The sequence below is a fragment of the Parambassis ranga genome, chromosome 2 (genome assembly GCF_900634625.1).
Source record: "Parambassis ranga chromosome 2, fParRan2.1, whole genome shotgun sequence".
NCBI classification, from domain to species: Eukaryota; Metazoa; Chordata; class Actinopteri; family Ambassidae; genus Parambassis; species Parambassis ranga.
In genome coordinates this window covers 23,060,872-23,205,050 of record NC_041023.1, presented here as the reverse complement: position 1 = coordinate 23,205,050, position 144,179 = coordinate 23,060,872, and the positions used below count along the sequence as shown (strand labels likewise).

The window sequence follows — 144,179 nt, the reverse complement described above, 5'->3', positions numbered from 1 at the left end:
ATCTCCGTCAGCACTCCTGCTCCTACCGCCGTGCATCCAACATGTGACAAGACAGCTGTGAGAAAGTGTCAAAAACACCTCATCGCGTTCATAAAATCGACCGCCACTCTTTTTTTTTTTTTTTTTTTCCTTGTGACACTTTGCAGTCGATGGATCTCTGCATGTCCAATTAGGATCATCATGGATCCATCATCAGCACAGAGCAGGAACCAGTGCAGGTAAAGTACATGCCTCCCTTTCCCACTGAGTTTCTCCATTCACCAGTGATAATTTCCAATTTCCTTTGCATTGTCTTGCTCCACTTGGCATAATCAATTTCAATTTCTTATTATTTAGAGACAAAAGGGGGGCCATGCTTAGCTGAGAATCTTTGATCTAGCACCGGTTTACTCCACAGTCCTTCATAATATGCACCACTATAACGTAGACCACCTGCAGCTGATGGAGCTCATCCTGGGTCAGATTTGATTACAAGAATGGGAAGACATGAGCCAAGTAAAGCCTCATTTTGTAAAACACAGTACACATTTGACAATACACTCTGCACTGTGCGGGCCCCATTTGCAGCGTCCACACAGTGTAGAGGAACAAAACAAGTGTTTGCATTTTTATGACTCATGCTATCTGTCTGTCATTTCCCATGAAATCACTTTGAGTTTGGCATTGTGAGTTAATGACACACCAGGAGCAAACATTGATGCCCAACAGCTCAGACACAAATACAGCAGCTCTTTCCTCATAACACATCTCTGTTGGGTGACAAACTTTCCCAATAAAACTGCAGCTGCTGCAAACTTTTGGAGCCATTTTTTTTCATTCTGATGGCAGCATGGCATTTGCTTTAACTTTTAAACATCCCTAAACGCTAATTAGACGAGAGTCTTGTCACCATCACACACAGCTTCTAATGGGCCTTGTGCTTGTTTTTGCTGCACTGGGTGTCTCCATATGAAATGACATCTACTTATCTTAGCAGGAGACAATTTAAAGCTCAGGGAGGAAACACAGAGATTTAAATATAATCTGTCTCTGCACCATATTCTTGGTGCCAGAAATAAGACATACAAAGCTGTAATCTGAGTATTTGTGTCTCAGCTTTGAGTAGCAAAAGGGCCAAATTTTATATCAAAGCAGCTGTCAGGGTGAGTCATTGCAGCACAGAGCTTTTTGTTGCAGGTAAGGTGCTTAGAGGCCACGTTATAACCTCACAGCTACCTCTCATATTCCCTTTCATTGCAGTCACAGGTGGAAGCGCAGCTGAAAAAGGACTGGAGTATCTTCAACAGGACAGGCCTGGAGTCGGGCCAGAACAGCAGCCTGTGTAGCCAAGACAAGTGCCTGTTTTTTTTTCCTTCTTCTTCTTTTCTTTTTATTGTAACAGCTGGACAAGCTCCAAGTGACGGATGACTGACCGCATACATTCATATGATGGCGTCTTTTTGAGCTCAAAGGTTGCGAATCAAAGAGCTCCATAATTTCTCATCAAAACATTGTTTTCTGGTGGAGAAAACGAGTATGAAGCTTTGTGTGTGTACTAAATACAAGCTTCAGCATCAATACTTCAGCTGTATTTCTGCACTTATTCGGACCTAACACACCACCGAGTATGAGTCAGAAAGCCAAAATAAAAAACAGCACATAGACGCTGATTCTGAAAAACGCACCTAAAATGTTGATGAGTCAACAACTGCTCCGAAAAAGAAGATTAACAATCATGTGGAAGCCAAAGGGGCTGCTGGGAAAATATTTATATATATTATATATATTTGTTTAAATGAGAAACAAAAGGGAAACACTCCATTCTAGCACCTGATCCCTTCTGTGAAGCATGGAGGTGGTAGCAGTATGGTTCAGGTCTGCTTTGCTTTGATGGAACACCAGGGGATTTTAAATAGAAAAGAGAGATGTCACATTTTTTCTTCATGGTGACAAGAATATAATTAATTTAAGTGCTAAATGCGAAGCTGTGTGCATTGCTGTTGTTTTGAACAAATGGAGCATCTCAAAGGAGTACGTTTCAAATCCTGGACAAGTAAAACCCAAACTACAGAACCACACATGGTGCGAGCACTCACAAATCTCCCTCTTCTTTTTATTACATTATTAGCAACACTCCAGTTCACATGCAGACATTTCTGTATTTTTTTCTTTGACTGCTAAAGCCCTTCAGAGACATGCAGATTTCAATGAATGGTCTGCAAGTAAAAACTGAGAGCATCTTTCTGGCTCGTCTCTGCAGAGGTAAGGAAGAAAACTGGAGGGAATTGACCTTTTAACACACAGTATCTAAATATTGCTCCACCTGCGTTTTAATTCATCCTCTCAGCTTGTCACTTTCACTGCAGATAGTTCTGCCGAGCTCTGCTGAGATTTGAGCTGGTTCACTGGGGAAAGGTTCGGGTCTCTGAGGCGTGACATAGACAGAACGATCCTGCTGGTTTGCACAATTTCCACACAGCTCCGTTGCACATCTGCACTCTGGCAGAGCATTTATCCCCGTTCCAATTATCCCACTTATCTAAATAACAAAAAAAAGCATTTCAGGTAAATGCACATCGCCTGTCTAAAGCTTCAGAACAATGAGGGGTTGTGGGGTTTATTCTTGAGTGTCACCATTAATGACATATTCATGTATGCTACAACCTTAGCAGAGGTTTTGATGCTTTGTCCACCAATCCACTAATGCCATCACTTCACTTAATTACCCTCAATTAAGACACTATAAAAGATTTGCAAAGAATTGCTAATGAACTAATTTGGAGACGTGGAAAAATTCAAAAGCAGATCCTGGACTGAGGGCAATTAACCCCAGGCATTTTAGATAAGCCACTTCACTCCATTTATTTTTAAGTATGGAGGGAAAATGTGAGCCTTTTAGCGAAAATCCACCACCCCCCCTCATAAAAAAATACAAGACAGCTCAATATTTGGACATTAATATCTGCTCCGCTGACCATGAATAGATGGAATCAGAATGCTTTCACACGTTGATAGTGAGAGATGTCAACCGGAAAACGCGTCCATTTACTAATAAAATCTTCCTGATTCTCCTTATAGCAGCCACAGAGCTGGTCTCCATTAGACACTCATGACACAATTCGAGTGGGTGAACAGAGGTCCACAAAGGATCAATATCAAACACAGCTAAAGACATGGATGCATGAATTCTTAGATATTTAGTCACTCGCAACCATTCAAAACAATGATAACACACAAGATCCTTATCCTTCAGATAAATGGATCTGCTAACCTGAAATCCATAGTACACAACTAAGGATTAAACAAAATTAAAAATTTGCAATTTAAATAAAAATGAAAATATGGTAAAAAAATAAATAAATAAACATGCAAGTGGCCCTTCCTCTCTGACTTATTCTGCAGTAACATGTCTCCAACATGTTAGCAAACAATCACCACTTGACTCATCTAGCAGACACTTAAGCAGCTCAGATTTCTCTTTTTATCTGCCACATAAAAGTAAGAAGTTACATATGCTGCAACATTTGTAACTTCCTTTGCTAGCCAGATGCTGGCTTCATTTTAGAAACTAGAAGGAAAACTGATCTATTTTTATTTCACATGTATTTACTAGTATGTAAATATAGTACATGTGTTTAAAACGTTGCATAGTATGTAGCTTTTCTTCTTGAGCATTTCTGTATTCACTCTGCTAATGTGTGTGGGCACTTAACACAGCTTGCAGACACAAACATAGCATTGATCACGCTTCTGATTATGTCCACACATTGGTGTATTTTGATGGGAAAACATGTTTTGTTATTTATATGCTAATCTGCTGTATAATGGCCTTTTTGCTAGCTGGGGCTAACATTGTCATTTAGATATATAGATAGATAGTAACAGTTGCTGTGAAGATAGCATCAGTGTTTTTTATACTACACTGTGTCATTTAATTCAATTTAGGAAGGTTCCATATAATGTACTCCCATATAGAAAATAAAAACAAACATCTCTGTGGGTGTGTCCGGGGTGTTGGATTGTGCTGAAGTGTTCGACTTGTCATGCTAATGGTATACAGCCAAATACAAAGATTAATAGCTCAGCAAAACACAAGAGCACGCAGCAGGCAGCTGGGTCACCCGACTCTTGTGAAACATACTTCAAAACGCTGATGCACACAGAACAGTTCCCTCCGCTTGTGTTGTGCCAAACAGAGTACAAGTAAAATTAGCATACAGCAGACTGAGAGTGAGGAAAAACAACCAAAACATTGCACGGCGACATGAAAAAAAATAAAGATTTTACCCATACTGATCCACAAGAGTACTTAATTAGCCGCTGCATCAAATTGCAGTGATGCTTGTTTGGCCCCCTCATCACGGATCGCAGGTAAACCGCCTCCCCCATCCCGCTCTCTCTATTGATTTGTACATATTGTATGTCTTTTGCCGCCTTCGTTTCCTCCTGCTTCTGTCTTTTGTTCAGGTGGTCCTGAGGGTATTGAGGGACCAGCTTGTCAAAACCTGATTAAGACAAAATCCCACACTGAGGCTCATTTTACCTGATATCACAACACATCCTGTGTGTATAAACTGAAATATGAATTCCACTTCAAATGTAAACTTCATCAGATTTTCTGTGACCCACAGTCCACAGTTTTTTTTTTAAATTATTAATATTATTATTTTTAGTAAGCGATCAAAGGATCAAACTCTCCTCATCCGTTCAATCCTCTCCAGCCTGGCGAGTTCCAAAGGACTTACAAAGAAGATCCACAGTTGAGAGTTGCTGTAGGACACCGAGGAGAGGATTATTTCAGCCTCCTGTTTAATAAAGTGCCACTTCTTCTTTTCTTTTTTTTTTCCTAAGGCAAGTCAGATTCTCTTGACAGCTGTTCACATTGACCGACAGCTCGCAGATCAATAAGCATTCCAAAGCACTCTCAGTGAAGAAAAGACAGCAGTTTGACTACACTTAAGGTACTTAAAGATAGAGAGTAGTGATGCAGTTTGAAACGGCTATGACTCACAAATAATCAGGTAGAAAGAGTGACTCATAGGAAAAATCACTTCTGCACATTTACATCCATTAAATTCAAGCCTACTTATTACTGCTGTAAATGTGAAAGCAGTCAACATGTTAATTTCGTGTAATTTTGCACTTAAAACTAGATACACTGCATTCGCATTTAAATGTTTTTCTTTCTCCACAAGATTGTATGCCTTTCAAACACTTAGCTGAACAGTATATTTATTTTTTGTTGTTTGCTTTTGTAATGTTAAATGTTATTTTATGTGATTCTGAAGGTATTACCACAGATGCCACATTATTTTGCATCAAACATGGTGGCCCAAATTGGCAAAAGGTAAAAATGTTTAATTAATTTAATTTCTTCCCACATATGAATTTAAAATTCTGAATAAAATTAAAAATAAAGCTACTGAAGAGTGAATGAAATATTTAAATGTGTAGTTTTCTATGTTTGATAACATATTATTTTTGTATGTAAAACCAGCACCAAAGTGTAATTTGTGGTCTATATAAATATAATAAATCTCAACAACAACAATAATAAAACACAACATCTGTGCCAACCGATACATGATGGTCCTCTTATGTCTATGTCATATATAACGGTAAACTATTGATAATACTGACACATGAGGCTATTAAGAGAACTGCAGTCAGCAATAAGACAGCGTGAGTTAGCATCCAGGCTGTTGATGCTATCTCTTCCATGTTATGTACATCACAGTCCACTTTAAACGTTACAAAACAACCACTACTAGATACATGCTCGGCAAACACAACAACAAACCAGTTTACCTGAAGTGGAAGAGGTGATGTGAGTCCCAACTGAGGACAGTGGAGCCACTTCCATTGCGTTTCCCGATCTGCGCTGGTGTCACTCCCCTCTGTCCTCTCATCTGAGCGGCAGTAAAATCCTCCGTCTCACTCGGCAAAGTCCACAGAGTCCGTGCGCCCCGCGGACCCTGGCGGCTGCTTCTGGCTCTAGCACTACAAGCTACAATGGCGTCCAGGTGGTAGCTACTGTCGCAAGGTAGGCTACTTAAGTTGTTCAAACTCAAAAAAAACTTTCAAAACACACAGTCATGTCGCAGTTATCTGTTCGACAACATTAATCCTTGTTTGATTGTCCTTTAGCCTAGACATAGATATTGACTGTGTATTTATAAATCCACGTATAGCAAGTTCAAGCTAGCTGCCCGCTTACATCCATCTTGTCTTTTTTTCTTCTTCTTCTCCTTCACCTTTCACCCCAACGTCCGGTTCAAAGATAACAACCACATAGCAACCAATAAAATTAGAGAAACAAAATACACAAATAGAATTAGAACAAAGGCCATTGAAAAATAAAAGAAACATTTATTTATTTATATATTTAAAAAATCTGGGAGTGTTTAAGAATAGTAATAAACGAATATGTAAATATTAAAAGTAATTTACAAATTAAAGCATTTAAATGTGGGAAAATAAGCTACAATACAAAACCAAAGTTTTTAATTATCAGTGCAAATTTTTTGCTATATTTTAACAGAAAACATTTATTTATACAATCAGCTAGGGGAAAGAAAGCTGAATTATAACATTAAAAAAATGTATGGTTTGGTTTAAGGAGAATAATTGTATGTAAATGTATGAGTTCATGCATTTCTAGGTGTTATCTTGAGCATTTTGAACAGCCTCTTTAGTGTGATTGTGTGATTGACTGGATTGGTCCCAGATGAGCAGCACCAGCTGTCACTCAGCAGGTCTGAGACACAAATTCACACTCAGCCAGCTGAGATGTACACAGATTTTCATCCTTCCGCCATCACATTTCATATATATGCACTTTGATGTATTAGGTCGCTTGCTTCCAGGACGGTGCATTAGACGACACTTTGTTCACCGTGTCTCTCTTAATTTGGCTGCAAGCGAGTCCATTAAAACTGCGATTTTCTGCAACTAATTGCAGTGCACTCAAGCCGGCCTTTGAGGCTCTCCTGTTCATCAGCATAACACAGGTGCAACACATGCGGCCATTTTGTTTACAGCACACACACACAACACATTTAGACATGGTGGGCGTTTCTGAGTGACACCAAAGGCCCTGGCCATCAGATCAAGTGTCGCTGTGGTGCTAATAAGTTAAAATATGTGTCTTCTCTTTGGCTTTCATTGTCTTCTTCACCTCTCTGCAGCTCTGCTACACAAACCTGCACAGGATGTTTACCCACTCCTATACTTTAATTGACAGCTACAGTTCAGGATGGCACCGTTCAAGCTTAATGGCTTCTTCTCTGAATCCAACAACACGCGATAGGAGTGATGAAGCCAGACTGATGCATTCATTAAAATAAAGCTATCCAGCTGTCAGTGAAGCTGAGCTGGTGGCAGATGACCAGTTAAAAAAAGCACACACAGACACTCTTTTTTCAGACTTACTTCCCCAGTAGATGTCAGTAAAACATCCCACCCTCTGTTTATTTTCCCTCTACACTCCTTGGGTTAAAAAAATAAAAAAATAAAAAAACCATAAGTACCAAATAAAGTCAAATCACACTAAGCCTTTAATACCAGCAGCTCAATTCCCCCAAATGCAATGTTGCAATAAATCAGACAGGAATTCAGCTTTCAAACAAGCGCTAAGCGGCTCAAACACGATAAGTGCCAGTCAGCTATGATAAAAGACGGCTGTTAAAAATGTACACAAACGTGACACAAAGCAGGTCCTGTTGGCCGCCGTGCGTGTGTAAAAGCATCGGTTGTAAACTCTTCTTATGTGGTTTAAGCACATTGATGCTGAATTTGGGTTGGATGTATACAGTGATTGGCAGGTGCGCTCTCCTCGGTGCTGAAACCGAAACGTGTGCGTAAAGCTGCGCCAATTTCACTCTGTTTTTTTATGAATGGATGCTGTAATATCACACAGAAATAAGGGAAACAAATCACAAGCTGAGTCCATGAAGGTGCAGCAGCAGTGGGATAAGATAATTGCTGTATTGATGCCATTTTAAAAAATAATCACGTGTTGGTGCTTTTGTGGCGAACTCTAAAAGCCAAATAATGACTGTCATTATCGGCCAGAGGAAAAAAAAACACCAGCCTCCTTCTTATAGCTCTTTCTCTCTATATATCTTTTTTTTCTCACACTCCCGCCTCTCCCTCCCCCTCCTCCTTCTCCCTCCCCCCCTCCTTCTCTACTTTCTCCCGTGCAGCCGAGGCGCTCCTCGTCTCCAAAGCCTGTCTCCAGAAAGCATGTCCTCAGACATGCAGCCACGGTGCGATGAAGCGGAGCAAAAGACGCCACCAGCATGACAGCATGAAAGCAGGTAAGATGTTACCTGAATATTTTCCCCCTTTATGAACCGGTCTCTGTGTGTGTGTCTGTTCCCTCTCTCTCCATCTCTCTGACAAAGCAAAAGAAGACAGGTTTATTTAAAGCTCTTTAGAAACGTTTGTTCTCTGCAGTCAGGTTTGGTAAGCCGTCTTGCTCAAGGACACTTCGACAGGAGGACCGTGAATCTTCCCAGATCTTTCTCTATCCGCCACATCCACACCTCATCCACACCTGTAATCACGGTCCTCCTGCGCGTAAAAGCCAAAATATGGACACCCGGTTGTTTGAGAGGGTTTTCTTTAAGATTCAGATAGTTATTTCGGTCAGACAGGGCGGCACAAGTCCCCATGATTACCAGGAAAACGTCTGTATTCCTGATGTTAAAGATACCACATTCGAAATGTGGAGTGGACACCGCGCCGCTGCTTTTGATTGAAAGGTTTTTACGCTTGGTCCACAGCCTCCTGTTCCACACGGCGCATCTCAGCAGAACTTTGCTCAGATCTGAAACAGCGTCAGTGTCAGGTGTTGTTTAATGTCAATTCAATCTAACGCAGCCACTCTGCGCGCGTTTTTAATCAAATATACCAACATCTCCCTGGAGATCATCATTTCATCCCTTTTCCCTCCATCAACTGTGGATTTCTCAAATGCGCACATGGGACTGTTGGTTTCCTTTCTGATCTCATGATAAAAGCAGCTGTTTTTGCTTTACGCATGCCTCACATGAAGGACTGATCTGTGCTGATGTATGGTGGTGATCTGCCTAGAAGCAGTTCCATCTATCATCACTTCGATCAGCCACTCTTCATTTCGCTACAAAAAAGAAGAGAAAGACTAAATCTGTGTGTAAAACAGCCAACACGAAGCAAAGTGTGATTTAAATGTGTGTTACATCTACAGTCTGTTTTTAAGAATGGGCTGATTTCGCGTCGCAGCCTCACTGTACGCGCGTAAAAGCGCAACGCAACAGAAAAAAACTTGAGAGCAGCAGGTTCGCGTCGGATTTATATGACTGCGGGTCTTCTGCTTCAGATGTCTTTGCGCACAGAGTGGCTCTACCACTCAGTGCTTTGAAAGGCGCACAGTGTTGCCACCTATAAGGATTTGATATTTAAAAGCTTAAGCGAGAAGCTTTTTTTAAATAAAGAGGACGACAGTTCCAGCTGTTGTGTGTGTGTGAGGGAGAGCGAGAGCGAGAGACCGAAAAGTGGAGCCAAAAAGCGCAGATGCCTTCTCCTGCCGTGAGTTGGCTGGTTGAATCAGTGCAGTGAGACGAGGTCTACAAGGTTAGAGGTAGGTGCTGCTTTTGGATCGTTTTGATTCAGATTAAAAAAGTGAAGCTTTAAAAGGAAAGGATGTTTTATTCATGTGAGGTAAATTAAAATAAATGCTCAGAATAATCCGTGAATGTGAATATTTTATAACATCACCTGTAGCACCAGCCTCTGCGCAGTCTTTGGTATTTATTGGCACTGGAGTTGTGCGTTCATGTGCTGCTGTTGTGACTTGACCTTGATTAAGTCACTGGCATGAATTGGTTTTTGTTTGAGGAAAGGTGAAGGTAAAGAAACAACAAGGTAAAAGAGTGTTATGCTGCATGGCTTTTCATTCTTGGACATGACTTTGGTTTGCTGGCACAATAAAAAGAAGAATGGAAAGAATGTGTTCCACCTGCTCTAACACATCATGATACCTGAATAACAGTGAACAGTTTACATAGGAGAAAGTAGAGTTTCATCCTGTGCTGCTTCTTCTATTATCTTAATGAGGATATTACAATCTGCACATCAATTAAAATTATTTTGGGTTTCAAAAATGACTTTGGAGCCTCTTTAAATACAGAAAAAAAACATACATTTCTTTCCATGTTAGTTCAGTCTGCAGAGCCTTTTCTTTGATGATTTCATGGCCGTTTCACTCTACTACCCACATATTTTGTCACAAACGCCAACTTAAAGATTATTTTTGATTTGCTTAAGTGCTCTCTTTGTCTTGCCTCTATATAAAAATATTAATTCTGCACGTTGTCGCCTCCATCTGTGGTGTTGCTGAAGTTTTTTCTGGAGTTTCGACTTGTTGCTGTCTCCACTTATCATCCTGTCTGACGTCCTGATGTTGATGGATGAGGTTTGCATTCACCGTGACTGAAGAGATATTTGATGGGTTTTTTTTTCTATTTCACTTCCAATTTCCCCCCCAGCCCTCTGAGGTTTACCGAGGTCAGGCTGTGGTATGCTGCTTTTTCTGTTTCTCCCCTCCTCCTCCTTTTACTCTATTGATATTGCATTAGTGATGCAGAGGTGCCAGAGCTTGCATAATCTGTCGTCAAATGATGACGTGCATTGATTTTATTCCTCGTGTTCGGCCAGCAATTATGCAAGAATATTGCTTATTGGCATGTTGTGTTAATGCTGATGAGAGTGATGTGACAAATGGGAGCTTGTTCATTATAATATCTGTCACTGGCTAATAATGAAGTGCATTTCTATGATGTAGGAGTGATGCTTGTTTGCCCCTTGTGGACAAAAGAAGAGATTGGCACAAATCTTATATGTGTGAATATGAATTGCATATGAAGGATGGAGAAAAGAGGAGGAGGAGGAGGAGGGAGGTGGTGGTGGAGTCCTACGCCAAAGCTGGTACCTGCCATGAATGCACACATTTTTTTTTTGTTTTTGCTAAATCTGTGTTCCTGGCAGCAGAGGAAACAGTGTTAGAGATGATGTTGCTTTTGTTAAAAGTTAAATTTAGCCGGTGGGGCGCCTCATTCCGTGGACATAAGCTTCTCAGTTGTGGAGAGGCAGCACAGTGCACATTAGTGAATCTGTGTATCTGGCACACACAGAAAGGAATGTCTAATTATCACGCTTTCAGCCGCAGCAGGCTCCTCTATTTGCACTGAGCCCATGCTCTAATCGCTTTCTTTTTCTGTCATTACACACTTATTTATTTTATTTGTGTTTTTTTATGCAATTAAAAGGTTATTTTTTGCTCGGCGTGGACGTCCGTGCGACTTCGGCCGGGCTGCTGAAGGAAGGTCTGATCGAGCGGGAAGAGAATGGCTCGACTAAATGTGTAGAAATTTTGTGGAAGAGATGAAAAGAAGGGGGTTGTCGGGTGGGGTGGTGGTGGTGGAGGGGGGTTACATAACAGTGAACATGTCTATGTAGGGATGCAGCTAATGAAAAGACTGACAGAATGTCTTTGACTTATGCATGCTGGATCTAAATGCTGGTTTCATAACCTTAAAGGTGGTGTCATTGCTCCACATTCGGAGCATGTGTCTGCAGCCACGGCAGGACAAACGGCCAGAGCACCCTTTAAGCTACGCTGCTTATCAGATGCTGAGTGATTGCAGAGCTTTACAATATGAAGTGCCACTAAACCACAGCACGAAGTGGCATTGATTGGAAAGGATGGGAGGAGGGAGATTCCTCCTTAAGGTCATTATCTTGCAGGCCGAGAGAGAGAGGGAGGCAGAGCGTTGGACGAAACTAACCAGTGTAATTGCGTTTGTAACAAAAGACTCAGAATTAATGGACTAAGCGGTACTTACAGCATTTGGTCGGCATATTTCATAAACATTACAAATAGATTCAGTGACAGCGTGATAGCTCATAAAACTCTGCTCTATTAAAGCTGCTCTTTGAAGTATTTCATGTGTTCCATCCGTCAAACTGGACTCAAAAGGCATCCAGAGTCCACATTACAGCAGAGTGAGGCACCCAGACCTTCCTCAACAGGAGACAGTAAATTCCAGGCCGTTAAAGCTATCGGTGTTTGCATACATAGCGCCCTCTTGTGGTCATGTCTAAAATGGGGGCACACCTGTGGCTGGTACAATGTCTGTAAAACCTGCACCACCTCCTGTTGCCATCGGCTGCCACCGGCAGCCATCTTGGAAAAATTTGTGTTAGTTCTTAATTTGTGTTTATTGGCTCCAGCTTCAATTGATGACTCATTTTTGCATCTTCATTGGGAAACTTAGTGACTCTTTGGTCTCTGCTGAGTTGTGGTGCCCCCCTGTGGCCATATTTGTACTGCACAAAATGGTGGAAAGCAATGGCACAATCTGTTTAATGTTAAAATGTCGACCGAACAACAACATTTTTTTTCTTTGTGATGCTGTTTGACTGTATTCTCCCCCCTCGCCACTATATGTCAATAAATCAGACACAGTGGTCCTTTAAAATTCCGTCAGCATTTTTCAGGTCCATGATGTGTAATGGCTGCCCCATATGTCCTTATGGTCTGCCTTTATCAAAACACGTCACCATGGTGATCCTGAATTTTAATCAGAGAAGAATAAATGATGACATTTTAAAGGCACTGACCTCTAACCTAAGCTTTAAAAGCACTGTAGGAACTCTTCATTATTATTTTTTTCTTTAATTATTCCTAATAGAAATCACCACTTTTCACTCAACCCCTCCATTGTTTCTCTACATTCACAGAAATTTCCAAATGTGAGCCTCCGTTGAGCTGCAGCAGCAGCAGCAGTTGCCCTGAAAGCCTCTGGAGATTCCTTTTGGATGTGCTGCACTTCCAGAAGCCTCAGGTGTTCCTCGCTTTTGCCACTCATCCAGCAATAATCTCGGGCAGCCATTCCCTGCTCTTAATTACTCTGAGCCTCAGTACCAGATAGTCTCTGCCTCAACCGCCTTCATGTGACGCGTGTTCTCATTTGACCTTGTATTATTCAGCAGGCTGAGATCATGTGAAGCTAAACAATAAAAGGAATTGTGATTTTTAACAATGAGAACAGAGATTATTTTTAATTTTTTAGCAGCTGGTGACACCAAGTTCTTACAGCGACATGACAGGGTGCCTTCATGTCTCACTATGCTGCTGCACATTCGGCATGTGTGGGTGTTTTTGAAGTAGCCCTGTGTGACTTTTACTTCTTGTTGGCTAGGAGCGCTAACAAGCAATTAGCCAACAGGAAGAGAGCTTGGTATTTCAGGGGCTGAAAGCTTACAGAGTCTAAGACGGATCTCTGCTTTGTGTAAAAGTCTCTACAGATAAAAGAAGTGGCTTAAATTCAAATACACAAACACGGCCGAGCGGAGAGTTTTAAAGAACAGGCACAGACACCTTCAACGTCCCAGTGAGAGTTCTCCAGAATCACCACCGATTACAAGCAGGCTGGATGCAGAAAAAGTAGCCGAGCATTAATTCATCCACTTTTAAGTGCAAGTCAATGAGCTGCCAGTCGCTGATTTCAATTTGAGCAGACAATAAAAGTCAGACTGTCTTCCTTGATGTATTGCTGTTCTAATTACTGGCTCAGCTTGAAGCTGATAAATGAGAGGACGGTCACCAAATAAAGGCGTCTCTGAGTCACTGCTTTTCTTTAGTCTTCTCATCTTCTGACATACACACGGTCTAATCAGTGGATTGTCCTCTGCCTGATGGATCGTCATGGAGTTTTCTCTTCTTCTTATGAACAAACGTTCATAAGTTGAAGAAAAATAGTTACTGCTATACCCAAGCTCTAGATTAGCATGCTAACATTAATATTCGTGTCCCCAAGAGGATGTGTTGGTATTCTTTGTTTTAGCAACAAGCTAATAATGATGTAATCATTGTGTCCTTAACATGAGCATTATCATTTTAAAGATGTTGCCATGGTAAACTTAGCATCTATGTAAACACATAAAAACATCATATAAAGAATGTTGGCCTAGTGTTAGCATGTAGCTGTGGTTCAGACAGAGAGATACCGACAGTTATTCCTGTTCCCCAGAGAACATCTTGTGAACATTGGTGTAAATATAATGTCATGCCAGCATTAAGACATCTAATTGATTGCTTTGAAATTATCACCAGCATTCATGTTCCTCAGAGGATGCTCATTTCACAGCAGCTTTAGCAAATGTTAGCAGAACATGAAGCTAATCAAACATGGTGATCTGGATATTGCTGTGTTATCAGTTAGCTCTGAGAGCTGCTATCAATGATCTCCAATTCAAAATATAATCATATTATTTCCTGTTTGATTATATTTTTGAGGTTTTTAAGCATTTTTACAACTTAAAACCGAACCCACAATTTTCATATTATGACTGCTTTTTGCTGTAGAGCTGATTGTTCAGTGTTAACATCTGCCTCACATTAGCCGAGGCCTGGAGAGATAACTGTAGCTACAGAGAAAATGTGCTTTGTAATATCCTTTTAGAAACACACGGAAGGTTTTCCAAAGTTTGGATTTAGCTTCAGGGCTGATCGACTCACACTTTGCAAACGCACCTAAATCATTAGGAATGGTGTACATTTATAATGAATCCCTCCGAACGCAGTAAGCAATGTTCTCTTGAAGTGTTTAAGGTGATTCCTTATTGCATTTCTGTTAGGAAAACATATCCCTGGGCTTTCATAAGAGTTTACTCATTTACTTTTTTCTCGACTTATCACTAGTTAAAGTAAAGATCTGTGTCTGAGCTGGATGAGTTGACTCGAAGCTTGTTCCTGTGTAGGTCCTGACCCTGGTCTCTGTCCTCAGAAGGTAAACATTCTGCTCTCTCTGCAGCTCCAGCAGAGGTGATCCAATGAGGTGGCGGCTCCTTTACGCAGCCTTTTTTCCCGGCATTATTAAACCCGCTGACAATCATCGTCTGTTATTGTTATTGCATTCTCTGTCCGCTCCTGTTTTATTCCTGAGGACCTGTTTATTGGCTCAGGTGTATCCTGTGTTTCCTTTGAAGCCCCGAGGTGTCGTAAACTGTAGTTTCTTTTTTTTATGCGGTCAGCCAGTTTGGTTTATTGACTCTGTCTTTGCTGTCTTTTTAAAAGTAAGCATGAGACGAAGCCCAGATAATGGCAGTAAATACCGCCGTCCCGTCTGATGGCATTTGGTGGATGTCTGCCTTTTTTCCCTCAGAAAAGACGACGGCCTCGTTTTGAGGCACCCGGGGGGGGGGGGGTTAGCGGAGGAAGTGTGTGGAGATTCCATGAGATTCCTGCACAGGATAAACAAGAGCGGGTAATTTAAGAGACGAAACATAGCCTGAGATTACATGTACACTTGATAAGTGCAGTGAGTCATGCGAGGCCTGGACGTCTCACTTCCCCTAAGGCTGCGGCGGACATTGTACTTCATCCAGAGCCTTGTACAGATTCATGGTTTAGTTTGACATTCTCAAAGACGATCCCTGAAGGTCTGTGTAACTCGTTCCAGGTGAATGATTTGACATTTGGAAGAAATGCCAGCAAGAAGGAAAGTGGGCACTTGGTAGCATGCGTGTGTGTGTGTTGTGAAACTTCTTCTTCTTCTTTTGCATTCTGCACCGCAGCGTAGTCGCTACATTCCTTCGACTGCTTTCTGTGAGCCTCTCGGCACTCCCTCTCCTGTTCAGCCCGTTTGGCATGTCAGGAGCAAGAAGCCCATCTGAAACGCTGTTATTTGACTTGACAGGAACAGGACCGCTGACAGAGTCCAGAGACCACGGCGTGTCAGTGGAACACAAACAGACTGTGGGATGGATTCACTGTGTGAGGCACCCGCTGCCCCGATGTTCACACTCTCTGATGGCCCTCTCTGACAGCACTATCACAAACACGGCAGTCAAGCAGAGACGTGTCTGACCATATGAAACTACTTCCAAACTATCCCACAGTATGTAGGTGTTTCACTGTTTGTCTGCACAATGATGCACTTAAAGGTGTGTCAATACACTCGGACATGATTGGCAGCAGGTGTAACTACACTGCACGTTCCTAGGCCCACAAGCGATCATGCATCCATAGCCCAGTCTGCTAAGCTAACCTAGCTTGGGAGAAGTGTCTGATCAGAAGTGTCTGATAAGGAGCCAGGATGTTCTAGATTTAATGTTGTGGTTTGTGAGAGACACAACTGCTGCGTATATTCTTAATATGACAAAGAATGCTAGAGCTAGCTCGCTAACAGCCATTAGCATGGATGTGACTTTAACATGTCCTTAACCTCCTAAAACGGAGCTGTCGCCGGTAACAGAAATTGACATGCGCTGTTCAAACTGCTGTAGCTCTGGTTATGTTCGCACTATTTAAAAAATCTCAATGGATTCTGCAAGCTAAGAAACGGCTCTTTCAATCGCTATTACATTCATTACGGTAATGACCACATTGTGTGTGTGCCAGGGGCGGGAGTTTTGTGGAGCGTAGCAGAGTTGATTTAAAATAGTTTGAGTTTAATTTTTGTAATCTCTTGTTGTCTTGTTGCTGAACATTTATATCCATTCAAATCCGTTTTTTATCTTTTCTTGTTATTACACACTGTTCTGAGCATAACATAATAATGAAAGGGTTAAACAGGTTAGGAGTTTGTAGCTTTTTCTGAGCCTAGCAGTGCTTGTGTGGTTTATCGTTGCTAATTTCCTTGTTGGACTGTAATCGTTCAATCTGACCACCAAGTTTATGTGTTTGTTTGTTTATTGATCATTACTTGGAGAAACAGAAATGTTTCTTATAGAACAAAGAGTTCTCGTCTTGCTGTGGCTGCTTGCTTGGCAATACTGGAATCAGATTCATCATACAGTCACCTGGTGTGTTGTCAAAGTCTTGATTAGCAAAAATAATATTTATAATCATGCAGTATACAGACCGGAAGAATCTATCTAACAACAGAAACAGAGTGATTTATAAATGAGAAACAAAGCTTTATTATATTGTTCACGTGTAATTATATCAGATGACATGCTGCCTCTGCCATCTTTTTTTGGGGAGCATTGCTATGCGGGTACCTCTCCACAGCTGTCTGTACTTTGTTTGTCAATCAGGAGGGAATAAGAAGAGACAAGGTCATCCCGCGTCGCTCCCATTTTACACCGTTTCCTGTTCCAAATAGCGTCCAACATGGCCACATTTAGAGAAGTCTCATTCCCCAGTAGCCTGATAATTGGAGGCTGCTAGCATGCGGGACGAGACGGGAGTGTCAATGGGCTCAAAGTTGTATTTTTTATTTTTTTATTGCATTAAACTGAAGCTTTGTCCTAAAAGCAACAGCTCACAAGATGCTTTAAGTGACTCTTTCTCATTTCCTATTTCCAAAAACCTTGAATTTTCATTTTTATTAAAAACACGAAGCCTACAGCACACAGCGAGGTGTAACACTGGTACAAAGTTTTTTAACTTCAAACTTCATTATTCTTTTTAATTCCTCAATAGGCCGATCACATAGAAGAGAACTCAGCAGGAAAACATTCAAGGACTGGAACATCATTGTTCAGACAGAGAGAAAGCTTTGCTAAAAGTAGATTGTTTTAATTAAAGGGAGAATTTTTACAGGGTTTTATTTCACTGGAATTGGCCTGGGCCTCTTTATCTGAGCCCTTGTAGAAAATATTTCTTCTTCTTGACTTTTCATCACCCTTTACAGACCTGATTTAATAAAAAAAAAGTTCCAGTCTCAAGTCGTCTCTTCACACTCTGAGCCTCAGAGGTACCACTTCTCAGAGTTATAATAACTTTTTTATTTAATGTCATGAGCTGACGCATGCCTCCAGTGGATTCTTTTTGTATTTAAAGACATGTTTACTGCCCATTTAAAAGATCCTAATGAGGCTCATGTTGTAATTAGTGCTATATTAGAAGATGGTGTCCTGGAGAGGTCGACCAGTGAGTTCTACACACAGAACATTTGTGTGAGGGCAGTATGTGCCTCTGCAGGTGTCTCATCAGAGATATTAAAGTAGTTTTTTACTGTAACATATTAGGACTGCATTAGCTTTAGCATTTAAGTTTCTGTTCCAACTTAAAGTGCTGTCTGTTTGAGCCTTTTTTCGAGTTTTATTTAAAAACTGGACTTTAGGGAGGCTGTTTTCTGCAAAGTCTCCTTTGGCTCGCAAAACAATGTACTCACTCTCCATTAACTTTGTATTGTTCCACGAAACATAAACAAACACCAAACAAACAAAAAAAAGCTATTGCGTTGTTGTTTCACAGTGTAAACAAAAATACAAATGTCAATTTTAAGCTAGCTAATGATGAAATATGAATAAATAAGCAGAATTATCTTGTGTTTGTGAGGGCCTTAGCCAATAACAGTGGTTTGCAAACATTAGCTTGTAGACATAGCTAGCTAAAGCTATCATTTGACTGCTGTTTTTAGCTAGCAGCAGGCATTTTGATAGCATTTCTGCTGTTGCATGTTGTGTTTTTTGAAACTTGGCAAGCTAGCTGATATCTTAGTGTTGCCGTGCAGGAAGCCTGCTGTCTTTGCTGTCACTTCTAGAGTAATTATGAGCTGAAATGTGTGTCTGGACGCTGAATGAAGATGTGTATCTCTCAGCATTAAACTTTAAGATTAAACACCGTACATACATATGTATTAGTAGGTAAACAAACCTCGTATCAGTGCTATCCGATCCTTCAGAGTGTGTAATTGTTAACGCTTTCTCTTCAGAAGTGGCTGGATAAAAGGCACAAATGTCGATACTGAGCCCGAGTGGATGGCCTCGTCCTTGAGGTCTCTTAACTTTGTGCGTTATAATACTGAAGCTGATGAAAGTGAGAGCCTTCAGCTGAGACTTTGTACTATATAAACTGCTCACCAGACAAACATTAGAATCACTCAGCCTGTGCGGCGTGCAGCCCTGTTGTGGTCATGCGTGTTAATTGCTCAGTGTCATTAGGTATCTAGGTGTAATTTTGAGTGCCTCTCTCAAATCAGAGCATTTACTCCCCTGAGAGGGGTGGCCATCATGTGAGTTAAGTGATGATAATGATTCCTGCAGCCCAACAGATTCATTACGGCAACCATCTTGTCAGATATCACCTTCCTGGAATTATTCCAAAGGGAACTAAATCCCCATTCCTCCTCTTGGAGTTAATTGCAAATCATGGTGTCACTTTTCATGGTGCAGCTCGTCCAATTATCTGTTGGCTGGTGATTTATTCGGTCACGTCTTTCCTCCTTCCGTCCACCCCCCAATGCTAGCATCCTTCATTCCTTGCTATCATTCCGCTCATCCTACATCCCTGCTCCTCTCATCTTTCCATCTCTCCGCCCCAATGTTCGGTCTCTATCTCCAGAGCGGTAATGGCCTGCTTCACCATGCCGGGGCTCAATAATGAAGCTGCTGCCCCAGAAAAGCCATGCTAATGTTGACTCTGGGATCAGATTCTCCTCCAAGATGCACAGCGGTGACAAATGAATCTGCCAGTTTGAGCCATCCGAGCCTGAAAAAACAGCTCATATAGATCTGCGGATTTGACGGAGAACTGGATGAGCTCTTTTGCAGACAGCTTATTGATATGTGACAAGACAATAAACTCTAATTCAGCCATGCAGCAGTGGTGGTAGTGGTGGTGGTTGGGGGGAGGTGGGCATTTTGGGGCATCTACAGTGTGTTAATAAAGAGGAAAGTAGAAGTTTGCCTCCCTGTAGGATTGGCTCATCCATCTGGTTGTCAGCAGCATTGACAGGCTTTCTGCCTGCTCCTGCTCTGCCACCATGACCTCCTTTGACCTCCCCACCTCCCACTCGGTCTGGATTGACAGGCAGAAATGTGCTCCTCTCGTAAAGAGGTGTGCGCATCCGTCCGTCTGCCTTTGTGCTAAGCAGCATTCACATCAGAGGTCTGCTGCGCCGGTGACCCGGGCTGACGTACAACAGGCAGACGAGCGGAGTTTCCTCCGTCTGCGCTCGATCCCACATTTCTCCCATCAGCCTCCGTCTGTCTGGAGCCTGCACGCCTTCCCTCCATCACAGCGGCAGCCCATGCCCACTCATGTTCCCGTAGCTTAATGTGTAATCTACTTAAGAAGCTCCAAACTGTATTAGGGCTGTTTGAAATGTTTCTCGTGAGGCAAACCCTAACATGCAGCTGATGCTTGTTCCCTGGCTGCACAGATTGTTTTGCTCGAGCTATTGAAAACACATGCGTGTCTTGTATTACCTATACACAGTTTCACAGTGTTAAATGAAACACTAGACGGATAAGACTGAGGTTTCAAAGACCCCTTCAGTGTTTCCTTCAGCTGCGCTAACCTGGTGTTGTCTGCAGCACAGCAGCTGCAGCCGCTACGCAGGCATTTAAGCATAAAATAAATGAGGTGCTGGTCACTCCTGCTTTTTGGAAGTCTGACAACACAACACACTCCGCTGCCCGTGCAGACGGCTTTATTGATTTTTTTTCCGTCGGATGTATATAAGATGGATAGTTGAAAAAAACTTGATATATATAAACACAAGTTAGAAAGTGACGGAACCTTTAACAGAAACAGAAACTGCACTTTCACATGAAAACGTGTTTTTGGCCATCACTAGTCAGCGCAGTGTTAAAAAACCACCACAAACATGCATAAACAGGGCCTGTTGCTCACTATAAACACAAAACTTCACCATATTCCAACATGTTATGTTTACTATTCCGTGATCATGTTCATCAAGAGATCGTCAAAAATGACCTCAAAGTCTTTAACACAGTGGTCCCTCGCTGTTTCGCAGATTTTATTTTTGGTGTCATTTTGCATACTTTGCTTTAGCGCATTGTATTCTGCATCCCAATTGATTGACAATGGTCTACAGCCAATCTCCTCTGTGCAGTGTCTCCTGTACTGCGTATTGAAAACAGGTTTTGATCTTTGGTTTCATTCTATAATACTGGACATATTTGTATACGAAGGTTTGAACTTTGAGTGTTTGAACGAAGAGAGATAAAAGTGAGGATGTTCATGCCTGTCTGAGAAAGGTGTATAAAGTGTGTAGGGAGGGGTTTTACAGCCTTAAAAACATCTATAATATTTGTAAAAAATAAAGCTGACTACTTTAGGGATTTCCCCTATTGCGGGTCATTTTTGGAATGTAACCCCTGTGATAAACAAGGGATATGGATGTGTTTCTAGCGGCCATTTAACTGAACTTCATCTCTTCCTGTGTGCTAATACCTGGTGATCAAGGTTTAAAAATGATAAATGTTCCTCAAAATGTAGCATCGCACCACACCTGTGTGTGTGCACAGAAGTCTGCAGTAACTGATAAATAAAAGTAATGTTCTGCTGTTCAGTGTGTGTTAGTGCGAAGTGTTCAACATCTGCACCTTGTTTCATGGAAACCATTTTCAGCACTGCTCACTTTGCTACAAATGATAAACAGTGGCACTACAGTAACGAGTGTTTCACATGAATCAGTGTGTGGTTCGCATTTGTTTCTCAAATGAGCAGGGGGAAAAAAATGAGGTCATTTTTACAAATTGTAGCTTGCATAGTGCAAACAGGAATGAGATGATATGTGCATCATCCTGGCCTAAAAACAAACCAAGCCAGAAAACTGCAGTTCCTCAAACGGCCACTGGAGGGTGGCTGCAAAAAAATAAGTCAAATCCCACTGACCTCCATGTTAACATGTCCAGCTTAAAGGCAGAGATACAAACCTTTACAGCCTGACAGGACTATTTATGTTCTATATAGGAGTCAGTTTTTAGACAGCTGCGACCAGAGACGCCGAACTTAGCTCCAGGATACCTATGAATGACATCACAGAGTTCATATATCTTAATTTACAGTCCACACCAGCACTAAAAAGAACTTCTTTATGTGTCAAATGCAGACACACACATCCACAAAGTGACAGCAGGGATCCATCTTGGAGAATGTGGTCACATTTTGTAGGGCAATTGGAACATGCAAGCCAAGATATGAGGTGCTGCTCACTCACCCCAGCACCCACAGCAAGGAAAGCTGCATCCGTCATGCAAAGATCATCCCCCCACCCCATCTCTTTGAAGTAATGGCTTGGATCTGCTGAGGCAACATGGCCCCATCCTCACAATTTTCTCCACATAGAGGAGGCGCCCCTGTGAAAAAAAGGTTCTGGAGCCACTCGTTGAGAAATGCATCTGACCCCCTTATATACGCATGAGGGATGTGAAATGTTATGAGACCAGGTGTAGCATGGCCAAGTCAATCAATTTCCAATTAAGCCATGCTCCTCAGTCATCCATAATTCTTTTTACCATGTAAGTGGCTTTTTAATCTTTTCATACAGGAGGTGTGCTTAACCCAGTGCACCCTGTATGAAGAATGTCAGCAAGTGCAGGAGGAATTAATTAAAAGAGGCAACGTGTCTGTTAATTTTCCTGAAAAAAGTAATTTAATCTATGTGTTCGAATCAAACGTCGGCTACGCTGACGCCCAACCCACTCACTCACAGTTCAAAAACTCCAGAGATTTATAGTTGTCCTTTCACTTGCCCACATGAATAATGTATTTCTCCATCTCTCACTGCTGTAGTGCTCCATAATACAGAGCTGTAAAACCAAAATGTTGTGTTAATATATTTAACTTGTAAAATCCTTCCAGGGGATTTTTCTTGTCTTGTTGGGAGAGATGATCCAGCCTCTCATTCCACACCGGGTGAGCCAATTGATTAAGCTGTTTCCACTGTGGTTTTAACACCGCCCACTCCAGGGCCAAAACACCCCCCACCCCCACCATCACCCACCCGGCCCTGTCAGCCACTAAAGTTATGACATCACAGGAGCTCTTATAATACACCTCCATTGTTTTGAAATGAAGGCACATCTATTTCACGAGCTCCAACTGTGGATGATTTGTGAGTGCTATTATCCCCTGAAATCGCTTCGGAAAATGGCTGCTGACGGGGTGGGGGGTGTTGCATAAAAACAGTTCATGAATTTTGAAATTTCAATGGCAATTTCAAATGTGGATTTTGTAATATGACAGAATGTGAAGGGAAATGTTGTCAAAATGCAACCTGCCCCAACAGCTCCTTTATTCGCCACCAGCTGAAGTTCGAGTCAAAGGCTTCATAGTGACATGGTATCGGGCGGGGACCTAGTAGCTGTCTGCAGCAGCCAGTTTCTTTTGTGAAGATTTTTGCCACTTGAGACTCTTTTGATGATAATATTTGGTCAGACTGACTCATCCGGAGTTCGGTTTGACAACATTTGGCTATGGGGCATGACATCGCTCTCCCTTTAGTTTTCAGTGGTAATTCCTGGAGAGCTTGTTTGCCACTTCCTGGACAGGTTCAGCCTGAAAACACACATGTGACATGGACTGTAGTTCCACAGCAACAGGAGGGCACAACTGCTGCCAAATCTCTGAGCACTCATCATCACTTTTTGGTAGTTAGTTTAGCAGCAATGAACTAAGGTAACAAGCCCAGTGCATTCTAGGTGTTGAAGTATCAGCACCTTTTTTTAGCACATGGACCTTTTTGTGAGTTTCTCCTCAACAATTTCACAAAATGTTTCCACTCTTTTACCATTCAAGTCCATCTGTTCAGCAGCAAATTAGCACTTTAATAAACATGACATCGAGCAAACACAAACAGACGTGTGAAGAGGAGAAAGAGTGACCAATAACCTAGTTAAAAAATCAGCATGCAAGCACTTCATCTTTTTCTCTTCTGGTAGCGGCAGAGCAAACAGGTCGGACTGCCATCCAGCTGACAGAGGAAGTTTTCATTTCCAAGCTTGACTAATTCATTATAAAGCCATTGGAGTGCCGGAACCCTCCGTTGTTACAACCTCAATCTGAGAAATGGAAACTGCTGACTGTTTCAAATAATAATTTCAAACTTGAGGAGGTAAATGCAAAAAAAAAAAAACTTGTTTATCTTGTTAGGAATTCACTTCGTCGCCCATTTAGCCTGAACGGTTCAATTTGTCTGAAGCCTCCACCAAGTTAGCAACAAAATAAGCAGATTGCTGATAAGGAACGCTCATTAATCAGGTCTGTGCAGCGAGTGAAGCTGCATGCAGTCTGTTTCTCTTTGAAGACTTTACTCCCTCCCCTTTTAAAAAACTCAAAGTCGTGCCAGAATAACAAAAAAAGAGAAAGAAAAGGAAAATCTGTTTGGAGGAAAGTACCACCGCACGCTTTCATATAACCAGCTGCCGAGACACAATACGTGGTCAAATGTTAAAGTTATCAGCCCGGTGCAGGAGTGAAGGAGCCCCCCTTTAACCACTCCACACCTGCACTGAAGGATTTCACCGGCAAAGCCCGTCTATGACAGAGCACAGCTATTCTGCTAGGTCGAGATAAAACATGACAAAAAGTTAAATAATCAATTCCACAGAAATGGTGGGGTATTAATCTGGAGCAGCCCGGAGGGGGGTGGCAAGAAGATGATGATGTGCAGAGGAATTTAGGAGAGCCTGTGAATAAGTGCCAACATTTTCAACAATACAAATATTTGATCATGTTTTGTATTCATTGTTAAATTTGTACAATGAAGATGTGCAGCCTCGAGGCTGTTTTTTTAAATAATTATAAAGCAAATTTGACTGCAAAGGAAATTAAGAAGTCACACCATCCAATCACAATCAAAGACTTGTTTCAGTGACATCCAACAGAAGGCGATCTAAGGTGCAGAGGCAACAATTTAATTGGGGGTTAATTAATTATTAAGTGAATTATAATGGCTTAAAAAGTTTATTATTAAATAATTAAGTAAACCTGAGCGCTCCAGTTACAGGAGGGGAAACTGTTAGTAACTCTGAACATGCCACTGTCGTTAGCTGCCGCCTGAGAAGAGATTGGCTAATTAAGTATGAATTTAATTGTAGAGTTTAGCTTGACAGGTAGGCTGCACTGCAATAACACACACTGGGTTTACAATGATGACAGATTTTGCAGTCCACCACGATTCACACTTCGCTCCCTGGAAGCAGCTCTTGCAGAGTTGATAGTCAGCCTGTCGGCAAGAAGGAGGTCCAAATAATTGCAGTTCCACAAATGACCACTCGAGGGCTGCTTACAAAGCGAGCAGCACGGTCTCATCCCATAACGAGTAGGCACCGAAATTTGAATTGTTTCATGCACAGTGACATGAATGATCATTTTCTTCATTGTGTTACTATTATTAATAGTCACTATTTTCCATTGGATAGCATTACAGTGCATTGAAGCCACCATAGCAACCTATTAGCTAGCTAGTTGCTGTGCTTCTTAGCTTATGTATAACAGTTTTGATTCTTATTTAGGAATGATACACTTCATCACATACAGCTGTGATGGCACAGGGTGGACTCGAACCGGTGACTCCTGAGTGAAGTTGTAGCTGTCCACAGCTCCACCCGCTTCTTTTACACAGACTTTTTCCAGTTGATTTGTGCAAACATGCATGAAAAACGAAAAAGTGACTTTTATGTATTAAGTTGCGGGTTTGTGTCAGTGTGTTCAAAACAAAAGATTACATTACGTGATGAGACTGTGCTGACTTACTTGCAGAACAGAACATGTTTACAGTGGACAGCACTGGTCTCATCTCCACCCCATTTTGGGATTAGCCAGAAGAGTGTGTCTGATTTTGTTATCATGGAATCAAACAGGCATCATCACTTCCATACTTATACTATACATTTGTTGCCCAGAAGGTGTGTCATCATGCACAGTGATGAGCGATAAAGGAGAAAGTTTTACCATGACTTCCTGTGGTCATCTAGTGAGACTCACCACCCTGGAAACCCAGAAAATAACATAATATATGTTTTATTTTTGGTGCTTAAACTCAAACAAATGGTGCCAGAAAACATGAGAGAAGAGCAAGCAAAAGTAGAACATTACATGCAGATTAACAGCACTCATACTGTAATGCAGTAAGCATATGCAGCAGTGTCTCCTGGAATAAGAGCTCCTGTGAGGGATTTAAAAGGCTTGATTTGAAAATCACATCAAGTTTATTTGTCTTTATCAAATGTTATTTATAATCCACACATGGGATTATGGTGATCCAGAGCGGATTGTCCCACAGATGAGTGAATATGCACAATGTCAAATGAGCATAATTATGAGAGACAGCCAGTGATCCTTTTCATTATGGAGAATGTTCCTGGTCGTTAATCATTGACATCTACACACTTATTTTATGTCACCATATAATTAAAAAATCCCAGCAGCTCCTCACAGAAGGTCCAGACAGCCACCTGTAAGATTATCGTTAACTCAAAGCGCAGTGGAATTTCATCTAATCTCATGCGGCAGCTTCTGGTTGGCTGTAATGCACAAAGTCAACCTTTATATAATCCTCACCTTGTGTTTATGGATACTGTACCCACCCTCCCCTCCTCTGAAGCCGGGTCAACCCTCACCATGAACTCTAAGCCGAATCTTTTTCATCCTTTTGTAAAAATTCTCAGAAAGCGACTTCCTGCTGTGAATGAGCTGTGTAAAGGTACATTTTTCAATAGCGAGGATTTGAAAGGGATGATGAATTTCAATATGCTGGCAGTGGTGGGGCAAAGACCACGTCGGACTGTTCACGTCGTCAAATTCAAAAAAATGTTTTCTATCTGCAGACTCTGATCTTGTCCCAGCTAACGAATAGTCTTTATATTCCACAACCCCCCAAAACACAGTGATCACACATCTCAACAACACTTCTCAGTGACTCTCCTGTCGGCCTGAAAAGCATCAAGCAGCTTCAAGTGCAGCGACGCCTCAAAGCCATTAACACAACATCATTACACTCTGATATTATCTGAACACAGATCATACTGGGTGATTCAGAGAAATTAATAAACACGGCATAAATAAACTGCTCAATTCAAAGTCATAAAAACACATTAGGATGTGATGTGTACCATATTTTTTTAATTTAAATAATAACAGCAAAAGCTCCACTGTGTCAAAGCAGCATTATGTGTATGCATTATGGAGGCTGAGTTCGCCTTGACTTTGACTCACTCTGATGTTAGATGGAGTTTGTGAGTGGAGTCAAAGTGACAAAGCCAAAGTTCTGATGGCTCACAATGTGAAGGCAGCGGTTTAGCAAGTAAACACAAACCTCAACTCAAATTGAGTCCCAGTGAGGATCAGTGCAAATGACAAAGAGACAGAGACTACAAAGTCACAGCAGGAGACAAAGAAGGTCCAAATTTCCGTCTTTGTTCCAGTGACAAGAACAAAAAGTATCACTGACGAGAACAGATGGAATCTAAACTATTAGTGCATCAAATTCCTCTGTAACTTTGTCAGCTGTGTCCAAAACTCTGTCTGATGTCTTTAATAATTAATACTTTAACACCTTAATGTTGTAGGGCTAAAAAGCTAAAAAGCTTTAAGCAATTTCTGATTCTGATTTGTCTCCACTGTGATGGAATCTGCAGGAGGATGAAGGTAAATATGTTGTTTAGAAATACACAAAAAAGTGAGCAAGCTAACTTCTTTCTGGTCTCAGGTCTGAACGCAAATGCGGCTAGTGATTCCTGCTAGTGACGTGATGCTTCCTGGTTCACAGACACAGTGTCTGGGTCACGTATAAAAGCCATATGTAAACAACCGTCGAACTACGACAGCTTTGCCCCGGGTTTATTTTCCACAGACTAAAAAGGAATAAACTGCTTTATGAACTTAAAAAAAAAAGGAAAGAACGAGCAACACGGGGAAAAAAAAAACAAAAACGCATGCACGCACACGGTCCATACCGCGGCCTCAACGGACTCTGTATATTATGAGGTGCCACCTAGCGTTTTGGAGGACATCAAACAAGCCCGGTTGAGCCGGATTAAGCACGGACACAGGTGTGTGATAGCCAGATTTGAAAATAGGTCTGAACGTATCCATTTTAAAGGCTATCCGGATACTCTAGCTGGATTGACTTACTCCGGTGTGAACGGGGCCTAAGGTGCATTATCACCAACAACAAAGTGGGAACAGAGACACCTTGTAAGAGCCATGTTTGAGTAATTGTAAATAGGTGTCAGACGCTAAAGGGGTGGCGCCCGTGGCAGTGCCACAGGCCGCCACGGGTGTTTTAAGTGGGGAAAATTAAAGCATCCTGATGAATGGGGAAGCAAACAGTTTTTTGACTGTATGAAGATTGCTTTGTGAACAGTATTATTTTATTGTTATGAAACTTTAATTTATTTAATTAGTTAATAAACCCATATCATTTTACGCCAAGATAGAATACTGTTTCATTCATTCAAATACACGTCAAACAAACATTGGACATCAGCCGGTAGCTGCATGTATTGGATGTAGTAGCTACACACCTGATTACACAATCAAGCCTGATAATCAACATATATGAAAATTCCTATCTAAATTACAACATGTGCAGTAGAGTAAGGGTTTATGTAAACACATGACCAAAACATGTTACCACTAAGAGTTAGCAGCTCAACATGTTATTATATCATATTGTATACAATATATTAATAATATATGTAATAAGCTGTGTATAGACCATAGATCATTGAAGCAGTTTTAAAGAAGATGGGCAGAGGTTTGTCTATACTGAGAAGAAGCAGGCAATTTCTGCCAGCTGATATGACTAGGCTTGTTGTACAAAATTTAATTATTTCTCATATTGACTATTGTCAGACAGTATGGTCAAATGCAAAAAGAAAAGATTTAAATAAACTCCAGATAATGCAGAATAAGGCTGCCCGTGTGGCATTAAATTGTTCTTATAGGACCAATATAAACACCATGCATTCAAATCTTGGCTGGTTAAAAGTTCATGACAGGGCATTAGCTTCACTATTATTGTCAATGTGGAAAATCTTAAAAAAAATCAAAATCAATGTTTTTATTTCTCCAATTCAAGACAAATTTGGATGGTCATGGATCTGCCACTAGACATGCAGCTGAAGGACGCTTTTTAATTCCAAGGGCTAAAACTAACTTACTCAAATGCACTTTTACCTACAAAGCAATGAAAGAATGGAACTCTTTGCCACCAATTCTCATCAAAATTGGAAATAAGTCTGTTTTTAAAATGCACCTGAAAAGGTTTTTAGGAGCAACTTATATATAAAACGGTCTCTTTTTTTAAACTACTGGAACTTATGTTGAGTAATAGTTTTACATTTCTTTTGTATAATCTTTATTGATAATATTATTGTAATTTATATTTGTACAAAATTCTATTGTATAATGTATCTTTTTAACAATGAACCCCAGGAAGAGTAGCCTCCCTCCCATACTGGGAGGTAGGGTAGGAGATTTTGAAAAAAAGTAAACACACGCCCCTTTCTCTCGAAGCTCACCCCGAAACCACGGCTCCCAACCAGTCTGTGACTTCGGCCATCATGTACGTACCTCTCTGGTGCGCGCAGAGCAGGAAGAGAGTGACAACCAGCCAATACTCTGTGCAGGGGAGCCTCGTAGGATTGGCTGATGTTTTTAGCGTTTTATAGCTTCCACGTATGATTAATATTCTTCGTTTTAATGTGAAACTGCCGAACTAATTGGTTGCTATCGGATTGTAAAGAGAAGTTACACTAATTTAACCATAAGTGCATCAGAATGAAATCTCCTACCCTACCTTTAAGCTTGTTTTGACATCAGTAAGAGATTCTGAACTTTTCTGTCACTATGCCTCTAACAAATAATGACTGATCGTCATTATGTTTTCATGTGAGAGAAGATAATGTTTGTATTCTTGCTGTCAGATGTCGTAAATCTTCAGAAACATATGCAGCCACGTCACTGTTTGCACGGAGTAATTATTACTTTGTGTGATATGAGCTTAAAGAGATTCAGTTTCTTTGTGGATAGAGTGAGACACTATAGAAACTTCACTACAAAGAGTCTGTGTGAAGCAGAAGCTGCCGTCTGCTCGGCGCTCTCAGCATATTTCATATCTCCTGAAGGACTTTGCTCATAAAAACAAAATAACTATATGTCTCTTGGACCCGAGTAATATATTTCATCATGATTCATGGCTCTGCATGCAGCCGTAGTTTTTCTTTGTCTCATTGTTTTCTGGTTACTATCTAGTTTGTAGTTTTGCTGTCACATACCGAGCTAGCAAGCTACTAGCACAGGGGTCGGCAACCTTTAGCATTAAAAGAGCCATTTGGGCTGGTTTCCCACTGAATAAAGCACTCAAAGCCACAAACTCCTAACCTACACCTATTTGACCACTAAAACATTAAACATATAGTTTATCTGAACAAAAATGCCAGTTTATACGTTAATTTGATTTCAGTGTGCCATCATTAATTTCCTCCAGGCTACAGTAGTCAACCTGAATATGAAACACGTTAGTTCAGGGTCCGATATATAAATATGTATTTTCAAAATAATAGCTTGTTTAAATATTTCTTTCACATGATTAATGTGATTTCTGCTCTTGAACTTCACTGCACAGCGTATAGTATCCATTTCAGGGCTGGAAGACGTCACTTTGATTTTCATGAAGGATTGCATGCTCTCATCTGTGAGGCTCGAGCGATGTAGTTCATTATGGACTGTTAGAAGGACTCCAAATGCAAACTTTTCCATGTTCATACAAGTATCAGGAATGTCATTCCATGTAGGCTATCGAACACAACTTTGTCCAGTGTCACAAGTGCTGCGTACAGGATGCAACCATGAGGCATATTTTGATAAAAATATATTAAAACAAGTTTTATTTTACTGTCACGAGAGCACCTCAATCTCCAAAGGAATAACTATTACTATGAATAAATTAAAATACATTTAAACGGCCATTATTTATTCACATTATTATTGTTATTTTTATTTTTTTCAAAAATTAGCTCGCCACCTGGGACCCACAACAGAGGGATAAAAGAGCCTCATGCGGCTCTGGAGCCGCAGGTTGCCGACCCCTGTACTAGCACATCAGTGGACACCATAGGGCATATGGCTTGGTAAACATCAGTAAATACTTTATCGATCCCCAGGTCCAGCTGGCGTGAAAGTTACAGTCAAACATGTGATTTATTTATTCCCAACAATACAATCCTATAAAGTCCACTCTTCCTGATTCCTGTTGCTTCTGTAGTCCCAGGAGTCATTGACCTGAACCTGTACCTCAGCTGTGGCTCCATGTTTACATGTCTGGGGTCAGAGGAAACACACTCACTGCAGTATTTACGCTGCAGATTACAAGCTGATCACCACAGATGACCTGCAACTGAGTCAAGACAAAAGACACTGTAGTGTGCAAATAATTAAACTAACCGTGCCCCAAAAAACTCCTTCTAATTAGCGCTGTTAGCTGTGAGTGGTACTGTACTGCAGAGGCAGAGGCGGCAGAGCAAATAGCTGAGCAAACTCTCTGGTCTGATACTATATCCTTCTGCCCCGAGGTTAAACTGATCCACTAATCTCTCCCTTTGTTTGGTTTGGGTTTGGCATTCATCTCAGCAGCACCGGGAGCGATGGAAGTTTAAGCACCCGCTGCTCGGCTGTCTTCTCTCACGGCTAAAACGTGCAGGTGCAAAAAAAAAAAAAACATCCACCCACTGAAAATAAGACTGATGACTACATTAGGAAGACTGAATAAATGCTGGCTCTTGTCCATGCATGTTTTAGTGACTTGTTATTTGGATTTCTTGATCAATCAGAGGGGGAAACATTTGCCAGCCGAGCACACCTATAGATCCATCACATATATTGGAAGCATATTCTAAAGAGATGCATCGGAAGATTGATGCGTTGTCTTATAAACAGGCTGACAGGCAGCCTTTCAGACAGTTACACAATCAAGACTTTTTTATCCAGATACATGCCCCCCCCCCCTCCATGCTGGGATGTTTGCTGAGAGCAGATAATGAAGAGCCAGTGTGTACGTGTCTGCTGAGATCTATGACCAGGTTTGGAAGCAGCAGCTTTACTAACATTATGCTGATGTTGCAATAAAGCAACAGTCCACGCTTGAAGGAGAGAGGGAGGGCCCTGGCTGTTTGAGTCAGGGGACACCAAGTACTAGGAAACTGCATTACAGAAGCTCCCTGCAGAGCATTTAAAAATGGAAACACTGGAAGGCTTCGACGAGGCCTCTCCAAAACGCTTCCGACAGTTCGTAGCAGTGTGCACATGTTTTTGTTATACGACGGTGGAAACGGCACTCTTAAGGAAGGGTGGGAGGGGGGGGGCTGGAGAAGTAGTCAGACATAAAACAGCAATTTCATTTCCGGGGGTGTTCTGAGGTGAAGTGGTGATAAGTGAAAGTATGACAAACAAAAGCAACTTTTCTCGTTTTTTCCCCATAACATGTGGCGCCACATTCTTCTCCTGCAGACCTGGAGGGATCCTGAGGAGAGGTGACGCCCCACCCCCGCTCTTCCAGCAGAGCACAATAATTCACCAAAAAAAAAAAAAAAAAAATCAATAGACAAAACAAATGAAGCTGGGATGTTGATGACAGAATAGAGTGGGATAATAATCCCCAATTTCAGAGAAAATTATTCAAAACAAAACAATAAATTGAGTTTGAACTGAGTAAAAACTAAATCTTCAAATTCTTTTCCTCCAAGGATTACACTGATGATCATCAATAAACATAAAGGATTTTCTTTTTAGTTGATGCACACACACTGTTTCTTCAGATAACAGGCTTTATTATTGATTTCTGATGCCCTCTGGTTGACACGTATAATTGGTCATATTTTAGCATGAAGATTAGCTTTAATTAGCCAGTAGTTAAAGAGTTAAAGCTGATGCTGTAAACCCTTCATTTCAAGGCAGAGATTTTATTGTCAGACAGCAGGACCAGTTTAGTGGATCAGAATGTTTTACTGCTTACTTAAATGAAATAAATGACACTATATAACAGACACCAGGAGGTTTGACTGTAGGAAGGCAATGAGGTCATTCCACATTGTAAAAATATACATTTTTAATCAATTAAAAAACAAACTTTATTGATAACTGAACAATTAACAACTGTGTTTTTTGAGTAAGTTTACATTTATTAAACTTAACTGTTGCTTTTTATTGACTTATTTATTTATGTGTCCGTTTGTGACGGGGGTTACACAGCACATATATTCAGGAGTGTGGGATAAATCTTCTAAAGATTTAGACGTGTGTGTGTCAGCGAGCTACACAGTGTGGTCTCCCTCCTCCCCAGAGGCCAGGAGGAGATTAAGGTAGATGGTGCAGATAAAGAGTCTGCCCAGGAGACTGTTTCTTCCTTTTTATATATTTATTTTTTTTTAAACCTTGATGGACATGTTTAACTGTCTCACAATGCTCTGAGCGTAGTATCTTAGGGTCATGCATCCCTGCGGCCAATCAGCCAGAAGCACATTAAGGCTTATGGAACATTTATTCATACATTCTCTTGGAATTAACTCCCTGTTGGGTGAGCTGAGATTGCAATCCACATCCAAAGCTACCTATTTTAAAGCCTTAATGGTGTTTGAAATCATCGTATAATGCGGCAGCGTCAGTAGGAGCCTTCAAATCACTTCCTACATGATTACACGAAGACTGAAGCACACTTAAGATTGTGCATCGCCTGATCCATGTAGCATCTTTTCCTATTAGCATAATAAATGAAGTAGTAAAGATCATTAGGCAGATTTTCACCTAACTACATGAGACTACAGCAAGGTGTCACGTGGCCTCAGCAGGCTTCACACTCCAGCTCATTTGGTGGTCGACCTTTGAGTCTTCAGCGCCGCCGCCGTTACCTCTGTGATTACTCATAACAGTGAATGACACGCAGCAGACGGTGATGCCCAGCCTGGCCACAAACACAGGGTCTTATCATGATCTCCTTAGCAGACTGGCTTAGTGTGTAAACACTGTGGCCTCGGGGCTCAGGGTTTGGGTGTAACACTGTTTCCTTCTTATGCTAAAACCACAGGCAGTGTTGTTTCTAATAAGTGCACAGGGCTCCGTTAAAGAGATTTGTACAAGGTGCTCTGGAGGGAGATTTGCATTTAAACATGAGGTGTGCCTGTTAGCGGCTTGTCTGGCTAAATGACTGAGAGTGCTGCAGCACTCTGTGGTAATGGTCTCTGAGGACTGTGGCTCTCGTACGAGGTGTGCACATATAGTGAACTTAGGCCACGGTCATTTACATCAGAGGTGCACAGAGACACCATCATTTTCTCGGGGTGTTGTGTGGATGTGTACATTATGTATAATGGGGATTTTATGTAGGTCCATAGGGACTGAGTGCTGGAATGTATAATTAACTAAATGAGGGCGTTTCTACCCTTCAAATAGTATTATGGTGTAAGAATAGTGAATGACCTTCACAGATGTATTAGGAAATGTAAGTGTATTCAACCCTGTGTTGTTTTTTAACAAATTAAAATCTCGCATTGTATGTTTTTTTGGTCCTTAATTTTAGCATAAAGACTTCCAAGTCTTATGTTAAGCCAATAGCTCTCTGACACCTCAAGAGGCAGAAAAGAAATAATGGAAGCTCTGCATTATATATTTCTGCCCAGTGGGGGCGTGGCTTATCCCCTTATGACATCGCAAGGGGATTCAAATCTGAATAGCATATTCAGGTGTAAGGAAATTAAGATTGTTGTGTTTTAATGAAAAGAAGTGATTTGCATGACATGTCTTCTTTAGAGAAATGGTTGAACTAAAAGCAGATTAGCTTAGCTTAGCTTAGCATAACAACACTAAATCCTCATTTACAAATCTAAATTTGAAAGATTTATTTGCACACTGAGAATGAGGAAAGCAGAGCACGTCTCTTCAGAGTAGTTGTTTAACTAACAGTCAGTCAGTTAGCTTAGCTTAGCATAAAGACTCCGCAACCTGATGTTAGCTTGGATCTGAGTCATTCACCTGAGAAGCTAGAAATAAGTCAAGAAAAAGTTGGGTCTGCAAAGCTAGCTTAGCGTAAAGACTCTATGCCCCTTGCCTGTATATTTCGGTAGCTTTGGTTAGTGAAAAATGAAAGAATAAAAATGCATTTCTCAGAAAGGTGAAATGTGTCCGCGTTGCTTATTGTGTTTTTATCTTTTTTCTTTTACAGAGGCCATGGCGGTTAGCCATGAAGATGGTGCCATATACATCTATAGCTTTGTTTCGTCAAAATGTGCCACGCTGAATAAATATGTCAACCAAGTGCAAGACAGCCACAACACTCGCTGTAAGTAGACCCACTCTGACTCTGATGGAGTGTTTACTCATGACACTCAGACCAAATCAAACCTTCTGATCTGATTTCTGAAGGAGTCGTTTTCAGAAATTAGACTCCATCTGTTTGAATCGCTTGAGTTTGAAGAGAGCTCTCTGTCTGTATACATAATCTCTCTCACTGCTGCACAATGGGCTAAAATACACTGTGGAAATAGTGACAAATTTACATACTGTATCTCCTCCAACACTGAAGCTATTCAGCTTTGTGGGGAATGTGTTGTACTTCCCTACAACTGACATTCTGAGATGGCTTAATACTTAATACCAACCATTACTAAAGCTCAACTACATTCTCTGGAGTCCTTCGTCGACACATGTCCATTAGCTCTTGACCATGAGGTAGAATCCTCACACACTGTATAGCATTGTGTGTCAGTCGCACTAAAACCTTGAGCATAGAGATGTAGTAGTGCTCAGGAGTCAGGGGGCTTTGAAGCACTGAGTAGGAGGGGGTTAAACGCATTATGAAAAAGCAGATAATCTCATAATCTAAGTCACTCATACTAACCTGGCAGAGTATTGTATGTGCAGAATTTAGCATGGGAACCTTTCAGCAGTGCAATATCAGTAAAACGACTTTTAGAAGTAGGAACGACTTCATCAGGGAATCAAAGAAGCCAAAATAAAGTCTTTTCAGTTATTATTACTGATGCACACAGTGGAGGGAGACAGAGGGGACGACAAGCACATTTAGCGCACATTATCCGCTTTGTAACAAACTTCTCTGCCAATTTTTGGATACTGTTGTAACTGCACATAATCACATGACCAAAGGAGGGTTCAAACTGCTCTCATCAACATAAATTTCAGTAGCTGGAGGTGGCTAAACCCTTTTATTTGGAAGCAATGTAGCAGCTAATGAGAAGGCTGTTTCTTTCCTTCTACAACTAAGCTTGTGCTAGCTTAGCATAGATTTGAAACATGACTTTAGAAAGGTTGGATCATTTCTGATGGATGTATAAATGTGCGATCTGGAAAATGACCAGCTATTGTCTGATGCTAATGTTTCAAGCCCTTCAGTGGTGCTGCATATATCTGGATATTTTGGTCATTGTTTAGATTCAGTAGAAACTTAAAATTGGACTTGCAAGGGCACATGGCATTCCACCTATTATGATAATCTATATTTAATATAATGATATGTAATTGTCCCCACCTCTTACCCGTAGTTAGCTGGGATAGGCTCCAGCCCCCCGTGACCCTGCACTGCAGGACAAAGCGGGTTCAGATGATAGATGGATGGAAGGATATGTAATTGTACATCTAAGTGCTGATATCTTGCCACTATTGCCACTTACAGTGGCATTAGCATAGCATACTGAGCATGTATGTTGCTGGTGGTATATGATAGCTGCTTCTGATTGGATGAAGGTCCTTTTTTTTTCTTTTGAACAGTTTATCCCATCATGCTTGTTTGCGTTGTTGACTCCACGGCACAGAGGCGTTTTCCGTTCTCTGAGCTCTCAGATGCAAAAAAGCCTTTTGCTTCATCAACTGTCACTGCGGATTCAGTGCAGTGTTTCTGAAGACTAGATGAATTTGTTGCAAATTCTTCCTGGCAGCCTCCTTTATTAAAAATATTTGCATAGACAGCAGCCTGTTTCTGAGTCTGTGCATCATGTTCAGGAGTTTCAAAAGCCATCGGATCAGATGTCACTCAGTGGATGTGTGCAGACAAAAAGAACACTGTGTTATAGCTACGTGCAAGCACTTCATATCAACAACCTCGAGGACTCACAGTCTGTGTGTGTGTGTGTGCATGGATGTTATCAGCAGATGTGGGCATCTGCACATACACACACACACCACACACACTGTTTGATGCTGTTTCGCCGACAAACCCGTCAAGAGCTCTCCCTCTTCATCATAGCAATGCTGTCCAGAAGTATATCTCAAATGGAGTTACGGCTCTTTGAACTGAGGTTGTGTGTGTGCATGCTCAGTCTCTCATTTGCATGAGAGTGTCTCTCTGTGTTCTTGTGTTTAAGTGACTGTATATTCATCTGATTTTTGTGTGTGTGTGTTCGTTCAACAAACACCCAGCGGACTGTCAGGTCAGTTCACTGTCAAGCGAGCCAAAATCCCTGGCAGAGATTAAGAGAAGAGGGCGGTGTCAGCCCTTTGAGGGCAGGGGTAGTGGGAGCAGTCACACCAATTAGAAACCAGGAACCCGACCACCCAGTCCTACACGCTCACTCCGGCTGGCTCCAGATAACAGAACACACACAGATAGGCATGCACAGGGATGTGCCCGTCGCATTAACCACTCATAACTTTGTAGCTAATACATATGCAACGCCGGCTCCAAACATCATCCATTAGCTGCAACAGGGGCTCGAGCTGCTGCTGCTGCTAGAAGTGTCAAATATGCATGAGGGAGTGGAGGTCTGTGTCTCATAATCCCTGAGGCAATTAATACAATCGTTTTCAGGGCCAAGCACCTAGATGCACACATCAAACCTCTCTCTCTCTCTCTCTCTCTCTCTCTCTCTCTCTGGGCTTGTTGAATTTTTTAGGCTAAGACTAATTTACAGATACACTGGCCAGAGGCTCGCCTTTATGGATTGGAGCCGTCTGGAAGCCGACGGCTGGCCATACATTGAGAATTGTCCATGGATGATGAATGAGACTGTAGGGACAACATAATCACAGAGGAACAGGGTGTGTGTTTAAAGCATTGTCTTTGCCTAATTGTGTTGTAATTGAACCTTGATTTGGAGCTGAAATTCTTAATTACAGCAGGCAGTATGAATCCATAGCTTGCAGTCACGAGGATTTTTTTGTCCTGCCTGCAGAGTGCATTGTCCTCTTCAGTTTATTGTAACACATTTAATTCTAGCTTTTTTTGTCGTTGTTGCTTCTGCAGATGTTTTTACCCTCCAGTCAGATATTGATTGAAATGTTCAGCCTAGTGTGGGGAGAAGAGGAGGAGGAGTAGTGAAGCAGGGATGGTGGCTGGTATTCAGAGGCGTTCGGTTGGCAGGGAAGCAGTATTGATTGCACTTAAAGTGACAAGATTGAGGAGGCCTACTTTGACACGCTATACCTATTGCCGCCAACAGACAAAGTGCGGGCCGGAGGAGCACTGATTGATTTCTGTGATCATGAAGGGTCTGAGACCCATGAATCGGCCGCCCCATTGATGCTGCTTAAAAATAAGTCAACAATTTTTCATGGGTAATGTATAAACTGACAGCCTTATTTGATTTAAAAGGGACAAGTAAATACTATGGTAATGAATGGGCTTCATGCACATTCTGACAAGTTGTAAAGTCCTCACAGCTCGGGCTGTAACACCCCACACGCATGCAGGTAGTATATTTGAGGAGGCAGGTTTTGTGGTGTTTGGGATTTTGTTGTGCATAATTCACTGGCGAGGCACGAAGCTGATATAGCCTCTCCCGGTCTTATGATCATCCATCAGGTAAAATTGCTTTCTTCTAACATTAGGCTGTCAACGTGAAATAATAAATGTAGCCATGCAGAGCAACACATGATTACAGGGTAATAATGGCCCGAGGTCAGGGGAATGTGACCTCATTCAGACCTGCTTGTTGAAGGGAGCAGGCCAGATAGTAGTGGAATTAGATAAGCAGTGACTGGAGGATGGCTCGTCTTCATCTGAAGCGACTGCTGCTTTCATTTGACCTGCATGTTTCATTTAATTGGAAACACACACAAGCTTGACCTCTTTCATTGTGATGTGCTGTGTGAGTGTGTGTGTGTGTTTACTGACTCAAAGAATAATCAAGTCAATAGGAAAAACAATTATGAATAAAACTCACAATTTCTATGCAAAAACATGACCTGCAGCATCCAGCAGAGAGACTGCACCAACTCCAACTGCATAGACCTGATAGAATCAGATGTGGTCCAATGTATGGTTCTGGAAGCAGACAGTGGAGAGCAGGATGGATGAAGCACCCTTGTTTCTTTTACACATTTTCTTGCACACATCAACATTTACTTCTTCTTCTTCTTCTTCTGCGCTTCATTGACTAGTAGTATTGTACTTAGATGTATTTATTTTAGGCTGGTGCCTCTGTCAGACAAGGTTCAGCAGCTGAGGTTTGGATACTGCCATGACTTACTAGAGTATGTTTATTTGGGCCCTAACATGCTCTCAGTCAATCCTCAGTCTCAGTCAGTTTATCTGTCCAGTGTCGGCTCCCTGGAGATGTTTTGTTAGAGGCTCAGCAGCAGCAGTGGGTCAAAGGGTCAAAAATATGCAGGAGCACGTCTGAAACGTGTTGTTTCAGGCACTGCTTGACCACTGCTCAGAAACATCTCCTGCCAGTAGTATCTGTAGTGGAGGGCTATTTCAAGCTCCACATTCTGTCTGATTGATATTGTGTAAATCCATCACTATAATCTTCCAGGAAATTGCACAGGCGTTCCCAGAGGTCTAATCGAGATACGGGTGCACTCTGCAGCCTGAAAAGGAGTGGGAATGAGGAAGAAAATTAAGATGAGGCAAGACAGATGGAGAAAAAAAAAGAGCAGCCCAGCCCAGGATGCGTGTTTAAAAATTAGAAAAATATTAACATATAAGGACAGAGACGGCAGAGCAGATTGTGGCATGTTTGATGAGAAGGAATGCACAAAATTAATAAGTAAACAGTAATTGAATGGACGAGCAAAGAGGGAAGAAATGTTTGATATGCTTCAGCGATCGCAGCTTCCTTCGTCCCTCGCAGTGTTCTCTTGCATCTGCGTCGCCTGCAGGTCTCTGGTTCCATGTGCTGCATAGCTAATTACCCATGAAAATAAGACAGCGAAAACTAGTTGCAACTGATTAACACACACCACACATGCGCCTATTCAGAAGCCAAAGACAAATGTTTGATACATAGTAAAGGAGGTTTTGGCTACGTGTAGCAGAAAAGAATCTCATAGTTTTAAAAGGTACGACCATCTTGTTTCTCTGCCTAATTATCAGTTTTCAAGCTATTTATGGGAGGCAAAGTTGTGGCATGAAGACCTGTTAATTCTGCACTCCTATGACGGCTTTCTGAACAATAAACTGAGGGGAGTTCAGAAGCTGGTGCCTCTTTCAGTTCTTTTCAGTGGTCTGGATGCTGCCATTCAGCTAGACGGACTCAAAAACACAAAAATTTATTACTGCTCTCCAATGTCTGCTTCCTAGACAATAAATTGAACGTATTCAAACACAGGCAGGCTACAGAGCAGAAGTGTAGCATTCCAGATGCTGCCATTGAGCTACATGGGTTATAAACAAGCCATCCAATAATTTATTTACACATGAATCACACAAGATGCTTCTTTCACATCTTCAAAAGACATCAGTTCATTAGTTTGTGTTTTCATTCTTACAAATTGCCCGTTGAAATAAAACCTTATCACCTCTTTAAAGAGGACAGGAACAATGATAACCGGAGAGCTGGAGCGTCACATGATATTTTTTTTTGACATAATGGGCAGCTCTGCACAATCACATGGCGCCTCATCACAGCAAGTATTTGCTCATGTGTCCTTGTGCATCTGGAGAAAGGGGAAAGGGGAGGGTTAAATAAATTGTGAGGTGAGGTCTCGACAGTATTGTTCCTCACGCGAAAGGACAATTTAATGAATGAAGCTCAGGTAATGCAGCGTTACCGAGAGGAATTTCCTGCGTGTCTCAAATGGACACTGAATTATTGAAAGGTTTGGTTTTATGTTGGCAATTCACACACTTTGCATAAAGAGGAGGGCTCGGCTTTACAGACACGACTGAAACCAGCAGCTGAGAGGCATGTTGCTGCGTGATAAGTTAGATGCGACAGCAGACTCTGCTCAGCTCTGGGCAGTTTGTATTGTGCGTGTGAAAAAATAATGCTGCAGTGATGTGCAAATATTATAGTAACAACTTTGTTCCACCTTTTATTTTGTTTCTCTCTCAGCTTCTAATCAAAACGCAGGAGGCCCTGGGGAGTTTATGTGCATACATACATCTTTAATATTACCCTTATGAATTTCTCTGGCACGGTAATATATTTTAATCATCTAAGGATTTTAGTGATTCAAATGAGCAGGTTTTCCAGCTGGGTGGGATTAGCGGCGCTCAGTATAGAGTGGCTAAGCAGTGTGTGTAAGATATTGTGTAACTACCTGCAGTGCACTGAGCATGTGACCCTGTGTGGATCATTTCCCTTCTTTGTTTTAATTAGGTTGTAAATGTCAACATATGAAGCATTCTCTTCCGCCGCATGAAGCATGTGTGCTGTGATTACCCCTCACCGCTGGACTGCTGTTCGTCTTTTGTTACATGTGACTCGGACCGTTGCAAGTGAGTGACTCGAAAGCCAAGAATAGCTACCTGAGGTTTTCTCTCACTTCCTGACCCCCGTTCCTCCCAACGTGCATCACACAACACAAGCGGGAGAGATACGTGTCCTGGCAACCACCAATTAAGACCACATATCCTCCACATAAGGGCTATTGCTTAATCAAAGCCCTGAGAATAATGAGCTAAAGTAAAGAGTAATTACTGGAACCGGGTCATTGATTACAGTTCCATCTCTGAATGGCCCTGAGGGAATTGTCTTGGTGGGAACATCCCCAAAAATCTGCTTGATTGGCAACATGTGACCGTTTATAGCTAAATCTGCATCACATATTATTCACGGCTGCACACATGATGCCAAATCCTGCTGCTATTCAGACACAGAGATTGGTGACGCCTCTCTTCACTAAACATACATAAGCATTATATTTATCGTGTGTGTGGTGATAAATCCATTCACTGAGGGGCTCCTCTCGGCGCTGTGAATTATGCATGTTATATGGATTTGCCCTCTACATGAAGACATGACCGTTCAAGCTGCTGCCACATTGGGCAGGGATCTGTGTGGGCTGATTAGGACACATCTTAAACCAAATCCAAAGCTAAGAGGTCAGTCACTCAGTCAGGGGCGACATTTGAGCAGTGGTGGCTTCTCTAAGGCAATGTGCTTAATTGATCAAGTTATGAGGAGATCCTCAGCACCTGCACCTCATTTCCTGTTATGTCTTTCTTTGTGTTGGCACCTGACCTGCTTTTAATTTATGATTTCTTTTGCACTCTTCCTCATTGTCGGGCACTTTGTCCCTACCATTACCACACAGTTAGCAGTCCATGTCTAACTGTGAACACTGATGAGGTAAATGAAAGGTCGATGAAGTATTCAGTAGTTCCTGGTGACAATTCTGGGCTTAAGGAAGGTGCCCCCAAGGCCCCACATACCAATATATGAAACTTTCCCTGCTTGTTAAACACCAGGGCATCAGGTGACCTCATGAGGATGTATTTCCATGTGGCATCACCTCCGGATTTTGCACTTTTCCCTCAGACCCTTATCCATTTTTTATGAAGCTGAGTCCATTAGATAAATGTTATTTACATATAACATTTAAGGCAACTCGGGACCTATATGCCCAACCATCTGCGAAGGCTTTCTGCCTGACCTCTGACTGACCAAAGACATTAACGTGAAACTGCCTAAAAGAATGCAGCAATGTTACATATTCCATGTCTGAAAAGTAAATGTAGGACTATTTTTAACACAAAAAAACTCATGTGAGTGCTGTAATGCAGGCGTAGCAGAGGCTAGAGGACAGGAGGAGGACTAATGATACCTTCATCCACAAAGTCAACAAAAGAGTGGAGAGCAACAAACAGGCAAGCAGACGTCCACATTGTTAACATGGTCGCTGTGAATCCTTTTTAGATTGTTACCTTCACACATCCGCTGATCCAAAGACTGGTTAATGTCTACCACTCCTGAAATCTATTGCTAAAAGCCTGGACAATGTCCACAATGCACTGCATGTGTGAGAACAGGTTTTGATTTTATCCAATATCCTACAATTTCTGTAATGATGGGACTCCAACGCAGCCCCAACAAAAGGAGGACATTAGCAGAATATCAACCCTCATAGCACTCTGCTGGTCCGGTAATGACAAAAGGTATTATGGTTGTACACCGCTTGTCTGCAAGGGGGGAGGGGAGGGGGGGTGTTAAGAGCCATGGTAACGCATGGCTGGTCATATGAGCATTAGCGCTGGGAGCACGATAACGCTGCTCTCACATCATCACCATTCACTGAGGCTATTATCACACTCTCATAAAAGAACCACATTAGAACTCAGAGCACATGCATTATGTGTACATATCTTAACCAATTACAAACAATCTCTTATTACAACCATATGACAGAGGGGCGCTCAGGCTCTGGGATCTGCATATATGCTACATCCAGTCAGCCTGTGGGTAACATAATAAAATGCAATTTTCTGCGTGACTTCCTGCTCCTCCCAGATGTCAGCTGTGCAACCGAAGCAGCCACCTGTAATTGCATTGCTGCTGACATCTCTCATGATTTCTGACTGCTGGTGCAAAAGTTCTTATTAAAAAGGTTTGAACCTTAGTTAAAGAAAACTTTTTTTTTTATCCGTCACAGCCTGGAGAGCCGGACAATGAAGGGCTGTAAAATAAAAACAGACTGTGGCAGCCTTAGACAGAATGAAGATAACTGCAGACCTGCCTTTATGACTTAGGGGTGAAATGTTCATTAAAAACTGCAGGAGGCGCTGAGTAGTATTGGGGGCTTGTGGTTCAGATGGTGAGGTGGTTGTCCATCCCCAGTGCTCCTGGGCAAGACACCCAATCCTACGTTTTCCAGAGGCATAAGCCTGACTAAACAGCATCAAGCAAGTGAGGGTACAAATCTGAAAACAAAATATGGCGCTATAGAATCTGCCTGAGTGAATATGGTGACCACACTCCAGACGTTAAAGGTGCACCTTTAGCTTCGATTGCTAACGGAACATATGATCGTTCTGCCCAACTTCATCCGATCATCGGACTAAGACAGCCAGAAAGCATTAAGAGGTCCTGGCAGGAAAGACAACACATTGGGTTTGTGTGTTTAGTTGAAACTCTAACTAGCAACTTTATTTGAGAGAATGAGCTGAAAACAGTGTCCAGATATCCTTAGCAACAGATTGCTAATTCGACTGTAATATTTTTTAAACTGGTCTCATGTTTAACTTGATTCTTCCTTGTCTTAAGTTTTCAGACTGTAGACTGTGATCAGAACAAATAGTTTTTTGTCCAGATCCCAGATTGACTTGAATAGTTGTACCAGTACAAAGTTACAAAGTTAACGTTAATGTAAGTAGATGTTGAGCCGGATTCACAGAAACAGTCTGGAATAACTGATTCAAAGTTTCACTCTAAGGATCAGAAAACATGAATACTTACCAAAGAGAGGCTAAAAATGATCAAAGAGAAGTGGCACAGAATCCAAGTGATGGTCACATGTGGTAAAATTAAAGGGGTCTGTGGATCCTCCATCATCACCTCCAGCCTCCTAAAACAGACTTGTCTCAACTTTAGTTGAAACAAAGTTTGTTGGAAAAGAAAAGGACAAAAAAGCCATATGCTCTAAATCAAGCTCTTTGTAACGCCATCCTTACACAGAGAAGAGTGTTTTAATTTAAAAGTTACAGGAAAAGAAACATGTGAAGATGAGTGAAATGTCCTGCAGTGAGATAACAGAGGGAGAAAACGCAGCTCAGCCAGCAGTGCAGATCCAGGACATCCTCTTTCTCTGACAGTGCAGTGCAGATTTTTTTTTGTTCCAGGGCCACATCTGGCTCCCTGCTATTCTGTATCCACATATTCATCCATCTGAAAAATTCAGCTCCTCAAAGGGCTTCATGATCAACCGCAGGAGTTAAAGTACTCTCTGAGGCCGAATCAAGCACTTACTTTACACTTACTTTTTTTTCTTATCTCTACATAGATGAACTTCTGGCCACCGATGTTAGATCAATGTTTTGACATGAACATAGACCCGTAGAGAGTTTCAGGCAGCCACACAGTGTCCGAGATGCTCAATTTATGACAGCTCCTGTGAGAGTTTTTCGATTCGGGCACATCAATAGCACTCAGTAATTTCTAAACAGAATGACTGAGTGGTCACGGGGGAGTGCAGAAAAAGAGGAAATCTCTGCCTTCTTATCCCGTGACAAGATTCTTCCTGGCACTGTGACACACAGTGAATGTAACTTTGTCTTCTTCTTCATGTCTGTGAGCCTCTAAGAGCACTCCCGCAGTGCATTTGTGAGAATAAAACTGTAATGAAGCGGCTGAGGAACAAGGCCTCTAACATGCTTTTGCATGTTACATTGTTTGGACTCACAGTGCACTTTTCCACATGCTGCTCCCTCCAGCACAGAACTGTGAGGCAGGACAGCGACCAGGCAAAACGGGACACGTCTCAGCCCTGAATGTGAGGTGTCAGTGTTTGATTAATGCCTGACATCATTGAGCATTTGGACCTGGGCAGGCTGATAAACTGAAAGAAATTGCTGATGGATGGCCGCCTTCCTCTGAGATAAGGCTCATTTCTCTCCTTGAGATGTCGCCAGCGGAGGAACTAGAGATTTTTATTTTGACATTAGAGACATTTTGTCTTATCACAGCACACATCTGGCCTTGACGTCCTCTTTTAGTGAAATGTTTGGACACAGATTTTCTTCTTATAATTTGGTGCAAACTCACAAGATAGCTCATCTGCATGGTAACCTGGTTTACAGTGAAGCCAGATGGTGCCATGTGGGCACATAAATGATTGAGCTTGTTTATGTCACCTAAAACATTCATTTATGTGACACTGAAAAGGTTAGGGTCCCTGCAATAATGCATTTAAGTTTAGACTTGTTTCTTTAGTATATGAATATTTTAAGTCAGACTATTTCCTCTCAGAATTCAGATTTTAAATTGTGACAGGTTAGAATTTTAACCTTTGCTGTCAGATTTTTCAAGTTTTTCTAGAAATTTTACTTCAAAAGTCCAGCTTTCTTCTCTCAGAATTCAAGATTTGTAATTCAAATTCTACAATTCAGACTTTTTTCCTTAGAATTTCATGTTTAGAATTTTGACTTTTTGACTTGTCAAGGAAATATGAGTTTTTCTCCTTTTTCTTTGACTTTATTCCTCAGAACTATGCAGTCTTTTCTTAAAACTACATGTCAGGAATTCTAAACTCTCTACATTTAGAGTCGAAAATACTCATTTAAAGTCAATAGATTTTTCCGATAAACAATTGTGACAAGCACTCCTCAGAGAACTACTCCCTCAGAAGCCTGAACAGACTGACAACTTAAGCATACATGTCACCTCGATCAATTCTATCGTATACACATGCCCTCATCAATATTTTAGATGGATGATTAGGACGCCCAATGCAGGTCTGACTGACTTTCTTTAAAATATGCCACTTTCATTTAACCTGACAGCGTACCTGTTAAGGGAAGAGTTACCATATCTTCCAGGAAGGTGCGATTGATCTGAGGTGATTCCCAGCAGAGCAGAGTAAATGAAACGTCAACATCTGTGTGATGGAAATTAATGGTATCCCTTGTGGACAGAAAGAGGGCGGAGGAGACGGAGAGAGGGGGTTAAAGTACAGTCTAGTTGGCTGTCATGTTTGATGAGACAGGATTTCAGTCATCCAAGTATGACAACAAAAGTGCTCTTACACTTTCATCCCTGTGACACTGTTCCGCTGACATCAAAAGAAAACACACTCAGCAGCAAAGTCAAGTGTGTGTATTGTTAGAACTGCTTTAAATTTGGATTAGCTAGTACTCTAAAAAAAAGGACAATGTTGTCATTCTTTTAAGTAACTGTTGTCATCTCACATCATTCTGATAAACAAGAGACCTCTACCTGTAGACCAGAGGGTGCATTATCATGTATTGTAATGAGTGATAACCTAGCATGTGGTTGGGAGTCTACCTGGACTAATCACCATCATGATCTAAAGACTGACGGACTGAACTTGACCAAGTGTTTCTGGTGCCTAAACCAAACCAAATAAAAAGGAAACACAACAACAATGTTGGTGATAAGAATAGAATAGAATAGAATAGAATAGAATAGAATATACTTTATTAATCCCTTTGGGAAAGTCCCTCAGGGAAATTTGGGTACCAGCAGCACTACAACACCAACAGTCAGAGCAAGAGTTAAATAGAATAAAATAAAATAAAATAGAATAAAATAAAATAGAATATATACCAGTGAAAAAAAATAAAAGATAAGAGGAATTATTTACAAACATTGCACACCAGCATAGATGGTCATGTGATATAGTGCAGTAATGTAAAGGAATTATGTAAAAATTTGAACAGCAGCATAAATGGTAATGTAGTATAGTGCAGTAAATGTAAACAAACATTGCACAGCAGCATAAATGGTACAGATGGATTATTGCACATATAAATTATTGCACGTGTGTTGTATCAGGCGGGCTGTACTCCTCCCTCCTTCTCCCCCTCCTGCCAAAAGCAGAGTTGTAGAGTTTGATGGATCGGGGGACAAAGGAGTCTCTGAGTCTGTTGGTCCTGCTCTTGGGGAAGAGCAGCCTGTGACTGTTCTGGCTCCTCTGAGCACTGATGACAGTGTGCAGAGGATGACTGGCATCGTCCACAATAGCCAGGAGTTTTCTTAGTGTTCTCCTCTCTGCCACTGTCACCAGGGAGTCCAGCTTCATGCCGACCACAGAGCCGGCCCGCCCGATAAGTCTGTCCACCCTGTTAGCACACCTTATGTTACCCCCCCAACAGACAACAGCATAAAAAAGTGTACTGGCCACCATAGACTGGTAAAACATCCACAGGAGTTTCCTGCAGATGTTGAAGGCTCCCAGTCTTCGCAGGAAGTACAGATGGCTCTGGCCCTTCTTGTACAGGTGATCTGTACAGCATGTCCAGTCCAGCTTGTTGTCCAGCCACAACCCGAGTACTGTACTGGCTTGCTCACCAATGTCAACCCAAAACCTCGTCGTCCCTGACGATCACTGGACGTGGCTGTGGGCTGGATTTCCTGAAGTCGATGACCAGCTCCTTAGTCTTTGAGGTGTTAAGCTGGAGATGGTTCACCTGACTCCAGGTGACAAAGTCGCTGACTACACTTCTGTACTCATCCTCTCCATAATCCCTGATACACCCCACGATGGCTGTGTCACCTGCAAACTTCTGGATGTGACACAGTTCTGAGTTGTAGCAGAAGTCTGAGGTGTAAAGGGTGAAGAGGAGGGGGGCCAGCACCGGAGCCCCCCAGGGGACGGTGCTGATGTGGTGAGCCATTTAATGGGAAAATAATGGTAGGATCTTCAGTACATAGGGTTAATAGGTGATAACGGCCTTTTGAGTAGGACAACAACATTCAATCGAGTATTTTCTTAGAAGGATAGAACACATGTTTAATCCGGTTTAAGCTCTCAGTTTGCATTGTGAAGTCTGTTGTGTGTGATGGGACTGGTTACCACGGTAACCCAGAAAGTGGGGTTCAGATTAAAGTATGTTCCTAAACCTCACCAATTGTTTCTGTGGCCTAAACCCAGCCAAATGGGTCAAAAATGAAAGTACCGTAAACAAGAAGGTAATGGGAGCCATTTAATGGCAGGTACCTCTGTTTGCCATGGTACAGTACATTATTGTACAGCACTTTGAAACTGTGTGTTTAAAAAAGTGCTATATAAATAAAGTTATTATTATTATTATTATTTGTATGGGGTTAATAGGTGATAACAGCCTGTTAAAGCCCCCAGTGTGCTCTGTGAGGACTCATTAACAAATCAAACATCCCTGTTGTAAAACCCAGCCTTTGTGTTTTGAACCGGCAGGCGAGGACGGACATGATGCTGGGTAAAGGCTCACCGGAGTTCACCTCCTCTAATCTCTGTCATACACCTTCCTCATCTGCTAAATTACGAGCCACAATCACCATGGTTGATTAGGCGGCCCCCGCTAATCGTATTAACTAATCCCACTGCTGCATGGTAGCAACAGGACATTGTTCAATAACTTTTTTTTCTTAAGATGCTTAGGCTGGCATCGTGCCAGACATGACTCCATTCAACCGTTCTAATGGTGTCTCTTTTTTTCGCTTACTGAATGTCAGTTCACCTTGATCTGGTCTGAGGGTGTTGTCAGCTGCAGTCACAATCTGCAGCTCTTTTATGAGATGAACTCAGGCACAACTTAGACACTTGCAGCAACACCAGCTCTTGTGTGTGTGTGTGTGTTTGTTTTGTTTTGTTGTTTTTATTTTATTTAAGTGCCCTCTCTGAATATATCTGTAGTGGTTTTTCTTCTTCTTTGGATTTGGCAGGCTGGTACTGGTGTTGTCTGGGCACAGTAATCCAGCACCAGGCCTGTGCCATGAGCTCTAATCTAGCCAAGAATCTCATGTCAGTTCATTTCAAAGACCTGGTTTGAAATTATCCGCCAGTCCTTGAATGTTCCTTGGCGAGGGACTAGGGAGCAATTTGAATCACCTTCTTAAAAACCAACACCAAATCTAAAGTAGATTTAAAGATGGTGTCAGCACATCAATCAATCCAGATTCAAATTCTGTAGTAAAGAGAACTCGATTTCACCATTTCTGTGCAGCTTTATCTCATTAAATGACATCTAAGATGGTCAGGGTGAGGCCGTACTTTGTCGTCCCTACAACTAAATTACAAAATTTAGCATATGGTGTGCTATGGAGGCTGGCCTCAATGGTGTGACCATTTGGAACTTAACCCAGCTTTCCATTACATTTTCAGGTGCTTCTTGGTGTCACATGATCCTATGCATGTACTGTATGCATGTAGTACATGCTAGGGGGGTTGGGACGTCCTAAATTTAAAGGTTGGTGTTGTCCACTTTTTGGGTCACTTTTTTACACAACATCTTGCCTTTTCTTTGACTCCGGCATGATGGAAAATCTGTGTTTTTACTTGCCATTAACCCACAGTGCCATTCATCCTCCATCTGATCAATATTCTGGGCCGGGGGGGCATAAAGCATGGTGCGCCTAAGACACACATTAATCTACCTCTGCATGTCATTTCCATTAGAAAAACTGCACCTGATCACCACTGTATCAAAAGATACAAATCATCATTAAATTTATTTCTCTCTACAAAGTGACACGGGGGTCAGTCGTTTCATTTCCTCACACTTTCTTGTCAACAAGCCAAGCCTATTTTTTTAATCCATTTGTGTCACTAGTGCTTCAGACATTCTTCATTTCACTGTCACCCCCCACCCCTCTTTTTGTTGTTGTTTTCTGGACGTACTCTCGCAGCTTTCTGTGCAGTGAATAATTCAAAAGACAGGCCTGACGGCTGACTTTAATCATTCTTTTGGCTGTCAAATGAGAATCAGAGGCCACGGACAGAATCACAACACTATAACCACCACATAATTACAAATAACAGTCCTGAATGGAACTGTAAAATTACCCTTCTGTCTGTGACAAAATGGTGCCAGAGGGAGTGAAATGTTATTAGACATAATACATCATTTTAACTATATATAACTATAACTATAACTATAACTATATATATATATATATATATATATATATATATATATATATATATATATATATATATATATACCGTATTTTCGCGACTATAAGGCGCACCGCATTATAAGGCGCAGTGTCAGTTACACGGTCTATTTCTGTCCTCAGCGCATATACAAGGCGCACCGTACTACAAGGCGCAGGTTACGCTAAAACATACCAGTACGTAAATTCAGTAAAAACCGGCTGGATATCAGTGAGGAGCCGGTGCAGCCTCTCTCTCAACGGTGGCAGCGACAGAGAAACAGCGTGTGTGTTTCTATGGGCAGAGCAGTGGCTGCTGCTGAATGCCTGTTGTGATTCCAGCTTTATCTTTACACTTTATTAACAAATAAAGACCATCTTTGGATATAAATTGCACCACAGTGATTCCTAATTCATTATTGCTCTGAAATTATGCCGGCTTTCACAAAAGCTCGGACAACAGTCACTGAGACGCTAAGACGCATGCTACGCTAAAGCATACCAGTACGTAAATAAAAAAGTAACGGGACAAAAACATAGAGTTAAGTCGAACTTTATTACAGCTATGTACAATACACTCACATTTTAATCAATCCTCTCCCGCAAACCCATCAAAGTCCTCATCTTCAGCGTCAGAATAAAACAACTGTGCGAGTGCTTGCATACCAGCTTCCCTCTCATCGCTGTCAGAGTCACTGTCGTTGCCAGCTGGCTGTTCTGAAATTACGCCGGTGTTCCAGTTTAACTGGTGATCATGTTGACTGGTGATATTTGTTTACATTCCAGGCAACCAGATGTGCTTGGTGTTGGCCTCCGCAGATTCGTCACAATCCGAGACCACTCCTATGCTGTGTGGCCGTCAAATGTTGCAAGATATAGATATCTGCGTTGAATAAAAACAGCCGTCCTGTCGATACCGTGCACAGAAAGTAATGAAAACGTGCTTATAAAACAAAACAGCCACATGTATAAATAAAGCCCCATGCGGGATTCGAAACTCTGCACAACGACAATATGATTACCAACCCAGCGTCGTATTCTCTGCACCACGGACAAGTTACTGTCTCCCGTCGCTTTACCTGCACATATCTCCTTCACGGTGTTGGCCGTTCAACACACGTGAGTGATGCGGTGAACACGCCCATGTTAACCAGTGACAGTCACAACTTAACATGGGCAGATGACCCTCTTTAAAAGCGAAATAAACCAACACAAAGCAGCGTTTTACACAGCGAAACTCAGCTATAGGGAAGAATACACAAGCACGGACACCGTCACGTTGAATGGATTTGATGTGAACCATGTGAAATATGTAACTCTGGCCTTTTTGATCGGACCACCGAACTACAGCCACCATTCAAAACATAAGCAGCGCTGTGTGTCACAGCGACACTGGTATTGTGAAGAACATTCAAAGACAACCACCACGACGTGACCAGAGTCCAGTTATCATCTTCCATGGTGCCCTATAAAGGAGCTAAATGCAGCTTTATCCCAATATCTGTGGTTGATTCTGTCACTCGCTCACATTTAGGCGGCGAGGTTAACGCGCCCATGTCAACTAGTGACAGTCACAACTTAACATGGCCCGACTTCTGTATCCTCAAAAACAAACGATCGTCTCTCACAGCAAACTCAGGTGATGTAAAAACACACAGACATGGCCACCGAGGACACAGACCGTGGGCTGACAGCGTTTTTTGGGTTCGGTGTAAACATTTAGAGCTAGTTTAAAGCTCTGTTTGATTACACTGCTGAGCCACAGACACCGGAAGCGAAATGCACCTTTCAAAATAAGAGCAGGTGGCACCATGCACAGCCACCCCAGAAGAAACTACACACAATATGTATCGTTACTTGTGTTTGTTTGTATGTATGCACTAACGATACAAATTGTTTAAATTGTTTACGGTAGTTATCAAACAAACACACAAAAGTACAAGTAGTTTCTTCTGGGGTGGCTGTGCATGGTGCCACCTGCTCTTATTTTGAAAGGTGCATTTCGCTTCCGGTGTCTGTGGCTCAGCAGTGTAATCAAACAGAGCTTTAAACTAGCTCTAAATGTTTACACCGAACCCAAAAAACGCTGTCAGCCCACGGTCTGTGTCCTCGGTGGCCATGTCTGTGTGTTTTTACATCACCTGAGTTTGCTGTGTGAGACGATCGTTTGTTTTTGAGGATACAGAAGTCTGCCCATGTTAAGTTGTGACTGTCACTAGTTGACATGGGCGCGTTAACCTCGCCGCCTAAATGTGAGCGAGTGACAGAATCAACCACAGATATTGGGATAAAGCTGCATTTAGCTCCTTTATAGGGCACCATGGAAGATGATAACTGGACTGTGGTCACGTCGTGGTGGTTGTCTTTGAATGTTCTTCACAATACCAGCGTCGCTGTGACACACAGCGCTGCTTATGTTTTGAATGGTGGCTGTAGTTCGGTGGTCCGATCAAAAGGGCCAGAGTTACATATTTCACATGGTTCACATCAAATCCATTCAACGTGACGGTGTCCGTGCTTGTGTATTCTTCCCTATAGCTGAGTTTCGCTGTGTAAAACGCTGCTTTGTGTTGGTTTATTTCGCTTTTAAAGAGGGTCATCTGCCCATGTTAAGTTGTGACTGTCACTGGTTAACATGGGCGTGTTCACCGCATCACTCACGTGTGTTGAACGGCCAACACCGTGAAGGAGATATGTGCAGGTAAAGCAACGGGAGACAGTAACTTGTCCGTGGTGCAGAGAATACGACGCTGGGTTGGTAATCATATTGTCGTTGTGCAGAGTTTCGAATCCCGCTCGGGGCTTTATTTATACATGTGGCTGTTTTGTTTTATAAGCACGTTTTCATTACTTTCTGTGCACGGTATCGACAGGACGGCTGTTTTTATTCAACGCAGATATCTATATCTTGCAACATTTGACGGCCACACAGCATAGGAGTGGTCTCGGATTGTGACGAATCTGCGGAGGCCAACACCAAGCACATCTGGTTGCCTGGAATGTAAACAAATATCACCAGTCAACATGATCACCAGTTAAACTGGAACACCGGCTTTCACAAAAGCTCGAACAACAGTCAATGCAGAAACATGAGTCCATACGTCCACAATCCACTCACATATGGTGGCGTAACTCGCCCGGCGCTGCCTCCCATTCTTGGTAAAACTGTGCTCGCCGTCTGCCATCCATCGCTCCCACGCCGCTCGCAGCTTAGCTTTAAACGCCCTGTTTACTCCGATATCCAGCGGTTGAAGTTCTTTGGTTAACCCTCCCGGGATAACGGCAAGCTCCGAATTCGTCTGCTTCACCTGGTTTTTTACTCCAGCGGTGAGATGGGCGCGCATGGAGTCACAGATCAGCAGCGAGGGTGATACATGAAAAAACCACCCGGTCTCTTTACATAAACTTCCCTGAGCCACTCTCCTGCGATCGGACCCTCGCATCTCAGCTTTAAGACAGAGAGTTACGTTGCGCTGCAGAAGCGAAAACCCAGGAAACATCCTCCGCAAGCCGCTCACATCTCTATCAGCAGCGATTCAGTAAAAACCGGCTGGATATCAGCGAGGAGCCGGTGCAGCCTCTCTCTCGACGGTGGCAGCGACAGAGAAACAGCGTGTGTGTTTCTATGGGCAGAGCAGTGGCTGCTGCTGAATGCCTGTTGTGATTCCAACTTTATCTTTACACTTTATTAATAAACAAAGACCATCTTCGGATACATGAGCCCATGTGTCCACAATCCATTCACATAACTGACGTAACTCGCCCGGCGCTGCCTCGCAGTAAAGCTGTGCTCGCTGTCCGCCATCCATCGCTCCCACACCGCTGGCAACTTTACTTTGAACGCCCTGTTTACGCCGATGTCCAGCGGTTGGAGTTCTTTGTTAACCCTCCCGGGATAACGGCAAGCTATGAATTCATCTGCTTCGCCTGTATTTTTACACCAGCGGTGAGACGGGCGTACGCGGAGTCGCGGATCAGCAGCGAGGGTGATGCGTGGAAAAAAACCACCCGGTCTCTTTACATAAACTTCCCTGAGCCACTCCTCGTCTCCTCATTTCTCCTTAACAAAGACTCCTGCTGGAAACATTTCTTTAGGCAGAGTCTTTCTCTTCCATAGGCGGAAGTTTCTGTCCATTACCATCCAGTCCACCACTACAGTCCGTATTGATACAGTGCTGGTCCCCATTCTCTCCACAGTTTGGTTCACGGGGATTTCGAAAGTGAGGTGGACTTCATCCATGTTGGTGATGTGGCTGGGCTGGATGTTTTTGATGGCAATGTTGCACACTGCTGGAAGTTGCTGCGCCAGTACCGTAGCATTCAGCTGATTGCTGCCAGCGTAGGTAGTGTACGCTGGCAGCAATTCACCAATCGGCTGAACCGGTGTGTTATGTAGTATCCATCTGATTGGTTCATCGCTGCTAGTGTACGTAGTGTACGTATGACGTACTGTTCAGCTGATTGGTGAATTGCTGCCAGCGTACGTAGTTTACGTACCACGTCCCGTGTCTGGTACTCAACCCATACACAAGGCGCACCGTATTATAAGGCGCAGGGCCAACTTTTGAGAAAATTTTAGACTTTTAGGTGCGCCTTATAATCGTGAAAATACGGTATATATATATATATATATATATATATATATATTAGGGATGTCCCGATCAGGTTTTTTTGCCTTTGAGTCCGAGTCATTTGATTTTGAGTATGTGCCGATACCAGTCCCGATCCGATACTTTCTATAAAGGCACTCATTGCGGCAAAACCTGTGTGTGTGTGTGTGTGTGTGTGTGTGTAGGCCTGTCACGATAACGATTGGCGATTATTTGCCAAGAGAAATTATTGCGATAAGCGATAATATTGTCAACTAACATAATGATAGCGACATATATTGCAAGTACACCCTTTAAAGATCAATAAACTTCAATTTCTAAAGAACATTTAACACTGGAAAGGCCCCCAATCATCAACACTATTATTATTATTATTGTTATTATTAATGATATTAATATTATTATTATGAGTAGTGGTAGGCCTATTACCATGGCTTATCTGAGCATAGTCAATGGAGTTAAGTCAAACCAACTAGCACGTCATGAGCAACAGAGAGTCGAACAACACGCACTCTACCTGCTGCTGGGAGTGGGCTCACCTGTGCGCACATGTGTTTGTGTGCGCACGCATTTGCGTGTGTGTATGCGCATCAGCGAATTTTAAAAACACCACCATGTAGACAGAAACACATAAAATAGCAGAGATGGCACAAGAGGACTGGGCAAGAGAACTAGACTGGGTGGCGCTGCAGCGAGTGCCGCCAGTGAGAAGGCAGAGAACTTCACTCGTACAACGCGGACTCTCTCTGATGGCACGTTGTATTCATAAGCATGTTTAGTGTTGTGGTGAATTGTGTCGAAGTGTTGAACCGGTGTTGTGCAGCTTCACAGCTCTCTGTGTTGCTGTAACGTCCAAGCCCTGCAGCACTGTGACGCACCGTGGCGACGCAGACAGCGAGCTGACAGAGGTCTGCTCAGAACATCACGTAAACGTCACACAATGAGTTCAAAAATAAGAACTACCTGTTGGTTTGACACATTTTAAGACAGAAGCCGCGGGCCATATTAAATCTGACGGCCGGACTTTGCACACTTTATACGCTACGACGCATCGGAGTGACGCCTTTTGTCATCCAGCCTCTTTGGCAGCGAGAGGGAGAGAGAGAGAAAGAGAGGAAAACAAACCAGCATGCAAATGTAATTTAACGCGGCCGAAAAACTTATCAAGCCCATTTAAAGTTATCGTGCAATTAATTGATTTATTGTTTATCGCGACAGGCCTGTGTGTGTGTGTGCCGTGGCGGCGTTAACTTTGAAAGCCCTAATAAGTATATATCCGAGTCCTGATCGGGAGGTAATGTCCGATTCCGATCGAGTCTGAAATCACGTAATCGGGCCCGATTTCCGATCATGTGATCGGATCGGGACATCCCTAATATATATATATATATATATATATATATATATATATATATATATATATATATATATATATATATATATATATATATATATATATATTGCATTTTGACTGAGGAGTCCAGATGAAAAAATCCTCACAGAGGGGCAGAATACTGACACATTTCAGTTTTCATTTCTCAAGATTAGAGTGTTAGACAGGGAGACTCTGTCCTCCCTGCAGTTCATTATAGAGACCTAGTCCACACCAGGACTGAAATGTGAAGCCTGTTTTCTGGGCTCAGAATAAAATTGTACTTTAGAACGGGTTCTCTCTGATACATTTGTCTCTTAGCTCGACTTTGCAGAAAAAAAAACAAACCTGTTCCATGACGAGATGGCAAGATCTTGTACTGGCTTGCTCACCAATGTCGGCTCACCAGACAATAAATGCACAGCAGGACTCTAGAGACCACTGCATCCTGCGTTTGAGATGTTCCAGACACTACCGCCCAGCTACTCAAGCTCTAATACAGAAAGCTAGCCAAGAGACTCTTTAGCTCTCCAATGTTGTCTCTCCGGACAGTGTATCTGGCCATATCGAGACAAACTATATGGCAGTAGTTCAGAAATTGCTTTAATTCTGTATAAATTAATACAAATGGTATTGTGCAATGGTAGCGATTTTGGGGTAGTTGATTAGCATACTAGCTCAAGTATATACCTGAGATACAGAGTACATAAAATTCTTTGATACAACATCATACATTAGGCTGGTAACTTACCACTTCCTGTCATTATTTCACAATAAAAGCTTTGATGATTTTAATTTAGGTCAAAGCACAGTCCTTTATTCAGAGATGCAGCTTTTATTTTGGATGAAATGCTGTCAGTGTGAAAAAAAAGGCTTTCCCACATGCCTCCTTAACACACTAAGTCCTGGTGGACCTGCTCTGATCTTCATTATCAGTTTTCACTCTCAGAGGATTTAAATGGTCCACAGTTATCCTAGAAGCTATCAGCAGAACAATCAAATGCCACACAGCTACAGCAATTTGACTCGTCACTAAGAAACTATGCACTCCTGAACTTCTGGCAATTACATCTGTGAAATCTGCAGCGAGGAAAAAAAAATCATCCTCGGATGACGGAAGCTGGCAGTGGAGCAGCGTGGAAGAGCTCTTATGCTAAGAGTGTGCAGTGACCCATTACTGAAGTTTGGCCTCTCTGTCTGCTCAATACGGCCGCGCCAGTTTTTTCACGCACAATGCTGCTGCTCCTATTACTGCAGGGGTCATTGATAATGGTCCTTTCATGACTGTTTCTGAGAGCTGCCCGGTGCCCACGGACCATGCGCTTGTTGAGTTCCAGTACACATTCTGACACACTCAGAAGAGGAGGAAGAGAAGATTCGATGTGCATAATGGAGCGTCCACACATTCACTGCCTCTCAGCTGAAATTTAACACGCCGATTTTCTCCAGACATTCCCTAAGAATGCTTCTCCGTACACACAAGAGGATGACAACGTCCAGCACTCCAAGCAGCTGCTAATCGGGGGCTATAAATCAAATTGGCAAAGCCCCCCCCCCTCAGCCCAATCTACATAAAGGCAGCATCATGGAGTGAAGCGTATTGATGTCACCCCCCGGAGTCCAGCCTCCGCCGCCGCTGCCGTCCAGTTGGATGGACGCCTGGCAGTGCTTCTGCCTGCTTCTTGCCACCGCAGGCACACAGCGCTTAGCAGTGGTTTATCAAGCCCACTGCGCCACTGTGAAAGCATGACAGCATGAGTCCTGCAGATTAAAACCACTCAGCTCTCCGTCATCGCAAGAGGAAACACAACAGCCCGTAACAATAGCTTTGACAAAAGTCAGAGCTCTGGGTCACCGCCAGGCAGAATTATCATTCCCATTTGAAAACATGAACATTTTTCCAACTGAATCTTCAAGATTTACTCAGTTACAGCAGAGCACGGGCCTCATTTTCCCTTTCCTAAAGCAGAAAGTCAGAGGACAGTGAACGCAGCCCTTCTGCGGGCTCAGATGGGAGTAAACAGATCAATAGGCTCACCTGAGAGATGGATGCTCACCTCCTCTGAGCAGCGGTGATCAAGCAGATTCTACAAATCCCTCCTTTCAGCTGCAGCCTAATGACACTAATGGGCAGCAATGCTCTCAGAGACCCTTTATTACACTGATTAAGCCAACAACCTCAATATAATGTCCTAATCTGATTAAGAGATGGACACAGCTAAGCAGGAAAGGGACAGAGCAGACAGAGGAAGAGGGAGCCGGCAAACAGAGAGAGACACTGAAGAGCCTTTTCTTCGTGTGAAGTCTTCTTCAAATCTGTGTGTTAAAAAAATATCTAAAATAATGCACCTCAGCTGTGAAATACATCATGTGATCCAGGCTGACCCAGAATCAATCACTTCCTCCTGCGGTGATGGACCCCCCCCCCCCCCCCACCCCGGCTTGCTGTGAGACAACAGTGCCACTTTGTGTGTGTGTGTGTGTGTAGACACTTCATTTAGCACCGCACCACAGGGGAGCCAGGGGAAATCACACAGAGACACGGAGAGAGAATAAACAAACAAATCAAAAGCATTAAACCAAGCAAACACAACATAGGAGGCTTTTTTAAGAGCTGTTAAACCTCCCTTATCCACCTGAAATTAAATGTCTCTTTTGGAAGCCTCCTCTCAGTCTTGGAGGTATGCAGAGCACACATTAGCTAAAGATATCACCCTGTTTTATCTTACTGCCCCCCACACCAAGAAAATAGAATTTCCTGTTGACATTTTTATTGTGAAAAGAGCACAAATGTTTCCTCTCTAAGCCGCCTCATTGTGTGCCAATACATCTCACTTGTGGACTATATTTATATGACCACGCCCACCATCTTACAGCTGCAGGCACTCAGTCCTTAGATGAGCCACTTGGCTGCCTACAGAGCGCCACAGAGCGTCTACTAGTGCTTCACGCAACTAAAAGAACGTATGAAAATATGGAAGTTAAAAATAAGATTCAGGCACGTCATCGGCGTTAAGATTCTTCACTCAAAGGAGCAGCAGAGAAAAATGCTTATCGACTGACTTGCAGGAGAATTATATGAGATCAATACTGCTCTCATTTCTCTGCGGTGAATATGGCCACCTTCAGACTGACAGACTGTGATGTTATAGTATGGACTTGAATAAATAACACACTACTTAAAGCAGAGTTTGCATGTCAGGTCGATGCCACACATGCAAGATGTTTAGGGTTAGACACTGATAAAATGAAGAGGAAAAATATGGAGCAGAATTTATTGATCCTTCACTGGAATTAAACTTATGCCAATTTAACAGATCGGTTTTTTCACCAATAAGCTGCATTTTATTTCAAACTGGATTTTGAGACACATCATAACCAAAACCACCCATTTTTCAAGGGGGCTGGAGCCGTCAATGGGAGAGAGGCGGAGCACAAGTCTGCACAAGTCTCCAGTCTACCACAGCCATTCACACTTACACCTCCACCAACCCAGAGTTCCCAATTAACCCAACGTGCACATCATGGACGTCGCTAGCCCTATTTTAGGGGGGCTTCAGCCTCCCTAAAATAATCCAAAGCCCCCCTATAACTTCGGGCAATATTTTATTTATTATTATTATCTTGATATTTCGGAGTTGACCATGTCGTATATGACATGAGAGCGTATGTCTTACAAAGTCGCTCATATATCAGGAACGGTAATAGCTAGAGACTGTTTAGCTGTTTGTTTCCTCAATAAGAGGACACATCAGGCTTTCCACTGAGCTATCGGCCATGTCTGTGTGATGTAATCTGGCTGTAATATTCTACGGGCAAGTCGGTGTCCAATCGGGCCATCGAGCGATATCACAAGGGGCTCAAATATCCAATTGTAGAGCCTTGTGCCTCTGACGTGGTATATCAAAGATGTCTTCCGAAGACAAGTATTTCCCCTGACTAGCTGAGTCATCTACACGTCTGAAAAGCGGCTCTGAACGCAATAATAGACTTTAGCTCTCTAGGGACTAAGCCCCCCCTATCTGTCAACCCTAGTGACGTCCATGGTGCACATCTTTAGACCACGTTTCCACATAAACGGGTATCTGTGGAAACACAGACTTTTCCTTTGTTTGTGCCTTTTATTTACACATAAACGGCAATTTCTTCTGACACACTGACATCTGATTGGCTTGCACGGCTTTTTCCTTCTTCCTACACTGCCACCTGCAGGCCTGGCGTAGTTGTGATGGCTCTTTGGAGCGTATTTATGCGAGTTAATGTAAATGGAAACTTTTTGTGTTTTTTTTTGTGGAAACACTTTGTGGTTAATTAGCAGACAGCATGAATATAAATTACACTGGCCACCACGCAGGGTTTCCTGTTACGTTTATGTGAGGTGAGGTTTTTAACAGGACCTTTATTCCAAGCTAAAACTAACAAAACACAGTCCAGAGGAGCAGGAGAACAAAAGGAGAGCTACTGAACAGTGCCTAGTCAAAAATGCAAATCAAAGTCATAAAAGTAAAAATAAACACTAGGGAAATAAAAGTCAAAACACAAACCAAACCAGAGTGGAAAACCAGAGGAGGATGGGAAAACACAGAGGGTGATGATGGAAGACATCAGGGTACATGAGCTGGGAATCACAAGGGAAGAACTGACGAAGACAAAGGAGAGCACAGGACTTAAATAGAGGAGAAAGACGGCACAGGTGAACACAATCAGGGAGGAGCTGGTAATCAGGTGAAACAGGAGAAAGTAAAGACATTGAGGACACCTATGGGAGGACAGGAGGACGAGGGAACACTGAGGCAAAGCACAGAGAGAAGGCAGAATTACAGGAGGAAGGAAGAAGGCTGAGGAGACAAGGAAAGGGAAGACGAGAGGAGCAAAGAGGAGAGGAGATAGAGAAGAGAACAGCAACAATCGAGGTAATAAGGACCAGGAAAACAAGGTAAACAAGACAATCCACAACAGTTACTGTGTGTTCTACATATTTTCTGCAAAAGCTGACTAAACAGATGCTTTTTTCAGCAGGGAGGGGGTTTCTTACAAGTAATGGACTGTAAATGTTTGTGATTCTCATCAAAGGTCATGGTGTTGTTTTTCTATGTAATTGTTTCTATGTAATTGTTCATAACTCAGAGTTGTTTCTGTCATTAAATCTGACCTTAAATGTGCCATGAAAGATGTCCATCACTGAAGCACTGCAAATGTGATTCAGCTGCATGATATCTCATCATGCCGTCTGCAGATAGAATGAGTGGCTGTATGATGGACTATTTTAATAACAAACATCCATGTGGTGGATTTAATATTGTTTCCTCTGTGTGTGTGTGTGTGTGTGTGTGTCTTAAATCAACTCCTGATTGAGTAGATCTGCTGCATTTCTGATGCTTTCAAATTGGATCACCTAATGAGTGAGTGCCTGCAGCTGTGAGTGGTGGTGGTGGTCAGTGGGGGGGTTGGCTGTACAGACTGAGCTGAAATAATACCTGGTGCAGGAAAGACTTGCTTCTGTTGTTTGTGGTGTGTTTTATTGTGGCAGCTTTGTGTTGACCCAAGCCTGTGCACATTGTCGGGCTCACCCGGAAATCCAACTGACACAATCGTCTCAGCTGACATTTCAATTGAAAGGGTGGAAAATGGCTATAGAAATGGTGAAGGTTAGTCTAAAAATAAGTAAGAAAAAAAACCCTCAATTCAAAAGAGATGGGAAAGAAACCATTCAATCAGGAAGCTGAGTGTTAACAAGCAGTTATTCTTTATGATTATTAAAGAGCTTCTGCACACGGAGCTGTAAACAAAAAGCTCTGTGATGAAAGAAACATGAGAGCATATATATCCAATAAAAATCATATACCGTAATACTGATGCTAATGTGGAAACCAGAGCTTTAAAAGTCCTCCACCAGCACAGACTGATAAACAGAACTGTGTTAGCATTTCTGCACTTTTAGTTCTTGTATCTGCATACATACCTCACCTGCATGCATGCTGTTTACTTATGGTTCCTAGAAAAAGGCTGCATGATGCTACAGAGGCAGCTTGTGACCTATCCTGATAAACAAAACTTGCCTAAATTCTGCAAGAATTCAGTGGGAATTTATTAGGTTTTTGGAAACCAGAGTGATGCTAGTATTCATGTTGGCTCACAAAAATATTGCTTGCGTTTGAATATGTAGCTAGCAAGAGGCTAACAGAAGGCTAAATGAGGCTACAGATGAAGATTCTGGCACTTTTGGGACCAGGGTAATGCTAACATTTGTTAGCCTACAGAAATATAACATTTTGTTTAAATGACCATTATGCATGACGGTGAAGCCCATTGTGATTTTGCCACATCAGGATTTTAGCAGTGATTGCTCATTAACTTATAGTCCATATCAACTCCAGCACAGGAGCATGATACTTTGACTATGGTCTCTGCAATTACAAGATCAATACAGAAGATTAGACAGGATGTCACTACAGGATTAGCAATAGCTCGCAGTAGCTCAGTCAGCTTAAATCCAAAATAAATCGTAGGAGTGCAAAACCAAAGGAACCCAGCAATCCATTTAGGTGCCTGACCTATTGCCTGAACAAATGTCTTTAATGTTGTAGCTACATTTCCTGTACAATGCTGCATTGTACTGATGAAAAGCTCAAATTTGACACCATTTAAAAATGAGTTTAGCTTTATTGGATATATTAAAATGCACACACATCCACTTTATTTGCTTTTCTCGGCTTTAGCCAGCGGGCGGAGTTGCACTTTAAAGTCTAAATATTAAGTGACTTCATGCACAGCCGAAAGTTCAATTCATACACTATTGTCACCACACAGTGCAATCGTCAATTTCTCAGAATTTCATCATTCATTTTGCTGCCAAAGCTTTTTTCCCCCCTTTCAACCAAACAAAGAAATGATTGCTAATAGTCTTTGAATGAAACAGGCTGCAACACTGACCCAATTACACTGCAGCGCGCCGTCTGAAGCGCCCGCGTTCTCGCTGCTTATTGGTCGTCTATATGCAGATTATGCAATTTATTGACACGAAGTATGGGTGCAGAAAATGAAACGAAGATTAACACTGAGTCACATTGAAATTTTCAGCATGTACATTGCTCACATTCCTGTTCACAGTCAGCCATTTCTTCTATCCTGCTCCGCTCTCACCTTTTCAGTCTGACTGACACCATGATTGTGGCGTAATGATGAGCTGCGACAGATCTGAATCTGTTCTCCAGAGACGAGCATATTCTCGCCTTTTCACTCGGGTCAATTATCTTTTTTTTTATAAACGGTAGTCATCTGAATCAAATTACAACAAAGAGGATCACAATGAGCCTCTTTTCCTGTAAATTACAGGCCGTGACAAAGTTTGAGCAGAACTGTGGAATGAACTCGGTGGAATTAATCAGAATATATCACTGTCAGTGTCACACTTGCGTAGGCGCTCTAACACTCAGACTGAGCTCATTCTCTGTCAGAAGTTTTAAGAGGCTCCTCTTTGGATATTAGAGGTCAGATTTAACCCTTTAGGCTGTGAATAGGAGGGAAAAAGAATCACTCTGGGGAAAAAGAAGCATTTATTATTAATGCAGATGATTATCAAATTTCCCAGGCGGCTTCTCTACGCCTTCAAAAGGTCTGAACATCAGGTTGTGGTGACCGATGTTGCTCTTTCTGATCACTACTGTGTTGCGTTTAAAACGACCAACCCTGCTAATCCCATCAAGGTAGAAGGAAAGGTGATCAGAAAGCGTCACATTAATGATAACACCTGTGCACTGTTCACACAGGCTTTTGTACCATCACCAACCCTGCCCACAGCTCCTGTTGATGACCTTGTAAACAGTTTCAGTTCCAAAGTTATGACTGTTATTGATTCAATTGCCCCAATCAGAACGAAAGTTCTGTCAGGAAGGAAAAAGTCACCTTGGAGAAATGCCACACTGGTTAAAGCTCAAAAAAGAGTCTGCAGACAGGCAGAACGCAGATGGAGAAAAACTAAACTCCAGGTTCATTATAACATTTACAAAGAGAGCCTACATAACTACAACCAGGAACTGAAAAATGCAAGACAATCCTATTTTTCAGAGATCATCAACAGGAACAGCAACAATGCTCGCACATTGTTCTCTGTTACAGACAGACTGACAAACCCAGGAGTGTCAGTGCCACCTGAACTGCTGTCTAAAAAGTCATGCAATGACTTTGCATCTTTTTTCACGGATAAAGTGTTAAAAATAAGACAAACAGTCTGTAGCTCTAGCTCTAGCAAAACCATAATGTCACTTGTGCCTTCTTATCCACCAGTTAAGCTGGCACTTTTTAACCTTCTAGAAAATACAGCACTGACAGAAACTGTTAAACAGTTAAAACCCACAACATGCTCACTTGACAATCTGCCTACACATTTTCTTAAAAACGTTTTTAACTGCATATTGTCAGATGTGTTGCAGATTGTTAACAATTCTCTTCAGTCAGGGCAATTTCCCCAGGCCCTGAAAACTGCAGTAATCAAACCTCTGCTCAAAAAATCAAACCTGGATGCTTCAGCAATAAATAACTACAGGCCAATATCTAACCTTCCTTTTCTGGGAAAGGTCATTGAAAAGGCTGTTTTTCAACAAATTCATGCATTTTTGGTGCAAAACAATCTTTTTAATGAATTTCAGTCTGGATTTCGAGCACACCACAGCACTGAGACTGCACTTATTATGGTCTTAAATGACATACATCAGAATAACGATGCATCCAAAGTCTCCGTCTTAGTACTGCTGGACCTTAGTGCTGTATTTGATACAGTTGATCACAGCATACTGCTCGACAGGCTGGAGCAGTGGGTGGGATTTACTGGCACTGCGTTAAACTGGTTCAAATCTTACTTAAATGATGGGGACTACTTTGTGTCAATTGGTAACTATGAGTCTGACCGAACTAAAATCACATGCAGGGTTCCTCAAGGGTCCATTCTTGGACCACTTCTGTTCAACATCTACATGCTGCCCCTAGCTCAGATCATAGAACAGCACAACATCTCCTACCACACCTATGCAGACGACACACAGCTTTATATATCAGTGTCATCACATGACTACAGTCCCTTACACTCACTAAGTAAGTGTACTCAACAAATCAATGAGTGGATGAGCCAGAACTTTCTCCAGCTCAATGCTGACAAAACAGAGATGATTGTTTTTGGCCCCAAAAATGAAAGAGCTAAAATCAGTGCTTACCTTGACTCCATGTCACTGAAGGTCACAAACCAAGCCAGAAATCTTGGTGTAATACTCGACTCAGACCTGAATTTTAACACCCATGTAAAGGCCATTACTAAGTCTGCCTATTACCACCTGAAAAACATTGCTAGGATCAAGGGCAACACCAGGAAAATGGACCACATCACACCGGTCCTCAAATCACTGCACTGGATTCCTGTGAGTCAAAGGATCCATTTCAAAACTTTACTCCTGGTCTACAAAGCACTGAATGGTCTTGGACCAAAATACATCCTGGACTTATTGGTTCCCTATGAACCATCCAGACGCCTGAGATCATCAGGGACAGGCCTACTGTGTGTACCCAGGGTCAGAACCAAACAGAGTGAAACAGGATTCAGTTATTCTGCCCCTCACCTGTGGAACAGCCTTCCTGAACACCTGAGGTCTGCTCAGACAGTCACTCTATTTAAGTCAGGCCTGAAAACACATTTGTTTACTGCAGCGTTCTCCTAATTTCTTGACTGCACTCTTCTCATTTAATCATCCTGATTTTATTTGATGTTTTTATGATTTTATTCTTTTTATGATTTTAATTTCCGTCTTAATTTAATGTTTTAAAATGTTTTTTTCTGTGAGTCATCTTATGTAAAGCACTCTGAATTGCCTTGTGTATGAATGGTGCTATATAAATAAAACTTGCCTTGCCTTGCCTTCATGTTATAATTAAAAAGTAAAGTGACAAGTTTTTAGGTTCAGTCAGAGACAGCGCACTCGGGTTTTTACACCATTTGATAATAAATCAGAATACAGATGAAGAGATGGTTGTTGGTGTCGTGGATGAGCCGACGTGGCGTGCATAGCTGACTGTCCTTGTTTGTCCATTCTAAAGCTTTCTGTGTAGACTGGTTCATGTTTACCCAGAGAGTGGATCAAATGAAAAGGTGATGCTTGGTGCAGACCTTTGTAAATGCATGTCTGCCATTTGTAGCCATTTAGTGCCACAAGAGGGCAGTGTCCATAAATATGATGAATATGATTCTTCTTCTTCTTCTTCTTCTATTCAAAGAATCAGTCTGTTCTCTGTGGACTACAGCTGGATTTCCAACAGAAGGAACTGCTTCAACCGATCAGAGGAATGAAGCATGTGCATGTGGTGTGCTGTGGGCTGAGCAACAACTTGGCTTCAGGCTGACCATTCAAAACAGAGCGACGCGCTTTGGCAATCGCTCCACTTCAGTGGCAGCCACATTGGCTGTTTGAATAGGTCGTGTATGGATCTCATCATCTTGGATGAATGGTTATGATTGGTCTGGTGTACAGACTGGATGTGGCCCATTTCACTGAGAGAATTTTGTAAACTGTGTGATTGCTAGTTAGACTAAGTGTTAGCATTTTGTGTCTGTAGCCTCCAAAGTGCTGCTTGAATCCGCACAGTTCTTCACTGTGTTTACACAGAGAGCCATGCAGGTAGACACCATCTATAGATGAACATTCAAACAATAAAAGAAAATCATGCATCACGTTTTTTTTTCCAAAAACAAACGTCTACTCTTTTTGTCTCGTGAAAAAGAATGAATCCAGTAATGTTCACATTAGAATCACTATGGATTTCCTACTAGCTGAGGGCTGTGTGTAATGTGAATTGATTACGTTTTTCCTCTGATCATCAACTGCACATTCCAAACTGTTGCAGTCGATTAAAAACAAATCAGATCAGGTGAGAGCTTGGTATTTCCCATCATGCCCTGAGGTGTCACCTGGCTCCAAAACGAGCTGCACCCAAATTGAAATCTACCTGCACTGTGCTGCGAATGCCTGCAAACTCTTCAGCGGCAGCTTTTTTTTATATACTTTTTTTTACCTGTTGGGTGATTACAGCGATGTTTGTTTCCCTGCTTGTGTGCAAATAATCCCTTTTTAATAAATCCTCACTAGCTTCATTAACTTGCACATTTCCAATCTAGATAAGGGGAATTACACTGAGTGAACAAAACAATACAAACAAAGTGTAGGAGCACAGCCGAAAAAGCCAATGTTCTCACAATTTATCTGTCGCTGTGTAAACCTTTAAAAATAGACTGCACTAATTCAGCCATTATGATCTGGAATTGACTATCAATCTGACTGGCTGCAGGAACCCTGCATGACTAAAATCTGTTCAATTAACTTGACCAACATCTCTGCTGTGAGATCTTCCTGCTGTTGAATTATTACCATGTAATAACAGTATATCATATCTGGTAATGTGCTAGGGACAGCTAAAAGGCAGGTCTGTGTCAGGGTGCGTGTCTCCATTGTGTTATCATGTGTGTCATAATCTGCAGTTAATCCTGGGGTTTGACAGTCAAGTTGTATATAACAGCTTTTTGTTTCTGATATTCTATGTTCAGACCTTTGCTCCATGTCCACTTTCCCCACATCTGGGGTGAATCCTTTTTAATACTTTATTTGGCACGTATTGGGGTCTTAGTGAGCACAGAGACATTACAGAGGACTGAGGTCTGTCATATAAGGTGAAAATAATACAGGACCAAGGAAGGTTCCCTGAGGTACTCCACTCATAGTATATAGAGTGAGAAACATGGCAGCACAACACAACAGTGAGTGCACATGTCCTGTGTCTTTTACACTGAATAGATAAGATAAGCTAATCCTTTATTAGTCCCCCACAGGGAAAATACGGGAAAAGGCAGGGGCTCGTCCGGGATTTGAACCCGGGACCGAGAATCATACCCCTACCAACCCCTGACCCCTGACCAACGAGCCAGAGTCAATAGAAAAAAACCCTCTCCTGTGGAAAAGGAAATTCATTTTCAGGGTTTCTTCTTCGACTTTTTTACATGTAACCCAAACGATTAGAGAAAAAAAGCAGTCTTTGCTGTTTAAGTGGTTCGTCCTTCAGCGGCAGTTTTTAATAGTTTGCGGCCTTTGGATATGTTATATAAGTGAAATACCAGAGTCAATGACGGATGTTCATATTGGTGAAAATGGGTCAAAGATTGGCCTTTTCAATGGATTATAGTTATGGGCAACATGACATCAAAATGGACTAATTAAAGGAATCAGAAGTGACAGCCAGTTTTTCCACGGGCGGATTTTCTTATTCATGTTGACAAAGTAGCTGCTGCTGGAGCACCAGGTCTGCTAATGACTGCTCCGTTGAAAGGATTCGATTGGCTGTAGGCACAATGTTTTGATGAGATGTTGGGTTAGGTGTGCTGTTGTTGCTGCTGCAACACCAATTAGTCACATTTTAATGGCGGAGGGTTTTTTTTTTTCAGTACAAAAGTCCAGTGGCACGTTCCTCCTCAGAATGTAAAGCTGTCAGTCACAGCAGAGAGGGGAAAGTAAGGGGAGGACAGACTAATCACATAGCCGACGATTCTCGCCTTCAAACATCCTCTGGAAAGCATTTTTCTCCACAGTCATTTCACAACAGGGACTTTGTCTAGGGTGCACATAGCATGTTTCTGCCACTTTTCAGGCTTTCCACAGTCTTATCAGACGTACAGAGGGGATGTTAAATAGTGAGAGGGACGTTACTTTGTCACTCTCAGCATGATAAATGCCACGTCAAGACCTACTAGGAGGCCATATTCCTTTAAATAAATGAAATGCGATGCAGGAGCATGCGTCTTTGTTTTTTTAGATGCTTCACTCGTTCTCTCCAGCAGCAGAATCAAAATTAGCCTGACAGCACGCCCGCAGCTCTTCCTGTGCGCTCTTGTTTTTTCATCAAACTTTGCGAGCACACTTTAAACAAGCAGGCGCCATCATGAATGGTTATTCCATGTCAGAGAGCCTCAGGAGGCAATGTAAATGAGATCAAAGGGGGATGGTGAAACAAGAATGTACAACACAGGCTGGGAAATAGAATATATTTGTGAAGGATAGAAGCTTTAACCCTGAGAAGTCTGAGCAGTCACTGTGGACTTATTTTGCAACATCCTGCCACCTAAATGGAAATAACATCATGATGACATCACAGAAAGAAGTAGAGAGAACTCAAACATGTCTGTGTAGCTTTAAGTAAACACTGTGCTGTATAAGGATTTGCTCCTCTTTTCGGAGTGGCAGTATACCTCACATGGTGCATTCATGGACACTTCCTGTCTTTGATGAACAGTGTCATTTTGGTGCTGAATTTAAAATCCACTGGCAGGTTTGGGGGGTTAAAATGATGTTAAATCTGACACGCACATTGTGGAGCCAGTCAGGTATCACACACCACTAATCTCTTTTCATCAGCAGATAAATGAGAGGCAGCGACACGCTAATCAAATCGGGTAGAGAGTCACGTAAGTGGATCTTGTCGAAATTGCCTGTCTCTGTGACGACGTGGCTTTGACAGGCCGTCAGGTTTGAGCGCTTTGAGTTTTTGGTCACAGCACATCTGTTACTGGGATCAAGGTTGACTTTCGTGGATTAGCATCTGTCAGCTTTATTTCCAGCGACAGCCAGGAAGCTTCACCAACGCAGATTACTGCCAAGGATGCTGATGGCCACTTGTGACTGTGGCTCTGGCACATTGCATTGCTGTCTTATCTGACATAGCTGCTGTAAAGTTGTCTCTTTACAAGACAGATCCCTCTGCAAAATGGAACAACCACACAGAGCCTTCATACATCAGTGCTTCTTGGACCACAAGTCCCATAACGCTTCACTGAAACAGACAGTTTGACTCTCTGTGTGGGTGATGCGTTTAAAGAACACCGGAGAGTACAAACTTCTACTCTCAGATTATGAATGTAAATGTGTTGTGGTTTACAGTAAAAACTAGACCAGGTACTGAAAATAGAACAACCTGTCCAAGGGCAACATGGCTCTGCTTTTCATCATTAAACTCTGAACCAGTGTTTGGGGGGGGGGGGGCGACGACTGGGCAGTGAAATACAGAAACAATGAAGTGGAACTAATCCAACAGGCACACGCTTTATCTCGTTCCCTTCGCCTTCCCCGCCTTTTTTCCATTTTTGCTATCTTTCTCTATCTTAATGAGCAGAGCTTTCTATCGAGGGACGGTGCCAGCGTGATGCATCGCAGGCGGGGGACACATGCGGGGGGGGGGGGGGGGGGGGGACAGGACAGTAGTGAGGGTGACAGAGATGCTGGCAGAGCGATTAAGAGTGCTTAGACAGGCATGCTGATTCAGAGTGTGAGCAAAAGAGCACCATCATCCTCAGGATAAGCTGCTGCAGCTTTCCGTCTGCCCATCAATGGACATGTATGACTCAGGGTGTCAGTGTATAAGCAGACCAGTTATGATTTTAGGTAAAAGTGAGACGGCAAATGAGTCAAAAATCAGGACAAATACCAAAACAAACTAAACTAAAATGATTGGTGACGTCAAAGAAAAGCCATTTTCTCGGCTGCAATGGAGACAAGCATGAGCAGTAGCCGCCAGGCCTGACAAATTAAGCCCAGGCAGAAGTGTGAAAAATTGGCTCAGCTCCCCTCTTTGCCTGTATTGGGAGTTTAGGTGGACTTCCGGTCAGAGCCTACCCCTGAGAAATTCATACCATCACTTATTATACTTTAATTTCCGTTGCTGGTTGGTTAGGCTGGTGGATTACACATGGACCTTGTCTACATTCTATTTCCAAATCCATAGTCAAATCTGAACACCAGATTTTTACCCTGACACCATGTTGACCAACCAGAAGTCTTACTTCTAAATATATATTGAGTGTGTGGTGCCCAGGAGCTTTTTTATGTAAACATTTGAGTTAGCAAAGGTTAGCATTAGCCTTTCAGGTTACATCTCCAAAGACCTTCCAAAGAGTCAATTGTTGGTGATGTATAGCTTCATGTGTATGTGTATGAATGGCTAAAATATGGACAGTTTAGTATTGACATGACCACAGGAGGGCGTAATAACTATGCCAGCCATTAAAAATACCTTCAAAATCCTGTGTGGCAAAAAAAGCAAAGGGAGGAAAATGTGTGTGAAATCACATGACATTTCCTGACTAGTCTGACTCCCACCAATGTGCTTGACACCCTTTTGAGTAGCGGTTAAACCTTTAGAGAGAGTCACATTGACAGTGACATTAACAAGCTTATCCCACTAAGTACACTTTAGTCAAAAAGTTACTTGTAATTGCTCATTGGACCGAGCTAAAATGTCTGGTCGTGAAGTCAGTCTGCACTGAGAGCCGGTGGCGCCATCAGACCTGCTCACTGTACAGAGTCTGAGAGCTCACTTGCATAACACAGTCTCATTATTCACAGGCATTGTTGCGCCACATTAATAAGAGGTGACCTTTCCATTTGTTTGCAGCAGACGTGCTTCATTCTTTATTTTTGCTCCTCCCAGTCGTGCATACTTCACTTCTGCTCCAGCAGAAGTGAAGTATGTATATTTCTCTAACGCCTATCTGTCCTTTCTCCTTTAGATTACCATAGGAAATGTGTGTAATGTCACTTGTTCAGCAGTGGCAGCTAAGAGCAGAGTTTAATTGAACAAAGCTTGTGAAAAGAAAAGAAGCCTCAGTATGGCACAAGGAGCAGGGCTTCACCGCTTCACCTGCGTGAGACGCTTACCGAAACTGATGCATGAAAGCAGGGACTCGGTGAGGACTGCAACCATGTCTGCGCTCTATGTGAAATCAGTAATGAGCCAGAAAGTACCAGGAGAGAAGACTAGCAGGCCGGCTCATTACCATGCAGAGTATGGAGTAGCAGGGACAGTAGAGGGGGGGTGGTCCCAGAGGCAATGTAGAAAAGGAAACAGGCTATACTGTCATTCTCATGAGGGGTGCATAACATGGGAGATGCTCTCATAGCAGCTAACAGCAACAGCGTGATGTTGCCACATGTGTCTTGGCTCAGTCTGCTTATCTGAAGCCGAGGCTTGAGTGCAGCAGGTCTGTGGAGGAAGGCGGGCATTGATAATCTATTTTTGCCCACATGAGACAGAGATTAGATAATCAAAAAGTGGGCATATGTCTTTTTTTACAGGAAAATAAATGGAAATATCAATAGAAAGAAAGAATAATGTGATTTATTATTATTATTATTTTATTTATTTTATTTCTGCATGTTTAGCCAGGCTGCTGTGAGCTGGCAGCCCTTCACCAGAGAAGTGACTCGGCTGCCAGATGTTATGCCTGTGTGTTGATTACAGCTTGTTTCAGAGAGCCTGCAAATGTCCTTGGTACCCAGTGAAAAATGGCTTCACTAACACACACACCTGTGATGGGGAAAAAAAAAAAAAAAAAATCAAAAGAGATAACATCGCACAGGCTGTGGTGTGTTTCCTGGCAGGCATAATGATGATGGTGGTGGTGGTGCTTTTAGATCAAAGCATCAGATAAATTCATTGATATTGAAAACACATCTGACGTTAAAGGGACAGATCATCAAAAATTATTCTGTGATATCAGGATCTGGTGTATGTCATGACAGATATTCAGTCAATGTCACGACATATAACAGTCCGTCACAGATACTCCAGCACATATCACTGTAAACAATTGATAAATGTATCAATTTATGATAAATTGATGATACATTTATCAACTGATATCAGGGCAGATATCAACATCGTGGCACATATACGGCAATATCACAATATATTAGGCCAATATCGTGACACAGATTGATTAATATCATCTGTAAAGCTACACTTTTAGAATCATTTGAACAGGCACACACTGGTCATGGTTGAATCAGTACAGAATAAAGTGTATAATGTGAAGGGAGAGGCGAGAGCTTACGTCTGAGTTGGTAGCGTGACAGTGTTTGTCAAGTCATAGCTGCTGCAGGCTCTCTTTGTATGACAGGAGAAAATTGACTCGTCCTCTCTTTACCTTCGCCGCTCGGCTTGAGGACGTTGCTCATTCATTACTGGCTGAGCTCCAGTGTTTCTCTGCATCCCAGAAGGCTCGTGATATGTTCCAGACAGGATGGCTTCTGAACTGTCAACTGCAGTTAGAGCTGGATAAGATCTTTCCACTGACCTGTATTTGTTAAAAATAATTCCACCGGATTGTCACACACACTCAGCAGAAGGCTTAAACATGCTTTAAAATGTGCGTGTGGCTCAGAGAACGAACACAACGGCAGAGGTCGTGTGTCTGACACTCATCTTTCACGGATGCAGTCATAGCAGAGAAGCTGGAATATCAATAGACAGATCTCTAAGCATTCTCTGAAGAGGTGGTGGTGCTGCTGGGGGAGGTGCAGCTGAATAGAGGGCACCTTAAAATGACATTTCTCAAACACTGGAGATAATTTGTGGTGAATCGGAATATCATTTCTGCAAAGTGACATCTAAAGGTCCTGAGACATGATTCATCTCCAGACACAAAGAGAGGAAGGAGGAGACACTTTAGTTTGGTTTGGTTGACCGCATGATAGATGGAGAAAGAAGACTGAGAAGTCTGAAGAAGACGAGCACATAGTGTGCTGTGACATGTGGCCACCTGCAGGTTTCTCAGGGAACTGTGTGTTTGCACAGTGTTACACTTTTTTCCACTCACTTGAATGTCGTTTGCTGCTCATTAACTTCCATCGCTTCACGTCCACATAACACGAGCGCTGACAGAGGGTCAGGCTTTGTCTCACCTGCAAAAAGTCTCCTCTGTAATTACATCATCTCATGCAGAGTGGTATTGTCTAACTTTTAATGAAGTGGAGTTGTTTGCGAGGATTTAATGCTCCATTTAGTGAACTGCAGTGCTGTCGTGCATGTGGACCATGCCTGTGAGCCTTGTGGTTCAATGTGTGTTGAAGTTGGTGGGTAATTGCATTCTCTTTGGACTCCACACAGGCTTTCACCTGTTGCCAATTTACTGTGATAGTCTTGTAAAGGATTTCTAAGAGAACTGTGAACTGGACGTGGTCTAGAGACTACTATAGGTACACTTCTTGGTACTTCGATTTTTGGTGTTCTCCACACAAGAGCTTGTTGGACAGTTGAACGACTTTGGACACCTCATCCACCACACAGCTTCAGATGACAAGCCATAGACCTGTTTTTAAAAATGAGGCTTTGATGACCACTGATGGTGTGAAAGTAACCTTGGCTCAAATTTCTTCCTCAGTTCGGCTTTGGTTACTTAATTGCAAACCCATTGACAGGCAGTTACTCTATCTATGTTCCAAACCTCCTAGGACTTCCTTCTACCGCACAACAACTACACTAGTTTGCTTTGAAATCATCCTGTTCAAACATATCTGCTTCACAATAGAAACCCAGCCAGGTGCAGACGGCTAAGCCTTGAAAAGGACCCAGGAGAAACCAGATCGTCCAAGTAGGCAAGTCTGGTGTGTTTAACAGTCACATTAGCTTCTTGTTGGTAGGTGATATGTGTAAACATTGCCTATATTTGTTGTGTGTTTCTACTTACAGACCACACGTAACCAGTGTGCTTAGCTTGCAGGGCAACACAGCATGTGCTGGAAAGAGCCCTTAGTCATGGTCATGGCTTCTGGTTAGTATCCGACTCTGCACTCAGAGTGAGGCTGAACTCACCCTTTAAAGTGAAGCCGCTGCTCTTTTAAGTTGACCTGGACGCCTCCAGGTTTGTCCCCGAGGAGGTACCCTGACCTGGGTCTCCTCCCTACTTGATGGTGTTTGCTGGAGGGACGACACATGACTTCCAGACAGGGTGTCCCAGGTACAAACCTTCTTGTTTATTTAGCCCATTGCCACCATTTTCCAGTACCCCAAAAAATGTCTGAGAGTGTTCAGATAAATGTCTCTGATCATTCACAGCATAAATATTTACACTGTAGCTTCACAGGCATCTGTCAAGACCTATAACTCACAGTCTGATCCCTGTGAGACAGTAGAAACAGCTCAAGGAAATGAATGCAAATTATGTAATTACACTCCAGCTCCAGATTTTGCCGCCATGTTTCATCAGGACTCTGAGACGGCGTGTTGGTTTGATGGTTATCGGAACAGTTTTCATTTCCTGCTAAACATTTTTTTTTTCAAACATTTGTATGCATTTGTGTGTCTATGTGTGGCTCCGGTCTTTGAGTGACAGGCCAAGCTGGAGAGCAATTTACACACACTTGGGATAAAATTAGACGATGTTTACCAAAGCAGCAACTTAACCTCTCAGTAGAGAGGTGGAAAAGCAGCAGCACTCATTGATATGAACCTGCTCATATTGTATTGATGCTGGTTTATTAATGCCACAGTCATCTGGATGTGTTTTTGTCAACAATTGAAAGTCTCAGGACGAGCAAGTGAAGGTTTTTTTTTTTGCTGTTGTATCAATGAAGTGTAATACCCCTGAGAGGAGCACTGAATGGATGTGAACCCCCCTGCGGACTCAGCAATGATGGGTTTTACATTCCGGTCATGCTCCCATGCAAACAGCAAAACGAAGGCCCAACCCTGCACGCTCCCACGGAGCAGGCCACCGATGAAAACGCATGCAATCATGGAAAGGAGGGCCCCACGCTTCGCCTGGGATCAGTGCTCAGAGATGGAGACTGGGAATCCAGACACTGGAGACGACGTAGTCGGATGCATCGGCAACACAGCTGCTGCAGTTGGGAACAATTGGTTCTTACATTAATGCTTGAGGCCACATCAGCAGAAAAGCCAACAGACGTTGTCCGTCCCCGGCAGAACTGCTGACCTGTGTCACCGAGCATTTGGTGTCTGATAAAAGGCAGAACAGTTTCTGTAACTTAAGCAAAAATGCAATAATTGTTTTTCAGACTTCAGTCTTTGCTCTGTGGGTGTCTGACCAGCACAGAGTCCACCACAGAAGACAAAGTGAGGACAGACGTTGTGGGTAAAGGGGTGAGGTTTTGGCTCTCTCTTTTTCCCAGAGGGCATAAGCAATTTTCAGCTCTAGTGAGCCAGCTCCAGGAATACCTAAGTCTGAACACAGAACAATACTCAAGCTCATTTATTCACATCCTCCGGTGGCAGCGATTTTTTTTCAAGTATACTAAAAACAAAAAGGGCAAATTTAAGAATGCTCTGACACACATTTAATCTAGCGACACCAAAGCAGTGGTGTGTTAATGTGTGCTAATGCGTACAGAATGATTTAAAAATCTGAATATTCACCTCTCTTTGGAAAATAACAGAGGTGCCAGTCATGTTCTGATGCAGATGCACTAACACTGACTGTAGCAGACTTGCAGGTAAGCTCTATGATTGATAGCTTTGCTAAGAGTGCCACTGCTGCTCTCCCCAGGCGACGGCAATTGCACTCCAGCTCAGCAGGCTGCAGCAGGGCCGGTATTACTACCTGTCAACATGCAAGCCAAGATGTCTTTTCATCTGCTCAGTAGGGTTGGTGTGGTATTAAGGTATACTGGCGGGGCAAACAGGTAGCAACGGTATCGTTTTTAATACTGTCAATTAAAAAAAATGCAATGTACTTATATAGAAGATAAGGATCAAATATTAAACATATTTTATTTGATGCCTTGTGTGGTTGAATCTTCAGTTTCACTTCAGTAGTATAATATATTTTACTTTTGGAGACCTTTGATAAAGTTTATGAAGAGAGAGAGAAAGAGCGCTATAGTCGCACCTGTGACCTGGTCCCTTAGAAGAACACTGCTGTGCTTGACGAGCCAGAGCTGAGAATGTATTTATTTTTTATTTTGAGTGGTGTAGGCGCAAGCCAACAGTTTGGTGCCGTCTGAGCCTACATTTGCAATTTTGTTTCCATTAAAAAAATTGACAGTGGAAAGCGTGACGGGCAGGTTTTCAGTTTACCAGACAAGTGTTTTTATTACCATGCGTAACTTCTAACATAAATACTGCATAATGCTGCGCTCTTAATGTGATAAAATTTAAAAAACAAACAGAAACACATTGGGACGGGCTCATACCAGTTTAAAATTAATACCAGGGTAAAATGTGGAGGCCGTTTGACAAACTTTGTCAAACTTTGGATACCACCCAACCCTACTGCTCAGTGCAACTTTCCTGCCATCGCTCACTGCCTCTCATGCACGTACAGATGTTTTTAAGTGGGAATCATATCAGCCAAATGTGGCCTGATGGCAGAAATAAAGCTCAGTGGTTCTCCTCAGAGTGTTCGTGTTAACATGACTCACAGTGCATGAATGGAAGCTTTTAGTCTGAGCTTCCCGAGACCCTTTTTCTTTTTGTTAAACCACTGCTGTCCACATCAGGTTCAAAAAGGATTTGAGCATCTGTGCCTGGGAACAGAGATTTCAGGTGTAGGACGAGGCATACGGCGGCTGGAGGTGGACAGAGAGCAGCTCTGGGAGTTCGCCGCCTCCTCTGTGCTATGACCATCTATACTGATCCACTTCACTCCTCTAATCCACCAGGCTCGAGCGAGCCACAAGTGTGTCCCATTTGTATTGTTAGTGTTTTTGAATGTAAATCGGTGGATTTAAACATTTTATGGGGATTAGGCCAGCTTAGCTCCATGGCTAATGCAATGATTAGGGATTTCTGGCACTGCAGATAAGTGAATGTTCACTAGTGACTCAGCAACTGGGCTCAACAGTTAAAGACTTGTTTTTATCCTAAATGGCAAACTCTTGGCCCGGACAGCTTTCCAGCTGCAGATGTGTCACCGACATAACCGGATATGCTAACAAATATCTGATGTTAGCAACAAGCTCAACAACAAGTCCAAACTATAGTCCAACACTAAAGTCACTTACTAGGCAAGCTAAAATGTTGTGCTAGTAGCCAGAAAGCTATGCTTTCTGGAAATGGAACCATGCACTGATAGCTAGTAGTAATCTAGCTTAGTTTTTTTTTCTGTCATTTTTTTTTACATGTTTGTATTTAATATTGTGACAAAACTGAAAGAAACAAAGGTGCTGACAGTATTATGAGAATAAGAAATGGAAGCAAGATGTGAGTTCTTAGATAAATGACTCGAATTCAGCATTTACCCCTGAACTGAAGTGATTTTTCTGTTTTGTAGCTGCAGGTGCTGTCTGGACAAATGTATTCACTCCATTTGTATTCACCACAGTGTCAAGACACTTACTGTGATTTTTCTTTTAAAGAACAATCGAGTGGTTTTCAAATAAAATTTAAAAAAAATGAGTGGCTCTTTGTAAAAAATGAGAAGAGAAACAGAGAAATGAGGTTATTTATGTCCGACTCCGAGCCACCAAGTGTGCCATAAAATCTGACCCACAGCACCTGAAGAGTTGTGGCTAAGGATGCAGAGGAGACACAGCCTCCCTGTTAGTGGGAGTGATGTGCTTTATGACACACAGGACTGAGCGGTGGCGTCAGAATCAAAGCTAGGTCTGCAACACCGTCGTGTGTTTAAGGTTAAAAGCGAGAACAAGTGGGTCACTTGGGGATCAAAAGAATTTTATAGTGCTGTATGAAGAGAATTTCTGAGTACAAGTTGGAAATGGGCCTTTGAAGATAACATGTCAGCTCCAATTTTTGTCAATAATTCCTTTTAAAGTTTTTATTGAACTCCTGGTAATGTGTAGTCTGTGTGGTGTATAATTACACTTCATCCCCGCTCTGCTTTAAAAAATGTGTACATAGTTTAAAAAGCACCGAGAAAGAGTGCACACACACACAGGGGGACAGACAGAGAGTAATTCAAGCCACAAAGCTCATCGTTAGTATCGGTGTGGATGATAATGCATCCATCACAGTGGAGAGGCAGACTGGATGATAACAGTGTGGATGGATTTCACTGTGCGTTTGAATGCATCATCCCTTTTTATGTTTTTCCCTCTCTCTCTAATGAAGCAGGTGTCTAATGGGGAGATGTTATTTATGCTCTAATTATGAAAAATATATGTGCCAGATATCTGTGCCTCTAATTACACAGTTAATTAGTAAACAGCCAAAAAAATAAAAATAAAAATAAGCGTGGATGTTATTTAATGAATTTGTGGGATAAAAGAAAAGGTCGCCATCGAGTTCACTGAAACATGTATTTATTTCTGTGAACAGTGTCCGGCTCGTCGTCGCTCGCCGCCCGCTCTCTGGCGCGTTGAAAAGACGGCAGCGTATCTTTTGTGAGACAAAGCTGCATTTTAACCCTCTGGGCTCAGATCAGAACAGTTTTATATGGTCTATGGTGCAGTTATGAACATTAAAAAAAGAATCTGCCTGTTTCTGTCACCATCATCTTTGCCACCTTCTCACAAATCTTCTCTTTTGTTCTCTTGCAGGTTGCATCTGAGTAGGAGGTGGCAACAAAAGACCAAATGCCATGGATGTATTTAATTTCACGTATTGGAATGCCTCCGAAGGCAATGACACTGGCGTCGTGGAAGAGAGCGAGAGCCCCTACAAGACCGTGGAGGTGGTGTTCATCGTGTTGGTGGCCGGCTCCCTCAGTTTGGTCACAGTTATTGGGAACATCCTGGTCATGCTCTCCATCAAAGTCAATCGGAACTTACAGACTGTCAACAATTATTTTTTATTCAGCCTTGCATGTGCTGATCTGATCATTGGACTGTGCTCCATGAACTTGTACACAGTCTACATCGTGATAGGCTACTGGCCGCTGGGGCCGGTGGTGTGCGACCTGTGGTTAGCTTTGGACTATGTTGTCAGCAACGCGTCTGTCATGAATCTTCTCATCATAAGCTTTGACAGATATTTCTGCGTCACCAAGCCCCTCAGCTACCCCGTCAAAAGGACCACCAAAATGGCAGGGATGATGATCGCCGCGGCCTGGGTCCTGTCGTTCATCCTCTGGGCCCCTGCCATTCTCTTCTGGCAGTTCATAGTCGGCGGGCGGACAGTGCCTGAGAAGGAATGCTACATCCAGTTCTTTTCCAATGCTGCCGTCACATTCGGCACCGCCATCGCCGCCTTTTACCTGCCTGTCATCATCATGATTCAGCTCTACTGGCAGATCTCCAGAGCGAGCAAGAGCCGCGTGAAGAAGGATAACCGCAAGCCATCAGGGGCTAACCCGGAACCTCTGTCGCCGGGCCAGAGGCGAAACAACACACCGAAACCCAACAATAACAACGTACCGGGAGAGGACGCGGGACATTCCCAGAACCAGAATGCTGAAGACGGGGGTAACCAGCATGATGGAAAACTCCAGAACGGCAAAGCACCGTCCTCCACCAATGCTGAGGGAGAAACAGAAGGTGACGATGTGGCGAGGGAGAACTGCGCTCCTGGAGAGGAGAAGGAAAGCTCCAATGACTCAACATCTGGCAGCGTGGCTGCTTCCAATCAGAAGGATGATGAACCTGCACCGTCCACAGTCAACTCTGGCGCCGAGACGAGCCAGCCACTCACACGTCAGCGAGCCAAGGCCGGGGGCTCCAAACTGACCTGCATCAAGATCAAGACTAAATCCCCCAAGGGCGACTGCTACACACCGTCTAACGCCACCGTTGAGATCGTCCCGTCCTCGGAGCGGCAGAACCACGTGGCGCGGAAGATCGTGAAGATGACGAAGCAACCGCCCATCAAGAAAAAGAAAGCGGCGCCATCACGAGAGAAGAAGGTCACCCGCACCATCATGGCCATCCTGGTGGCTTTCGTAGCCACCTGGACTCCTTATAATGTGATGGTGCTTATTAACACCTTTTGCTCCAGTTGCATCCCCAACACAGTGTGGACTATTGGTTACTGGCTGTGCTACATCAACAGCACCATCAATCCAGCCTGCTACGCCCTGTGCAACGCCACATTCAAAAAGACATTCAAACACCTCCTGCTCTGCCAGTACAAAAATATTCGGTCGGCCAGATAAACACTGGCATCTGGAAGCATTGAAGTATGAGTTGCCTCTGTTGGTGTGTGTCATCCATGAGTGTGTGTGTGTGTGTGTGTGTGATGTTGATAAGCATGAAAAGGACTGCAAGAGTGCATTTTTGAGATCACTTTATCATTAGTTTTCTAATTTCTCTCAATAACCGGTTGTAGCACTTTACACAGATTCAACTGGAGCCAGTTGCAATGAGATGTGTTGCGCAGATAAGGAAGGCTGTGAAAAATTCAGTGTTATTGAGAGCTGCAAGCTCCAAAAAAAAACAACAAAAATTGAGTGTGTGTGTGTGTGTGTAAAAGCAGGGAACAGGCAGTGACACTGAGCTGATAAAAAATGAACAAAGATAAAGAGCAGTGGAAGATCTGCGCCGAGCAAGAAAACACAAGAAAACTTCAAAATGGGAAAATAGGGCTGACTGAATTTACAAACCTCAGAAGGTTGAAGTTCAGTGAAGATACCTGTAGATACCTGTACATATCGCTGTATATTCTACTTGTGAGTGTCCGCACCCACTTGTGCCCCTCTGCCTGCCTTCTTTCTGTCTATGATCACCATCCACCATGACCACTTCCAACCAGTTTGAGCTGAACTCTCTCCTGCAGTCTTTAGCTTCCTTGGTTTCCTGATGTTGGGTGAGCGTGTATACACACACAATCTTTGATCTTCAATTGTGTGACCCCAGCATACTCCTTGTAAACGCACTCTGATAGCAACCATAGAAACATTTGGGTGGTGGCACATTCTGAATGTGGACCAGCTTATAGCACATAGCTTGAAGTCTGGATGCACTGTTGCGTGAGCCTTACCTCATGAGAGTCCACCCACCTTACAAGGTCAAGCCAGATATTTACTCCGGTTAGGAGCTCATCGTAACTCTTGCCCAAAATTTTGTAGTTCACTCCAATTAAACTAAACTCTGGAGGACATTGGTCTGAGTCCACATGCACATCAACGACAGCCACGGCTCAGTCTAATGGTTTGATTTGAAGTGGTAAAAATTCCCTTAAAGTAACCTCCATCATGAAAAATTGACTACAACAACAACGCAGGATCTACTTCCTGGATCGTGTTTGTTTCATGCTGCAGGTCCATTAGGATGAGAGGAAAAAAACACATTTATGAACTCATCATGTGATTCAGACCAGAGCAAACTGGTGTGAACGCACACAGAAACTGAAACAAAACCAACAAAGAGAGTTTGTGTGAGATTCAGTTCTTCACACAAACACTATAAACCTACAACTGCTGTGCTGCTTTCACACTCGCTGAATACAACCTGCCATGTTTTATTATAGAGAGGAAAAACGACACTGTAACCGTAAGAACAACAAACAGAACAATAACCACACAAAGGGCATGAGATTGTTCAGTCGCACTCTTGGATTTGCCAACATCACTTCAGATGATTATGATTCAACTTCTTCATTGTGAGGAATCCTCCTCCTCAGTGAGTGAAGCAGGTGGTCGGAGCTCAGAGCTGTCCTTTATAATGGTCTGTGGGAAGGCATTTTGTGATGTGTGTGTGTGGAGAGACATCATCTAGTGCTGCTGATTAGTGGATTGATGTCCTAGTGTGTATTGTACTATAGTGTGCTGATGATGAAGACCTGTGCATGTGTGTGTGTTTGGTTGGTTTACGTCTGACAGGTCACATGAGCCTGGTGGTTTGAAAACAAAGGGCTATTTTCTGCACGTCTACGTGCCGTTTCGTCTCATTTCCTGCATTTTACATTGGATTGAATTAATTCCATGAAGATCATCGTTCTTAAATTAAAGCTGCTGTGTTTATTTTTAATGAAATAAGAAATGAGAAAATATCAATTCACTGTAAGACATGTTCAGTGCATTCATGCGTGTCATCCATCATTTCAGCCTATTAGACAATTCTCTGCCGCCGTAACGTACGCTCACCAGTCAGAGTGATGAATATGCAGGAGCGTTTGCCATCAGGAGGTTGCCACAGTCGCCACCGGCGGGGGGGCTTTGCGAAGAATCGCGCCAGTGCCGAGCAGCTCCTGGAGGCTGTCTCCTTAAAGAGAGATCTGGGACAGATCCTATAATGAAAACTCACCGTGAGTCTGATCAGATTACGGGATGATGTGGAACACCTACATTTGAGATTAAAGATTGCCCATTACACGCTCAGCTTGTGTTCGCATGCTGCGTGGCCATGGCCCACTTACAGTCCTGATCCTGCTTTAGTCTTATGAATGTAATGTAAATATCACATGCACATTCATTAGGTCACTCTATTATTCATTAAGATCTCATCTTGCTTCCTGCTACATGCGTTCTTGTTTTATTATTCAGACAACATGCTGGGTCTCACGTAAAAAACACTCTGAAAGTCTACGGTTCAACAAAAGGCAATTTACCCATGAGAGTTATGTTGCATTCATTGACACACTTTGATAATCAGCTTTTAAAAAATCACCTCCTTAAGTCAGAATTTCTACTCTACCCCAAATTGTAGCATTGTAGCACATATTTTTGTTGTTTCTGATTCAGTAAAACGTATTTTTGCTCCTTCTCTCTGTGACAAAGAGCTGTCACCATATTGGCAACATCACAGACCTCCTAAACATCCGGTTAATCCAAATACAGGCACCTGTCTTTCATTCTAAGCAGGTATGCCTTCAATTTTTTAAATAACTAAAGTACTCCAACATGATTGCTTAGCTGAAATACTCTCTAATACAGCAGGCCAGAAGGTGGCGCTGTATATTATAAGCTATACTGCATCACTTTGCATGACCTCCTACACAGGTAGAGTGTATCATAATTTTTCCCCCCATACAGTTAACATTTTAACATAAAGGACTATGGGGATTGACTCACTTTGAGGCCAGCCTCTAGAGGCAGCAAGTGGAACTGCAGTTTTTGACACTTCCACGCTGGCTTTCTTTCAATGGAAGTTTTTTAGTAACTCAATTTGTCATTTAAAGTGGACAAACTCCAGATTTTCATCCTTACAGTAGCAGGAATTTACATATGATATACATATGTAATTATCAGTAATTACATGTCATAGTCACTAGTGTTATCTCGTATGGACTTATCATATGCACGTCATGGCAGGTCTGTGTTTATAAGAGTGTTTTTAGTAGCATCCACCCCGAGTCCAGCATCCACTCTGTCCGTGACGGTGATAAGTGGCAGCAACGTCTGTCTGACATCTGTCACACATCTCAGTGGTGAGCAAAGAGCCTCCCAGAATATCTGATTAATCTTTCGCTAAGCTGTCGTTTGAGTGATACCAGCAGGAGAGTTAAGTGGCTCACAGGCTCCTGTGGTGGTCTGCTGCGGGGGTGGGGGGGGTCCCAGTTTGAGCAGCTGCTTGGGTGTTTGATGGAAGGTGATGGCAGTTTATCACCTCCTGGAGCGGAAAAAATGGCAAAAATAAAGAAAAGGAAAAGAAAACCATTAGGAGCAAAGTTCTCGTAAACTTCTCCGCCCATTGGCAGGAACAAAGCGATGTTAACGTCTGGAAACAGGGTTTGTGAGTGATAGCGGAGAGCGTATGAGTGGCGACAGTGACAGAGAACAGCTGTCAGGCATGCGAAGCCGCAGGCCAGCCGATGGCCTCAAGGTGTAGTCTGTACACATGGAACAGATAAGCATGCCTTTGTAGCCATGGTTACTTGTGGAGGCGGGGGGGGGGGGGGGGGGGGGGGTGAAGAATGGAGGCAAGAGTCGGATCTGTCGGTGACAAACTCCAAAGCTAGCACTGGGAGTGGACCATGTTTGGAGAAGTCACAGCCATTCTGGGCAGGTCAGCCAAAGGTTTTTACTGCAGGAATTTGAGAAAGCTGCCGGCTGGTGTAAACACAGCACCGTTTACCTTTATTGTGTCTGTCATGTTGTGCAAACACACACATTAAGTCACATACGTGTCCTGATGTCCATCTGTGTAAAGTAAACATCGTAACTCATCACGTGCCGTCAGAGCTAGCTGGGCTCCTGTTCGTACGGCTTATGTCAAAGGGCTACGCTCCTTTTAAGGAGCATCTGATCAGATTGAAGGTTTTTTTCTGGCTGAGAATAATCCTGTGCAGCCACGCAGCAGCTTAAACATGCTGTGAAGATGAAAACCATAAATATATATATATCGACAGATTGTACAGAGCAATTTGTGGATAAGTGCCTTATCCAGAGTGACGTAAACAAATTGCTCTCTTATCCTAAAATTCCTGTTGTGTTGTTGGTCGCTATGCATGTTAAAAAGCCTACCTACATGGACCTAATTTTTGTTTCCTTTTCTAGCTCTGAGCTCCCATTACTGCAATTTCTATCTTAACAGCGACTGCCTGATTGCAGAGGCAATAAAAGTTTAGACTGAACAATCTACAATAAGCATCTTTATGCCTTTTTAAAAATATTTTATCAAACAGCAGTGACACATTTATCACCTAACATGAAGGCACAGTGGGGATTTTTTTTTTGGTTGATCCAGTGTGTGTGTGTGTGTGTGTGTGTTCATGTGCAAACTTGAAGATCATTCACCTGTGTGTGTGTGTTTGTGTTGTGGCATCCTCATCACACGGTGTGATTGTTTCTCTGTCATCAGTCCTTCCTGTTTAAAGGAGCAATTTGTAACAACAGGAACACCTTAGAACCAGCAGCAGGGGGCAAAATTTCTTTGTTGTTGCTACGTTAGCACTGACTCGTTAGCTAGCAAACAATAGCAATAGAACACAATGTCAACATTACTATCAAATTCAAGCAGTCTGGCTAGCACTGACATAACAAAATCACTGTTCATCATTAGCATCTTTTTTTACTTACTAGACCCGAATAGAACGTTCAGCAATATAAAGATAAATGCTCGAGTTGGTATTTAACCTCCATTTTTTTACTTGTTTGCCACCAAACATGGTTTCTTGATAGGAGTAGTTGGTTGCCGAGAGCCTTTTCTTTGCTGAGTTCCACCAATTGTGTTTGTGATGTGTCCCGGCTGTGCTGCGCCACCTGCTGTTGATCCCTGTCTCTCTAGTCAATGCGTGAGGTCCCATCAGACCCACCATGGCGTGCATCAGATCAGATGCGTCCCACAATATGTCTACTTTGGCACTGCAGAGACGCATCAATCTGCACCAACCAGATCGAGCAGGCAGGAGGTCTGGCAGTAGAGGAGCTTTTCAAAATAAAACAACATAATTGGTCATAAAATTAAATAAGTCACTTATCTAATTTGAGGATGCATTTTTGAAAATCAGACCCTTAAGAGTCTAGAAAAAGGCCCACCTTTGTTGGGCAGGATCAGCACATCTACTCCAGCAACTCTGTCTCTTCCTCCCCCTCTCCGTTTAGTGGAGTGGCTACCTGATTAGCATGCTAATTTCATGCTTACATGCATATATAAGCTTTTGACACCTCATGGTTGATGTCACAGATTGCTCCTTTAAATGTCCTTAAAAAAAACTAACAGGCTTCCAAAGACTTTCTCCTGGAACACATGTACATACATGGTATCACACATTTTGTATTTTGTAAATCATTGTGTAAAATACAAATGTAGTACTACAGATTAGGTTATGATTCATGTACAGATTATTTAGTTTGAAGATGTATAAAGATATGAACATTAAGTATTTGAAAGAAAATATGATTATAAGGATAAGAGGATATGAATACAGGAGATCAGAATTGACTAAGAAATGGATTCCTGTGATTGGATCCAACCTTTTCCACAGTTTTTTGTGCAGCCGGAAAGGAGATGGAGGTGGGAAAAAGCAAACCTGGAAACCCCGGAGGAGGACAAAAGCTAAAAAAAAAACTAGTTTCAGCGTGGCTGAAAAAGCCCAGAGGGAAGGCCTTCATTTTGATTTGACCTGTAAATTTATGAGGCTTCACTCCTCACTTGGGGAAGGAGCAGGACCGCCTGCTATCCTGCCGGACACACTTTATAACTTTTGCAATTTTAACATCCTCTGGAGTGTTTTTGTGTGTGAGAGGGTGAAAGTGACCCGCTGTGAACTTTCAAGGGTCACTTAAAAAACACAAAATAAAAAATCAGCAAATGAAAAATGATTTTTTTTAAACAAAAAAAAGAGAAATCAGTAGCCTGCTGCAAGTGTTAAATGTACATTCAGGTGTTAATTTTTCATTTGCTTATGTATGTAGATGTCATTGTGTAATCACTCACTGTGGCTTGTGGCTTCTCTTTGCAATAGGAAAATTATTGTTTGCATTGTAAATATCTATATGATGATAAATTATATGTAATTCGGATGCGGTACATTTGAAATGTACATACACATGGTTAATAGCTACTCTCTGAATGTTTCCCCGCCCCTTCAGCAGTCCCTCATTTATTCCCCCTTTCTCTCTCTCCCCCCCTCCCTGCACCCACCCCCAGCCCCCCCAGCCCCCCACCCCCCACCCCCACTATGATTCTTCCTGTACAGTAACAATGGTATTGATTTCGGTTTTGATGCATTCTTGATTGATCATTTGTTCTGGACAATGAATCTGAGTGTACCTATCACCGGCCACCTATGACACTGTAAAGACGAACTGCATCAAGTGCTTACATTGTGCCATATCCTCTCAGAATGAAATAAAAATATATGAAATGTGTTTGACATTTTGAGGTCGTATGTGTTATGCTGTAATTTTGCTGTAAATTCTAAGGTGTAAATCAAATCGTTATCGTGATATTCAAGTCACGATACAATATTTTCTACATTCACAATGGTCAAGTCAATACAATAGTGAATAATACGATGTAAGTCACAATATGGTGTTATCACAATATATTTTTCATGATATGATGTCATCTCAGTATGTCTCAGCGATGCTATTGCGATACATGTCATGACACACTTGTGTCAATATATGTCAATACATGTCAATATACAATGTTTTGCTATAATGTGGTTTAGTTGCAATAGTGTTATTGCGATATGATTAAGACATGATACAGTACTATCACAACAGTTGTGGCAATCGGATCTTATTGTGATAAAAATTTATTACAAGACTTAAGCATTATCACAATATGATGATGTCATGACATCATGGCATTGAAGCTTATATTTTTAGACATTTTTTGGTTTAGTTCTTAAACTATATTGTGATAAGAAAGACCTCTCATACACAACCTAATTGATTTAAAGAGTCATGTTTTATTATTCTAGTGCATTCTACTATAGTGTAATGTTCATACAATAAAAGCTCAATATTTGAAGACCAAGTATTGTAACACAATATATCGTGATACACCAGCCCTTCACACAAAATGTCAAAAAATGATGCAGAATGTTCATCAGCAGAACAATCAGCAGAAAGTGGAGGACACAGTTGTTATCTTTCTAACTCTATTTTTATTTTAAGCTTTTGTTTTATTTTTGGAAGTTGACTACAATGATTGAGGGGTGGAGAGTGACAGTGTCAGTGGGTATAAACTGAGGTACAACAGCAGCAGGAGGAAAACAAAACAAACTAAAAACATTTTGCAGCAGCAGGCATTTCATGCAACCTCCAGACGGTTTATTCTCACTGGAAATGTACCACAGAGTCAAAATAAGGAAAGAGTTACAATTAACTTGAGCCATTTTAAAATAAAAAGGCAAATGCGTGACGTCTTTTTTTGCTCAAATTAATTAAGTGAAAACGTTTACATAGTTTCACTTTTAGCTTCATTAAGTCAGAGTGTGGACCAATTTAGGGTTAGGCTGTAAAAAAAGAAAAAAAACAAACAAACAAATCCTAGGCAATTTGTTTCCAAGAAAAACAATCCTAGAAATAACATCATTAGGTGAGAACACTAGTAAACGAATCTTCTCATTATTTGTCCCTACCAGGATTATATCTCCTATACACAGGCGCTAGAAAGAAGAACAAGTAAAACACATTCACTAAAAGTTTCCACTGGTTTTTGTCAAAGCTCTACAGGCTCCTACTGTCAACCTACAGGACGTATTAAAGAGGAACCAGGTTGAAACAGGGACAGCAGACAGCTTCTTCTTCTTCTTCCCCCCTCGTCTTCCTCCTCCTTCTCGGCTCAGGCATCCACATCAGTCCATTTGGGTGCGATCTCGCTTCTTGCCTTCCTTCTTTTGCTTCTTTGCATCTGAAATAAAAGACAGAAAGACTTCATATTAGTAGTCACTGACGGAGGTGAAGAAATCTGATCGCCCCCATGAAGACACCACCTCTGTGCGCTCTGTTTCTGATGAGTTTTCATCAGTTTGTGAGGCATGGTGCAGGTTTGCTCGCGCTCCATCCTGGGGATTGATTTGCTGGTCTGGTGTATAATCCATGAAAAAAAAGCACTTTATCAACTTCCTGCACTGGTGGATTGGTATCTGGCAGCCATGACAGAAGTCACAGTGCGTGGCTTCCCTTTCTGCTTCATGGCCTCTCCACTCTGGTGAACACTGAGAGAGCGGCGGCTTGGCCAGCTAGCTTCTGGCTAGCTGTTTGTTTGTCTGTCAGTGTGCTGGGCTCTTTGTTGTGATTACACTTCATGATGTTGGTTGGTATTTTAGCACATACCTGACCACACCATTTACAGCTGTCGAAGCTTGGAGGGCTTTTTTTTTTTTTTACAGCTACTTACGGTACATCGTAATGCTAATCAGATTAGTTCTTCCACACAGTCATGGTGTATATGATATTATGGTACATAATTACACACATTTACGGGACATTTTAGTCTGTCTCACATAATTGTAGCAAGCTGATGAAATAATATTCAAATTAAGTAGATCTTTCATGCCTAAATCTGGAGCATACAGTGTACAGTACAAAATGATTTGTGTTTTGTAATCATGCAGATAACAGGAGGCTGTGCACACAAGAATGAAAGATGATCTGCAAAGGTCCTAAGAGGTCCTGGACGTCTGTCTTCTGTCTTTGTTTTGACACATAAATACTAGATAAACTCTGGATAATCAGGTCTGGATGTTAGTGTGGCCCTCAGCAGGAGCTTGAGCATTGTAAGATGTGAGATTCTTACTCCCTCATTGCTCCAACTGAAGCTCAGCCTCTTCATAAATTCAGTAAATATACCAAAAACATGGAAACATACAGGAAAGCTGGCAGAAATGTAACTCATAGACTCTATATAAGATTGGACATGACATGACAGCTCCCCAAACTGAGGCCAAATCCTCTGGATTGTCCCCTGCTGGCTGGCTGCAGTGTGGGTCATAAACTCTGCCTCCTTCATGTCATCAAGGGGATGGGACACAAACAGATGGTGTATGGCTTGTTAGTTTTTAGGGCAATGGGCGAAGGTGGTGTCATGTCATCCATCTTTATATACAGTCTATCCCACAATGAAGTGTAATGGACCCCTCCCCCGGGACTACAATGCACTCTGACAGTTACTGCAGGATAAAGTCGGGTTAATGTGTGACGTAGGCCTGGTTCTGCTGTCAGACACAGACAGTTTCAGGTCTGCAGGAAGCCAACATCAAATTTACAGAAAGCACTTTAAAAAGGGACATTATCTGGAGCCAGGCTGCCTGTTTGTCCAGAGGAAATGTGCTCATATTTTTTCTCAAACTCTGTTGGACCGTTTCGTCCCTACTATTATTTTCTTGTGGTCAGTCTCATCTCATATATAAGAGATTAATATGTCTGAAAGTCCAATAAAAGGGACGGTAATATATGGGGGAAACCATCTTTGGTGCATTTTAAGATGATGTATGAATACTTAAATCAAGAATCCTGAATGTATTCTTCTATGAAAGGATTATCTTGAAAGGACACCTCCACAAATCCTGCTAATCAAACCGTCCTGCTCTGCAGCAGCGTCTGCTTATTTAATGAGATTTCAATTGAGTTTGCATGTTTTAACATTCTCGCTGTGCAAAATCTCAAAAAGTCTGTTTCAGTCACCTCAGTCAGAAGAACATTTCTATATGTTCTATAACTTTTGCCTTGCGATGCGCTCTCACCCATGCAAATACAGAAATTGTCCTTCCGTCCCATTTGTTTGCTTGTTTTCATTTGCTTGAATGTTTCCTCTCTGTGGTGTTTTGTGTCGGCATTGTCAGCTCCCCGGAGAGCGGGAGATGGAGGGAAAGGATTCACTCTGTTCCACATTATGAGATGTGGACTCTCATTGTGGGCTGGAGTGCTCTATGCTGGCAACACTGCATAGATGCAATAATAACCCCGGCCATAAACAACAACGACGGCGTCTCTGTTTGACATCTAGCTGGGGACCTTCTGTTGCATGTCTCAGCTTTACTCTCCTTTCCCGTTGTTTCTCTGCTGTCTGACTAATAGAGTGAAGCACTTACAAACTGAGGAGTCCCTCAGTGCAAAGCCAATGGGATTCCTCCATTAGCTTCTGGATTATTACAGAAAATGAACAGAAGTTTATAATATGTTTTTGTTCAGCATATGTTTTGTTTTGTTTTGTACAAAAGCCGTTGTAAACAACCATCAAACTATGACAGCTTTGCCCCGAGTTTATTTTCCACAGGGCTACAAAGGAATAAACTGCGACACGGGACAAAAACAAAGTTAAATCTTCATTACCATTGTGCATAGTACAACAACATTTTAAAGTATGTTGCTGTATTGCACATTAGCATCCTAGCAGGATTTTGTGTGTTTATTTTGTTGTGGTTTGTTTTACTTCCTGTCTTTTGACTCTGTTCTCCGCCTTCATTCTTCTCACTTGTGTCTTATTTTGTGTGTCACTTCATGGTGTCTGTTTTCTTCGCATTAGTCGCCAACCCTGCTTCTCAACCAATCCGCTACGCCTGTGTGCGTGCGTGGTTACTAACTGTCTGGAGGAAAAAAAAAAGAAGCATCACTGCAGCCACTACGTCCCACATAATCCTTCACTAAAAACAACAGTGTGGCACCATAAATCAGACTTAAGGGAGTCTAAACAACTCAAGCAAGACAGGATTACTTTAAGGGTGTATGTGAGTATGTGTGTGTGTTCCCTCTGCTCTACGTCTATTTCCAACTCACCCTAACTGTAGAAAGTTACATATATTACACGACAAAGCCACTAAAGTCTAAGGTAGTGGACGGGTGTCCACTGCAATGGACTTTTACTCATGAGTCCAAAGTTTGAGTCCCCAGACGCCATGGGCTGTTTCATTTTTGCTCGTTCTTAACTTTTGTTTTTAATTGCAGCGCTCTGAGAGGGGCTTAGAGTGATGTAAATAAAGTACAAAAAAAGTTTGAAACAAACGAGTGCAGTGTCTCCAGGGGAGCGCTTCTCTTATTGAAGATAAGGCATAAAATTAAACTTTATCTGCCCCTTTTTGTTCCTCAGACATTGAATGTTATAATAATAAAACCATCTGTGGCTGTGAATGCATGTCTTTGATTTTAAAAAAAACCAGGACACCACCTGTCTGTCCAGGACGGGAACAAATTCGTTCCGAACAAATTCAAAGATGCCAGATTTATCTCAACAAAGCCTTTTGTTTCACCTGAAATCAACCCTGGCACTCACATGCTCCCGCCGCACGCTCTGCTCTCTGCTGCTTGGCTGACAGAGGGGAGGTGGAGGACCGCGAGGCTTCTACAGGCATTCATGATGTTTCATTTCTGTCACTCTTTGTTCTCTCCTTCGCTCCGCAGGGTCTGCGTTTCACCTGGACCAGACAGCCAAGACACGCAACTCTGGATCTCAGATCGCTCCCTAGGCGTCTCTTAGCATTGTCTCCTCCTGAACCTGCAAATGACAGATGCTGCAGCCCGCTGCGGTCAGGGGAAACCTATCTGCCCAACCAAAGGTGGCTGTTCAGAATTGCAGATTTGGCCGGGCAGATCTGTGCTCCCAGCTGGGGAGGTTAGGTGGCCTCTCGTCTCTTCATCTCCGTCACTCTGAAGCCAAACATTTCTATATATTTTTTTCTTTCATAAGCCCTCTGATCCCGCTGCTGTGGACTGTATCTCTGCCATCCCCAGGCACACTGAGAAAAGCACACACAATTCACCTTCTCCCTCCCCCTCCCCCTCCCTCCACATACACACCTCATTGTGCAGAGCACCCCCTCTTTCTGTTTCCCAGTAACCCCTCTGCTTCCTGGGGCTTATCTTCCAACTGGCAGACATGGGAAATCACACCTCGCTCAGATAGCGGGTCTCTCTTCCCCGCCGCCTTCCTTCATCTCGGTCACTGTCATCCTCGCTCTGCTTCTCTCTCGCCCTCAGCTCTCGCACCTCTTAGGCTGTCACTCCACATCCGTGTGCCTCACCTTCATTAGAATTGATGCACACAGGTATGCAGCGCTGCACACATGGCTGCCGACCAAACACATTGTGAATATATATTTTTTTTAATAAAAAATCTCGGACTCATAAAGCTTGTATGACTGTATCACTGTGACAAACACTGTACCTGCAAATTGGACACCTGTCTCACTCCTGTTGCATTATGGGACACCTCTGTAGCATGTGGTGGAAAATGAAGGGAGAACAAGTGTCCAAATGTAGCTGGTAAATTCTAATTGGACCCATTGGGAAGGTCTCAATGCTGCAGGAGAATGCTTTTATATATATATAAAAATTGAGAACCATTGTTGTGAATCATTTGACTAAATTCAGTTCATGTTGTTTCATTTAAAACTTAAAATTTACCTACAGGAAGTGTTTTATTTTGAAGGAGCATTCACACAGAAGCTATTACAGTTATTTTAGTAGTAGAATAACTAAGGGGAGCGATTATCATGACGTGTGGTCCTCTCTTGTGCTTGGTGTTGTGTTGTTTGAGGTGTGTTTTGGTTCTTTCTGTTGTGTTTGGAGGCTCAGGTTTCTGTGTGTGTCTTCGCTTGTCTTGCTCCCCTCTCTTGTTTTCCTTTCATTCTGATCACCTGCCCCGCCCTGATTGTTTTCACCTGTGCCTTGTTAACCCTTGTGTTTTAGGTCTTGTGTTCTTTTGCGTCCAGTGTCAATGTGTCCTCTTTTGCGGTTGGTTTCAGTTCAGTTTCAGCTATTATGTGAACTTGGTTTTTGTCTGTTTTATCTGTCGTCTGCGTTTCAGGTTCATTTTGAACTCCAAACACAGGTTGTGATGCTCAGTCAACACACTCGAACGGTTGGTTGTAACATGCTGTGAAAACACTATAGTGTTTACATGCTTTGAAAGTCAGATTATGGCTACGTTTACAAGCAACATGTTTAAATTCAGATTTCTACACATACATTTTAATGGTTCACACTCATAATGAAATGTCGTCATTTCATTACATCCTCTATATATGTCCACATAGATTGTCTCGCACATATTTGTGAGAGCGTTCAGCACCTGTCTGATGTGGCTTACGTTGAGAGGAGTGGTAATGATAGCGACTGCAGCTGACTGTCGGTCTTTGCAGGTCTGGGAGCTGCTGCTGGTGACACTGCTGTGCTACTCTCAGCATCCTCCATATGTCTTAATTTGATTGCAGCTCATTCCAAATGTGACCTTTATTTAGTGTAATCAGAAAGTGGTGTTTACATTGTTTCATCTGAATATTTGCTTGGTTTTTCCTGGCCTGACCATATAGTTGCTGCACATCACAGATGGCAAGTACACAGCTCCTGTAGAAACTTCACGTCAGGATGCATTAATGATGGTGCTACCCAGTGAAAAATTTAACTGATCCCTCCTTTCAAAGTCAAACAGAGTTTGGTATAACATCTTCAAAGAGCGGACAGATGTTGTGCAGCTGCCTTATACAGACTGCCTCTGAAGTGCTCTCGTTGTCTTATCTTTGTCATTTCGGTGCTTCACCCGACCCCCGCTGTTTGATGAGGTTTAAACAAACACCTCGTGTGGACACACATCATCTGCAGAGCGCGATAAGAGCTGCGCTTTACGGCCACTGGAAACGTTCATGACCCTGTGTGGACATCCGCAGTTGGTCAATAATGCTTTTATTTACAAAGTTAACAAAAGACACGGACTAACTCCCAACACTCCTCATCACCATGTTATGACACCTCTCTAAGTAGACAGTAATATATTCTATATGTTCCTATTTAATAGTTTCCATTAGTTCAGATGCCAGAGAATGTGAGAAGTAAAAGGAACTGAGTTCAGTGTCTGTGACATGACTGAAAGAAGCTAAAAGCTTGTAATTATACTTGAATAGTAAGTTAACCTATTCACCCCTGCTTTAAAACTGTCACTCAGCACTTCAACTTAGCACTTAAGTAGGAGGATTTCCATCACGCAGGCAGCAGGTTGAATGTGAATCACAGCTGCTGATGCCCCAGATTAAATCATTTGCAAGGGGTTTGTTGGATTTAGCAAAGATGCAATCAGTCCGAGACGTGCCAGGAGAGGAGATACGCATCTCCTGAACCTGCACAGCAATTATCACCAAGACGATGGAAGAAGTTCATTCTGAGACAATTCAGGGAGAAAATCAACACAGAATAGTTGAGCAAAAAGAAAAAAAAAGTGGTGAGTGGTAAACACCCTTTCAGCTATAATTAATTAAACAAACAGATCTGATGCTTCCCTGTAACTGTGTACACTCAGAGAAACTCCTCAAATTGTCTGTTGATCCAAAGTGACCTGCTGACAGGTGTCCGATGTTTCAGCACATCGGTCTTACAGAGAAACAGGTACAACTGAAGGTTCCTTAAACATGCTGCCAGACTTAAACATACTTAAAGTACATTCATGAAAAAAATGTCAAATTAGCAGATGTTTGTACATTTCTATACAGGTTCTGGACTCTTCTTTTTTTACAAAGAATTATTCATAGGTGAGGTGGTTTATGAGGTGGTTTATTAGGCAGAGCTTAGTGAAGACTGCACTGCTTCAGGAAGAGGTTCTATAAATATATTTTTTTTAAATAAATGCTAACATACAAAACTTTTTTTTATATCTGTGGTAGCCGTGGTAGCGTACGTGGCACAGAGAAGCTTTGTAAAAGTTTTTGCCATCTGAAAGAAAACAGGCAGTTGCAGACAGTGACTCCAGCAGCTCTCCCTTCTCATTTCTTCTGCACTTTCTGCTCATATAAGTAGCACTAAAGGTTTTAAATTATATGGCACTCTTTTGGTATATGAAGATGTCATCCCACATTCATTTAACAGTAGCCCAGCATGTGTTAGCTTAGCATAGGGACTAATGTTCACCCCTGGTTTTGTATGTTTTTCTCCTCCCATTGCTTAGGTGTGTATGCATGTGATTGGATGATGTGTGCATTTGTGTGTGAGCGTGGTTGTCTTCAGAGGTACCTAATCCCTGGGCAGCTGTTTTTGTTAGTACCTTCCTCACCTAGCTGATTGAGCACACCTGCACCTCATCAACACCAGTATATAACGCCACATGCTAATATCACCCCAGTTCAGTCCTTGATGCCCGGCAGCCCCCCAGCTCTTGTGTCATCCATCCTTTGGGCATTTTGTAAATTATCATCAGAATCAGAAATACTTGCTACTTACTTAAGGCTGCTACCAAGTCATACAATGACCAGCAAGGTCTGGTCATGTGGCCTCTTGTCTGTGATTAGTTTCAGTTTTAAGCAAAATATGACTCGTGGTGTTGGCTTAAATACTGTGAAACTGTTTACTAGCCCTCTTTGGTCAAATTTCCAACCTTTAATCCAAACTGCACGTCTAAAACTGAGCAGTAGGATATCACATGCTTTACTGAGAGTGCAGAGACCCACAATCCACCATTTTTTTAAAGACACAGTGATTCATCAAAAGGACTTCAGCGCATCCCACCTCCGCTACTGGCCTGAACACGCCCGGCAAGGGTTTCACTTTATCTAGCGGTGATTTATTTCTCTCCGCTTACCTTGCAGCTTAGTCTTGGGGATTTTCCCACAAGGCTTGGTGGCTGTGACGGTGGCAGCGCAGGTCGCGTCCATGAGCGCTCGCTTCAGCACTCCTGTTCTGTTCTTCTTGCCCGTTGCCAGGTCGCACTCCCCCCAAGCCTGGAAGTCGTACTTACACTCTCCTGCAGCACACACACACACACACACTTAATTAGATGCTTTTGTTTGGTTTAGTCGAAGACTAACAGAGTGATCAGGCAACAAACCTGGTAAAGTGACACGCTGAGGACTCTACACTTGCTTTTAAGAGGAGTCAATTGCAATCAGTACTTGGAACAAGCAGTGTGAGCCCTGGGAGCTGTGACTCATAGACTCTGAATGGGTGTTTGATGAGCACCTATCAATAGAAAGTGTCCACACAAAATGGGAAAGACGCTCATGCTTTAGTAAACAGGAGCAGATGGCACCTCCCTACTTTGATCCTATATGATGATACCAGCCTGCTCATTCTGCACTGATATGATCTTAACGGCAAAAAGCAGCACAATTTCACATATGTGCTCTCATTTAATGGCACATTTAACCCACTTTAAACTCAAGAGCATGCTCCAGTGGCTGGTATAGAAATGGCTTTGCAGAGCATGTGTACGTGCGCACACGTTTGTGTACCGTATATATGTCCGTGTCTCTCATATATCCCCTCCATTATTTTGTTGCCGTGCTCCCTGGAGGCTGTGACACTCATTCGTCAGCTTCCTCTCACATGAAAGCATCAGACCCCTTCTCAGTGCTTCTCAGATCCCAGGGTGCTCATCAGAGGAGGGGAGAGGTGGGAGAGGGAAAGCAGGGGTGAGGGAGAGAGGGAGTGACAGGGCCATTGTTGCTGGAATCCTACAGGGACTTCCTGAGCAACCAACTTAAAAAAAAGCCTATAATTTATCTCAGAGAGTGAGAGAGAGAGAGAGAGAGAGAGAGAGAGAGCTGCCTCAGTGGCTCCTGGGAATTTGTCAGATAGCTCATGTCCTCTTTAAGATGGCTCATATATGTGTCCACGAAAAGAAAAGGGTGAAAGCACATCAACACACCCACTTATTGACCAGCAGACATCAGGCTGCCAGTGCAATGTATGTATACGCATTATACATCCATATGTAGTAAAGCATGTGCATATAATTACAAAATAACAAGCGGTGCAGGGGTCTGTTCATCAGCTTTAACTGTTTTACTATTTTTCCAGTTTAGACAGGACTCTAGTTTAGACTAGTTCACCACCATACTCTCTCCTTTTTCATAATTTTACATTTTAGTGTCAAGCTGTCATGACCAGATTAAACACAGACACTACATCTAAAGTCTCCTTTCAGATTTTAAGCCATTTACTGTCATTTTATCTGATTGCAGCCCGGTGAAAGGCCCCTTTTCTTATTGTGTTTGCTCCTGTTAGCTGCAGTGTTTGTGTGTCATCAGCCCCACAGGTGCGCCTCTATTTTGGGTCATGCTGCTGGAAACCGTGACTATGCACACACACACACCCTCCTATTTTTTTAACATTTATACTCCTTCTGTTGCTCCTTGAAAGCTTCTAGAGCCACAACTTTTAATCAGAATGTCAAATCCTTCCAGCTCAGAACTGGGCCCAGAGAATAACTAAAGGTTCTTGTACAAGTTCTTATCAAAAGGCACATGATGCTGCTCCTTAATACAATATGCTACGCAGCTGTGCTCAGCCAGAGCTGTCTTTTTATTAACATTTTATTCATCCTATCTAAATGCATGGGTGAATTTGTCTTTTCACTCCTGTTTTGACACATTTTGTGGGGTGCATGCACCAAATGTTACCTTTATAAATATACCAAAAGGGATCTAAAGCCTCTACAGTAGTACAGGATGGGTTGTTTCTGACTTTTCTTTCCCTAAGTAACTCTCAACTATTTAAAGGCCAGAGAGCTGTAACTCATTGCCCCTCTATTCCAAACTTTCACAGCTATAGTCTATATAGCTGGTTAGCTTGGGCCCATTATATCCTGCAGTGTGTGTATATCATTTGTGACAGGCTCATTGCAAAGCAGCAGGCTCCTGCCTGACAGGCCATACCGTGGGAACTACAGTCCCTCAGGCTTGTCACTGTGAGACATTTGGGCTGTAAAAAAAAAGCTGCCCAGTCTCCAACCCAAAAAAGCAAAATGACAGAGATTGTTCCTGTGTTCTCCATGACAATGTGTCACATTCTCAGCAGACATTTCTGTTGTACCTCTATTTAGCTAGATTACTCATTCCTATTGTGAAAATGGAAGCTTTGTTTGTGGAAATGACGGAACACAATAGATCACAGGGAGACAGATGGGAGCCATGCATGCTGAGAGAAGGGGAGTTCTTTTGGTTGGTGTATGTTATTTAAGCATATAAACACTATATATACCACTGAGTTTAAATGAATAAATGTACTGAGTGGAGAACAAGCTTGTCACCATGGAAATGGCGGAGAAGCTTCTTGCGGATGGGAGAGTTGGACACAGAGTGACAGTGGACATGAAGCAATGCTGCAGTCACCGTCCATCCCTCCACCCACTCGACTGCACTTCGATCACTCGATTGGAATAGTAGATGTATGTAGTAGAGCTCTATTTTGACATGTTTACTTCATGGGTTTAGGGTGTGGAGGTTTTCTTTTAACTGGATTAAGTCTCACCTCCAAACTTCTTCTTCCAGTTGCAGGGGATCTTGCAGCGTTGGGTCTTGATGGTCTGCTTGCAGTCGGCTCCAGTGCGAGTTCCCTCCCTGGTACCGAGTCCACAGTCCCCTTCGTTGGCTACACAAACGCTCCACTGCCACTCGCCACAGTCCGACTTCCGCTCCTTCTTTCCTGTGTGACCAAACCATACACTTTTATTTTAAAGAATTAATTTAATTTAAAGAAATTAGTCTTACTTTTTGTTTTGTTTTATTTTAATTTTTCATTGATGCCTGATGTTCTGCCCTGTTCTGTTGTTCTGTTGTCTGTCACTTTGTAAACCTTTACGTGTGCAAGATAAAACAAAAATGTATTATTATTACTGTTACAACTAGGGAGTCATTCTTTCAAATGTTTTCATCCCAGCTACAGCTCTGGTTTAAACAGAAACTTGTTAGAACATGTTAGTTCTTATTAGAACAACAAATGGAAAGTGGTAGCTGCACAGAAGTTTTTCCATATTACTTCAGGCACTTGTAATGGGTTTAGATGCTTACACTAATTTCCAATGCAAACAAACATTTCCCTTGCATTTTAATTAGGTTAAATGTTGTTTTCTTTACCCATGTGGGATTCATCAGACTTATTTCCCTTTCTGCAAAATATTGCTGTTTGTTTCTGGGATGCTCTCAGAGGAGGCCAATTACTTCCACCTTCCACCAAAGTTTTGTTTTTAGTTGTATCCAATTAAATAAGTTGTTCCGAGGAAACACGCTGTGATAAGACTGCATGTTCTCCACATGTGCTGATGTGAAGCTAATTGACAGAATGATGGTGTACAAGGATCACCTTGTTTCTCAGCTTTGCCTCCTTCAGCTGCCATCACCGTTAGCACCAAGAGCGCCATCACGGCCACCCGTGTCCACTGCTTCTGTCCATTCATTCTGAAAGAGAGACGACACTGTTATCAGTCTGTCTACAGTCTACAGCTTTGATTACAAGATAAATAGATGCTAATTGTATTACTCAGTTATGAACACAGTGTGAAATATGGACTAGACTGAAGTGTGTGTGTTCCTAGCAGAATGTCAAGAGACTTTGGAGACATCTAGGTATAACTTTGCAGAGATATCAAGTAGTAGCTAGCTAGTAGTAGCTAGCACTTACATTATTAAATGATGACAACCAAACAACCGACAACTTCCGAGACATGAAGTTAATGTGGACGTGTTCTAAATTGCACTTCACTCCACCTCTTTGCCTGTATTTGGAGTTTAGGTAGACTGTATTGCTGCCAACATGGTGCCAGTCAGAGACTCAAAACGGTGTTTCAGAAACCTATGAAATGATACCATGGGGACTCCGTTGATCTATATATGATATAATATATGTTTCACCTTTAGGACCTGTTTACAGTTGGTGTTAAAATCATTTTTTTAGTTGTCTTCAGGTGCAAAACTGCTCAGAAATCTTTTAATTTAAAAGACCGTGGAGGCTTTGCTCAAGAAAAAAAATAGTAGACCTGTCTGGGAAAATATAGATTGGGTCATTTGTCTCTTCATTACCTTCATGATATTCCAAATTTAGCTGAATTGAGGTTGAAGAAACTAAATAAAGGTTTCTTTCTGCTGGTTTCTGATCAACAGAAATCCACACTTTGGCCTTTCTCCAGCAGAGAGTGAACCGGAGGCAATTACAGAGTGTCTGATGCCAAGAAAAAAAACCTCTCTTCTCTGCTCCTGTAGAGGAGCTGAGCCTGGCAGGGAAATAATGTACATTTGTCACTTTTAATTAATGATGAGCTGGCTGTGAACCTGGACCCTCTCACCCTTCAATATACCTGCGTTCCCAACTTTTCATTGCACTCGGTTAAGATTCATATTAAGTTAAGACCTCTGTATCTCTATACTTAATTATTAGATGTCATTAAAGTGTGTTTTATTCAGCCGTTAATGTCTTCCAGCACTTCTTAGAAACTATAATGAGCCTCACAGCAGCGCCTGCCTGCCAGGAGAGGACGCCTTCAATCCCTCACATGATTGATTTTATACTTTTTTTTCCTGAACGCATACAAACCAAGTTTTGATGAAACACTTCACATTTCATCTTCCAGATTTTTTTTTAATGTTGACTCTCCAAACGGTTCATCCCAATACATCAAAAACTCCACAATGAGGAGTTTCATACAGAAGAAAACCCCAATGAAAGCTTCTTGATAAAGATCATTTTTTTCACGAGAAAGGCATTGTGGCCTTTGAAAAGATAAGAAAGCCTTTCGCTGAGTTAGACACACACACACACCGACAGAGTGATAGGCTCTGATGACTTTGAATGAACACTCCATACAGTATAGGTTAAAGAGAACTTTAACCATTTCCTGTGAGATGACAGGTTTCTCCTCCTCCATCATTCAAATGAAAGCCAGTGTGTAGCTGCTATTTCTGGGGCAGCTATAATGGATGATGGCGGCGGAGGGGTGTCAGAGCGTCATTCAGCGAGGGATAAGAGGTGAGCTGAAGATGACACGAAAAAGTCCTGGCAATATGAGCACAAACCAGCCTCCGAGCATGACTCAGAACCCCTTTAATTTGACGTAAACAGCAGGGGCTTCACTTACACTCAATCCCGCCTGGAGTCATCCCTCATTCCAGCTGGCGAAGATGATTTTTATTTTTTTACCCCTGATAAGTATCATAAAACCCTTCGATTATTTCACAGTTCTGCTGAAGTTGATGCCCAAGTAGCCTGACGCCAAAGTAAAGGGAGTCATTAATCATTACTCAACATGTGCCCTGATTCTGAGCTCGATATTTAAGACCGGATATTACCACACCTAGAGGTTTAGTGGGTAAAACTCTTTAAATAAAAGACAGTCATTTATTACCCCCAGGAGGCTGTAATAAGCTTTAGAAAAGTTTGTGGAGAGTTCATGAATCCTAATTTTTATAACAGGATATAACAGAAGTGTTGTTTTTAGTCAGATAAAAAGGTCTGGTATGCATTAAGTTAGGCTCTGTAATAATGTGGCTGTGATCACAGCTGGAGGGGAAAATCCAACAGTCACAGCGGCGGACTGAACCGTCTTGTTCTGCCAAAAAAAGAATTGGCACATCCCCACACGTCCAGTAGAATATCAGATTCAGAGGATGTCTTACAATCGGGTTGTGTGTTTATTGTTTATTTTGACCCACAATCCTTTGCAGAGCCATGCAGTCACACTGACTGAGCCATCAAGAGACACAGATCTGCGTTTTGTTGTATCTCCAAGATAACAAATGTGATCCAAACCTGGTCAAAGGTCAAAGTGAATTGATCTGAAGAAAACAATAGCATGGCTGGTGTTTAGCGTTGGCTAAAATGCCAAATGGAACACTTGAGCTAATGGTTGATGACATTTTATGGATACATAAAAATGTTTAGCATCTGCTAACGCTCTAAAAAGATGTTCACTACAATCCATTTTGGGGGACGTAGGCAAGGTGTACATGGGTGTAAAATCTTGTTTACAGAAGAGCAAGTGGCCAATTGAAGGATTGAAGCTTGTGCACCCATGTTGATTTGCTCTGCTTTAAACAGTTCCATAATCATTGAAATGAACTGTATGCCTTCATGTGTGCATCGTTAGCAGACACCTGCAGAACTCTGAGTAAGTTCATTCTCATATGTGTGTGTGGGTTATCGACCATCCTCAGGCTGGCGAACATGTCCAGGTTACGTGCACTCACTGCGAAAGAGGGAGGACATTCTTTTTGACATGTGCACTGAATGTCAAACACAATGTGACATTTTGTTTAAGGGTAGTCACGACTGCAGGGTCACCGCCCGTCTTCCTCCACAGGCTGATAAAGTAGAGTCAGTTTACACTTTAATTTTCAGTCTTTTTCTGTCTCTAGCTGGGTGTGCGGTCATGTTTGTACTTGAAATTGCTCTGTGCTGAATGTGCAATAAAATAGAAGCTGATCTCATTTACTGCTTTCAATTAAAAGTCAGGACCCCCTGAGCTCAGGCTGGAACATGAGACCTGAGTGTTTGCAAACCTCACACTGAGCGTGAGTTACTTTGAGTTGAAACATCAAACATCCAGCAGTCAGTGTAGCTCATGAGCCAGTGAGAATTAGCACTATCAAGCCCTCCCATTTGTCTCATTGATCCAGACACAGCTGTGGGTTCCTGGCGAGAAAGGAATGGAGGAGGAAAGCCAATACTGGCCGCAAATCGATGGACCTTCAGTGACTCCTTGTGTTCTTCTGCTAGACATTTTCTGGAGTGCAGACAAACACCAGATTCAAAGCACTCTTCATCTCCTCATAACGGAGTACATAACGGAGTATCTATTTATAAAGATCTGTTGCTTGATATAATGGAAGGAATCAACAGTGAAGGGAGAAAGGAGAGAGCAGTTTAATGAATCAATTATATGGCCCAAGAAAAGGGGAATTGCTCGGGTAATTAGCTGTACCGACTGAGCAAAAAAAGATTTCCGTCATTATCCTCCTGTGAAGAATGGATTTCTGTTTCTTAAATTCAGACCATTAACCTCTTACAAGCCACTTCTTCATCTGGGAACTTGCATATGTAGAGCATGTAATCAGGATCCAGCTCCTCTAAACAGTGTTAACACAAACATTATCACAAGACACATGTATGCATTTAATCTGTCACCATTGTGTCTGTGCTGCATATGACTTATACATGTTATTTAATAACTCTCTGCCTCCCTTGAGGTTGCAAATCAGAGGACGGAGTTTTTCTGACTCATTACGCAGCATTTACAGTCAGGTCTATATGAGGTAAGTCCACCTAAAGTCCAGGTTAATCAACTACAGGTATTAGTTTAGGTGCAGGAAACTTATAAGTTTTGTTTTATTAGTCACTGCCACTGTCAGTCAAGGTCACCTGCAGCAATTGGCTGAGGTATGAGGGGGGCGGGACTAAAGACGAGATGGTGCGGAAGTGCGTAGAAAAGCTGGAGTGAGGTGGAGAAGAAAAGGAAGAAAAGTTTTAGCGACATGTTGGATACAGTGCTGTGTTTTACTTTGTGTGAGTGTATTGTGTGCGAATGTATAGTGGGAGTGTTTCAGCTACAGTTTAAGTAGTTTATTATCGAAGAACGGCTGGAGGAAAAGGACTTTGGTGCATCAACATCGTGTACTGCGCTAAGCTAACTCCAGCTAGGCTACGCACACCTGTGCGGATAAGAGTCTCTGCACTGCCGAGGTTCGTTTCAGAGAATAAAAAGGGACTGTCTGCTTCCAGAGGGACTATTGACCCCACTGTCGGCTTCCTTCTTTTGGACTGGGTTGGTTTGAACATTCCCGCTACCGCCATCAGCACGGCCGTTTTGACGCAAGCTGGGAGGCCTTCCTGAAGACGCCATTGTTGTTTCTTCTACTCCTTCTCCCCCGATCGAAGATGATGTCTTCAGACTCTACACTAAACGGTGAGGTGACATTATTTTACTTCTGCTGAGGACAGAGACTCCGAGGATATACAGGCCTGCAACTGTTTTTGTTATGTGTGTGTGTATTTAAAGTGATCTCACTTAAAAAGGTAAACCTGCGCGCTAGCTACTGACTTATCAAAAGCACAGGGGGTACATTTATAAGCAGGGGTGTAGCAAGCTTTATAAAGGTGTTGGGGATGAGGTTTCGGGTGCGGGTATCTGAGCAAGACTGAAGCTGAACGTAACTAAATGTGTTTGACACACCTCTCTTATTTATGAAATATAGACTTTACCAGGACATTAACTGTTCTGCTTGCTATCACTATCAGTGCATACAGCTATAGCTTAGTGTTTCTGAATCACACTGCATTATCTACATACGTCTACACCAGGGGTGTCCAAACTACGGCGTCAGATTTTCTATGGCGGCTTCTATCTTAAAATGTGTTATTTTTGGCGCGCCAGCCAAACGTATAATACAATCATAAATCATACAAAATCAACAGGCAATTCTTATTTTTGTTTTTAACTCATTGTGTATCGTTTGCATCATGATTCTCTGAGCAGAACATCATCCCTCTCTCTCTGCATCGTGGTGCGTCACGCGGTGCTGCAGGGCTTGGTTGTTGGTTACAGCTATGCAGAGGGCTCCTAAGGTGCAAAATACCGGTTCAGCACTTCGACACAATTCACCACGAGACTAAACATGCTTCTGCATACAACCTGCTATCAGAGAGCGTCTGTACTGTACAAGTGAAGTTACTACGGAGCCCCTCTGTAAAAAAGAAATAAATTGTGGCCACGAATTATGTATAACCTGCGCACGAAATATTGTTATTATTAGTTGTAGTATAGTAGCCCAATTAGAATTCATGGACTGGGTGCATGGGAGCGGGCTGCCCGGCCAGAGAGCAGCCTCCCCGTGCAGCATTGAGCGTCCCGGAGTACTGGGGGGCTCCAGGAGCGCAGGGGAGTGGAGCGGAGCGACCCTTTGAGATCAGCACTAAATGACTCCCACCTGGTCTACCTGACATTTTACTGATGTCTGCTGCTCCTAAACCAGACCTGCCACATAGGATCAGATTTCACCCGCACAGCAGAGTCAATAACTTGCCTGTTGCTCTGTTATCACAACCACACAGTTTCTGAATGTTTTTCATTTATGCTGTAAATTCAGATAACATTTTCTGATCTGTTCATCGGAATGCTAAGATGTTATTTTGTTTGCTGTGTAAGATGTAACATTACAAAACAGCATACACAGATTTTATTGTTTAAAATGACATCGGGGACTGTTGGCCCTCGGAGAGTTTCGCAATATCGAATCTAGCCCTCCCTGAAAAAAGTTTGGACACCCCTGGTCTGTACTTTCCAATATGCCCGACCCTAAACAACACTGCAAGCCATTTATGCCACTCACTCATATTGTTACAATTCACCCACATTTTTTTCAGTACACCCCTGATTCTTAAGTTGAAGAATTCACTGTAGTAAAAATTTTTTTTTCTGCATCTTAATACTGCATGGTAAAAACAACAGTGGTGGTGAGCATAGCTAGATCACAGGATTGTAAGACTGCTAAAAGATAGCCGACTTGCGCTAGCATACATCTCCCTAACTAACTTTGTTAACAACATAGCTGCTGAGGTGGTGATGAGGGTACATGTTGGATATGAACTATTTATCCGCAGATATTACATTGTGACAGAAAGTGACTTCACTAATTCACTGTGATGCAGTGTTCTGTACATTTACTGCCTCACCTTCAGACCTGCTCCTTCCCAGATAGCGTTCTCTACACCAGATTTATGTTTCGATCTTACCCCGCTAACTGGCGGGTTCGCTGTGATTGACTGTAAGGTCTGTCACTCAAGCTAAGTTGACCAATGTGTGTTGCCTCCTGTATGTGTGTACAATCAGAGAGAGAGAGTATTCTCTACCGCTCCATAGGATCGTTCATTGCCTTTCACAGATGTCATTCTTTGTACATCGGCTGTTTAGTTATGTTACGTCTCCAAAAACTGTGGGGGATGAAATGTGATTTTAGAAAAAGTGTGGGTGTTACATCCCCCACGGCTGCGACGCCCATGTATACAAGGAGGAGGGAAACATTGTTCAAGTATGCACACACAGCTTTGTTTTAACTGATGAAAGCTGATTTTATGCAGAAAAAGTTATTCAATAAATAGATGTAATCAAAGTTTTAAAAATGTAAATCAACATTTGTAGTTTTGAGAAACAAAAGATACTTCTTGTATCAACAAATCCCTGATTAAATATGCCCCTAAGTGTTTTATCAGGTTCCAAATTAAGACTGACTGTGTTACATCATAGCAGCAATTAACTGTACACATGTGTACATCCAAGCGTCATCCCCAGACACGTTTACCCTCCCTCCTCCATAAGCCGCATCACTCCATCAGCGCAGCCTGATTAATGTTGTTGCTCACCGGCCGCGGGGAGTTCACGATTCATTTGTGCTGCAAAACAGTGAGGTGATGGGAGGCATCTGGAGCGAGGTGTCCGCCGAGATGGGTGGCTTATTCAATAAGCGTCACGCGCCACCTGTGCTGCTGTGTTAGAGCATGCAGCCGGGGAGGTTTGGGCGCCAGGTGGAGGTGCCTGGATGCTGCTGGTGGCAAGCTGCTCTATACGACCCTCAGCAAGCATGTTACATTGTTGTTGTTTTTCTTCCACAATGTTGCACAAATGACGGGCAGGCACAAAAATGTTTTAATGACTCTGAGATACGCTATAATATTTCTTTGAAAAGGTTTTTCTCTATTATGTATAACTACATTTTGATAAGGATTCCGTTCTGAATAATAAACAAACCCTTCAGAGATTAACAAAAATGTTCTGGCATGAGCACAATCATTTTTATCTTTATCTTTTATCTCTTTTTTTACCTGTAAAGTTCTCAGGTTCCTCTGAGGTTTGTAAACACATTTTTTTTTAATTTTTGGATTTTTGGATTTTTCTCTCTAGTGGCCATTTTAAGAAACAGCGGTTTCTAGCTTTTCTTTGTTGTACATACGATGAAGATTCTCAGTCATCCAGGTCCATTTTCATTCAAGAACTTGAAGCTGGGCATCTGGACTTCTTGGAGTTACTAATCAGAAGATCAAGAAGACCTTCACAATTGCTCTTTAGGAAAACAAAACATTCATCTGAACTGATGAAGCAATGAATCATCTTCAAGGACCTTCAACAAGTCCAGATGTCCTGCTTCAAGTTGATGTATTTCCAGGTTAGTTTGATTGTTTTGCAGCTTGACCTTGTTACATATTGCCACTTGTTCACTGCCACACCCTCTTTGCTTTTCTAAGGTCTATTAAAATGTGGGCAGCAGTGGCTCAGTGGTATTGCAGGGTTGTTCAATAACCGGAAGGTTGGTTATTCACTGGTGTATGGCACTCTTTGCTGGGCTGCCTTAAGCAATTTCCCCATTGTGGGACTAATAAAGGTTTCTTAACTTAATTTAATAGTCCAACCTTTTATCTGTATATTGTAATGCTCTCAGACCCTGACCTTGCATGTGCACGCAGGTGAAGTGGTTAGACTATTTTGAACATGTTCTATTTTACTATTTTACATGCTTTGTTTTACTTCTTTTAATACTTTTAATAATAATACTGTGTTTTTTGTCCAAACATCTATCATTCAAAGCTGGGAAACTAAGCAATCTTATGACTTTTGCTCGAATATTTGTTTCTAAGCCTCTTCTGAAACTCAGTGCACTGACGTTTTTTTTTTGTGGGGTTCGCTGTTTGTTTATCTCCAGTTACAGACAAAGAGTACAACACTGTGTCCTTGGCAAAAGTCGAGCAGAAAAATCCACTTCTCAGTGGCTTTCCCATCTCAGTAGTTGTGATTCACTAGAGCAGGCGAATGCCTCGCCTAGACACAGGGCATATTGAAGGGATTTATTTAGGTGTTTCTCGGCCTGTGTGTTCCTTGAGCTGAGCTTTTGAGAGATTCCAGCACAGATGAAATGAGAAGCGTATTGACTAGAGGACAGAGGACGGCCTTTGAAAGAGACTGCACAAAAAACAGCCGATTACACAAGAAGCATTATACAAAAGGTTAGAGCAGGAATATAGATAACTTTACTACAGGGGAAAATCAAGCTAAGTGCTATAATGCCTGTGGGTTTTATAATGACCGCCATTGAAGAAAAGTGAATAGTTTCCTCATGGGGCCGTGGGATGTCTTAATTGAGGCACGGCCCTATTGCTCATGTGTTTAGGTGCAGATGATTAGAGGGAAATGCCACACATTTCTGACTTGTGTTCTGTAAAGGTCAGACAGTGGGGGGAGAGAATGTGTGGAGAGGGTCCCTGCTATCTCTCAGAACAGCCCTGGAGGAGCCCCCAGGGAGCCTCGCTCCAGAACAAAAACAGCATGTGTGGTACTCTGAGTGTGTGTCTGCCTTTCACTGTGTGTGTCTGTTGTGTTTGTGTCCTGAAAAGACAGCAAAGTTTGAAGACTGGCTGGTTTAATGATTAAAAAAAAAAAAAAAAAACAATAAGGAGGACAAACGGTGTCTCTGTGAGAGCGTTGGAGCAGAAAGAGCTGAAATTCAAGACTTGAGTTTATGCATGAACGCCCCCATTACACTCCTGGTAATTATACGACGCCTCCAAACACCCACTCATTTGCTTATCCTCCCACTCATCTCCATGTCCTCTTATAAACCCCACACTACAATATGACAATAAACACTAGCAAATATCAATTATCCTCCTTTTTTTAGGATTATGAAACAGCAAAATACTACTGTTCTTTATTAATTTGAAATATTTTAACACAAAAAAGAGCCATGGGGTGCACACAAGTGGATTAAACTAAACAAAATAGGCTTCTTTTCAGCAGAGACTAAAGAAAACATGTTTTTTTTTATTGCTGCCTCAGAGGGTAAACATTTCATACAAATATTAGTAAATGGTCAAATTTAGGATTATATGCATGATAGCACAAGAGCCACTGTTAACAGAGTTGTTTTGAGACGTCTTTGTGCTTTCTGCTGACTCCGGAGGCAACAAAAACAAACAGCGGCTGGATTTCACTTTTTTTTTCTTTGTCAGTGTCAACTTCTGAACTAAATCTCTGTATTTTAGACGTTGCCAATAACAAAACCAGTTGAGGATGAAATAATAATATCCTCACTTCCAAAACAAATCAAAGTTTTAACAGCAGAAAGAGACATCATGCGGGGATTGTAGTAGATTGTGCAGAAAATGTTTTCAACCAAGCTGTTTTCAGTGTTCCATGTGACACATTAAATGTGCTATATTACATTTTTATACAGCATTTGTTACTTTATTATTTGTAATTGTTATAAACATTTTTACGAGTGTTAATATTAATTAACATTATATTAATGTACATTTTTACAGATTTCTTTGTTTTTTATGGAGTTTCTCTGCTACATTCTTTCATCATGTACGTAGGAAACATAGTTTTTCATTTAATTTAGTTTTTAATTGACCTTGAGGGAAATGCAGAAATATTTTCAGTGTGTATTTCCAGGCATCAAAACTACTTTGTACTCATAAATTATGTGGCAAACCTTTTCCATCTGCAACAAGCTTCTTCGACATTTCTCTTCACTACTAACCCAGTTTAGAAGAATTGATTTGCACTTACTAACATGACCGCAGGAGGGAGCACATATCTACCAACATGAGTTAAAAACAAAACATGAGTTAATTCAACACTCACATTTAATTTTTGTTTCTGGTGAAGGCAGGTTAATAACTGACATAAAATGCGATGTATTGAAGGCTGAAGATGTAGCTGCACAGTTAGTGCCGAAGTTGCAGGAGTGACATGAGGTGCATGTAAAAAATAGGACTGGGGTTTCTAATGTGTGATCCAAACTAAGTTTAGTTTAGCAGTCCTATTTTTGAATTAATTTAAGGCTAATACAAGGACTGAAATAATTGAGAAAATTCCTCATTTGTGCATCATCAGAGCATTTTTCCTCAAAAAACTGAAGATGTAAGTTTATACTAAAACAACCAGCTGTGTCGTATTTGATAGTTTGCCAAAAAAAAGCCCTCTCCATTCTTTCTTTGAGTCAGCAGGTTTTGATCGTCCTAGATCACACTGATATGGATGTGCACTATTCATGCCTCTGCCTATTTTTATCCTGTCCGCAAATCTCCATTCCTCACAGTGAAGAAAGCTACAGTAAAAACACCTGTGTGCAGCCTGGCTGCAGGGGACATCTTATCACCAGTCGTCGTCCTTTTTTCCTTTTCTTTTCTTTTTTGCTTTTCTCCGTTTGGGTGCCTTTTGATTGCTAGAAATAGCTGTGCTTGTTCCCCTCAGATGCTGTCTGTCTGTCTGCTGGACCTGTGCAGCCTCACCCCCCTCCTCCCCACCCCACTACCCCCTCCTCCTCTGGCAGCTGCTGACAGCCCAGAAACAAGAGCTCCATCCCGCTCCAGCCCTCAAGCCCATTGCTGTTAGCATCAGCGGTCACCTCCTCCTCCTCTCTCTCCACTCTCTCTCTGACGCTTTCTCTCCAAAGACACCAATTTAGAGGTGTCTGTCTAATTGAGTAGGCAACATTTATCTTTGTGTGTGTGTTCTCCTCTCAGAGACCCGCTGAAAGCACCTTGAGTCACTTGTTCATTAAAGAATGCAGGATGAGAACACCTATGCACTCAGCGTGGGCAGATCTGTCCGCCTTTTGATTGAGCTATCCTCCATCTTTTTTTCTGTTTTTCCATCTCATCTGCCTCCTCCTTTCGTTTCCTTTCTTTGCGTCTTCATGCGTCTCATTCTCTCTATATATATCTTTATATGCAGTTATAGCTACATAAACCATGAACTCTCTCCTGTCTGTCATCCATCAGCAGAATGCTAGCACTTTAAAGGCTAAATTACTTTTAGCTTTCCTAAGAGGAAAGCACTTTTTACCATCTTTTTTTTAGTTCAGTTCTAATATATAAATGATACTATATGTGTCAAAAAGGGAGTATAGTGTGGGTTTGTCTAAAAGAAGGAAGGCTGTTCACTACATTCACTCCTGTTCACAGTGGACTAGAGACCTGCATGGGACTGAATTTTCAATCCCGCTCCCGAAGCCTTGCTGACCGCTCCCGACCCAATCCCGAAGTTTATTCCAACCTGACCCTGCGGAGTTCTGTCGGGTCCCGAGACACAAAAAGTTAGGCTGTTATTGAGGCTATTTGGGGCTATTGGACCATAGACCGGACATGACCCGGTACCTGCTATCTACTAATACAGATCTGCAGCCACTAAGCTGTGATTGTATTCACTATACATAACTTTTTTGTACTTTTAAATGCATAGTTGTTCATATATCTCTCCTGCGTAGGTGAACATTTCAACATCCAATCCAATCCAATCCATCTTTATTTATAGAGCACCTTTTAAAAGACAACAGGGTCAGCCAAAGTGCTGTACACAGCCTACCAAGCATAGAATAATTGACTAATAAAATAGAATAAAATGAAATAAAGTAAATATAAGTTTGATAAAACATAGGAATATAAAACCATACAATAAAAGCACCAGTCAGGGGTAAGAACAATAAAACAAGTAAAAGTCAACAACTCAAACAGAGTTAAAAGCCAACATGGAGGTTATCTCTTTTTTTTAATTTCCAGCCACTGACCTTCAATTGATATTTTAAGCAGTAACCTCTCTGTGAACCTCTCTGTCATGGTTTTACTTCCATATTGGTTCCACCTGTGCCTGGGTTTCCCCATTAAGTTTTAGGTTGCTGTTCCACTCTAGCTGCACCTGTGCATGATGGATATTCCTCTGTCACTTCATCCTTCAGCTTTTTTCTATATATTTTGTGGTAGTTGTATTGTAGTATTGTCTTTAGGATTTTTTTAGCCAGTCGCCACATTCAGCTGATTTTTCATTTGGGTCTTCCGAAACATTGTAGAAAATCAAAAAGTTTAACAAACATTTGTCAGATTTGCTGTTTTTGTTTGACTTAACATCTTAACAGAATTGCCACATTTCCAAGGTGTCTTTGAAGGCCGCATAAGGCTTTCGTATACAGTTTCATAGGTGAAATAGTGACTGCTGTCTTCTTATAAGCTGTTTTTATAACACAGCTTCACTTCTGAACAAATGCAAATTTGTCCTGATGTTTCATAAACTCACCTGAACTCCTCACAGTGTGTACAAAATAATAATCTGTGACATTTTCATATAAATAAATGTGATTTTGCTCCATCTCTGCTGCATACAGTGGATTTGCTGCTGCTCCCTACAGCAGCTGTTTGTTACACTAATATAAGTGGAAGATGATCTTATAAGAAAAAAGCCGCCGGCAGGAAATCAAACTTAAAAAGAAAGTCCAGAGTACTATCATGACAACAATTACACATATCTGCTGTGGCGTGTAGGTGAGGCCGTGCTGTATGTGTCTCATGTGTGATATTAATCACAGTCCCCTCTGTGCTGTTGTGACCATAATGTGTGAGAAGCCAGTGTGTAGGAATTGTAGGCTACTGCAGTGTTATCTCTCCAGCAGCTCCCCCTCTCTCAGCCTTGCAAGTGTGACGGCTGGTTTGGGGAAAGTGTGTGGGAAACCTCTGTGGGCAAAAGTCGGAGTGTGTGTAGGAGGTAGATGTAGGTTATCTGAGACAGAGAATCTAAGTTATATTCAGACATGAGCTATGCCTCCTTTTTCCCTGGCACTACAGTATGGAGGCAGGCAGTGGGGCATACTCTAAAATGTTTAGATTTTCTGATCATATTTCAAGATTTTAATAATAAAAATATCAAGGGTGGATTATCAAATGAGTTCATGCACGCTTTTTTTGTCAGGTTTTGCCCTTTTTATTAATGACTGACTGAAAAGTTTAGCTTTGCTAACATGACTTTTTTATTTCTTTAAATTAAACATTTGTTTTGGTCATTTAAGCAAAGTTTCTTTAGGGTTTATTCACATGTGGGGATGTGTATTCTAGCCTGCATTGTTTCTAATGGCCTGCAGGGGGTGATATGAGTAGCTAAGCTGAGTGCTAGGCAGAAGGCTAGTCAGAGAAAATGAAAGGTTAGAAGGTGCAAGTGCAGGATGAGTCACACACAGTCATTGTTTACTCCTTTAGGTCTCATTGTGTCTTGGTGACAGTGGTGGCAGCATTAGCTTGCGAGGCGTGCTAAACTGTGCTGTCAGGTAGACATGCACAAGATGTCAAGTTTTGCGTACCTGACATCCATGAAAGACAAATTGTGTGGGCGGTTTCTGTTTCACTTCAGTTTAGCAAAGCAAATTGTGGTGGACAGATCTGACAGCTCTTCTCACCATTTTGAGGAGATGTAATGTTGTGTTTACAGTATTATGTATGTATGTCAGACTGCTGGCACACAGTGTATATTTATTTACCTATTGCCTGTAAGCTGGTGCTCCTCTGAGCCCACATGCTGTGAATCAGAGGGTCCCTTTATGCTCTTCATTCTTGAAATAGGCATTAAAAGCGCAGCGTCTATATGGTCTCAGATGGTGAATACCAAAGATACAGTATGGCTTCTTTTGTTTTTGCTGAAGCACTACAGCCCTGTTGGTTTCCCTTGTTGTAGCCTGAGTGGCAGCGGAACAAAGACTGACTGCAGATTACGAAAGCCTCACAAAAGGCGAACAGCAGTGAATTTCCCTCCAGGCGGAGGCTCACCTCAGATCACACTGCAGCAGCGGGGGGAAATAGTTACACCTCAACATCTACGGGACGCGCGTCAGACGCCCTCGACCAGCCGAGACCCCCAGAAGTGATGCTCAAAAAACGAAAAAAAAGCCTATTGATTTTAAAATAACAATAATCGTCGGCCTCTATAGCCCTTTTTGAGTCGCAGCATTACTTCAATATCCGTCCAATTTCAGGGATGACTGCAAGCGAGCAAGTTTAGGCCTTTTAATCACTAACCTGTAGGAGGCAATCATCACTGGTCAACTTATTTTCTCCCAAGGACACCTGTCAGTGACACTTCAATTTGCACCACATGCACCCCAACACACACCGGAGGCAGGTGCAGATTCACTGTTAATTAGTGCATCCAAAACCCTCCGTTTGATTCCCATCTCCAGTCTGAAATGATTAATATTCACTAACATGCAGCTCCCAGGAGGACGACCTGCAGAGAGATGGGAGTTTTAGGTGCAGCACAGAATAACACCGCCTCTCTGCTGCTCTGGTCAGGGATTTGTTCCAATCCCTGCAGTTTTTTTCCCACCTCAAAATACCCCTTGCAGCCTGTTGGAGACTAAAATACAGATGGACAGAGGTGAACGAGGAGAGAGAGAGCTCATTTTTGTTTTTGCTTGTCCTAACATTATCTGCAAAACCTCTGCCTGAAAAACCAAATATTTAACAGGTCACGGGTTTTTCTGCTGCATTTATTTAAAATGTAAACATCCGATTCTCATTTCTTAGGTAAAATTTAAATCGGTGCTAATCAGACCTACTACCTACTTTGCTTAACTGCTAGCTTGCTGTAAGCACCACTGGCAAAGTAGTTAGCTGTTTTTAATTACCGTACAACATTTTTTTATTGGAACACTTGCTGCTCAAACTGCTACCTGGCAAGCTAACTCCTGATTATCTTGTTATCCCCTTAGCTAGCTGCTAATCCAAGCCAGGTAACATAGAGTGGACAGCTAATGTACCACATGTATTGATGAAATATATATTTAGTATTTTGCTTACCTGCTCTGTAGTCATTTATGTTGTCTATTCATGCTGCAGGAAGTCATAATGGAAGCCTTTTTTGCTGCTCATTCACAACATTTCTATTCTTATTTTTACTGGCCATGTAATGTGAAATAGTCTGATTTATATTTTACCTGATTAGAATTCCTGTCACAGTTGGTTTATAAACTGCAGGTTTCACACTCATATTATGAGGCTATAAAGTTGTGCAGCTCCATCTGCAAAAGGTCAAAAATAAATCAGTGGTCACTTCTGTGGATGGTAATTTCTTTTTAGCATATTCTCCCTGTTATCTTCACACCTCCCTTTAGATCACTACTTTATTCCTTTTTTACAGCAGGAGGTGGGTGTTTGAATTAGGATTTTAAAGCTAAATGATTATTATAATTTTCCAGTCCCACTTCAATTCCCCACATGAAGGGTAAATGGGGGGGTGGGCTACACATGACTCAGCCAAGTAAAATAATCCACACAAGTCTAATTGTCTTCTTCTTAATTTGCATCAGAAATTAGAAGCAGGGGAGTTTGTTTTGATGGTGATATTGGTTTCTTTTGATTTAACTGTCAGCAGAGGGCTCTCATGATCCATGTGTAATGGGCCTGACCTCTGGTGCAGTAACTGTATTTAATGACACCCACCATCAACTTCCTTTTATGGCAAATATTGAGCAGAGCGTCTCTCTCCTGCATGCTCTGTTTTTCTGCCCCAAACAATGGCGAAGATGGCCTTATCATTTACCTTTACCTCACGGTCTGACACCACATCTCTGTGTGTGTGTGAGTGTGTGTCTTTGTTTCCTGCTGCCCGATGTCCCATTTTCCTCGCTGTGACTCTGGACTAAATTATGTCCACAGTCTCGCTCTCCTCGCTCTGACCTCTGTGTGAAGGTGTTTAAAAGCCTGTTTTGCTACGCAGCTGTCATACTGAGTGGATGACCTCATCAACTAGACACTGGCCTCTACTGGGTAAAATAAGTTATTGCCTGAGGAAAGGCAGAGAAAAGAGCGGTGGAGATGGTTCAGATAGCATCATCTCAAATGGCTTCTGGGGATGGCAGATGTCAGACATATTAGGGGCTCATTTAAAAATATATTCCTTGTTGATGGGTTAGTTTTGGAGTATAGAAAACAGCGTTTCTTGTGAACCTATGAGCCTTCTCATCAGCCACTAAAAAAAACTGGATCCCAGTGTTTTGGCAGGCTTTGAATTACCTGCAGTCATCCCTGCCTAAATTGTTCAAATATGTTAGAAGTTGATCAAACAGAGAGGGTTTTTTCGAAGCGTGCAGCCGACAGAGCTCTCCCTGTGGGCTGTTGGGGATCAGACATGAAAACAGGGAAAGAACAAAGGCTTGTCGGGACCGGACCACAGCAGCCCATCAAAATTCATTTGGTGAAACGGGCATGAAATACCTGCCGACTGCAAGAACCTCTCAAACATGTCAAAACTCCACTTCTGTCTTGTAGAGAATGTGGTGTCAGAACGGGGAGATTCTTACATGTGAGGGCTTCATTTGTGTTTTTTTCAAGAATAAATCGATAAATAGTGTCTGACAAGTTACATCAGTAAATTTAGTTGTTTAAAGGACATTTTGTTTGAAGGTGTTGCTTTTTACTAATTTCAGTCATGACTATAGCAAAATAAAGCGATACAAATCCAGTTTTTTTACCTTTTGTTAGTACGACAGGTGTCTCACAGTAACAAACCCAGAAAAATGACTGCAGTTCCAAAAAAGCACTCTTGAACACATTGTTTTACTGTGCAGAAATTAACCATCTGGATAGCTCTCATCCCACTCAAGTTCTGTTAAAGACACTTACACTACCGAACTGTGAATATTAGCAGTTAGCGATGATGTTAGACTTTCATTTAAAATGAAATACAACTTCAGAAAAAAACACCACATTTGGTCGATAATGCCCTGTCAGATATGACACATGTACGCTAATGGAACATATGATACCAGACAGACAATCAGTCTTGGGACTGATTGTGCTGCAAATGTCCAAGCAGATATGTAGGTTGGGGATGGTGGGTGTGCATGCAGCGCCAGGAGTCTGTGGTTCAGACCACCAGCTGTTTTGTTTTTAGACACTGTTTACTTGCGTTTTCACTCCTGGTTAGGTTTTGTTTTTAATCTTGGTTGGATTTGCCATTTAAAAAAAAAAAAAACACGATAAGGAGTTCGGTAGATCGTTGGTTGCCATTTTCAGCTACCATTGTGATATGACCTTACTCCAATGAACATGTAGGGATGTGGCCAGAGGAAAACACACATTTTCCATTTTCAAAGACTGAAATCTCGACCTCATGTTGTGTTTTCCTGGTGATGGCAGATGATGGAACAGACACACTAACACTACAGAACATGTTAGCATTGTGCTAAAGAGCAATTAGGCAGGTATTAGTTCAGTTCAGTGCATGCAACTAAAAATTGAAAGGAAAGCTTGTTGCCCAGCACTAAACTGTTCATCAACAGTTAGCAGCTTGCTAGTAAGAAATACTGGGTCTTTTGTGTGTGTGTGTTTATGTTGACATATATGGCAATATGTGTGTTTGGGCACTATGATGACAGTTGGCGTACTCACAACAGTCAAAAAGTTTGAAACTTGGTGGTCCCCATCTTGGTGATACAGACTGGAAAGGTGTTTATTTAAACATAAAAGCTATCAGTTTGATTGTTTAGCAGTCTGCTAGTGTTAGCTTGGTAGATTAGCGAGTGAAATACATTATCATTGCTAGACTTGCCATGTTTGATTTGAAATTCATGCCCAGCATTTATATGGTCATTTGTAAAAGCTGAAAAACATTTAGTTTTTTATTATTATATTTATCTTTGCATTTCTGTTTGTACGAATTACTGATTAGTAGGGCTGAACGATCTATCGTTTTAGACCGAAAATTGCGATTCAGTATGATGCATGTGTGTGTGGTCAGTACATAATAACTTATTTGGTCTCTCTGCAAAAAGTGCTGAAAAACAGCAGTTTCTTAGAGATACCTTCCACAACGGAGAAAGAAAGCTATTTTTAACTTGTTTACTTCAGTTTGCAATGATAGTGTCACTCAGCTCCGACTCCGCCAGGCTCCTTGCGACCCTCAATGAATCAAACATCGCTTACAACACACTATATTCCAGCTCCCGGTGACAGTCTTATTTCCAGCCATCGAAGAAGCAGAAAGGGGACGTTATTTACCGAAGACGGTAGACAGAGGAAGATTGGACATCCCTGATCTGTCAAGGACGTGACTTTTGGTCGAGGCGAATCCGTCACTTTTATTGCATTGTCTTTGTGGCTATTTGGCACAAGGAAAGATCGAATTGGGAGGCTAATGTGGAGCATTGGCTTTATCCAGCACTGTTAACTTTCCCGGACAGAGATACAGTCCGATCTATAACCTGTGGATTCAGGATTCTTCAGAAAACTGCTGATGTGGGGCTAAAATAGATCAGGCCAACCAGCATAAGACTGTCTGGTTTAGCACCCAAAATAGTTGGCACCTGTTGTCCTTATAAATAACCTCATACATGTGATTTGAATGGGGGAAAAATTGGCATCCATGCAGTGTGTGTGAGTTTTAAGTGGAGAGCAGTCAGCGAGGAGGACTTGTGCCACACCACAGAGATCCACCGCCTGAGGTCTTCTGACGTCAGCTGGAGAAGCTGATGGGAATTCAATACACAGCATCCACACCGCCTAATTTATTCTGCAATAAAATCGGCTGCAGCTTGTTTGTCTGCTGTTGCATTGATGGCTCCAGCAGATGAATGTCACTGAAGTTCACCACAGTTTCAGTTTTTTGTCCTCCACTGGATACGGCAGGAATCTCTTTCAGTGCATTCACTTATGTCTGGACTTTGACGAGGCCATTCCAAAACCTTGATTCTTCATATTTTTTTCGCCATTCTGATGTAGATTTGCTGCTCTGCTTTGGATCATTTTCCTGTTGTATGAACTTATTGGATGAATGTCTTCACGTTTACCTCTAGAATACTCTGGTATACAGAAGGGTTCCTGGTTCCTGGTGGAATGACTGCAAGACAAGCCCAAATCATCAGCCCTCCACCTCCATGCTTGACAGTGTGTATGAGGTGTTTCTGTTTGTTTTTTTTCTCTGATCATTGAGCTGACTTTTCTGGAGCATCTACTCCTTGTAAATAATCTTTTTCACCGTTAAACTTCAAATAGTTCGAAATGGTTTTATAACACTTTCCAGATTGATGTGCAGCAGCAGTTGCTTCTCTAACACCACTGTTTATGACATTGTGTAAACACACACCTGAATGCTGCAGAGCAGCAAAACGTCTGCTTTTATAGAGTCTGCACACCTGTTGATGATCAAGTCATCAAAGACTGATGGTCAGCAGCACCTGCTGCAGGTCAACTAATTAAATCCTTTGGAAGCCGTAAGAGAACGCGCAGGACTGAACATGTTTTTTTTTTTTTCTTTTTGGCTTCGGTTTTGCTAAATAAATAATGACACAGTGAAAACAAAGACGTGATTTAACACAAAAAATATATAGAACTAAAAAAGGGAGCTCTAACTTCTAAACATGACTTTCCTGCACAATAATAGGGAGCGAAAACACCACCAGTAGTGTCTTTCTGCTGACACACACAATGTTGACATCCATCCCATTCACAAATCTATTTCCATCCATCAGCAACAACAACACCACCACCAGACTTCCTGTCATTGTCTGCATTCAATTGCACAAAACATCATTTACTTCGGATTTATTTACCAAACCATAAATGCATGGTTTGGGATGGAGAGGGTTGGGTGGGGTATGGTGTGGGGGGCTGTTCTGCTGCATCTAATCATTCCTATTCAGAATGGAAACTACTGTGCAAAATGCCAACAGCCCTTCTGTGACATGGCCTGTGCTCAGCTGTGGGGTGGGTGTAGGGTTAACAGTGTAGGGAGGTGGAGAAATGTGTGGTGTGTGTGTGTGTGTGAGGGAAAATAGCTCTTGCCCACAGTCACAGCCCAGGGCATAAAACATAACCTTTCAACTTGCCACTGAGCATTAGAACAGTCAGAGGAGACATCGCGTCCTCATGTATTACACTGCACAGTGTGGAGGTGGGGGGCTGCTGCCTGCGCTGACACCCTCTTTTACTTTAATGTGTGTCAAACAAGACATTGCAGTCAAGGTAGTTTTATCCTGTGTGTGAAAAAGAGTTCAGACCTGACACAACTGGAGTGCAGAGCTGGTTGTCTCAGAGCATGAAAGATTTAAAAAGAACAATTTCTATACAAATAAAATGATACGCTAAATAAATCAGTAGAAAATGTGTAATGGCAACTTCTGTTTACACAGCCAAACATGATGCTTCTTTAAAAATGAAGGTTTTTCTAGCTCTTCAAAGTGGCAACATGTTCATGGCTCACAAAAACAACACAATAAGTACATTTAGTACAGTTCAAAAGACAACATTGCGTGTTCTGGGGTTTCAGGAAGCAAGCTTTTCTTAATGTGACAAGCTTTTCTGCTATTTTCTTCAATGGAATCCCACCCCGACACATTTTACCTGCAATTCAAATTCATGTGACCAGAAAACGGCACAAAATGGAGCTTTTAGTGATAAATATTTTCACTTTACCATCGCACTGCAGCAAAGCTAGAGGTGTAAGGTTATCCTTCATTTTTTCTTACTTTAATTTAAATTTTTAGTTGCTGCTTGCTAAGGTCTAAACTATATTTAGAAATACAAATCTGTATTCTATTACCTGCACTTCACACGATCACAGGAGGGCGCTAGCTACAATAAACAGCATTTCATTTACATTTAAAATTTGCTGTTATCTGGTCAGACTGGTAAAGAATCCATTAACTCATACCATGGTGGCCGTTTCTTTAAACTAACCAAGTAAGTCTAAACGGTGACCAAAGGCGACAAAGAAAAACAGCAACACAAAACTTAAAAATAAAACAAGACTTTTCGCCATCCTTTGTACCTGAGCTCAGTTCATTCAGATGCAACCCTTCTCGCTCCCATACCCTACCACACCCTGAAGAACAGGAGGATGGGAAATGTCATTAAAGTCAGTTAATGCAGTGTACTGATTAAAACACCCAGATGTTACAGGAGGGGGTAAAAAAAAAACTACAGAGACCCTGAGTTCAGCTCCTAGCAGCGACGCTGTTAGCTCTATGGTAGCTGCTGATGGATCATGTCCTTGTCACGGCACAGACTTGTTCGTCTGATTGGTCAGTCTGCAGCCTCTACAAGCCAAGCATGAAAGATACAGGGACTGCGGTACAACCATTGAAGTTAAGGCAGCACTCTGATTTTCTCTGTATTCCCTGGTGATTACGGTTAAAGGTCACCCGGGTACATAATTGGCCTTTTCAAGGTACAAATAGTGGAGGTTCAGAAACTGACTTGCAAAAAAAAGGGGGGGGGGGCTGCTGTATTGTAGCTCAAATTTTTTTTCTTTGCTAACCTTACAAAGTTGTTTTGGTGGTGTTACTAAAGAAAGAACATGAAGCAAAAACAGAAGTAATAAAAGAAATAAAAGTCCAACAAGGCATCATTCATCTCTATTTACAGACTTTTCTGTCTTTAAGTTACCTCACCCAGACAACTATATTATAATAATTTGATCAAGAGTTTGCAACAAAACTACCTTAGGTGAGTGAGAATAGAAATGGAGAGCGCACAGCTGTTGCTGTTGTTTTTCTGGTGACAATCCAAAGACAAATTAATTTCTTCAAGAACACAAATACACAGTCCGGAACTTCTGAGTAACTTTTGTGATGCCTCTGTACACTGGTTAGATCTACAACCAATCAAAACTAAATGTAGCCATTATGGTGGTGGTCTCCAGCGTCATCTTCTACGCTGTAGTGTGCTGGGGCAGCAGGATGAAGACGGCCGACACCAACAGACTCAACAAGCTCATTAGGAAGGCTGGCTCGGTGCTGGGAGTGGAGCTGGAGTCTGTGGTGGAGGTGACGGAGAGGAGGATACTGAGGAAACTCCTCAGAATTCGTAACAACACGTCTCACCCCCTGCACGACACACTGCTGTCCTACAGGAGCACATTCAGTGGTAGACTGAGACTACCGAGGAGCAGCACAGAACGCCACAGGAGGTCCTTCCTGCCAGTGGCCATCAGACTGTATAACTCCTCCCCTTTCTGTTGGGAGAAGAGCTAGATGATCATGTCAGGCATCACTGTCATTCCCTCCACTGGTCTATATTATGTTTACTTAGCACCTTACATCTCCATATTTGTATCCATGTATCATATATTGTGCTCATACTGCGTACTGTACTCTTTTTTGGATTATAGTGACACTTATACTTATACTCTGTACTTAAGTGCATTTATTGTGACTTGATACCTCTGGCACAAGAATTTCCTTCGGGATTAATAAAGTTTTATCTTATCTTATCTTATCTTATCTTATCTTATCTTATCTTATCTTATCTTATCTTATCTTATCTTATCTTATCTTATCTTATCTTATCTTATCTTATCTTATCTTATCTTATCTTATCTTATCTTATCTTATCTTATCTTATCTTATCTTATGGCAGTTAGGTTCTTCAAAGGCGCTCTTTGGTAAAATCACAGAGGCAGGTTTTTGACGTGATTGTAAAAAAATAAGCAAGCTGTTCACTGTGAATCTGAGAGCTGTTTAATATGGTCTGACAGAATATAGTCTGGCTCTCAGGCTACACAAATTCCTGGTGGGAGCTAGTAGTGTAACAGTGGTGTGTCTGCAACACAATCATCTTGCCCTTTTCTCATGAATATTTTCATGTAAAGGCAACGCAACCTGATTTACATTTGTGTTTGCAGCGTTGCTCTTGTCAGAGCCACTTTATATTCCATAGAAGGGGTTTGTGTATATGGCAGCTTTTGGGAGCACCTTCTGTGGTTACGCTGTCAGGATATGTAGGTGACAGGAGTGGACGTCTCAAGGGTGGAAAGATGTAACCTTCCACCAGATGATGCGTCAGGCTGTAGTAGGTGTAAATCTGCTCCAAGGACTAAACAATATACAATCGTGCTTTTGTCTTCTTCTTCTTCTCCTCCATGGATGTCTGACTTGTACTGTAGTGTCATCATCATGTCCTGAACAGCATGTGAATTGTTGCTAGCCCTGCTAACATCACTAAACTCCAGCAGAGACAGAGGCCAAGGTCACAGTCCTGGCCTGGTGTTTATGGTCAGATGGAATGTGAACTGTGGGTGAGAAAAAAGGGGGGAAGTTATAATGAGGCATCCCCCCTCTGCCGGTTGTTTGTTTGGACAGACCGGCTGTCTCACAGCACAAGCTGTGGATGGAATACTAATAGATATGACTAATGATTCTCTCTCCATTTCTCTCCATTCCCTCCCACTCCAGTCTCTTCTCTCACTCCTCCTTCTCCTCTTCGCCTTCATGTGGATGGAAGTTTTAACTCTTCAGAATGCATAATTCAGTCACAGCTAACGGGGACAGCTGCAGCACACACACATACACTCACTGTCACATTTCAGGGGTATTTAGGCCAAGTACTAACACCCCCAACCCTTGCTGATCCCCATTTGTAATCACTTATTGGTGGGTGGACTTAAAGCCATACTTAACCATAGAGTGGGCCAATCTAATCCTTTCCTCATCCATCATAGGTGTTTAACTCTCTAAACCATACTTTTCTGGTGCCCTAAGGGGGGGACGGGAATACATCCCAGATCTGTAGAAACTCTCTACTGAGCCTGATCAAAACCTACGGAGGTTTAACCAAAGGCAGAGGCTTTAAAGACAGTTTTCTGTATGAAGTTTTGGCATCATAATACCCACTGTTTTAATCTAGAAGGCAATAATCTGACAGAAATGGGATAGGAATAGAGACACTGGTGTCCCAATGTGATGCTCACAATCAAATTAGCTTTCTATTAAACTTTAGTGGCCACATAACAACAAATCTGTCAGCAGCCCCACTGCCGCCACACACACACACACACCCCTCCTCTCCGTTCTACAGATTGCTTACCAGGAGTCACATTCTATCTGTAAAGATAATTATAATACCACTAAAACGTCTACCAGTCAAAGTCAAAACCACTCCTGGCCGCCAGAGAGAGGGTCTAAATAAAATGAGATTGCATTGATTGAGGCAATAGATTACAGCATTTAGGTGGAGCTTTGGCAGTGTATTGGCTGTATGTTATTTAATAGTCCCCTCAGGGTTTTACTCCAGAGCCATTTAGCAAGAATCTGCAATGAGGAGAAAGTCTTCGGAGTCAATAATGTGGCTTACTTTTATTTCTGCTGCACCTCTTATCACAGGGAGAAAGAGTCACAGAACAATGGCCAGATGTTCTTCACTAAAAAGGGGATTTGAGAGCAGAACAACACTTCCGCCTAGCATCTAGTTATGTCAATGGAGTGAGACATTTGTGTCGAATTTCAGAGCTTAAGAAAGTAAAGAAAGAGAATAGCACCACTGCAGCATGTTGCATACAGGCAGTATTTGCGAAAATATGCGTTTACCCACTGTACAAAAGTGAGGCCATATACATTGCTTGGACTCTGTATGTTCTGGCTTCACTTTTTGGGGAGCTTTCACATCATCGCCATCTTTATATATAGTCTATGGTGTCAACTTGAGGAGGCTAGAATCTTCTAAAAGCATAAAAATTGTATTTAATAGCCTGAAACTGTGTAGCAGATGCTAACATTAGCAGCTGCAGCTAGTGCCACCATGGACAACAGGACTCTCCAGTTAGGTTAATACCAGTAAGGTTTTTCTCATTAATGTTAGCGTTTACTGACAAACACACTGAGCAGTTAGGCATAACATCCCTGGCATTATGCTATTTGTGAGATTTGATGGAACCAACAACAGTGTAAACAAAAACACAACTCCACAGGAAACCTTTGTGTGTAATTAACGAAATGCTGCAGAAATAAGTCCCAAAACCAGGAATCACTTTATTAGCATTTTAACGCTTCTAGTTCACTTATCCTGAATTCAGTGGGTGTTTCTGTAAAGGGTTTTGGTTGGATGCCCAAAATAAGACTAGTTAGCACAAATGAGATTTCTGTTTTATGACACACAAAACACTAATTTTTGTGGGACTACAAACCTAATAAAAGCAGGTGCGACTGTGGAGAAGATTTTTCTCATGATCGCATTTAGACTTCAAGAATCATAATAGCAGTGTCCATTAATGAGGAATATTTTTTTTTTAAAAATCCTATTTACCAGGCTGCACTCTACAGTCCTTGACTTACATGAAAACATACATTAGCACTGTGGTAGCGACAACAACAACAGACCTAGAGGAGTATCTACCCCTGGATTCATGCTAATGCTAATATGCCCACTGTTTCCTATACACTCTTATTTATAGTTTTCTAATAACCCAAGTCAAGTAGTTCTTTATCCGTTCTTTCTCTCTCTGTCTGTATTTGAAGCCTCTCTGTGCCAAGAGAGACAAGATCGTCCCTCAGTTCATTAGAGAAAAACACAAACACGACACGTTCCCCTGTGCTTCACACTCTGAAGCTTGTATACACACAGTCGAGGGTTAAAGGAGCACCCTCAGGACCTGTATGACAAGGTCTCCATCTTGTTCAGTGCCAGGTGTGTTTAAACTGAGTGCGTGATGATACATACAGATGCTTAAAGCTGCGAATGAAGATTTTAATAATGTGCAAAATAACAATGTAGAAGTCATCACCTGCATCCTGCAATTTACCCAAAGTTTTACAAAGTTTTTTTCTTTTTTTTATTTACCACTGCACTGTTTTGGTTGCTCTCACCAGAACCGTGTTCAACAAATAAACTTAAACAACAGCAACTGTACACAAAGAGCAGAAGAAGTTTTAAAGAATTTCCCCTCTGGGATAAATAAAGTGATTCTGATTCTGATTCTGAAAGACAGTCAGCAAAAACTAAAACAAAACAGAACTCAAGTTAAGAGATGGATCCTTTCCTCAGGAGCTGCAAATGCAACAAAAGCACCAAATGAATGCTGTTTTTGTTTAGTAAATGCTTAATACGTGGCGACAGCAATGTCCTCTTTTTTTTTTTTATTCATTGCACGTCTCTGACTGCTGGATTTTCGAAAAACATGCTCCACAACACACCAGGTTGTAAACATTTCAAATATTTTTGCTGTGAACTTTAACATTATAACAAGGAGATCTATAGTGACTGACTCACTTTGGGGTCGACCTCATGTGGCCTTTTATTGAACTGCAGTGTTTGTCATTTTCGGAGGTTGTTTTTACACCTTGTTGTACTGTCTCCCTTTAGCCACTTTTATTCATAAATTAGTGTAGGAAGTTTTTATGTTCATTTCGATGTGATAACCGGCTCCCTCATGTGGCTCACAATTGTACTGCAGATGTAAACCTTTAAAGACCGTAGCTTAGAAATTCAAATTCATCTGTTAACCCAAATAAAATCACAACCATGCTGCAACCACTGTCGCCCACCTAGAGATGTCACAAACTGCATTCCTCTTTGGCCCCAAATGTGACTCCATGTTAACCTTACAGCCTGGTACAAAGACGGTTTTGGTCTTTATTGATAAGTAATTTTTTTCTGTCACCCACTTATTTAACTATATTAAGATTTCACATACTTGTGGGTCGCCTCTTTGCTTTCTCAGCAGGTACAGAACTTTACACATTCATCCGTTTGTGTGTGTGTGTGTGTGTGTGTGTGTGTGTGTCGTGTGTGTGACTGACTGGGACACTAATGAGACCGCTGATTACAGTGGAAAGCCTCAGGTTATCATTAGCTCTCCGAGGATCAAACACCACGTCGCGCCTGCAGCAACATCCACGGTCAGATATTTGTTTTTCCACTGGAGAAGCAGAAAATCTGTTCAAATTAAAGGAAGGTGGAAATTAGCACCTTTCTTACTGAGACGGCTGAGAAACTTGATCAAAAAGCAGATGAAGGATTCACAACATGCCTTGTGCACAAACACAAACCCTGACTTGTGTATGTGAATTCCTGCACAAAAGGCATTAGTAGCCCTTTCAATGGACTTCCGGAGACAATGGGGACCAACACCACACAGGCTCGGAGGTTCTGGCAGACGGCTTTGATTGTCTCAACCGGGCCTGTAATGAGATAGCTGCTTGCTTGACGTCTCCGTGAGAAAGTCTGCATTTGCACACATGATTATTATTATCTCAACAGCCTCAGGAGCCTGCCCCTTTTTTCAGTCACTGTTCAGCTCAAATAAAACTGATTTAAGTGGCAAACTCCGGAAATGAGAGAGAGAAGGAAGGCCGTGTCGGCCATTATTTGAATGTGTACGCTCTGTATGGAGTAAACAGACTAAGTGGAATCATAAAGATTGTATGGATAGGTAAAGGCATGCAGAATGCTGGTAATACTCCCTCAGATGTGGGAAAGACACGGGGAGCGTCCACATGACATGCTACTGAGTGGTATGAACTGTGGGGTCTGGTGGGTTTTGGAGCTATTAGGTGTGGTTCTACAAGTAAAAAATTGGTAGGTTTTATACTTTATCCATCCACAAGGGTAGAAGAGATTCTGTGTGGTCAATAGAGGGCAAACAAAAAGATCATCTCCTTAGCTATAAAGATAACTGACTTTTAAGAGACTGAATAGAAAGGTCTGTTACAATCGTGGCCAAGTTTTACTTTCCACATCCAAATGTCATCATCAGAATGTGGACATTAACCTCCTAGGTGACTTATGCTTAGCCAGTGGCTTCAAATGCACCAACCATGTTGTTGGATACACCACACAATGGCTGCTTTTGAAGAGAAGGTCTATTGAACATCCTTTCCGAGACATTGAGGAGGCAGTTTTGTGGATGCTGATCTGCTGTGTACGAGGGTGAACACAAGCCTTTGCTTGGACTCCTCCGACATGTGGACATGGCAAGCTGGTTAGTAGACTTTCTACCTGCACTACTAATGTGTAATAGTAGTCTTGAAATGTTGCTATTTATATTAAATTGGCCACAGTAAGACTGAGGACAGCAGACTTGTTCTAGAAGCTGCACTATGGATGCTTGAAGGATGGTTCCTTGTCAGGCCTCTCTTCCTGGCATCCTTCCCCTCCTCTTTTCTCCCTTTATCCTGTCCTCCCTTTCTGCAGAGGCCCTCTGGACCCCATCAAGGCTCACTCTGTTCATCCCACATGTGAGGGGTCAGTGCGTACCCCACAAAAATAAACCCAGCCACTCAATGTGAGGATCTTTGTGTATGTCCTCGCCTCCCACCCCACCCTCTCTTTCTCTCTCTCTCTCTCTCTCTCTCTCTCTCTCTCTCTCTCTCCTTCTCTCTCACTTACTTGTGCCCTATAGACGAGAATTGGCTCCATTCACGCTGCTTCCCTCCCCCCTGGAGTGGACTTCTCAGGGCCCTAACAGTGCAATTCTATGCCTTATTGCTTCAGCTCCTCCATGGAGAACGGCATCGTCAAAGCATTTGTGAGGACACAGAAGGAAATGAACTGGCTTTGTGCTTAAACACATTGACATATAGGCGAGATCACGTGGTGGGGCAAGCATTTAACAAGAGAAAAGGGCAGAATGTGTAAAATGTCTCCAAGTGGCCATCTTGGAAGGAAAAATGTCAGGACCTGTTTGGAAATGAAGCAGTTTTATGAGTTTGCCCCATGCTGGCTGTCCTCCAGCCTAATCCACATTGTGTTCTGACTTCCTATGAACCAAAGCAGGTTTCTCAAGCTCATCTCCACTTCATGTTTAATCTCCCCCTGCTCTTTCATTAGGACCACACCATGTGTTGATTCTAAAGAAATGAAGCGGACACCTCATTTCGAGCAAGAATGAGCCGCAGAGAGCCTTTGTCCCACTGCAGGAATGCCCATAAGACAGAGAGGAACTCTGTTTGGCCTGACTCGGGTTGCTACACCAGGGCTGAAGAAAGCCATGGCAACGCAGGCAGAAGGTCTGCCGGACCACATAGCGCCGATACAATACGGCAGCGTGGGGTTTGTCATTCTAGTCAGGCCTGACCCAAATTACGACATCCTGGGAAAAAACAGTCCACCAGTCTTTTAATTGGGTTTGCAGTTATTTGGCTGTTAGCAACAATAAACAAAACATATGGATGTATGAAGTCTAATCACTGAGGCAACGGCCCTGTTAATGATTTAACTCTGCAGCCTGTAGCCCATGGCGGTGGCTGGATTATTGGGCTTTTCCAATTGTTTACCCATCTGCGGTTATAATTCTCAGAATTTTAAGCTTAATAGCCTTTAATATTTTCATATGTTTATCATCTCCTATCAACAGCCTGAAGAAAAAATCTGCTTAAAATGGGAAGAACAACAAAGCAGCGATTAGGACCATGTCTGCACACAACACCAGGCACAAATGCAAAAGTTTTACTCTGCAACTTTTACCCCCCAAACTTTTGCAAACGGATCATATAAATTCCCCAACACACACATGTACACACACACATACACAAACATGCAGCACACTGCCTTCGTGCTTTCACAAGTTTGTCTGTACTTCATCTCAAAACTTTTCTTCCAGCCTGCTCACCATCACATCACACCTACTCCACAAAAAAATCAGTCTATGTATCAGTCAGTCTGCAGCCACAAAATAACAATAAAAAAAATCCACTTACTTTATTCTGGAGGTCTGGTCGTTGTATGTCAGAGCTTAAAGCAATAGTTTCTCTAGGCTCTTTTCATCTGCACCTCTGCCCTGCTGCCCTGCCTCTCCAATACTATTTCTCTTTGTGGGCTGAGCACACGATAGCTGTGTAGACTTTTTTTTGTGTGTGTGTCTGTGTGTGTGTGTTGCATGGGTTGGAGGGGAGGGTGATGGGTTGGGTGTTGAATGCCGGGTTTCCTGACTCGTGATCAGGAGCTCATTACCCCCAAGGTCACTCCAGGGACAGCCCAGCCTGGCATCACCAGAGAGAAGATGTGAGATGGAGGATGAGAGTGAGAGCAGTAAAAAAAAAAAAAATCTAAAGTGCTCGGGAGATCCACAGGGAGGAAAGGGCGGAAGAGAGAGATTATATATGGACTGATGCATAAACGAGAAGTGAACGACACTGATCGAAGTGCCAACAGAGGCAGAGATCCAACAACAATATGTGTCCGTGTGAGCTCTGCATGGGAACAGCAGCCCAGTCAAACCACACAGTTACATAAAATATGTGATGTTGATCCATGGAAAAGTGTGAGTCCAAAGCAATCAATACAATATTGACACACACCAACTGGGCCGTGGCTTTGTTTTTCAGCTTTTAGTACCGAGCAGCGCAGCAAAGACAACGCATGTTTATGTTTTATTTTATGAGTGACATCTGAAGGTTTTAATTGTAAGAATTCTTAGTCATCTAAAGTTTATGTGACTTATGGGGTCATGTTATATGCAAATCTGCTTGTTTTCTTTATGTAGCATCCATGCATTCATTCATCCATGAAGAACAGAGGTTAACTTTTAAATCTGTTCATGTATTTTTTATAAATCAAAAAACAGTTCTATCTGTACTGTCTGCATGTTCTTTTGACCCTGAGTCCATAACAGACATGTTAAATTCCCATTGATTTGACCATTCTCTTACAATAATATGTTTTTTAAGCTTGTAGTGAAGCTATCAGAGGTGAATGTTAGTCATATTAAGACTTTCCGTGACAGGCTGGAGCCAGCGCGCTGGTTATGGTCCTAGCTAGCCTGCCATATTTGAGAAAATATAAGTTGAGATGTTTTTCAGTACAGTACTTTTTTTTTAATGGTAAAAGTGTGATTAAAACAGAGAATTATCTGCCCACTCTCTATCTCTTCTTCTCATTTCAGCTCTTGTTAGTGGCCACAGATTCTTTTAAAGGGAGAGCGATAATAAGTTGTGGATGCTCTTGGTGTGTTTGTAACAGCAGATGGCTGCAGATGACCCTGTGGAGCAGACCCGGCACTCTGCCACAGCTGGGCGAGCCTGGATTGACAGATTACAGCTCGTACAATCAATAAAGTGTACCATTAGGTCTGTCCACAAAGCCCTGTGTACAATGCTGATGTCAGACCGCCTCTATAAACTCTCTCAGGTCCACACAAAGACGAATGGCTGTATATATCACATTATAAGGCTGTCTTCCAGGCTCGGGCTATTGATTGAGTGCCTGGCATTGGATTCATTCTGTGCCAGTTTTAAAATGACTCATAGGTCCAAAAAAAAGCAGCATAATTATTAGATAACGCATTTTAGTGACAGAGGCTGCTGTTAAGGTGCTATTCAGAGTCATTCACAATGTGATTATAATGCACACTTTAATGGTGTTTTCTAAGCAGAAGCACATTAGGTAGAATGATGAAGGCTCAACATTATTAATTCAAAAAAGGGACAAAAATTAGCATTAGTGACTAATAGTTCTGTGCAGAAGAGTCAAAGCCAAGTCTCAACTGCTTTACAAGAAGACTCGAATTATTGAGGCAAAAGAAGGAATTCTTTCAAAATATATAAATAAAAAAATGATCCTTTCAAAGCAGATGTTCTCTTTTGCCAATTGTTTAATCTGCATTTGTGTCCTCATTGAAGTAAAATCGTAACAAAACATCCCTTTTAAAACAATAAGTTAAAATTTTTAAGTCTTAACACAGCCTGTGTTTACGTGTCTATGCGCCCTCTTGTGGTTGTGTGAAAAAGTACATGTAAAATCTGTAGGACCACAAATTGTCAATAAAATAGCCAGGAAAATGGTGGCTAAGTTTGTCCTGTAATTCACCATGGCATTCTCAGAAATGGCAGAGAAACCTCTGGCAGAGAAGTTTTGGGTTTTACACTTAAAAAAAAAATTTAAGGCCAAATCTGGAGTGCACCAGATTGCTTGCTTGGCAAAAATCGTGGTTAGTCAGGCTTGGTGCACTCGTTATTAATACCTGTTACAAAGTCAGACAAGACTTTAAACCAGCATTAAAGTTAAGACCTACATTTTCCGCCCTGGTGGTACACTCCACTTCCGAAGTCTAAATATAAGGACAGAAGACTTGATGCTGGGGTGCCGCTCGATAACAGGTATTCAAACCTAAAAGTTTAAAAGTGTGATGAGTCAAGCTGCTTTAACACCTTTCACCTCACAGCTGAAAGCTTGTTTTGAAAGTCATCAAAGAGGTGCTACACTGGGGGAAAATGGAAAAGTAATGGATTAGTTAGTAAGACGCCTTTAGGCTGTTTGGTGCATCTGGCCCAGAAAGATATGTCCTCATCCACAGTCTAAATTAAGCAGAAACTGGTGATAAAGGTATTGATTTTTGGCAGATGAAGAGAGCAGAGATACACTTCAAGGATCACTTCAGTGCACACATGGCCAAAATGTTTTCTAACAAACTGGTAGTAGGTCGTCATGCAGGTTTTTTAAAACACCATAATTGCACTTCAGTGTTCATTCAGCTGTTTTGAGTTCCTGTGGGAGACTGTCGCCATGTTGGCAGCGTCTCAAGTTAATTCAAATAAGGGCAAGGAGGTGGAGTATAGAGTTGTGGAGGTGGAGTATAGAGTTGTGGAGGCAGATAACAAGTGAGTTATAAAAAGAGACTGTAAACCTTTATTTCTACTGTATAGAATTTTTCGGACATTATAAAATGATGTTCTTCGGTCCCCACAGGCTGCCGCTTCACTTTTTGACAGATCTGCTTCATTTGTCAGCCTCAGAGGTGGCTGGTTGTTGCATTCTCACGTTGTCAAGGAGTTGCACATTAAAAGACATTCTCACTCTCTTAGTCAGGTTCTCTTAACGTCACATCACCCTTTTATCACAAGCTTTCTGCTTGCATTGTTGTGCCTCATTCCCTCAGGTTTTGCTTCAGCTAAAATATATCAGTCAATTCCTGGTACTTGGCTGAATAGAGCCAAGCACCTTTTTTGTTTTTTTTGTTTTGAGCTAAGCTGAGAGTTACTCATGTTAATGCAGTAATCTGGGTGTAGCAGAAGGTCTACTGCGGTGCAGTGGCTAGCAGTGCTGCGTCACAGCTGTTTTGAACCTGTGTGGAGTTTGCACATCTTCGCATTCTTGTGTGGATTTTCCTCCATGCACTCCGACTTCGTCCCACATACCAAAGGCATGCATGTTATGTAAATTGTGGACTCTGGATTGGCTATAGGTGTGGGTTGTTTATCTCTGTGTTAGCGATGCAATAGACTAGTCCAATGTGTAGCTGCTAAACAGTTAAAGAAACTGGATGTATGAATGTGACGCTCATTGTTGATCTGTGTGTCACTTTTGGCCTCTTAATTTTCTCTCGTCATTCTCTCATCTGCCTTAAGGACAGCGTTTGCACACTGCGCTCAAACTTGTGATTAAGGTCGATATAAATAAAGTTGACTTGTTTCATTAGGTGTACTGTTAGACAGCTGGATACAGTATGCGGCTGCTTTCAGGTTTAAATGGCGGTCATGGCCCCGCAGATGTTCAGTGTGTGTGTGTGTGTTTTGTCCTGTGTGATGTGACTCTGAGCCTAGCAGGGTACATTCTTGTGGAGACATTCTGTTCCTGTGTTTTGTCCTCGCACACTACCTCAACAAATGAAATGTATGGATTCCAACTAAAAAAAGTATGGGCTTCTGACTCTGGGATATGTTACTATGAAGACTTCCAATATGCTCTATGTATGATTATCTTATATCTAAACAATTTCTGAGTGATCTGAGAGGATGTTCTGAGCCACGGCTATTTTCACCGCTTCTCTCGCAGCCATAAATTCAATCTCCATTTCCTTCCAGACATGTTGCACAAATTGAATACTTGCTTTAAAAAAAAAAAAAAAAAAAAAGGTGTAGAAAAATGACTTTTCTGCTATTTCCTGGTGCTCTCATCTGTGCTAGGTTTGTGTCGGGGAATGATGGGATTGAAGAGGTAGAGCTTTGTGTGTAGTGCTGTGGTTTAAAAAATAAAAAAAAAAAAAAACAGAAAGACAGGAGAAATGCTTCGGCTGACTCCAACAGGCTGATTTCATTTGGTTTCATCAGGCTCTCGACACAGACAGGCACAGTCGCTGCCACTGCCGTCACACACTAGACGAACAGGGTTAGTGGAGCATAACAGCGACTTCATCCCTGGCTCTGCTCAGGCTCATGGTGACAGCAGCCAGTTTAGCCAAAGTAAAAAAAAATAAATAAAAAGGGAGCTGCTGGATTTAATATAAAGATCATATTTCACTTTAAATCTGTGTAAACTGTTTTGTGGTGCTCCAAAAAAAATCAACTCTTGGAATAAGCCACAAGGATCTTTTTCACATTGTTTGTCATATCTCCTTTAATCAAATGAAAGGGATAATATCATTGGAGAGGATTCTGGTGGACAGCGTCTCGCTCACTGAGAGGGGAGCTGGAAAGTAAATGGATGAAATGCAATATTAATGAGTTGAATATGAGACAGCAGCAGTGGAATGGTATAGCTTTATCAGCGGGGGGGGGGGTGAGTCATACTAATTGTTGACTATCACTGGGGGTGATGCTGAAACCCCCAGTAGTGTAACATGATGCTAAAGATGGTGATCTAAAGCATCTGTCACACAATCCAGCAGAGTGTCGTGAGAAAGGCTGACAAAAGTTTATTTCAGTCAGCACCATTAAAGTAAATTTAGACACATGCACAACTTTTTAAGAACCTACAGGGAAAGCCTAGGGCACAAACGGTAAACTTTCTTTCCTTTCCAAGAGCAGACGGAAAGCCTAAGGTAGCGTGAGTCCACAGTTTCATCTTTCCAAGTACTGAATAGCCTGAGACAAGTAGAGGTCATCTTCCACGTTTACATGTGCATCAACAGAAATCCTAAGGCACATCAAGCACAACGTTTGCCTTTCCAAGTGCATAAAGGGAAAGCCTAAGGAACAAAGAGCACACTCTTGCCTTTCCAGGTGCTGGCACAGATTGCTACATGGAAGGTTTAAAGTCGGGAAAGGTTAACTTCCATCTTTAGTAAAAAGAAGAAAGCCTAAGGCACAGAGACAATTGGTTGAATCTGTAACAATATTGATTTGAAGAAATTAAAAGTAATTCCTATATGACTCTAATGAGACACAAACACGTCTGTAAGATTTGATTCCCATCACGATTCAATCTTTCTCAAAGTACAACCTTTATCTCCTGACGAGGTTTATGGCTCTCATCTATTCAGCATGAGGTAATGAATGGCATCCCATTATGCCCATTTAATTTCACAAGAAGCTCAGTTTCATTAATAAAGCATAAGCTCTTGGTTGAATATTAATATTTATATGCCTGTGCAATAGCTAATAAGAGTAAAGAGATTTTTTACTTTCCAAAGACCATCCCTCACTCCCCATAGAATACGATCGGCATGTTTTTTTTTCCTCCTTCTTCTTCTTCTCTTTTCCGTCTTGAGTTTTTCACATCGAAAAAGAAGCAATGGTTTATCTCCAGTGCCTCCACGACTGCAGCTGCATTTGTTATTCAGGCATTAATTCGGTATTTAATCACCATTTAAAACCCATTTGATGGTAATTAGTCATCATACACTTTTAGCATCAGCAGTGTAATGGTGAAAATCTATTGATTAGCAAGATAATCAGACTGAAAATGAAAGAATGCTGATTTATTAGCATGTGTATGATGATGCGGTTCCCTCATATTGGAAATCCCATGAGGAACTCTTAGTGTCAGACTGTGGAAACTTCTGCCAGTCAAACAAAATCTGATTCAGTACAAGGTTTATTTTGCATGTGTACAGTGCTACAGAAGTTTCTCCGCTGAATTTTAATGCCAGATTAATCAAACATGTCCTCTCTTATGCTCATGTATAACCTAGCAGTGGAAGCCCCCGTTCTGGCAGCCCTGTTGCAACACTGCAGAACTTAATTTATGACTGACAATTAATCTGAAGGAGCCAACACACTCCAGCATGGCTGGTGGAGCGTGACAGCGCTGGCGAAAACAGTCCTCGCCCGATTCGTCTCCCAGCCGACAGTCTGGCCCTGTCGCCCAGCATTTATCTGCCTCCATACGCTTCCCCCCAAAAACTCATTAATCTCTAATGACTTAATTCTGTGTTCCCAGTATGGCCTGCGTGTGTTCTCATTAATGGATTTTCAATCTTATGTTATAGAGCAGAAACAAGATTATAAAATGTCTTTTTCTTTCAAAAAAAACAAAAGAGAGAGGGCTTAGATTGGAAATAGGAAATGTACGTGATCCTTCTTGTAGTTATTTGATGTTGAGTGCTGCAGATAATCAAGTATGAGATCTGGTAGGGATGATGACAGAAAATGAAAACTTGTAACGGCTTCAAGTAAGTGGAAATTAAGAAGTTGTGAAAGACACTGAAAGACACGGAGCAGAGTGAGTTTATAGAGGGCAAATGGTGGGATGGTTGGTGAAAGTAAAATATTTGACATCATTAGCAAAATATTGTCAGAATCCTAACCATCTTTACAGGTTGGTAAATCCTTACCAACCTGCACGATTAGCTGGACATGCTACTTGGCTAGGGCCAGGACTCTGGTCCTCAGCTATAGCCAGTGGGCGGGGTCCTAAATGTCAATGTCATTATGACAGTGGATGTGAACACTTACAGCCTCGTGTAGTGTCCTCCTGCTCCATCTCTTTGCCTTTATTCGGATTAGCCAGGAGTGAGGTGGACTGCCAAAATGGTGGTTCCACTAACACAAACCTTTAGGGTGCTGCCCATCTTTATTTATTGTAGTTAATTTTTTAATGTTATAAAACTATCAATGAGATTCTGATATTTGTACAATAATCAGAACTGATGAAGAGTTGACCTACAAAGTTGAACTGCTCCCTTTACAACTTTGTAAACACAGACACACAGTGCTGCATTGTTACTCTTAGCTGTTTTTGGGATTATAGATTCTCACTTGGGTATTTGCTCTGTAAAGAAATAAACACAGCCTTCCACATTTCACTAAAAAAACCACTAAACCCAGAGCCACAAAAAAAGAACGCATATGCATGAATACATTTGATCTCTCTACCATCATGAACACACACAAAAAAACTTTGAGGCTAATTAGTGAGGGAGTTATTGTGAAAAATCTACACAGAATGAAAGTGAGATAAAGAGGAAAATTAAGAGACATGTCATCTGCCCGGTTTTGTAAAAGTAACTTTGTGCTGTCCTCCCCAAAAACACAGAGCTCTGTACTTGAGCTCGAAGCATCTTGGTGTTCCCGGCAGTCACCTTTAACAATAGGATTAGTGCCAAGCTGAGCAGCAGAGAAGACAGGGGAAGGGAGGATAAAAAGTGCCTGGGATCACTCCTATCACTGATGGAGCCTGAACCCCTGAGGGAGCACTTGTCTTTCTGTTTGATTTGTTCCCTGTCATCTAGTCTGTAGCCAGTGGGCTGGGGTCTGTTTGTTTGGCGCTGGCACAGCCCTTTTATCTGCCGATTGAGAGAAAGAAGTACAGGAGGCAGCTCTCTGACCAGACGCTGAACCATCCCTGTCCCCCTCGAGCCGACCTGAAGACATCAGGACGCCATCAGGACACTAGCCTGGTGTTTCCTGACACCTCTGCGGCAGTGGAGTCCGAAATGTTAGGAACGTGGAATGAGATTTGCCAAGTCATGCTTTTTATTTTTGAAACATAGACAGACCTCCTACCTGCTCATCATTTTATTCTTACTTATTTTTACCAATGAACACTTTGTTGGAGGTGCCAGAAAAAAGCTCTGTACAAGAGGAAGTTCCTGCAGTTGGAACACACCATAAAAGTGGCCCACTAGTCCCTGCAGTGGAAAACACACCTTTTACAGATGACCTACCTGTGGTACTTCCTGTGAGTGAACTTGGCCGGATGTTATTTTCCTTAAATATAAAAAAGCTTCTGTCTCCCTCCAGCTGATTGCCAGTGTTTGGAAGCACCTCCAGCCCTAATCAATGAGGAAATAAATTACCACCGGCAGCCTGGGCAGAGGGCAAGAGGAGCAAGCTTTAGTCCAACCAAACCTGTTCCTGCCGAGGAAAAGTTGAGGAAACGCTTGCAGTAATGAGACGACATCTGGGTGAGAAGGGAGCATATGCTAAAGTTTTGAATTGAATTTTTCTTCACTCACTCTTCTTTACAGGGATTTATCTGTGATTGGCACTGGGCCCCTCTGCCTCATTTCTCCAGTTGCAGGCTTCTCTGTGAGTCGGCCAAGCGTGTAAACACACATCAGCTTAGCGGGCGCTGGTCCTGCCCTTTGCAGGTGCTCACTGTCAGTCCAGGAGGGGGTAAAGTAAATAAAAATCCATCTGACAACACAGCTCTGACCATCTGCAATCAGCACTCTGTGGAGTTAATGTCCACACAGAACCCATCACTGAAAAGCAAAAACAGCAGGGATTCCTAGAAAGCTTTTGAAAATAATCACTTAGGCCTACACACTGAAAACTAATGTTACACAAAAGTTTATTCTGCTTTATTTACTCTACAATGTCAAAGTGCTGGTCAGATATCCTGCATCCAAAATGTTACCATTAGCATAGTGGCTGTTGTTAATATCTTTTCTACCATTGTGACATTTTAAAGTAGTTAAATTAAGACAACCTGCTACTTAGTGAGCTACCTGCTTCATGTTTTTAGTTGTTGAACTAAAAAACTAATTCCTCAAAATGCTGCATAACAGGCTAAACTGTACACAAACTGTTACTTGGCAGTTGATGCCTGTTAGCGTAGTAGCTCCTTTGCAAATATGTGTTTTTATTCACTGATGTTTCACGTACTAGCTAACTTGAGTATTTGCTGGAGTAGTTGAATTACTCAAAATGCTACTTACATTTTATATACTTGCTGGTCAAACTGATACTTGGTTAGCTTGCTAGATAGCAAGGTTGAACACTTGTTGATTAAGCTGCTACCTAGCAAGCTACCTACTTAGCCAAACTTCTCCCTGACAACTGATCAGCTTGCTAGCACAGTAGCTACCTATTTTAAGTCATTATTTTTCCTGCTACAAGTCTGTTGTTCTCTCAAACCTTGCTTTATTAACTGCTATCTAGCAAGCTATCTACCTGCTATGTGACTGCAAACCAGTTTATTAGCATTGTTAGAATATATTGTGTATTTACAATGTATTTTGGCCAAATAGTCTGCAGCCCTGCAGACTCACAATCACCCATTTCAAGCTGTGGAAAGGCTATAAATGCGATTTAGTATATGAGATTTAACTGGAAGGAAGCAGAGCGACAACTAAACACTCAAATATTTATGCACATAACTTTATTTAAATACTTTAATCAGCTCATTTTGATCAACATCCATTTTTAATGAAGCCACATGCAGCCGTCTCTACAGGAAACGTGCCTCAGCTGAGAGCGGTTTGTCACGCTTGGAAATGGCCATTGTTAGAAAGATAAAATGTGTGGATTAGCTCCTGCACTGCAGAGCCCCATGCGTAATGCTTGCTGATGAGTTTTCATCTATCACCAAGGTATCAATGCTGTATTCTCATTAGCAAGCATTAGATGTGGTGCATTACAATGCAGCCTCCCAAATGGTCTCCATTATTATAATTGGACAAGTGGCTTTGTGAGTTTTACCACAAAAGCAACATCTTTTACACACATTTAAATTGAATGTTTATTCGACTCAGGCTTGCTTTATACGTATGAATATTGTGTTAAATATGAGTGTTTTGAGCCATCTGTATCCACAGGTTACATTATATAATGTGGGGAGAAAGGGAGCCAAGCAAAGCAGCTGCAGTGATGTGTATGTGTGTGTTTTATTTGTGTTTTATTTGGGTCAATTTTTTTAAGCCAAGCAGACGGATCACAGCGCCAGCCACATCGATGTCTGTGTCTCCTGGCATACAGATGAGAATGTGTCTGGTTGGAGTGGAGCTCTGTGATTTCCACTTAATGAGGTTGAGAATAGCCACGGTCTGTGCAGGTTAGGCTGGACTGTGTTGACCTTTAACCCCACATAACCATCAGTCACATGAGTCTGACAGATTGCAAACAACTGACCGAAGCAATGGCCCCTTAATGCACATAACTCACCGTGAAGAGGCCTGAATCTGTCTGAATGGGGGGGGGGGGGGGGGGGGGGGGGGGGGGGTGATTCAGTTTTTATCCATATATTTCAGTAAAAAATAATTAAGAATTAAGTTTAAGTGAACAGAATTAAGTGAACTGAACATAATATTTGTTTCTACTTAATACGTTTAAATGTTGTTTATTATTATCTTTATATGCTGGTTGTTTCTAGGGGTTTTCCGGTGGGAAAGGGATCATTGAAAGCTCATATAGACAAGCCAAAGGGCTGCTGGGAAAACATTTTGTAAAGAAGTGAGATCAAAATAGAATTATTAGGTTTAAATGACAAGTGCAAGGAACTTGTGTTCCAGCACTGGGAAGCACAGCGGTGGTGCTATCATGGTTTGGACCTGTTTTGCCGCATCTGGACGAGGACAGCTTGCCATCATTGATTATATTATTAATTATTTCAGTGGATTTTATCCCTCCTAACACGGAGCTGTCACAAATTGACATGCGCTATTGCTCTGGTTATGTTCACACTATTGAAAACATTTTGACAGATTCTGAAAGCTGAGAAATGGCTCTTTCCATCGCTATTACATTCATTACGGTAATGACCACATTGCGTGTGTGCCGGGGGCGGGAGTTTTGTGGAGCGTAGGAGAGTTGATGTAAAATAGTTTGAGCTTAATTTTTCTTGTCTCGTCTTGTTGCTGTACATTTATAGTTGTTTATAAAGAGAAATATGATGAAAACTCAAATCTGTTTTTTTATGACCTGATGAGTTGATGGAAACAACCCAACCAAAACATTTTGTTGATGTTGGTGCACAAGAATACATTTCACACACTTCTTTCCTCTCCCAGATGTAATATTAGTTCATTTTCCTCACTACTAATAATACTAATACTAATATTTCTGCCTTATTTTGTTTGATTGGGTTCTCTTGTCTACTTTCAGCTTTCTGCTGCTCGTGTTTATGGGCAGAAATCTCACTGGATAACAAACTCCTCTCAGCTGTTAAAAGGATTCTTTCGGTCTATTTATGGACCATCTCTGCATATAAAATGCACTGATATGAAGCCACAAACCGCTTTGATCTATAACACTACCCGCTTATGGTCACACAACACTCGATAAGTCATGACCTTCACTGAGGGCACGGCATGGTCAAGGAGGGAACAGCATCACAACACTTATCTCAGGTCATTTCCCCCCGCCGCTCGCCGCTCATACATCATTGTTTTATCAAAATCGAAAAGGCCTGAGTGAAAACAGCGCCCGAGAACTCCTCCATCTGGCGGATCGATGGCTGATTATAGCTCCTGCTGCGGTTTAAGCACCTCTCATCGCAAGTCCAGTCCAAGCGGTGAGAGTCAATGCAAGACGGTTGCCATATTAGAAGCCACATTATAGCCCTCTCAGTGATGTAACGGAGGCTTGTTGTCTGTGCTTCGTGTGGGGAAAAGCAGCCGTGTTTTCCAGGAAGCAGCTCCTTCCAACGAGATGTGACATTCATTAGATTCAGGCCAAAGTTATTAATATAAGAAGAAAAAACAGAAGGACCACAACAAAGACTTCAAACATGGCATTGTTCCGTCTCCCCCACGGTAAACCTGTGATTTTTTTTTTTCGCCCCTCCCGAGTCGAGAACTCTGCCAAGCTTCAGGATAGTCTCATTATGCAATTGCTATCATCAAATGCACTCAGTCAGGGCTTCGCTTGAAGAGTTCACCGTGTCTCCTCCTCTTCTTGAAAGGAACCACAGTGATAAAAAGGTGTCTTATCAGTTTCCCCCGCTCGTTCCACAATCTGCAGTTTTTCTTTTTCTGCTTTCATAAGCATATTAAAACATGTCAGGACATAAAAATCATTAGCCCTTGTAGCCTGACATTTAAATGCAGCCAATTCTGTGAGTCATCTGGGGACACCGTTCTCCTTTTGTAGAAATGTCAGACTAATAAGGTACAAACAGCCTTCGTAATCCAATTCAGTGTACATCTTTAAGCAGAAGATGCAATCAATGTATTCAGGCTTCTGGTATCCTGGCAACCAGTCCTTGTCTCTGCTCTGAATGCCTTCTGTTAACCTGTGCATGCAGGAGTAGGAGGATACTGGGAACGTTCACTCATTTCTGCCCAGTAAACAAAGATGTTAAAAAGACTCGGCCCTATTAACAGGTCCTGACTGCACATGTGTCAGTGTGCCCTTTCCTCTGTCTGGCAGGCTGTTCAGGTCAGCCTCAGGAGGAAGTAATACGTTGATTAAGAAGGGGTCATGAGCTGATGTAGTTTACCAGGTTCTGCAGGGAAAAAACAGCTGCTCTCAGGGCAAACACTGTTGCACTGCTTGTTCATTTGTGTTGTTTTAAGTTATCCTCTAGCTTAGCTTAGCATAGCTAAGATGTTGTATGTGCATTTTTCTTGGTTATCTTGTGTCTGTCTGTCAGTGTGCCTGCATGCAGCTCTGATATTAGTTTGTCCGACATTTACAGATGCATTCAGACAAGAAGGCACTGCCTTCAGTTGCCATCTGTTAAAGTTTTCACCAGATAATACTTCTGAAATATCTGAGTTTTTACAGTTTTTATCGGACTGCAGCAGTCACTGCGAAGCTGATTAAGCTGATTAAACTGTTTGCATTTAAACGCCTCGTTAGTTTTAATCCAGTGAATGAGAGAAGCTCTCTTTAGTGACACCTGTGGTGATAAGCTGTAATTGCAGGTGTGTTTTTGAACCCAGGCTACATGACCACTTTAAGTAACATTTTAGTTAAAGGTGCTGCTTTTATTGGAGTCCTGCTGCAGTTTAGATGAACAGGGTTCATTGTATTCACTGTATATATTGTGTTAATTTTGTTGAAGAATCATTTTCGTCATAGTTTTCGTTAATGACCTTTGTTTGCTGATGTAAATGAGACGATAACTAAATAAAAACTAACGCACGGTGCCAAAAACGAAGACGAAATGTATTGACACTTTCGTCAACGAATAAAAACGAGACGAAATTATTGATGGAGACGAGATCCAATCAGAGCAAATTTTGTTTGTGGAAGGGAGGGACGAATCAGGAGACGGCGGCAGAGAGCCAATCAGAAGTGGTCTCTCTGCGTACGGACGTTACCCCGCGATGCTGGAAGAAGGCGTACTCATGCATGGCAACACAAAACAGGAGAAGAACAGACACACGGACACGCTTGATGTCAAGACAAACAAGACGGTTTGCAAACCGTGTGGAGCGACTATCAGCGGTAAAAACAATAAACCTGAAGCGACGTTTGCAGACGAGTCATCTTAACTTCCGTTCAAAGAAACACGTGACAAAATCTATAAATGAAGACACCGCTGCTGATGGTTTTACAGCATGCGCACTGTTTCT

At 42.1% G+C, this 144,179-nt stretch overlaps 2 protein-coding genes across 2 annotated transcripts; one reads left to right on the top strand and one right to left on the bottom strand.

Moving 5' to 3' along the window:
* The first annotated feature begins 79,816 nt into the window (after positions 1–79,816).
* Positions 79,817–81,334, top strand: chrm2a (cholinergic receptor, muscarinic 2a). The gene has a single exon (XM_028399408.1). It carries the CDS (start codon positions 79,826–79,828, stop codon positions 81,332–81,334), a length of 1,509 nt encoding a protein of 502 aa, XP_028255209.1. The 5' UTR covers positions 79,817–79,825.
* Positions 81,335–88,713: 7,379 nt separating this feature from the next.
* On the bottom strand, positions 88,714–130,648 carry ptn (pleiotrophin). Its single transcript, XM_028399082.1, has 5 exons — positions 130,480–130,648; positions 100,577–100,671; positions 99,746–99,919; positions 97,077–97,238; positions 88,714–89,426 (listed from the first exon to the last, which is right to left on the bottom strand). The coding sequence occupies exons 2-5, from the start codon at positions 100,668–100,670 to the stop codon at positions 89,371–89,373; spliced, it is 486 nt and encodes a 161-aa protein (XP_028254883.1). The 5' UTR covers position 100,671; positions 130,480–130,648; the 3' UTR covers positions 88,714–89,370.
* Positions 130,649–144,179: the final 13,531 nt, after the last annotated feature.

Excerpts from the sequence above, each read along its gene's own strand:
- ptn (XM_028399082.1), bottom strand. The coding sequence starts at position 100,670 with ATGAATGGACAGAAGCAGTGGACACGGGTGGCCGTGATGGCGCTCTTG. Across the intron at positions 99,920-100,576 it reads AGGCAAAGCTGAGAAACAAG|GAAAGAAGGAGCGGAAGTCG; the intron begins GTGATCCTTGTA and ends TTGGTCACACAG. Across the intron at positions 89,427-97,076 it reads CCCCAAGACTAAGCTGCAAG|ATGCAAAGAAGCAAAAGAAG; the intron begins GTAAGCGGAGAG and ends CTTTTATTTCAG.
- chrm2a (XM_028399408.1), top strand. The coding sequence starts at position 79,826 with ATGGATGTATTTAATTTCACGTATTGGAATGCCTCCGAAGGCAATGAC.